Source organism: Nelumbo lutea, chromosome 6 (genome assembly GCF_056320005.1).
Source record: "Nelumbo lutea isolate HS-2025 chromosome 6, American lotus-T2T, whole genome shotgun sequence".
In the NCBI taxonomy this organism is placed as follows: Eukaryota; Viridiplantae; Streptophyta; class Magnoliopsida; order Proteales; family Nelumbonaceae; genus Nelumbo; species Nelumbo lutea.
In genome coordinates this window covers 65,471,979-65,616,157 of record NC_142689.1, presented here as the reverse complement: position 1 = coordinate 65,616,157, position 144,179 = coordinate 65,471,979, and the positions used below count along the sequence as shown (strand labels likewise).

General features: G+C 37.1%; 5 protein-coding genes and 1 long non-coding RNA gene across 13 annotated transcripts; 3 read left to right on the top strand and 3 right to left on the bottom strand.

Annotated features, from left to right (window-relative positions):
- Positions 1–34,565: 34,565 nt before the first annotated feature.
- LOC148849313 (uncharacterized) lies at positions 34,566–40,721 on the bottom strand. 4 transcript variants are annotated; one of them, XR_016100967.1, is made up of 6 exons: positions 40,253–40,721; positions 39,792–39,978; positions 38,431–38,550; positions 36,406–36,510; positions 35,754–35,864; positions 34,566–35,092 (listed from the first exon to the last, which is right to left on the bottom strand). It is a non-coding gene; the product is annotated as an uncharacterized LOC148849313 (long non-coding RNA). The 4 variants fall into 4 exon arrangements; XR_016100966.1 differs by lacking the exon at positions 36,406–36,510 and having other exon boundaries at positions 40,195–40,600; XR_016100965.1 differs by lacking the exon at positions 36,406–36,510 and having other exon boundaries at positions 40,253–40,600.
- Positions 40,722–40,894: 173 nt separating this feature from the next.
- LOC148849312 (RNA-binding CRS1 / YhbY (CRM) domain-containing protein) lies at positions 40,895–46,976 on the top strand. The gene is made up of 5 exons (XM_088950797.1): positions 40,895–41,627; positions 42,493–42,620; positions 43,538–43,763; positions 43,854–43,981; positions 46,479–46,976. The coding sequence occupies exons 1-5, from the start codon at positions 41,036–41,038 to the stop codon at positions 46,626–46,628; spliced, it is 1,224 nt and encodes a 407-aa protein (XP_088806923.1). The 5' UTR covers positions 40,895–41,035; the 3' UTR covers positions 46,629–46,976.
- A 2,315-nt stretch (positions 46,977–49,291) lies between these two features.
- Positions 49,292–63,784, bottom strand: LOC148849311 (GDSL esterase/lipase). 4 transcript variants are annotated; one of them, XM_088948012.1, is made up of 6 exons: positions 63,697–63,784; positions 63,564–63,614; positions 60,430–60,550; positions 59,906–60,228; positions 50,828–51,292; positions 49,292–50,484 (listed from the first exon to the last, which is right to left on the bottom strand). In XM_088948012.1, exons 4-6 carry the CDS (start codon positions 60,014–60,016, stop codon positions 49,795–49,797), a joined length of 1,266 nt encoding a protein of 421 aa, XP_088804138.1. In that variant the 5' UTR covers positions 60,017–60,228; positions 60,430–60,550; positions 63,564–63,614; positions 63,697–63,784; the 3' UTR covers positions 49,292–49,794. The 4 variants fall into 4 exon arrangements, with proteins under 4 accessions (XP_088804138.1, XP_088804136.1, XP_088804137.1 ...); XM_088948010.1 differs by having other exon boundaries at positions 63,596–63,614; XM_088948011.1 differs by lacking the exon at positions 60,430–60,550.
- An 18,806-nt stretch (positions 63,785–82,590) lies between these two features.
- LOC148849310 (chloroplast protein FOR GROWTH AND FERTILITY 2-like) lies at positions 82,591–100,714 on the top strand. Its single transcript, XM_088949276.1, has 2 exons — positions 82,591–83,477; positions 99,590–100,714. Exons 1-2 carry the CDS (start codon positions 83,172–83,174, stop codon positions 100,424–100,426), a joined length of 1,143 nt encoding a protein of 380 aa, XP_088805402.1. The 5' UTR covers positions 82,591–83,171; the 3' UTR covers positions 100,427–100,714.
- Positions 100,715–105,181: 4,467 nt separating this feature from the next.
- Positions 105,182–111,542, bottom strand: LOC148849309 (GDSL esterase/lipase EXL3-like). Of its 2 annotated transcripts, none has more exons than XM_088949274.1 (5): positions 111,190–111,542; positions 106,790–106,920; positions 106,422–106,658; positions 106,091–106,346; positions 105,182–105,486 (listed from the first exon to the last, which is right to left on the bottom strand). In XM_088949274.1, exons 1-5 carry the CDS (start codon positions 111,482–111,484, stop codon positions 105,290–105,292), a joined length of 1,116 nt encoding a protein of 371 aa, XP_088805400.1. In that variant the 5' UTR covers positions 111,485–111,542; the 3' UTR covers positions 105,182–105,289. The 2 variants fall into 2 exon arrangements, with proteins under 2 accessions (XP_088805400.1, XP_088805401.1); XM_088949275.1 differs by having other exon boundaries at positions 106,422–106,619; positions 111,190–111,510.
- A 5,543-nt stretch (positions 111,543–117,085) lies between these two features.
- LOC148849308 (GDSL esterase/lipase At1g06990-like) lies at positions 117,086–137,207 on the top strand. Its single transcript, XM_088951402.1, has 10 exons — positions 117,086–117,443; positions 119,938–120,068; positions 120,233–120,466; positions 121,598–121,871; positions 121,971–122,172; positions 133,661–133,956; positions 134,956–135,086; positions 135,249–135,482; positions 135,609–135,863; positions 137,075–137,207. The coding sequence occupies exons 1-9, from the start codon at positions 117,155–117,157 to the stop codon at positions 135,861–135,863; spliced, it is 2,046 nt and encodes a 681-aa protein (XP_088807528.1). The 5' UTR covers positions 117,086–117,154; the 3' UTR covers positions 137,075–137,207.
- Positions 137,208–144,179: the final 6,972 nt, after the last annotated feature.

Here is a 144,179-nt window from a genome sequence, read left to right as displayed (position 1 = left end):
GTATACATATGTGTATAAACATGTTTTAGATCTTTTATATGTATTATTTTATATTTAATTTATATTTTTTTATTTTTATTATAAAAAATATTAAAAATTGCAATTTGAAGCCAAAAAATGAATTTTTCACAAAAATAGTGGGGAAATGCGCCTATGGCTCCTTGGGATGCATAGATCTCGAAAAGTTACAAAAAGAAAAATCACCCTAATTAGACATCGGAGTGCAAAGTTATGGCCTCCGATAATTTTGCATGTATTGAATGTGCAACCCGCAAACCCAATCACTAGGTCAAATGGGTTAACGGTTCAATCGGTCGGGTCAAATAGTTCTTGACCAAGTCAACGGTTTTTGACTATCTAACGGGTCTTGATTGAATCGGACTCGAAATCCTAGCTAGGTGATGATTTTAACGGTTCGATCGATCGGGTCAATGGCAAGTTGAAAACATTGTCGCCAAGTATGCCATAAAACATAATCGTTCCAAAACATGGTCCTCTATCCCTAATTTCTTGGGGGCTATCAAACCATGGAAGAAACTTAGGCCCCCTTTGATTTGTGGGAATAGGGGTTTGGAATCAAAATTGGAATGGGCTATTCCGATTCTAATTGTTTAGTTGGATGGAATCAGAATCCCATTCCCATTCCTGTTGAAATGACCATTCATTTCCCCTCTCTTAGGAATGAAATCCCATTCCTATTGATTTCAAATTCCATTCCCATTCTGATTCTGACCATAAACCAAACGGACACTTAACAAAAGAGGTTATTATATATATGTGTGTGTGTGTGTGTGTGTGTGTGTGTGTATGTATGTATGTATGTATACATATGTGTATAAACATGTTTTAGATCTTTTATATGTATTATTTTATATTTAATTTATATTTTTTTATTTTTATTATAAAAAATATTAAAAATTGCAATTTGAAGCCAAAAAATGAATTTTTCACAAAAATAGTGGGGAAATGCGCCTATGGCTCCTTGGGATGCATAGATCTCGAAAAGTTACAAAAAGAAAAATCACCCTAATTAGACATCGGAGTGCAAAGTTATGGCCTCCGATAATTTTGCATGTATTGAGTGTGCAACCCGCAAACCCAATCACTAGGTCAAATGGGTTAACGGTTCAATCGGTCGGGTCAAATAGTTCTTGACCAAGTCAACGGTTTTTGACTATCTAACGGGTCTTGATTGAACCGGACTCGAAATCCTAGCTAGGTGATGATTCTAACGGTTCGATCGATCGGGTCAATGGCAAGTTGAAAACATTGTCGCCAAGTATGCCATAAAACATAATCGTTCCAAAACATGGTCCTCTATCCCTAATTTCTTGGGGGCTATCAAACCATGGAAGAAACTTAGGCCCCCTTTGATTTGTGGGAATAGGGGTTTGGAATCAAAATTGGAATGGGCTATTCCGATTCTAATTGTTTAGTTGGATGGAATCAGAATCCCATTCCCATTCCTGTTGAAATGACCATTCATTTCCCCTCTCTTAGGAATGAAATCCCATTCCTATTGATTTCAAATTCCATTCCCATTCTGATTCTGACCATAAACCAAACGGACACTTAACAAAAGAGGTTATTATATATATGTGTGTGTGTGTGTGTGTGTGTGTGTGTGTATGTATGTATGTATGTATACATATGTGTATAAACATGTTTTAGATCTTTTATATGTATTATTTTATATTTAATTTATATTTTTTTATTTTTATTATAAAAAATATTAAAAATTGCAATTTGAAGCCAAAAAATGAATTTTTCACAAAAATAGTGGGGAAATGCGCCTATGGCTCCTTGGGATGCATAGATCTCGAAAAGTTACAAAAAGAAAAATCACCCTAATTAGACATCGGAGTGCAAAGTTATGGCCTCCGATAATTTTGCATGTATTGAGTGTGCAACCCGCAAACCCAATCACTAGGTCAAATGGGTTAACGGTTCAATCGGTCGGGTCAAATAGTTCTTGACCAAGTCAACGGTTTTTGACTATCTAACGGGTCTTGATTGAACCGGACTCGAAATCCTAGCTAGGTGATGATTCTAACGGTTCGATCGATCGGGTCAATGGCAAGTTGAAAACATTGTCGCCAAGTATGCCATAAAACATAATCGTTCCAAAACATGGTCCTCTATCCCTAATTTCTTGGGGGCTATCAAACCATGGAAGAAACTTAGGCCCCCTTTGATTTGTGGGAATAGGGGTTTGGAATCAAAATTGGAATGGGCTATTCCGATTCTAATTGTTTAGTTGGATGGAATCAGAATCCCATTCCCATTCCTGTTGAAATGACCATTCATTTCCCCTCTCTTAGGAATGAAATCCCATTCCTATTGATTTCAAATTCCATTCCCATTCTGATTCTGACCATAAACCAAACGGACACTTAACAAAAGAGGTTATTATATATATGTGTGTGTGTGTGTGTGTGTGTGTGTGTATGTATGTATGTATGTATACATATGTGTATAAACATGTTTTAGATCTTTTATATGTATTATTTTATATTTAATTTATATTTTTTTATTTTTATTATAAAAAATATTAAAAATTGCAATTTGAAGCCAAAAAATGAATTTTTCACAAAAATAGTGGGGAAATGTGCCTATGGCTCCTTGGGATGCATAGATCTCGAAAAGTTACAAAAAGAAAAATCACCCTAATTAGACATCGGAGTGCAAAGTTATGGCCTCCGATAGTTTTGCATGTATTGAGTGTGCAACCCACGAACCCAATCACTAGGTCAAATGGGTCAACGGTTCAACCGGCCGGGTCAAATAGTTCTTGACCAAGTCAACGGTTTTTGACTGTCTAACGGGTCTTGATTGAACCGGACCCGAAATCCTAGCTAGGTGATGATTCTAACGGTTCGATCGATCAAGTCAATGGCAAGTTGAAAACATTGTCGCCAAGTATGCCATAAAACATAATCGTTCCAAAACATGGTCCTCTATCCCTAATTTCTTGGGGGCTATCAAACCATGGAAGAAACTTAGGCCCCCTTTGATTTGTGGGAATAGGGGTTTGGAATCAAAATTGGAATGGGCTATTCCGATTCTAATTGTTTAGTTGGATGGAATCAGAATCCCATTCCCATTCCTGTTGAAATGACCATTCATTTCCCCTCTCTTAGGAATGAAATCCCATTCCTATTGATTTCAAATTCCATTCCCATTCTGATTCTGACCATAAACCAAACGGACACTTAACAAAAGAGGTTATTATATATATGTGTGTGTGTGTGTGTGTGTGTGTATGTATGTATGTATGTATACATATGTGTATAAACATGTTTTAGATCTTTTATATGTATTATTTTATATTTAATTTATATTTTTTTATTTTTATTATAAAAAATATTAAAAATTGCAATTTGAAGCCAAAAAATGAATTTTTCACAAAAATAGTGGGGAAATGCGCCTATGGCTCCTTGGGATGCATAGATCTCGAAAAGTTACAAAAAGAAAAATCACCCTAATTAGACATCGGAGTGCAAAGTTATGGCCTCCGATAATTTTGCATGTATTGAATGTGCAACCCGCAAACCCAATCACTAGGTCAAATGGGTTAACGGTTCAATCGGTCGGGTCAAATAGTTCTTGACCAAGTCAACGGTTTTTGACTATCTAACGGGTCTTGATTGAATCGGACTCGAAATCCTAGCTAGGTGATGATTTTAACGGTTCGATCGATCGGGTCAATGGCAAGTTGAAAACATTGTCGCCAAGTATGCCATAAAACATAATCGTTCCAAAACATGGTCCTCTATCCCTAATTTCTTGGGGGCTATCAAACCATGGAAGAAACTTAGGCCCCCTTTGATTTGTGGGAATAGGGGTTTGGAATCAAAATTGGAATGGGCTATTCCGATTCTAATTGTTTAGTTGGATGGAATCAGAATCCCATTCCCATTCCTGTTGAAATGACCATTCATTTCCCCTCTCTTAGGAATGAAATCCCATTCCTATTGATTTCAAATTCCATTCCCATTCTGATTCTGACCATAAACCAAACGGACACTTAACAAAAGAGGTTATTATATATATGTGTGTGTGTGTGTGTGTGTGTGTGTGTGTATGTATGTATGTATGTATACATATGTGTATAAACATGTTTTAGATCTTTTATATGTATTATTTTATATTTAATTTATATTTTTTTATTTTTATTATAAAAAATATTAAAAATTGCAATTTGAAGCCAAAAAATGAATTTTTCACAAAAATAGTGGGGAAATGCGCCTATGGCTCCTTGGGATGCATAGATCTCGAAAAGTTACAAAAAGAAAAATCACCCTAATTAGACATCGGAGTGCAAAGTTATGGCCTCCGATAATTTTGCATGTATTGAGTGTGCAACCCGCAAACCCAATCACTAGGTCAAATGGGTTAACGGTTCAATCGGTCGGGTCAAATAGTTCTTGACCAAGTCAACGGTTTTTGACTATCTAACGGGTCTTGATTGAACCGGACTCGAAATCCTAGCTAGGTGATGATTCTAACGGTTCGATCGATCGGGTCAATGGCAAGTTGAAAACATTGTCGCCAAGTATGCCATAAAACATAATCGTTCCAAAACATGGTCCTCTATCCCTAATTTCTTGGGGGCTATCAAACCATGGAAGAAACTTAGGCCCCCTTTGATTTGTGGGAATAGGGGTTTGGAATCAAAATTGGAATGGGCTATTCCGATTCTAATTGTTTAGTTGGATGGAATCAGAATCCCATTCCCATTCCTGTTGAAATGACCATTCATTTCCCCTCTCTTAGGAATGAAATCCCATTCCTATTGATTTCAAATTCCATTCCCATTCTGATTCTGACCATAAACCAAACGGACACTTAACAAAAGAGGTTATTATATATATATATGTGTGTGTGTGTGTGTGTGTGTGTGTGTGTGTGTGTGTGTGTGTGTGTGTATGTATGTATGTATGTATGTATGTATACATATGTGTATAAATATGTTTTAGATATTTTATATGTATTATTTTATATTTAATTTGTATTTTATTATTTTTATTATAAAAAATATTAAAAATTGCAATTTGAAGCCAAAAAATGAATTTTTCACAAAAATAGTGGGGAAATGCACCTATGGCTCCTTGGGATGCATAGATCTCGAAAAGTTACAAAAAGAAAAATCACCCTAATTAGACATCGGAGTGCAAAGTTATGGCCTCCGATAGTTTTGCATGTATTGAGTGTGCAACCCGCGAACCCAATCACTAGGTCAAATGGGTCAACGGTTCAATTGGTCGGGTCAAATACTTCTTGACCTAGTCAATGGTTTTTGACTGTCTAACGGGTCTTGATTGAATCGGACCCGAAATCCTAGCTAGGTGATGATTCTAACGGTTCGATCGATCAGGTCAATGGCAAGTTGAAAACATTGTCGCCAAGTATGCCATAAAACATAATCGTTCCAAAACATGGTCCTTTATCCCTAATTTCTTGGGGGCTATCAAACCATGGAAGAAACTTAGGCCCCCTTTGATTTGTGGGAATAGGGGTTTGGAATCAAAATTGGAATGGGCTATTCCGATTCTAATTGTTTAGTTGGATGGAATCAGAATCCCATTCCCATTCGTGTTGAAATGACCATTCATTTCCCCTCTCTTAGGAATGAAATCCCATTCCTACTGATTTCAAATTCCATTCCCATTCTGATTCTGACCATAAACCAAACGGACACTTAACAAAAGAGGTTATTATATATATATATATATATATATGTGTGTGTGTGTGTGTGTGTGTATGTATGTATGTATGTATGTATACATATGTGTATAAATATGTTTTAGATCTTTTATATGTATTATTTTATATTTAATTTATATTTTTTTATTTTTATTATAAAAAATATTAAAAATTACAATTTGAAGCCAAAAAATGAATTTTTCACAAAAATAGTGGGGAAATGCGCCTATGGCTCCTTGGGATGCATAGATCTCGAAAAGTTACAAAAAGAAAAATCACCCTAATTAGACATCGGAGTGCAAAGTTATGGCCTCCGATAGTTTTGCATGTATTGAGTGTGCAACCCACGAACCCAATCACTAGGTCAAATGGGTCAACGGTTCAACCGGCCGGGTCAAATAGTTCTTGACCAAGTCAACGGTTTTTGACTGTCTAACGGGTCTTGATTGAACCGGACCCGAAATCCTAGCTAGGTGATGATTCTAACGGTTCGATCGATCAAGTCAATGGCAAGTTGAAAACATTGTCGCCAAGTATGCCATAAAACATAATCGTTCCAAAACATGGTCCTCTATCCCTAATTTCTTGGGGGCTATCAAACCATGGAAGAAACTTAGGCCCCCTTTGATTTGTGGGAATAGGGGTTTGGAATCAAAATTGGAATGGGCTATTCCGATTCTAATTGTTTAGTTGGATGGAATCAGAATCCCATTCCCATTCCTGTTGAAATGACCATTCATTTCCCCTCTCTTAGGAATGAAATCCCATTCCTATTGATTTCAAATTCCATTCCCATTCTGATTCTGACCATAAACCAAACGGACACTTAACAAAAGAGGTTATTATATATATGTGTGTGTGTGTGTGTGTGTGTGTATGTATGTATGTATGTATACATATGTGTATAAACATGTTTTAGATCTTTTATATGTATTATTTTATATTTAATTTATATTTTTTTATTTTTATTATAAAAAATATTAAAAATTGCAATTTGAAGCCAAAAAATGAATTTTTCACAAAAATAGTGGGGAAATGCGCCTATGGCTCCTTGGGATGCATAGATCTCGAAAAGTTACAAAAAGAAAAATCACCCTAATTAGACATCGGAGTGCAAAGTTATGGCCTCCGATAATTTTGCATGTATTGAATGTGCAACCCGCAAACCCAATCACTAGGTCAAATGGGTTAACGGTTCAATCGGTCGGGTCAAATAGTTCTTGACCAAGTCAACGGTTTTTGACTATCTAACGGGTCTTGATTGAATCGGACTCGAAATCCTAGCTAGGTGATGATTTTAACGGTTCGATCGATCGGGTCAATGGCAAGTTGAAAACATTGTCGCCAAGTATGCCATAAAACATAATCGTTCCAAAACATGGTCCTCTATCCCTAATTTCTTGGGGGCTATCAAACCATGGAAGAAACTTAGGCCCCCTTTGATTTGTGGGAATAGGGGTTTGGAATCAAAATTGGAATGGGCTATTCCGATTCTAATTGTTTAGTTGGATGGAATCAGAATCCCATTCCCATTCCTGTTGAAATGACCATTCATTTCCCCTCTCTTAGGAATGAAATCCCATTCCTATTGATTTCAAATTCCATTCCCATTCTGATTCTGACCATAAACCAAACGGACACTTAACAAAAGAGGTTATTATATATATGTGTGTGTGTGTGTGTGTGTGTGTGTATGTATGTATGTATGTATACATATGTGTATAAACATGTTTTAGATCTTTTATATGTATTATTTTATATTTAATTTATATTTTTTTATTTTTATTATAAAAAATATTAAAAATTGCAATTTGAAGCCAAAAAATGAATTTTTCACAAAAATAGTGGGGAAATGCGCCTATGGCTCCTTGGGATGCATAGATCTCGAAAAGTTACAAAAAGAAAAATCACCCTAATTAGACATCGGAGTGCAAAGTTATGGCCTCCGATAATTTTGCATGTATTGAGTGTGCAACCCGCAAACCCAATCACTAGGTCAAATGGGTTAACGGTTCAATCGGTCGGGTCAAATAGTTCTTGACCAAGTCAACGGTTTTTGACTATCTAACGGGTCTTGATTGAACCGGACTCGAAATCCTAGCTAGGTGATGATTCTAACGGTTCGATCGATCGGGTCAATGGCAAGTTGAAAACATTGTCGCCAAGTATGCCATAAAACATAATCGTTCCAAAACATGGTCCTCTATCCCTAATTTCTTGGGGGCTATCAAACCATGGAAGAAACTTAGGCCCCCTTTGATTTGTGGGAATAGGGGTTTGGAATCAAAATTGGAATGGGCTATTCCGATTCTAATTGTTTAGTTGGATGGAATCAGAATCCCATTCCCATTCCTGTTGAAATGACCATTCATTTCCCCTCTCTTAGGAATGAAATCCCATTCCTATTGATTTCAAATTCCATTCCCATTCTGATTCTGACCATAAACCAAACGGACACTTAACAAAAGAGGTTATTATATATATGTGTGTGTGTGTGTGTGTGTGTGTGTATGTATGTATGTATGTATACATATGTGTATAAACATGTTTTAGATCTTTTATATGTATTATTTTATATTTAATTTATATTTTTTTATTTTTATTATAAAAAATATTAAAAATTGCAATTTGAAGCCAAAAAATGAATTTTTCACAAAAATAGTGGGGAAATGCGCCTATGGCTCCTTGGGATGCATAGATCTCGAAAAGTTACAAAAAGAAAAATCACCCTAATTAGACATCGGAGTGCAAAGTTATGGCCTCCGATAATTTTGCATGTATTGAGTGTGCAACCCGCAAACCCAATCACTAGGTCAAATGGGTTAACGGTTCAATCGGTCGGGTCAAATAGTTCTTGACCAAGTCAACGGTTTTTGACTATCTAACGGGTCTTGATTGAACCGGACTCGAAATCCTAGCTAGGTGATGATTCTAACGGTTCGATCGATCGGGTCAATGGCAAGTTGAAAACATTGTCGCCAAGTATGCCATAAAACATAATCGTTCCAAAACATGGTCCTCTATCCCTAATTTCTTGGGGGCTATCAAACCATGGAAGAAACTTAGGCCCCCTTTGATTTGTGGGAATAGGGGTTTGGAATCAAAATTGGAATGGGCTATTCCGATTCTAATTGTTTAGTTGGATGGAATCAGAATCCCATTCCCATTCCTGTTGAAATGACCATTCATTTCCCCTCTCTTAGGAATGAAATCCCATTCCTATTGATTTCAAATTCCATTCCCATTCTGATTCTGACCATAAACCAAACGGACACTTAACAAAAGAGGTTATTATATATATGTGTGTGTGTGTGTGTGTGTGTGTATGTATGTATGTATGTATACATATGTGTATAAACATGTTTTAGATCTTTTATATGTATTATTTTATATTTAATTTATATTTTTTTATTTTTATTATAAAAAATATTAAAAATTGCAATTTGAAGCCAAAAAATGAATTTTTCACAAAAATAGTGGGGAAATGCGCCTATGGCTCCTTGGGATGCATAGATCTCGAAAAGTTACAAAAAGAAAAATCACCCTAATTAGACATCGGAGTGCAAAGTTATGGCCTCCGATAATTTTGCATGTATTGAGTGTGCAACCCGCAAACCCAATCACTAGGTCAAATGGGTTAACGGTTCAATCGGTCGGGTCAAATAGTTCTTGACCAAGTCAACGGTTTTTGACTATCTAACGGGTCTTGATTGAACCGGACTCGAAATCCTAGCTAGGTGATGATTTTAACGGTTCGATCGATCGGGTCAATGGCAAGTTGAAAACATTGTCGCCAAGTATGCCATAAAACATAATCGTTCCAAAACATGGTCCTCTATCCCTAATTTCTTGGGGGCTATCAAACCATGGAAGAAACTTAGGCCCCCTTTGATTTGTGGGAATAGGGGTTTGGAATCAAAATTGGAATGGGCTATTCCGATTCTAATTGTTTAGTTGGATGGAATCAGAATCCCATTCCCATTCCTGTTGAAATGACCATTCATTTCCCCTCTCTTAGGAATGAAATCCCATTCCTATTGATTTCAAATTCCATTCCCATTCTGATTCTGACCATAAACCAAACGGACACTTAACAAAAGAGGTTATTATATATATGTGTGTGTGTGTGTGTGTGTGTGTGTGTATGTATGTATGTATGTATACATATGTGTATAAACATGTTTTAGATCTTTTATATGTATTATTTTATATTTAATTTATATTTTTTTATTTTTATTATAAAAAATATTAAAAATTGCAATTTGAAGCCAAAAAATGAATTTTTCACAAAAATAGTGGGGAAATGCGCCTATGGCTCCTTGGGATGCATAGATCTCGAAAAGTTACAAAAAGAAAAATCACCCTAATTAGACATCGGAGTGCAAAGTTATGGCCTCCGATAATTTTGCATGTATTGAGTGTGCAACCCGCAAACCCAATCACTAGGTCAAATGGGTTAACGGTTCAATCGGTCGGGTCAAATAGTTCTTGACCAAGTCAACGGTTTTTGACTATCTAACGGGTCTTGATTGAACCGGACTCGAAATCCTAGCTAGGTGATGATTCTAACGGTTCGATCGATCGGGTCAATGGCAAGTTGAAAACATTGTCGCCAAGTATGCCATAAAACATAATCGTTCCAAAACATGGTCCTCTATCCCTAATTTCTTGGGGGCTATCAAACCATGGAAGAAACTTAGGCCCCCTTTGATTTGTGGGAATAGGGGTTTGGAATCAAAATTGGAATGGGCTATTCCGATTCTAATTGTTTAGTTGGATGGAATCAGAATCCCATTCCCATTCCTGTTGAAATGACCATTCATTTCCCCTCCTCTTAGGAATGAAATCCCATTCCTATTGATTTCAAATTCCATTCCCCATTCTGATTCTGACCATAAACCAAACGGACACTTAAACAAAAGAGGTTATTATATATATGTGTGTGTGTGTGTGTGTGTGTGTGTATGTATGTATGTATGTATACATATGTGTATAAACATGTTTTAGATCTTTTATATGTATTATTTTATATTTAATTTATATTTTTTTATTTTTTATTATAAAAAATATTAAAAATTGCAATTTGAAGCCAAAAAATGAATTTTTCACAAAAATAGTGGGGAAATGCGCCTATGGCTCCTTGGGATGCATAGATCTCGAAAAGTTACAAAAAGAAAAATCACCCTAATTAGACATCGGAGTGCAAAGTTATGGCCTCCGATAATTTTGCATGTATTGAGTGTGCAACCCGCAAACCCAATCACTAGGTCAAATGGGTTAACGGTTCAATCGGTCGGGTCAAATAGTTCTTGACCAAGTCAACGGTTTTTGACTATCTAACGGGTCTTGATTGAACCGGACTCGAAATCCTAGCTAGGTGATGATTCTAACGGTTCGAGTCGATCGGGTCAATGGCAAGTTGAAAACATTGTCGCCAAAGTATGCCATAAAAACATAATCGTTCCAAAACATGGTCCTCTATCCCTAATTTCTTGGGGGCTATCAAACCATGGAAGAAACTTAGGCCCCCTTTGATTTGTGGGAATAGGGGTTTGGAATCAAAATTGGAATGGGCTATTCCGATTCTAATTGTTTAGTTGGATGGAATCAGAATCCCATTCCCATTCCTGTTGAAATGACCATTCATTTCCCCTCTCTTAGGAATGAAATCCCATTCCTATTGATTTCAAATTCCATTCCCATTCTGATTCTGACCATAAACCAAACGGACACTTAACAAAAGAGGTTATTATATATATGTGTGTGTGTGTGTGTGTGTGTGTGTATGTATGTATGTATGTATACATATGTGTATAAACATGTTTTAGATCTTTTATATGTATTATTTTATATTTAATTTATATTTTTTTATTTTTATTATAAAAAATATTAAAAATTGCAATTTGAAGCCAAAAAATGAATTTTTCACAAAAATAGTGGGGAAATGCGCCTATGGCTCCTTGGGATGCATAGATCTCGAAAAGTTACAAAAAGAAAAATCACCCTAATTAGACATCGGAGTGCAAAGTTAATGGCCTCCGATAATTTTGCATGTATTGAGTGTGCAACCCGCAAACCCAATCACTAGGTCAAATGGGTTAACGGTTCAATCGGTCGGGTCAAATAGTTCTTGACCAAGTCAACGGTTTTTGACTATCTAACGGGTCTTGATTGAACCGGACTCGAAATCCTAGCTAGGTGATGATTCTAACGGTTCGATCGATCGGGTCAATGGCAAGTTGAAAACATTGTCGCCAAGTATGCCATAAAACATAATCGTTCCAAAACATGGTCCTCTATCCCTAATTTCTTGGGGACTATCAAACCATGGAAGAAACATAGGCCCCCTTTGATTTGTGGGAATAGGGGTTTGGAATCAAAATTGGAATGGGCTATTCCGATTCTAATTGTTTAGTTGGATGGAATCAGAATCCCATTCCCATTCCTGTTGAAATGACCATTCATTTCCCCTCTCTTAGGAATGAAATCCCATTCCTATTGATTTCAAATTCCATTCCCATTCTGATTCTGACCATAAACCAAACGGACACTTAACAAAAGAGGTTATTATATATATGTGTGTGTGAGTGTGTGTGTGTGTGTATGTATGTATGTATGTATACATATGTGTATAAACATGTTTTAGATCTTTTATATGTATTATTTTATATTTAATTTATATTTTTTTATTTTTATTATAAAAAATATTAAAAATTGCAATTTGAAGCCAAAAAATGAATTTTTCACAAAAATAGTGGGGAAATGCGCCTATGGCTCCTTGGGATGCATAGATCTCGAAAAGTTACAAAAAGAAATATCACCCTAATTAGACATCGGAGTGCAAAGTCATGGCCTCCGATAGTTTTGCATGTATTGAGTGTGCAACCCGCGAACCCAATCACTAGGTCAAATGGGTCAACGGTTCAACCGGCCGAGTCAAATAGTTCTTGACCAAGTCAACGGTTTTTTACTGTCTAACGGGTCTTGATTGAACCGGACCCGAAATCCTAGCTAGGTGATGATTCTAACGGTTCGATCGATCAAGTCAATGGCAAGTTGAAAACATTGTCGCCAAGTATGCCATAAAACATAATCGTTCCAAAACATGGTCCTCTATCCCTAATTTCTTGGGGGCTATCAAACCATGGAAGAAACTTAGGCCCCCTTTGATTTGTGGGAATAGGGGTTTGGAATCAAAATTGGAATGGGCTATTCCGATTCTAATTGTTTAGTTGGATGGAATCAGAATCCCATTCCCATTCCTGTTGAAATGACCATTCATTTCCCCTCTCTTAGGAATGAAATCCCATTCCTATTGATTTCAAATTCCATTCCCATTCTGATTCTGACCATAAACCAAACGGACACTTAACAAAAGAGGTTATTATATATATGTGTGTGTGTGTGTGTGTGTGTGTGTGTATGTATGTATGTATGTATACATATGTGTATAAACATGTTTTAGATCTTTTATATGTATTATTTTATATTTAATTTATATTTTTTTATTTTTATTATAAAAAATATTAAAAATTGCAATTTGAAGCCAAAAAATGAATTTTTCACAAAAATAGTGGGGAAATGCGCCTATGGCTCCTTGAGATGCATAGATCTCGAAAAGTTACAAAAAGAAAAATCATCCTAATTAGACATCGGAGTGCAAAGTTATGGCCTCCGATAATTTTGCATGTATTGAGTGTGCAACCCGCAAACCCAATCACTAGGTCAAATGGGTTAACGGTTCAATCGGTCGGGTCAAATAGTTCTTGACCAAGTCAACGGTTTTTGACTATCTAACGGGTCTTGATTGAACCGGACTCGAAATCCTAGCTAGGTGATGATTCTAACGGTTCGATCGATCGGGTCAATGGCAAGTTGAAAACATTGTCGCCAAGTATGCCATAAAACATAATCGTTCCAAAACATGGTCCTCTATCCCTAATTTCTTGGGGGCTATCAAACCATGGAAGAAACTTAGGCCCCCTTTGATTTGTGGTAATAGGGGTTTGGAATCAAAATTGGAATGGGCTATTCCGATTCTAATTGTTTAGTTGGATGGAATCAGAATCCCATTCCCATTCCTGTTGAAATGACCATTCATTTCCCCTCTCTTAGGAATGAAATCCCATTCCTATTGATTTCAAATTCCATTCCCATTCTGATTCTGACCATAAACCAAACGGACACTTAACAAAAGAGGTTATTATATATATATATGTGTGTGTGTGTGTGTGTGTGTGTGTGTGTGTGTGTGTGTGTGTGTGTATGTATGTATGTATGTATGTATGTATACATATGTGTATAAATATGTTTTAGATATTTTATATGTATTATTTTATATTTAATTTGTATTTTATTATTTTTATTATAAAAAATATTAAAAATTGCAATTTGAAGCCAAAAAATGAATTTTTCACAAAAATAGTGGGGAAATGCACCTATGGCTCCTTGGGATGCATAGATCTCGAAAAGTTACAAAAAGAAAAATCACCCTAATTAGACATCGGAGTGCAAAGTTATGGCCTCCGATAGTTTTGCATGTATTGAGTGTGCAACCCGCGAACCCAATCACTAGGTCAAATGGGTCAACGGTTCAATTGGTCGGGTCAAATACTTCTTGACCAAGTCAATGGTTTTTGACTGTCTAACGGGTCTTGATTGAACCGGACCCGAAATCCTAGCTAGGTGATGATTCTAACGGTTCGATCGATCGGGTCAATGGCAAGTTGAAAACATTGTCGCCAAGTATGCCATAAAACATAATCGTTCCAAAACTTGGTCCTTTATCCCTAATTTCTTGGGGGCTATCAAACCATGGAAGAAACTTAGGCCCCCTTTGATTTGTGGGAATAGGGGTTTGGAATCAAAATTGGAATGGGCTATTCCGATTCTAATTGTTTAGTTGGATGGAATCAGAATCCCATTCCCATTCGTGTTGAAATGACCATTCATTTCCCCTCTCTTAGGAATGAAATCCCATTCCTACTGATTTCAAATTCCATTCCCATTCTGATTCTGACCATAAACCAAACGGACACTTAACAAAAGAGGTTATTATATATATATATATATATATATATATATATATGTGTGTGTGTGTGTGTGTGTGTGTGTATGTATGTATGTATGTATGTATACATATGTGTATAAATATGTTTTAGATCTTTTATATGTATTATTTTATATTTAATTTATATTTTTTTATTTTTATTATAAAAAATATTAAAAATTACAATTTGAAGCCAAAAAATGAATTTTTCACAAAAATAGTGGGGAAATGCGCCTATGGCTCCTTGGGATGCATAGATCTCGAAAAGTTACAAAAAGAAAAATCACCCTAATTAGACATCGGAGTGCAAAGTTATGGCCTCCGATAGTTTTGCATGTATTGAGTGTGCAACCCACGAACCCAATCACTAGGTCAAATGGGTCAACGGTTCAACCGGCCGGGTCAAATAGTTCTTGACCAAGTCAACGGTTTTTGACTGTCTAACGGGTCTTGATTGAACCGGACCCGAAATCCTAGCTAGGTGATGATTCTAACGGTTCGATCGATCAAGTCAATGGCAAGTTGAAAACATTGTCGCCAAGTATGCCATAAAACATAATCGTTCCAAAACATGGTCCTCTATCCCTAATTTCTTGGGGGCTATCAAACCATGGAAGAAACTTAGGCCCCCTTTGATTTGTGGGAATAGGGGTTTGGAATCAAAATTGGAATGGGCTATTCCGATTCTAATTGTTTAGTTGGATGGAATCAGAATCCCATTCCCATTCCTGTTGAAATGACCATTCATTTCCCCTCTCTTAGGAATGAAATCCCATTCCTATTGATTTCAAATTCCATTCCCATTCTGATTCTGACCATAAACCAAACGGACACTTAACAAAAGAGGTTATTATATATATGTGTGTGTGTGTGTGTGTGTGTGTGTATGTATGTATGTATGTATACATATGTGTATAAACATGTTTTAGATCTTTTATATGTATTATTTTATATTTAATTTATATTTTTTTATTTTTATTATAAAAAATATTAAAAATTGCAATTTGAAGCCAAAAAATGAATTTTTCACAAAAATAGTGGGGAAATGCGCCTATGGCTCCTTGGGATGCATAGATCTCGAAAAGTTACAAAAAGAAAAATCACCCTAATTAGACATCGGAGTGAAAAGTTATGGCCTCCGATAATTTTGCATGTATTGAGTGTGCAACCCGCAAACCCAATCACTAGGTCAAATGGGTTAACGGTTCAATCGGTCGGGTCAAATAGTTCTTGACCAAGTCAACGGTTTTTGACTATCTAACGGGTCTTGATTGAACCGGACTCGAAATCCTAGCTAGGTGATGATTCTAACGGTTCGATCGATCGGGTCAATGGCAAGTTGAAAACATTGTCGCCAAGTATGCCATAAAACATAATCGTTCCAAAACATGGTCCTCTATCCCTAATTTCTTGGGGGCTATCAAACCATGGAAGAAACTTAGGCCCCCTTTGATTTGTGGGAATAGGGGTTTGGAATCAAAATTGGAATGGGCTATTCCGATTCTAATTGTTTAGTTGGATGGAATCAGAATCCCATTCCCATTCCTGTTGAAATGACCATTCATTTCCCCTCTCTTAGGAATGAAATCCCATTCCTATTGATTTCAAATTCCATTCCCATTCTGATTCTGACCATAAACCAAACGGACACTTAACAAAAGAGGTTATTATATATATGTGTGTGTGTGTGTGTGTGTGTATGTATGTATGTATGTATACATATGTGTATAAACATGTTTTAGATCTTTTATATGTATTATTTTATATTTAATTTATATTTTTTTATTTTTATTATAAAAAATATTAAAAATTGCAATTTGAAGCCAAAAAATGAATTTTTCACAAAAATAGTGGGGAAATGCGCCTATGGCTCCTTGGGATGCATAGATCTCGAAAAGTTACAAAAAGAAAAATCACCCTAATTAGACATCGGAGTGCAAAGTTATGGCCTCCGATAATTTTGCATGTATTGAGTGTGCAACCCGCAAACCCAATCACTAGGTCAAATGGGTTAACGGTTCAATCGGTCGGGTCAAATAGTTCTTGACCAAGTCAACGGTTTTTGACTATCTAACGGGTCTTGATTGAACCGGACTCGAAATCCTAGCTAGGTGATGATTCTAACGGTTCGATCGATCGGGTCAATGGCAAGTTGAAAACATTGTCGCCAAGTATGCCATAAAACATAATCGTTCCAAAACATGGTCCTCTATCCCTAATTTCTTGGGGGCTATCAAACCATGGAAGAAACTTAGGCCCCCTTTGATTTGTGGGAATAGGGGTTTGGAATCAAAATTGGAATGGGCTATTCCGATTCTAATTGTTTAGTTGGATGGAATCAGAATCCCATTCCCATTCCTGTTGAAATGACCATTCATTTCCCCTCTCTTAGGAATGAAATCCCATTCCTATTGATTTCAAATTCCATTCCCATTCTGATTCTGACCATAAACCAAACGGACACTTAACAAAAGAGGTTATTATATATATGTGTGTGTGAGTGTGTGTGTGTGTGTATGTATGTATGTATGTATACATATGTGTATAAACATGTTTTAGATCTTTTATATGTATTATTTTATATTTAATTTATATTTTTTTATTTTTATTATAAAAAATATTAAAAATTGCAATTTGAAGCCAAAAAATGAATTTTTCACAAAAATAGTGGGGAAATGCGCCTATGGCTCCTTGGGATGCATAGATCTCGAAAAGTTACAAAAAGAAATATCACCCTAATTAGACATCGGAGTGCAAAGTCATGGCCTCCGATAGTTTTGCATGTATTGAGTGTGCAACCCGCGAACCCAATCACTAGGTCAAATGGGTCAACGGTTCAACCGGCCGAGTCAAATAGTTCTTGACCAAGTCAACGGTTTTTTACTGTCTAACGGGTCTTGATTGAACCGGACCCGAAATCCTAGCTAGGTGATGATTCTAACGGTTCGATCGATCAAGTCAATGGCAAGTTGAAAACATTGTCGCCAAGTATGCCATAAAACATAATCGTTCCAAAACATGGTCCTCTATCCCTAATTTCTTGGGGGCTATCAAACCATGGAAGAAACTTAGGCCCCCTTTGATTTGTGGGAATAGGGGTTTGGAATCAAAATTGGAATGGGCTATTCCGATTCTAATTGTTTAGTTGGATGGAATCAGAATCCCATTCCCATTCCTGTTGAAATGACCATTCATTTCCCCTCTCTTAGGAATGAAATCCCATTCCTATTGATTTCAAATTCCATTCCCATTCTGATTCTGACCATAAACCAAACGGACACTTAACAAAAGAGGTTATTATATATATGTGTGTGTGTGTGTGTGTGTGTGTGTGTATGTATGTATGTATGTATACATATGTGTATAAACATGTTTTAGATCTTTTATATGTATTATTTTATATTTAATTTATATTTTTTTATTTTTATTATAAAAAATATTAAAAATTGCAATTTGAAGCCAAAAAATGAATTTTTCACAAAAATAGTGGGGAAATGCGCCTATGGCTCCTTGAGATGCATAGATCTCGAAAAGTTACAAAAAGAAAAATCACCCTAATTAGACATCGGAGTGCAAAGTTATGGCCTCCGATAATTTTGCATGTATTGAGTGTGCAACCCGCAAACCCAATCACTAGGTCAAATGGGTTAACGGTTCAATCGGTCGGGTCAAATAGTTCTTGACCAAGTCAACGGTTTTTGACTATCTAACGGGTCTTGATTGAACCGGACTCGAAATCCTAGCTAGGTGATGATTCTAACGGTTCGATCGATCGGGTCAATGGCAAGTTGAAAACATTGTCGCCAAGTATGCCATAAAACATAATCGTTCCAAAACATGGTCCTCTATCCCTAATTTCTTGGGGGCTATCAAACCATGGAAGAAACTTAGGCCCCCTTTGATTTGTGGTAATAGGGGTTTGGAATCAAAATTGGAATGGGCTATTCCGATTCTAATTGTTTAGTTGGATGGAATCAGAATCCCATTCCCATTCCTGTTGAAATGACCATTCATTTCCCCTCTCTTAGGAATGAAATCCCATTCCTATTGATTTCAAATTCCATTCCCATTCTGATTCTGACCATAAACCAAACGGACACTTAACAAAAGAGGTTATTATATATATGTGTGTGTGTGTGTGTGTGTGTGTGTATGTATGTATGTATGTATACATATGTGTATAAACATGTTTTAGATCTTTTATATGTATTATTTTATATTTAATTTATATTTTTTTATTTTTATTATAAAAAATATTAAAAATTGCAATTTGAAGCCAAAAAATGAATTTTTCACAAAAATAGTGGGGAAATGCACCTATGGCTCCTTGGGATGCATAGATCTCGAAAAGTTACAAAAAGAAAAATCACCCTAATTAGACATCGGAGTGCAAAGTTATGGCCTCCGATAGTTTTGCATGTATTGAGTGTGCAACCCGCGAACCCAATCACTAGGTCAAATGGGTCAACGGTTCAATTGGTCGGGTCAAATACTTCTTGACCAAGTCAATGGTTTTTGACTGTCTAACGGGTCTTGATTGAACCGGACCCGAAATCCTAGCTAGGTGATGATTCTAACGGTTCGATCGATCGGGTCAATGGCAAGTTGAAAACATTGTCGCCAAGTATGCCATAAAACATAATCGTTCCAAAACTTGGTCCTTTATCCCTAATTTCTTGGGGGCTATCAAACCATGGAAGAAACTTAGGCCCCCTTTGATTTGTGGGAATAGGGGTTTGGAATCAAAATTGGAATGGGCTATTCCGATTCTAATTGTTTAGTTGGATGGAATCAGAATCCCATTCCCATTCGTGTTGAAATGACCATTCATTTCCCCTCTCTTAGGAATGAAATCCCATTCCTACTGATTTCAAATTCCATTCCCATTCTGATTCTGACCATAAACCAAACGGACACTTAACAAAAGAGGTTATTATATATATATATATATATATATATATATATATGTGTGTGTGTGTGTGTGTGTGTGTGTATGTATGTATGTATGTATGTATACATATGTGTATAAATATGTTTTAGATCTTTTATATGTATTATTTTATATTTAATTTATATTTTTTTATTTTTATTATAAAAAATATTAAAAATTACAATTTGAAGCCAAAAAATGAATTTTTCACAAAAATAGTGGGGAAATGCGCCTATGGCTCCTTGGGATGCATAGATCTCGAAAAGTTACAAAAAGAAAAATCACCCTAATTAGACATCGGAGTGCAAAGTTATGGCCTCCGATAGTTTTGCATGTATTGAGTGTGCAACCCACGAACCCAATCACTAGGTCAAATGGGTCAACGGTTCAACCGGCCGGGTCAAATAGTTCTTGACCAAGTCAACGGTTTTTGACTGTCTAACGGGTCTTGATTGAACCGGACCCGAAATCCTAGCTAGGTGATGATTCTAACGGTTCGATCGATCAAGTCAATGGCAAGTTGAAAACATTGTCGCCAAGTATGCCATAAAACATAATCGTTCCAAAACATGGTCCTCTATCCCTAATTTCTTGGGGGCTATCAAACCATGGAAGAAACTTAGGCCCCCTTTGATTTGTGGGAATAGGGGTTTGGAATCAAAATTGGAATGGGCTATTCCGATTCTAATTGTTTAGTTGGATGGAATCAGAATCCCATTCCCATTCCTGTTGAAATGACCATTCATTTCCCCTCTCTTAGGAATGAAATCCCATTCCTATTGATTTCAAATTCCATTCCCATTCTGATTCTGACCATAAACCAAACGGACACTTAACAAAAGAGGTTATTATATATATGTGTGTGTGTGTGTGTGTGTGTGTGTATGTATGTATGTATGTATACATATGTGTATAAACATGTTTTAGATCTTTTATATGTATTATTTTATATTTAATTTATATTTTTTTATTTTTATTATAAAAAATATTAAAAATTGCAATTTGAAGCCAAAAAATGAATTTTTCACAAAAATAGTGGGGAAATGCGCCTATGGCTCCTTGGGATGCATAGATCTCGAAAAGTTACAAAAAGAAAAATCACCCTAATTAGACATCGGAGTGAAAAGTTATGGCCTCCGATAATTTTGCATGTATTGAGTGTGCAACCCGCAAACCCAATCACTAGGTCAAATGGGTTAACGGTTCAATCGGTCGGGTCAAATAGTTCTTGACCAAGTCAACGGTTTTTGACTATCTAACGGGTCTTGATTGAACCGGACTCGAAATCCTAGCTAGGTGATGATTCTAACGGTTCGATCGATCGGGTCAATGGCAAGTTGAAAACATTGTCGCCAAGTATGCCATAAAACATAATCGTTCCAAAACATGGTCCTCTATCCCTAATTTCTTGGGGGCTATCAAACCATGGAAGAAACTTAGGCCCCCTTTGATTTGTGGGAATAGGGGTTTGGAATCAAAATTGGAATGGGCTATTCCGATTCTAATTGTTTAGTTGGATGGAATCAGAATCCCATTCCCATTCCTGTTGAAATGACCATTCATTTCCCCTCTCTTAGGAATGAAATCCCATTCCTATTGATTTCAAATTCCATTCCCATTCTGATTCTGACCATAAACCAAACGGACACTTAACAAAAGAGGTTATTATATATATGTGTGTGTGTGTGTGTGTGTGTATGTATGTATGTATGTATACATATGTGTATAAACATGTTTTAGATCTTTTATATGTATTATTTTATATTTAATTTATATTTTTTTATTTTTATTATAAAAAATATTAAAAATTGCAATTTGAAGCCAAAAAATGAATTTTTCACAAAAATAGTGGGGAAATGCGCCTATGGCTCCTTGGGATGCATAGATCTCGAAAAGTTACAAAAAGAAAAATCACCCTAATTAGACATCGGAGTGCAAAGTTATGGCCTCCGATAATTTTGCATGTATTGAGTGTGCAACCCGCAAACCCAATCACTAGGTCAAATGGGTTAACGGTTCAATCGGTCGGGTCAAATAGTTCTTGACCAAGTCAACGGTTTTTGACTATCTAACGGGTCTTGATTGAACCGGACTCGAAATCCTAGCTAGGTGATGATTCTAACGGTTCGATCGATCGGGTCAATGGCAAGTTGAAAACATTGTCGCCAAGTATGCCATAAAACATAATCGTTCCAAAACATGGTCCTCTATCCCTAATTTCTTGGGGGCTATCAAACCATGGAAGAAACTTAGGCCCCCTTTGATTTGTGGGAATAGGGGTTTGGAATCAAAATTGGAATGGGCTATTCCGATTCTAATTGTTTAGTTGGATGGAATCAGAATCCCATTCCCATTCCTGTTGAAATGACCATTCATTTCCCCTCTCTTAGGAATGAAATCCCATTCCTATTGATTTCAAATTCCATTCCCATTCTGATTCTGACCATAAACCAAACGGACACTTAACAAAAGAGGTTATTATATATATGTGTGTGTGAGTGTGTGTGTGTGTGTATGTATGTATGTATGTATACATATGTGTATAAACATGTTTTAGATCTTTTATATGTATTATTTTATATTTAATTTATATTTTTTTATTTTTATTATAAAAAATATTAAAAATTGCAATTTGAAGCCAAAAAATGAATTTTTCACAAAAATAGTGGGGAAATGCGCCTATGGCTCCTTGGGATGCATAGATCTCGAAAAGTTACAAAAAGAAATATCACCCTAATTAGACATCGGAGTGCAAAGTCATGGCCTCCGATAGTTTTGCATGTATTGAGTGTGCAACCCGCGAACCCAATCACTAGGTCAAATGGGTCAACGGTTCAACCGGCCGAGTCAAATAGTTCTTGACCAAGTCAACGGTTTTTTACTGTCTAACGGGTCTTGATTGAACCGGACCCGAAATCCTAGCTAGGTGATGATTCTAACGGTTCGATCGATCAAGTCAATGGCAAGTTGAAAACATTGTCGCCAAGTATGCCATAAAACATAATCGTTCCAAAACATGGTCCTCTATCCCTAATTTCTTGGGGGCTATCAAACCATGGAAGAAACTTAGGCCCCCTTTGATTTGTGGGAATAGGGGTTTGGAATCAAAATTGGAATGGGCTATTCCGATTCTAATTGTTTAGTTGGATGGAATCAGAATCCCATTCCCATTCCTGTTGAAATGACCATTCATTTCCCCTCTCTTAGGAATGAAATCCCATTCCTATTGATTTCAAATTCCATTCCCATTCTGATTCTGACCATAAACCAAACGGACACTTAACAAAAGAGGTTATTATATATATGTGTGTGTGTGTGTGTGTGTGTGTGTGTATGTATGTATGTATGTATACATATGTGTATAAACATGTTTTAGATCTTTTATATGTATTATTTTATATTTAATTTATATTTTTTTATTTTTATTATAAAAAATATTAAAAATTGCAATTTGAAGCCAAAAAATGAATTTTTCACAAAAATAGTGGGGAAATGCGCCTATGGCTCCTTGAGATGCATAGATCTCGAAAAGTTACAAAAAGAAAAATCACCCTAATTAGACATCGGAGTGCAAAGTTATGGCCTCCGATAATTTTGCATGTATTGAGTGTGCAACCCGCAAACCCAATCACTAGGTCAAATGGGTTAACGGTTCAATCGGTCGGGTCAAATAGTTCTTGACCAAGTCAACGGTTTTTGACTATCTAACGGGTCTTGATTGAACCGGACTCGAAATCCTAGCTAGGTGATGATTCTAACGGTTCGATCGATCGGGTCAATGGCAAGTTGAAAACATTGTCGCCAACTATGCCATAAAACATAATCGTTCCAAAACATGGTCCTCTATCCCTAATTTCTTGGGGGCTATCAAACCATGGAAGAAACTTAGGCCCCCTTTGATTTGTGGTAATAGGGGTTTGGAATCAAAATTGGAATGGGCTATTCCGATTCTAATTGTTTAGTTGGATGGAATCAGAATCCCATTCCCATTCCTGTTGAAATGACCATTCATTTCCCCTCTCTTAGGAATGAAATCCCATTCCTATTGATTTCAAATTCCATTCCCATTCTGATTCTGACCATAAACCAAACGGACACTTAACAAAAGAGGTTATTATATATATATATGTGTGTGTGTGTGTGTGTGTGTGTGTGTGTGTGTGTGTGTGTGTGTGTATGTATGTATGTATGTATGTATGTATACATATGTGTATAAATATGTTTTAGATATTTTATATGTATTATTTTATATTTAATTTGTATTTTATTATTTTTATTATAAAAAATATTAAAAATTGCAATTTGAAGCCAAAAAATGAATTTTTCACAAAAATAGTGGGGAAATGCACCTATGGCTCCTTGGGATGCATAGATCTCGAAAAGTTACAAAAAGAAAAATCACCCTAATTAGACATCGGAGTGCAAAGTTATGGCCTCCGATAGTTTTGCATGTATTGAGTGTGCAACCCGCGAACCCAATCACTAGGTCAAATGGGTCAACGGTTCAATTGGTCGGGTCAAATACTTCTTGACCAAGTCAATGGTTTTTGACTGTCTAACGGGTCTTGATTGAACCGGACTCGAAATCCTAGCTAGGTGATGATTCTAACGGTTCGATCGATCGGGTCAATGGCAAGTTGAAAACATTGTCGCCAAGTATGCCATAAAACATAATCGTTCCAAAACTTGGTCCTTTATCCCTAATTTCTTGGGGGCTATCAAACCATGGAAGAAACTTAGGCCCCCTTTGATTTGTTGGAATAGGGGTTTGGAATCAAAATTGGAATGGGCTATTCCGATTCTAATTGTTTAGTTGGATGGAATCAGAATCCCATTCCCATTCGTGTTGAAATGACCATTCATTTCCCCTCTCTTAGGAATGAAATCCCATTCCTACTGATTTCAAATTCCATTCCCATTCTGATTCTGACCATAAACCAAACGGACACTTAACAAAAGAGGTTATTATATATATATATATATATATATATATATATATATATATATATATGTGTGTGTGTGTGTGTGTGTGTGTGTATGTATGTATGTATGTATGTATACATATGTGTATAAATATGTTTTAGATCTTTTATATGTATTATTTTATATTTAATTTATATTTTTTTATTTTTATTATAAAAAATATTAAAAATTACAATTTGAAGCCAAAAAATGAATTTTTCACAAAAATAGTGGGGAAATGCGCCTATGGCTCCTTGGGATGCATAGATCTCGAAAAGTTACAAAAAGAAAAATCACCCTAATTAGACATCGGAGTGCAAAGTTATGGCCTCCGATAGTTTTGCATGTATTGAGTGTGCAACCCACGAACCCAATCACTAGGTCAAATGGGTCAACGGTTCAACCGGCCGGGTCAAATAGTTCTTGACCAAGTCAACGGTTTTTGACTGTCTAACGGGTCTTGATTGAACCGGACCCGAAATCCTAGCTAGGTGATGATTCTAACGGTTCGATCGATCAAGTCAATGGCAAGTTGAAAACATTGTCGCCAAGTATGCCATAAAACATAATCGTTCCAAAACATGGTCCTCTATCCCTAATTTCTTGGGGGCTATCAAACCATGGAAGAAACTTAGGCCCCCTTTGATTTGTGGGAATAGGGGTTTGGAATCAAAATTGGAATGGGCTATTCCGATTCTAATTGTTTAGTTGGATGGAATCAGAATCCCATTCCCATTCCTGTTGAAATGACCATTCATTTCCCCTCTCTTAGGAATGAAATCCCATTCCTATTGATTTCAAATTCCATTCCCATTCTGATTCTGACCATAAACCAAACGGACACTTAACAAAAGAGGTTATTATATATATGTGTGTGTGTGTGTGTGTGTGTGTGTGTATGTATGTATGTATGTATACATATGTGTATAAACATGTTTTAGATCTTTTATATGTATTATTTTATATTTAATTTATATTTTTTTATTTTTATTATAAAAAATATTAAAAATTGCAATTTGAAGCCAAAAAATGAATTTTTCACAAAAATAGTGGGGAAATGCGCCTATGGCTCCTTGGGATGCATAGATCTCGAAAAGTTACAAAAAGAAAAATCACCCTAATTAGACATCGGAGTGCAAAGTTATGGCCTCCGATAATTTTGCATGTATTGAGTGTGCAACCCGCAAACCCAATCACTAGGTCAAATGGGTTAACGGTTCAATCGGTCGGGTCAAATAGTTCTTGACCAAGTCAACGGTTTTTGACTATCTAACGGGTCTTGATTGAACCGGACTCGAAATCCTAGCTAGGTGATGATTCTAACGGTTCGATCGATCGGGTCAATGGCAAGTTGAAAACATTGTCGCCAAGTATGCCATAAAACATAATCGTTCCAAAACATGGTCCTCTATCCCTAATTTCTTGGGGGCTATCAAACCATGGAAGAAACTTAGGCCCCCTTTGATTTGTGGGAATAGGGGTTTGGAATCAAAATTGGAATGGGCTATTCCGATTCTAATTGTTTAGTTGGATGGAATCAGAATCCCATTCCCATTCCTGTTGAAATGACCATTCATTTCCCCTCTCTTAGGAATGAAATCCCATTCCTATTGATTTCAAATTCCATTCCCATTCTGATTCTGACCATAAACCAAACGGACACTTAACAAAAGAGGTTATTATATATATGTGTGTGTGTGTGTGTGTGTGTGTGTGTGTATGTATGTATGTATGTATACATATGTGTATAAACATGTTTTAGATCTTTTATATGTATTATTTTATATTTAATTTATATTTTTTTATTTTTATTATAAAAAATATTAAAAATTGCAATTTGAAGCCAAAAAATGAATTTTTCACAAAAATAGTGGGGAAATGCGCCTATGGCTCCTTGGGATGCATAGATCTCGAAAAGTTACAAAAAGAAAAATCACCCTAATTAGACATCGGAGTGCAAAGTTATGGCCTCCGATAATTTTGCATGTATTGAGTGTGCAACCCGCAAACCCAATCACTAGGTCAAATGGGTTAACGGTTCAATCGGTCGGGTCAAATAGTTCTTGACCAAGTCAACGGTTTTTGACTATCTAACGGGTCTTGATTGAACCGGACTCGAAATCCTAGCTAGGTGATGATTCTAACGGTTCGATCGATCGGGTCAATGGCAAGTTGAAAACATTGTCGCCAAGTATGCCATAAAACATAATCGTTCCAAAACATGGTCCTCTATCCCTAATTTCTTGGGGGCTATCAAACCATGGAAGAAACTTAGGCCCCCTTTGATTTGTGGGAATAGGGGTTTGGAATCAAAATTGGAATGGGCTATTCCGATTCTAATTGTTTAGTTGGATGGAATCAGAATCCCATTCCCATTCCTGTTGAAATGACCATTCATTTCCCCTCTCTTAGGAATGAAATCCCATTCCTATTGATTTCAAATTCCATTCCCATTCTGATTCTGACCATAAACCAAACGGACACTTAACAAAAGAGGTTATTATATATATATATGTGTGTGTGTGTGTGTGTGTGTGTGTGTGTGTGTGTGTGTGTGTGTGTGTATGTATGTATGTATGTATGTATGTATACATATGTGTATAAATATGTTTTAGATATTTTATATGTATTATTTTATATTTAATTTGTATTTTATTATTTTTATTATAAAAAATATTAAAAATTGCAATTTGAAGCCAAAAAATGAATTTTTCACAAAAATAGTGGGGAAATGCACCTATGGCTCCTTGGGATGCATAGATCTCGAAAAGTTACAAAAAGAAAAATCACCCTAATTAGACATCGGAGTGCAAAGTTATGGCCTCCGATAGTTTTGCATGTATTGAGTGTGCAACCCGCGAACCCAATCACTAGGTCAAATGGGTCAACGGTTCAATTGGTCGGGTCAAATACTTCTTGACCAAGTCAATGGTTTTTGACTGTCTAACGGGTCTTGATTGAACCGGACCCGAAATCCTAGCTAGGTGATGATTCTAACGGTTCGATCGATCAGGTCAATGGCAAGTTGAAAACATTGTCGCCAAGTATGCCATAAAACATAATCGTTCCAAAACATGGTCCTTTATCCCTAATTTCTTGGGGGCTATCAAACCATGGAAGAAACTTAGGCCCCCTTTGATTTGTGGGAATAGGGGTTTGGAATCAAAATTGGAATGGGCTATTCCGATTCTAATTGTTTAGTTGGATGGAATCAGAATCCCATTCCCATTCCTGTTGAAATGACCATTCATTTCCCCTCTCTTAGGAATGAAATCCCATTCCTACTGATTTCAAATTCCATTCCCATTCTGATTCTGACCATAAACCAAACGGACACTTAACAAAAGAGGTTATTATATATATATATATATATATATATGTGTGTGTGTGTGTGTGTGTGTATGTATGTATGTATGTATGTATACATATGTGTATAAATATGTTTTAGATCTTTTATATGTATTATTTTATATTTAATTTATATTTTTTTATTTTTATTATAAAAAATATTAAAAATTACAATTTGAAGCCAAAAAATGAATTTTTCACAAAAATAGTGGGGAAATGCGCCTATGGCTCCTTGGGATGCATAGATCTCGAAAAGTTACAAAAAGAAAAATCACCCTAATTAGACATCGGAGTGCAAAGTTATGGCCTCCGATAGTTTTGCATGTATTGAGTGTGCAACCCACGAACCCAATCACTAGGTCAAATGGGTCAACGGTTCAACCGGCCGGGTCAAATAGTTCTTGACCAAGTCAACGGTTTTTGACTGTCTAACGGGTCTTGATTGAACTGGACCCGAAGTCCTAGCTAGGTGATGATTCTAACGGTTCGATCGATCAAATCAATGGCAAGTTGAAAACATTGTCGCCAAGTATGCCATAAAACATAATCGTTCCAAAACATGGTCCTCTATCCCTAATTTCTTGGGGGCTATCAAACCATGGAAGAAACTTAGGCCCCCTTTGATTTGTGGGAATAGGGGTTTGGAATCAAAATTGGAATGGGCTATTCCGATTCTAATTGTTTAGTTGGATGGAATCAGAATCCCATTCCCATTCCTGTTGAAATGACCATTCACTTCCCCTCTCTTAGGAATGAAATCCCATTCCTATTGATTTCAAATTCCATTCCCATTCTGATTCTGACCATAAACCAAACGGACACTTAACAAAAGAGGTTATTATATATATGTGTGTGTGTGTGTGTGTGTGTGTGTGTGTGTGTATGTATGTATGTATGTATGTATGTATGTATACATATGTGTATAAATATGTTTTAGATATTTTATATGTATTATTTTATATTTAATTTATATTTTTTTTATTTTTATTATAAAAAATATTAAAAATTGCAATTTGAAAACAAAAAATGAATTTTTCACAAAAATAGTGGGGAAATGCGCCTATGGCTCCTTGGGATGCATAGATCTCGAAAAGTTACAAAAAGAAAAATCACCCTAATTAGACATCGGAGTGCAAAGTTATGGCCTCCGATAGTTTTGCATGTATTGAGTGTGCAACCCGCGAACCCAATCACTAGGTCAAATGGGTCAACGGTTCAATTGGTCGGGTCAAATAGTTCTTGACCAAGTCAACGGTTTTTGACTGTCTAACGGGTCTTGATTGAACCGGACTCGAAATCCTAGCTAGGTGATGATTCTAACGGTTCGATCGATCGGGTCAATGGCAAGTTGAAAACATTGTCGCCAAGTATGCCATAAAACATAATCGTTCCAAAACATGGTCCTCTATCCCTAATTTCTTGGGGGCTATCAAACCATGGAAGAAACTTAGGCCCCCTTTGATTTGTGGGAATAGGGGTTTGGAATCAAAATTGGAATGGGCTATTCCGATTCTAATTGTTTAGTTGGATGGAATCAGAATCCCATTCCCATTCGTGTTGAAATGACCATTCATTTCCCCTCTCTTAGGAATGAAATCCCATTCCTATTGATTTCAAATTCCATTCCCATTCTGATTCTGACCATAAACCAAACGGACACTTAACAAAAGAGGTTATTATATATATGTGTGTGTGTGTGTGTGTGTGTGTGTGTATGTATGTATGTATGTATATATATGTGTATAAACATGTTTTAGATCTTTTATATGTATTATTTTATATTTAATTTATATTTTTTTATTTTTATTATAAAAAATATTAAAAATTGCAATTTGAAGCCAAAAAATGAATTTTTCACAAAAATAGTGGGGAAATGCGCCTATGGCTCCTTGGGATGCATAGATCTCGAAAAGTTACAAAAAGAAAAATCACCCTAATTAGACATCGGAGTGCAAAGTTATGGCCTCCGATAATTTTGCATGTATTGAGTGTGCAACCCGCAAACCCAATCACTAGGTCAAATGGGTTAACGGTTCAATCGGTCGGGTCAAATAGTTCTTGACCAAGTCAACGGTTTTTGACTATCTAACGGGTCTTGATTGAACCGGACTCGAAATCCTAGCTAGGTGATGATTCTAACGGTTCGATCGATCGGGTCAATGGCAAGTTGAAAACATTGTCGCCAAGTATGCCATAAAACATAATCGTTCCAAAACATGGTCCTCTATCCCTAATTTCTTGGGGGCTATCAAACCATGGAAGAAACTTAGGCCCCCTTTGATTTGTGGGAATAGGGGTTTGGAATCAAAATTGGAATGGGCTATTCCGATTCTAATTGTTTAGTTGGATGGAATCAGAATCCCATTCCCATTCCTGTTGAAATGACCATTCATTTCCCCTCTCTTAGGAATGAAATCCCATTCCTATTGATTTCAAATTCCATTCCCATTCTGATTCTGACCATAAACCAAACGGACACTTAACAAAAGAGGTTATTATATATATGTGTGTGTGTGTGTGTGTGTGTGTGTATGTATGTATGTATGTATACATATGTGTATAAACATGTTTTAGATCTTTTATATGTATTATTTTATATTTAATTTATATTTTTTTATTTTTATTATAAAAAATATTAAAAATTGCAATTTGAAGCCAAAAAATGAATTTTTCACAAAAATAGTGGGGAAATGCGCCTATGGCTCCTTGGGATGCATAGATCTCGAAAAGTTACAAAAAGAAAAATCACCCTAATTAGACATCGGAGTGCAAAGTTATGGCCTCCGATAATTTTGCATGTATTGAGTGTGCAACCCGCAAACCCAATCACTAGGTCAAATGGGTTAACGGTTCAATCGGTCGGGTCAAATAGTTCTTGACCAAGTCAACGGTTTTTGACTATCTAACGGGTCTTGATTGAACCGGACTCGAAATCCTAGCTAGGTGATGATTCTAACGGTTCGATCGATCGGGTCAATGGCAAGTTGAAAACATTGTCGCCAAGTATGCCATAAAACATAATCGTTCCAAAACATGGTCCTCTATCCCTAATTTCTTGGGGGCTATCAAACCATGGAAGAAACTTAGGCCCCCTTTGATTTGTGGGAATAGGGGTTTGGAATCAAAATTGGAATGGGCTATTCCGATTCTAATTGTTTAGTTGGATGGAATCAGAATCCCATTCCCATTCCTGTTGAAATGACCATTCATTTCCCCTCTCTTAGGAATGAAATCCCATTCCTACTGATTTCAAATTCCATTCCCATTCTGATTCTGACCATAAACCAAACGGACACTTAACAAAAGAGGTTATTAGAGGGATAAGCACTAGGAAACAAAATGGACATTGGGTGAATTGGGAATTGGAAAATTAAGGGGGTGTTCTGTAGTGTGGATGAGAAATTGGTGGGTGTGGATTGGTCCACACCACACTTTTTTTATTCCATGTATCTCATACACATTTTATAAATGATATACACAATTAATCATAAATATCTAATTTTTGCATTTTATATAATAAATATTTTAAAAAATGCATCAATGAATTAATATTAACCAATAAATCATAGTTTTTTAAATCGGACCGGACCGGACGATCAGACCGAAAAACTGGGAATCGATCAGGTGGCTAGTTCCATTTTTCTCCAAAACCAGAAATTTGCAAAAAAAAAAAAAACATTGATTTGGTTAGTCGACCGCTGACTCGGGTGGTTGAACCGTTCAATGGTTTTGACCATTTTTTTATTTTTTTGTCTAAACAGGCCAACCGTTCGGTTCGAATGGTTGGACTATTCGACTCGGGAACCGGACCCTTGACCAGTTCGTTTTCCAAGCCAGTTTTAAAAACCTTACAATAAATATTAATTTTTTATAAAACAATAGTAAAATAATTAAAAATTAAAAAATATATTTTAAATATTTAAACATGTTATTTTATTGATAAAAACATTAAAACTTTATAAAAATTTAAAAAAATAAGTAAAATAATTAATATTTTAGATCATAGAGTCGAAATGCAACTACAGGAATTTCAGAGATAAAACTGAAGGTGTATTTCTATGTATCTGCGGTTTGTCTTGTATCACACAACCTTTGATCCCTGTTCCTTAAAGCATGGGATAAAAAATAAACTTTAGACAGGACGTATCTACAAGTTTTTTCCAATATTGGGGTGTGAACGGGACATGTCCACGCTATATTGGGGTGTCCCAATCGAACAGTTATTCATCCCATGAACGGTCTCATCCACGAGATGAACGCGGTGCCGAAGATTGCCTAAACGAATTAAATTTTAGAAAGAAAGAGAATTCTCTGCTGGGAGATGGCTGACTGGGCTTCAAAATGAATTCTCTTTATGTAGAAGTATGTCCTTTTGTCACTCTTTCCAAGGTTTAGTTTATTTCTGTTTCTATAATACGTGCCACTCGGAGATATTTGGTGGTTCAAGTTGAGAATCATCATGAATATATTGTCATATCAATGAGAGGGAATAAAGAAGTATGTCTATATATGCATTTGATGAGGGGTAATTTCGCGTATAACATTTTAGCGCTACATGGGTAGTGACTGTTCTTAATTAGGTCAATCGAACGACCTTGGCTCCACTTCGGACACACCTCGAGAGACTATTGAGAGCACCTGGCATCACTTCGGCCAGGAGACCTTGGCAGGAGGGTTGACCTATTGCCAGGTACTCATTGACTTGACCGAGGTTCTAGGTGGCGACCTATGTGGTGTAGTGATCGACTCCCGCTATGTGCGGTTTATTGTCTTTGATTCCTCTGAATATTCCTCGGAGGCCATATTGATTGACTAATAGAGCTGAGTTTTGTGCCGCCCGCTTTGGAAATAATCGAATAAGCTTTATCGCCATCCGTTAGAACCATATCTGATGATGGCAGGCCGATAAGCCACTATACCTTGGAGATCTCGCATTACATGAGACTGATGCTAAAGACACATCATTCACCTAGAGAAGACATGCAGGACTGTGCACTAAATTCACCCTTACATTATAAACCCTTTGCTCTCTTTTTACTTTTATCGCTGACTTAAACATTGGAGTGCCTACCTCGGGCAAAGCACCCCGAGTACTTTGACACTGTTTTCTTGCAATTCGGTTTTCTGACCTCATTAACCAATGTTTGAATTGTCCTCCAGCAAAGAATTACATATCGCACACCATCATCACCCATGCCCAATAACCGGCAATATTCTACTATAAAAATATCTTTTTATTTTTTAACTATATATACACATATGTATAAAGGAAAATTCTATGTTGCTGGAAAATACATTATAATGAAAAGACTTCGACAAATCAAACCCCCTCCCCCACCCAATTTTGAGAGAAACCACTTGATTAGTTACTAGCGATGCAAATAGATTGGATTGGATTTGAATTAGGGCATATCTAAGTCCGATCTAACACTATTTATGTTGGATCCAATCAAATCTGATAGGCCTCAATTTGAATTCAAATCCTATCAATAAGTCAGCTCTTAGGATTTGATCCGATCCGACATGTTTTCTTTAAAAAATAGTAAATTATTTAAAGAAAAGTAAAATATACCAATTTAAATAAATAAAAAGCAAAAAAATACACATATTTTTTAATTATTTTCATCATATATACATGTTTTTTATAAAAATAAATAATATAACAAATTTATAAAAATACAATATAAATAATATATATATATATATATATATATATATATATGCATTATATATATTTATATTTATATCTATAAATATATAACATATATCGGATCGAATCTTCTTATATCGATATTGGATTGAATTGGAACATGGTCTGATCCATTTGCACTCCTATTAGTTACCACTTTTATGATACCAATTCATTGGTTGTAAGTTTTTTCTGATATCATGTATTTTCAATATAATAATCAAATCCATGTATAAAATATGCATGTGTTTTCAATTAATTTTACTCCTAAATTGAGTCGTAAAACCCAGATGTCCATGCAAAAGATATTTATAAATTCTTTAAACCCAACTAATCACCCAAACCCAACTAAACCTAGCTCAACCTAACCCAAACAAAAGCCCAGTTTGAATTGTATTAGGTTAAGGTTGGACCTGGGTTGAACCTCAACCCGATCTAACCCGCCCAAATTGCATCCCTAAAATAGTGTAATAGCAAACTAGCGAGGGGCGCCCGTGCTAAGCATGGGCAATTACCAAGATTACGATTAAAATCATGTATTGAGAAAGATTATTTATAGAGTTAATAAATATCACTTAATGTAATGAAATGAAAGTAATTAATTAATTAATTTAACTGAATGCAAGTTTTTAAATAATTATTATTGATTAATGCTAGTAAAACTATTAAAAGTTTAAACTGTAAAAGTAGAACAAAAATAAACTAAAACTAAAATCTAATATAAAATTATTTTTTGTAAATAAAAGAGACATTTAAAAAATAAAAATGGAATTTTCCCATAAACATCATTACATCAACCAACATTATTATAGAAGAAATGGTATCATGTTCCGGGTCAAAATTGGATAAGATATCTAAGTACAACCAATTTGAACAAAATCTTAATGGAAAAATATAAATTATTTAAAATAACTTCTAAAATAAAATGTGACAAGACAACATGATTTCTGTAGAGGAACATATGGAAGATTGTTATATGTAACCTGTATATTAGAGTTTTTTCATATGTGACCTATATAATCAATAGCCAGCTCCGGCTTTGGAACTTTGGGACTCTAGTTGCAACTTCAAAGCCATCCATCTCGGGCACATTGAGGTCCAAAAGAATGATGTGAAATGAAGTTCCAGAGCGCCCAAGAGCACCAAGGCATTCAAACCCAGAGGAAACAATAGTAAATTGACAACCGAGCTTCTCAAGGAGCTTTCGTGTCACAGCCCTATTGAAGTCATCATAATCAGCTAATATAACTTGAAGGCCTCTGAATTCTGAAGGTAGGTGCTCTGATGATCCACTTGGTTCAAAGATGCCTCCTCCTATAGATGGTTGGAGTTGAAACTTAAGGATAAGTCTCATGCTTCGTGCAAAATCCTTATTGTTTGGAACTACCCAAATGTTCCCTTTCATCATCTGTATATTGGTTTCAAAATCAAGATATTAAATTCTGAAATATAAGATGCAAATTAATCACCAAGGCATACAAGTTGTTCAATGATGTATATATCCATCAGTTATATATACCTCATTAGAGATTATCAATAGAAGCATGAACCAAGCCCAAGCAGATAACCAAATATGAGCCACATTAGAGTTATCAATGCAAGCAAATACAACCCATAAGAATGAAAACCTTATTGGCCAATTGCCATAAGTAGACATGGCTATTCGTTTGAATATTAAGATAAAAGATTTTATGGTTTGGGTATCCTGTTCAAGGTTGTAAACTCCTAATGACTTTATGAGAAAATTTGTTAGAATATATAGTTGTCTTCTTAATAATTTTGAAAATAAAATGTTCATTTTTTTATCAATGAAAATAAAATGTTTAATTGCAATGCCTTGAAGCCTCCGAATATGAACAATCCAGAATCCCAATATAGAGATGAATTATCATTGTGAGAGAACATTAGTTCTATGTTTTCTACATGTTTTAAGGACAGTTTAGTATTAATTTCTTTTATCTGGGGTAATGCTACAACTTCCTCTGCATATTTGCAGATTATCTAAGACAATCCTTTTAATCATAGTGATAAAAGTAACTCATAATATAGACAAAAGATTCAGATTTTACCTCCACAAGTTTTTTGCACATGCTGAAGCTAAGATCTTCCTCAATTCTCTCAATGTTGTGTCTCCTCCAGTGAGTTGATAGCAATTACATTGACAGTCCCATTTCTTGATTCTTCATAATAGAAACAATATAGAATAAAGAAAAAATAGGTTATATATAAAGAGGTGTTCTTTTAATAAAATCAATACAAAACTTTTATTGCCTCCTCTAACAAAATTTTTACCAGGCACCCATAAGCATACATAATATAAAGATGGTTAATCCAAAACTTACTTCTTGTTGAAGGAACAAAATGGAAATTTCTTAGCTTATTTTCTGAAGGATGAATTCGATTAAATTACCAGATAAATAGACTGGCCGCAATACTAATATATTGTACACGCTTTCATGTACTGATCCAATTATAAGTTCAAGTGTGTGTGAAAGGCAAGAAAGGAACAAATCATAATGATTTTGTGTTTTGTAATTACAGATGAGGTTATGCTTACCAACAAGAAAAAAGAAAGAAAAAGACTATATGATGATAGAACTACTGCAAAAATTCTTGGATAATTTCATTAATGCACTTTTTTGGGTAAAACATAACCAAGAACCAAGATGTCAAATGACAGCTGAGGCAGAGACATATTCCCAAAAAATGAAGATCACTGACCTAAAGAGGTAACAGTAGGGCCAGCTGAAACTATAGCTCGCTCATATAGCTTAATAGTTCTATGGAGCTCCTTCAGATGTTCATAGTTCAGTAGCCTTATCAGACCTACCACATTTCAATGAAGCAATTAGTTGAATAGTAGTCTGGTAGGATAAGTTAAGGTGGTTGTGGTGGGTCTCAATCTTTTTGCATGTAGTTTGGTTTGAAAAGATTCTGTTGGGATAGATGGAACTTGCACTAGCAATGTTTTTGAATCGTCATTGACCCGTACGGTCGGACCATTCGGCCCGGAAACCGTCCAAGCAACCGGTTCTGTTTCACCCCTAACCCGTTCTTGGGTCAAAACCATTGACTTCGTCAGAAAACCGCTAACTCGGCGGTCAAACCGTCTACTCGTTTGACCTGGCCAGCAGTTCACAATATAAAGATGCAGAGAGAACTCAGATCTGAGTAGGGATGACAATTTTCCCCATTTCCCCGATCCCCATGGGGATCCGCCCCGAATGGGGCGGGGATGGGGATGGGGAAATTTTCATCCCAGTTAGTGGGGACGGGGAGAGCACTCCCCGCCCCACAGGGATCCCAATCCCTGCCCCGTGGGATCCCCACTAATATATATGTTATATATGTATGCATACGTTATATATGTATATATGTACACATACATCTATATATTAATATCTTTAAAAATTCGGTTGAATATATTTGAATCTTTTCTAATAGGATTGCAAATTTTAATTATTTTATTTTTGTTTTTTTAAATAAAATAAAACATAAAAACAAAATGGTTAATATTATAAAAAATCATGGGGGATGGGGATCCTTGCGGGGATGGGGATGGGGAGAGGCTGCTCCCCATCCCCGCCCCGCCCCGTTGCCATTCCTAGATCTGAGATCCAGTCTAAGACACGAACTCAGATCTGCGATCTGAGATCTGAGATTCGAGAACTCAGATATGAGATCTAAGATCCGAGAACTCAGATCTCAGATCTGAGATCCAAGAACTCAGATCTCAGATCTGCATCTGTTGCTGCCGCCTCACCATCGTCTTTGCCACTATCTTCCCTCTTCTCTTTCCTTCTTTATTTTTTTCTTTCTCAGCCGAACCTGGCTTTTCTTAGCCGACATCTCTTCTTTCTTACATGAGGTTTGCATATTAGGGCAAATCTCATATAAACATTTGCTCTAATATGCAAACCGTCCGAACCGTTCGACCCGGACAGTTGAACCGCTAACCTGGAAACCTGTAGCTAGTACGGTTCCATTTCTGGGTCGGTTTTTTAAACCTTGTGCAGTAGAGAAAGGTGGGTTAATTAACTAATTGAGACACATCCTTCACACCTTGGGAGGATGCCAATATGACATTTTTTTTTATTTTCACATTAAAGACCTTTGTGGGTTAATTAACTTAAAGTCAAGCCTGATTGTATGATCTTACATTTATTGTATAATTACTTATATACCGGAGGTGAATAAAAATAATTATGTGAATTATTTAATCTTTAGAATAACATATATTCATAATATGATTATACTCAACCATCTATATAATCTATAACAGGATTTCAATTTCAATAAACCCTAGAACAATCTCACAAGGAACTAATTAATTGTACAAAAGAGTTGTCTCAACAAAATTAAGTAGAAAAAAAGAAAACGGAAAAAATGTGTACCTCTATCTAAGAAAACTAAAAATCAAGATACATGTTAAACAAAATAAATAAAAAGAAGAATGAAGAACCCAAATCACAAGAAATCTATAAAACAACTTAAGTCAAGGAAGAAGGTAAAATCAAGAGGCATCCATGGCCACCAACCAAACTCTAGAGTATCATTTACTCAAAAAAAAAAAAAAAAACACTTACCTATTCTATAAATTCTAAACTATAAAACCTGATACAAATCACATTCTCTTTCCGTTATCAATGGAAAATAAACCTTAGAAAAATGAAGACGAACCAAATCTGAAACGAAAACCTAAATAAATGAATAAAAAAAGTATGAAGTTGAGAGAGAATAGCTCACCAACTGAGCTGGTATTTTTCCTTGGAAATAGTGCTACCCTTCTCCTGATCATCTTGATGAATCAGTGGTGAAGACACCCTTACAATAATCACTAGAAAGCACCTAGAACTGGAACGGGTTCTGCAACCAACAAAGGCAGAATACAATCAATTACTGGATCTGGATAGGGAATTTTGACTTTCATCGCACCCTAATATCTACCACCATCATTAAAATTACTAACAACAACACCAGCAGTAATTAAGATCCTAATCCAAACTGAAATCAATAGGCTCCAATTCATACAAACCCTCTCCCAACACAAATCCTTATGCAACCGAAACACTGAATCAAAGGATGCAGGGCATAAACCGATCCTGAGTTTAATTATGAATTACATTAGGCAGGACTATTTGCCTCTTGTGCGGAAAGATTACATAAAGAACAAACTTAGATAGTTGGGGTGAGGAAGTAGTAAATTAATAGGCTTAAAGGGTACGCCTACTGCTTATTGCAGGTCAGAAAGTTTAAAAGAAGGAATGATCAAGTAATGTTTGCGTTTTCTCCATAATGAAAGACAGAGTCATTTTAACCCTACAAACAAATCGAACACCAAAATTCTGAGCCTCAAGGCAAACCCTGCAAATGATGAAGCGAAATGCAAAGGCCAGGTCAATGGGAAAAAAATTAGAAGAGACAGATTTATGTAATGTCCATGACCATTCCAGATAATAGTAGAAGTTATATAAATATCAGTTAAACTTGAGTGCCAGAACAAATAATGCATGGGAGCCAACAATTGAAACATAAGAAAACAATGGTGGCAATGGAGAACAAAACATAATTCACAAATTACAATAGAACTAAGCACAACACTTTCGGACCAATAACAGGTACCTTCTAAAATACACCTATAGAATGTGACAGAGTACAAAAGTAATTTACTAAGGAGGTCAGAACTTGAAGATGAAGGGAAAAGGCTCCATTTTACAAACATAAACCCCAAAAAAGCAACTTTTTCTAGCAAAAAGTAATGCACTCGAAGGGACTAAAACCAACTACGACCACTAATTAACGCAAATCCGAACATTCAAACCCAAAAGAACTTCCATCTCCAGTAAAAAAGAGTAAAGTCGTCCCTTCACGAACAGAGCTCAAAAGGAATTCGAATTTTCACTTCAAACAATTGTGGTCAGCTTAAACATAATCTCAAAACAGCGGAAGTATCCACTGAATCAGCACATAGAAATTCATCAAAACTTCAAAAACACATAAAAATCCTAGGCAACCTGATCCACCAAACTCCAAATTAACATTGCAACAAATTAACAGCCGAAATCGAAACGAATACAGAAAAATAGAGATGAGGTAAAATTGCTTACGTGCATCGATCGCAGAACTTTGCGTATTCTCCATTCCGAAGCCGCCATCCCTTCCTCGGCCTCTCCGATTTAGCATCCTTACAGTCTTAGATTGATTTGCAACATTCTCCGTAAATGAGTCAAATCTGAAGCTATGAAGTCTCTATAAGTTTGTGACGTTTCAGGCGTATGGGAGAGAGATCTAACCCTGTCCAAAAATAAATCTAAACTCACGGCATTGAAGAGAGCAGCAGATTGAAGAGAACTATATCTCTACAACTCACGACATCAAAGATAAACAATCACAGACAGGAAAAAAATGCAAAGAAAGAACCACTAGTATGTACCTACCGACCACTCCGACCTTTCAAAATCACCAAAAATAAAACCAGCAATAGATATACGAGGCGGGTAAACGTAGTACCTAAAAAACACACATACTCGTAGCAAACAAGAAACAAGGTTTCAACAAAAGAAGCCACCTTCAGATCTTTTCCTTTCTCTTTCATTGCCAAGCCAAGTATTAATTTCGCCAAACTGATTGATTTTGACGATTTCACCGCCTCCCGACTCATACAACTGTGTAACATAAAACTAAATAGAACCACTCCTCCTCCGTCGTCTGATAAACCCAAACCAAAAAATATAACCCAACCTAAAACCATATAACAACAGCGACCAGAACAGTGATAATAAGAAAACCCTCCCTCCTCCTCCGTCGTCTGATAAACCCAAACCAAAAAACAGAACCCAACCTAAAACCCCGGTCTCGATAAAACACACTTGCTGGAACAGAGCAGAGGAGGGGGAAGCGGTTTTGGGTTCTGGGTTTGTTTCGCAGCTCATGGGAGAGAGAAGAATAAAAAATATCAGCTCTCTCTCACTGGTGGTCAGAGAAGAATGGGATATAGTAAACGAACTACACTAAGATTCCATTTAGCGAAAGGGGAGACCGCCCGCCCCTTTCGCTTTAGTATATATAAGATCCCACCTTCGAGAGTTGTTAATGTGTTGCGTAAAATATCAACCTAATCAATCCATCACCGGAGCCAGATGGGATGGGGTCCCACTTCGACTTCGGAAACCGGTTAGAGAGGTATTTGGGTCTTTCTTTTCCCTGTCACGTTTCGAATTTTGATCTCAAAAAAAAAAAAAAAAAACGGTCGTTTACTTGTGTTGTTTCTGCGCTTATAGCATCTCCGCCCCGCCGCTCCTTCAACGGAGCGAGGAAATTTTGAAACAGAGCGAAGCCGTTTCCCCTTCTCATGTTCTTCCATCAAATCTCCCGCCAAAAACAGAAGCTCTCCTTCTTCACCCTCACCTCAACTCGTCTCTTCTCTTCATCAATCCCTCCTTCATCTAAGCTCCACGACTACTCATTCAATCCCCCTCTTTCCCTTACCAAAAGAGACCCTCACCAAAACCCTAACCCTAATCGTAACCCTTCTTTTGATTCTCAAAGCGAACTCAACAACAACAAAAAGAAGAAGCAGAAACCCTTGTATCGACCTCCGTCTTCGCTCGACCGGACGGGCTTGAAGCCCTTGCGTTCGGACCTTCCCTTCGATTTCAGGTTCAGTTACACCGAGAGCAATCCTGCGGTCAGGCCCATCGGACTTCGTGAGCCCAAGTACTCTCCATTTGGTCCCGGTCGTCTTGATCGTGCGTGGACTGGGGTATGTGCTCCGGCTGTTGATCCGACTGTAAAGTCGCTGGACGGAAATGAGGACCCCAAGTTGGAGGAGAAGAGACGCAGATGGAGAGAGGCGATTCTCGGAGAACCACTCACACCTGCTGAGAGGAAGATCCTGGTGGAGAAATGTCAGAGGAATAAAACAAAGCGACAAATTAATTTGGGTATGCTTACTCTTTATTTATTTATACTTTTTCCCCATTGTATTGTTATTTTTTGTTTCTGTGTATCGGTTCTTAAGTTTTGTTAATGCTCGATTCGGTACATGGACTTGGGTCATATGAAAGATTTTTCTTTCTCTTTTGTTTTTTTTTTATTTGAATAATTACATACTAAAGATTTTTCTTTTAGTCAAATTTGGTCCAATATTTCATGGACTTTGACTCTCCATTTTTATTCTACCATCTGAGTAGTGTCTGGAACCGTTGTATGGTCTGTGTTGCATTCCTGTTTGAATTCCAGCTAGGTGCCATGAAGGCCTTTTGACCTTTACTTCCCAAAACTCTGTTTTGGTTGTGCCACTTGGCAACCAAGTACAAATGTTTGTACTATTTGCATAGAGTTATATGCATGGATGTGTTGGAGGAAACTTCAAAAATCTGTTTCCTCCAACGAGGGCGTTTCCACTTTGGGTATCCTATGTGATGCCTATGTGTTTAAAACTGCAATTAAATATTATGCTTTGTCTTGTGTGCCAAAACATCTCAATCTCCCAAAATCCAATGCAACGAATCAAGTGCAAACACTGAGGCCTGCAACACCACAATTCTAAACACCATGCTGACATTCACTTGTTCCTCTGGCAGAATTGTAGAATAGTCCCAAAAAGAATGCAGTGTTTTACTTGTAGCTTCATACTGTTTTTGATCCTCCTTCCCCCTAAACACACACACACAAAGGGAAAAAAAGACAAGAGAAAAGAAGTTCAAGTAAACAACACAAGACCAATCAAATAAAATCTGTAAACTAGAGTTATTTCCTTGCTTTTTGCTTTTATTCACTCTGCAGCATTAATGAAATTTCTTATAGGGAGAGATGGTCTAACTCACAACATGCTGAATGACATTCATAACCACTGGAAGCATGCTGAAGCTGTCAGGATAAAGTGTCTAGGTGTACCAACTATTGACATGAAGAATGTGTGCACCCAGCTTGAGGTATTCACCTATCCATTATAAAGTGGTTTCTTCTCTTGTTGTTATTTCTTTCTTGTAAAGTGTTGTGGAGCGCTGTCATTTTCTTCCCATCACAGTCTCTTAATACATTTTATTGCATTCTATTATGATCTGGGAAAACCCAGTGCTAAATGCTAATTTGGTTAACCATAATTTTTGTTCCTTTTGAATCCATAGTGAGGCTGAGTATAAAGTGGTGAAAATCAAAGTTATTGTAGACCCTCTTATTTTGATCTGGGAAAACCCAGTGCTAAATGCTAATTTGGTTAACCATAATTTTTGTTCCTTTTGAATCCATTGTGAAGCTGAGTATAAAGTGGTGAAAACCAAAGTTATTGTAGACCCTCTTATTTTGAGGGATCAGCCCATATCAGTCTCTGTTCTCTTTGTGGAGCAAGTAGGTTAGATAGCACATTCATGACATTTTATTTCTTTCTTGATCATAGACAGCCATGTGTAAAGCTGATCTACATTTTTTACATTAATCATTGGGATTTTTTACCCCTTCATTCAAGCTTAACATGTTTCTTACCCAATTCATCAAAGGAATTGGTTAGTTTCTGCTGACTTGTCAGCCATCATTTTGGATATGCAAAACTGCAGAAGTTTTCATTACCATATTCTCTATTATGCTTTGGTAATTTTTCCTAACATCTAAGATCTAGCAATGTTGTCCGAAGGAATTTACTTTCCTTTCATTATATGGGCTGTTGCCAACATGCTGTCTCTCATGGGTGATTTCCATCATGGCTTAGTGCGATATTTTTGGATCGAGATGTTAAAAGTAAACTTTTCTTGACCTTCTCTTTAAATCATATTCTTAGCAATATTGCAGTTCAAAAATTCTCTGTTGTATCTTTTTCAGAACGTTTCTATGAAAGCACATGTTTGTGTTTCAGGATAAAACCTTTGGTAAGATTATCCATAGACATGGTGGTCTGCTTGTGTTGTACAGAGGTAGGCATTACAATCCTAAGAAAAGGCCTGTGATTCCATTGATGCTGTGGAAACCACATGAACCTATTTATCCAAGGTTGATCAAAAAAGTAATTGATGGCCTGACCATTGAGGAAACAAAGGAAATGAGGAAGAGAGGTCTAGCGGTTCCTGCTTTGACAAAGCTTGGTATTGCCTTCTTAGAATCCAGTAGTTTCAATCTTTTTTTTTTTTTAACTGTTCTTCTATTTTGCTTCTGACTCTCAACAATTTATGCAGCAAAAAACGGTTATTATGGGAGTCTTGTACCAATGGTCCGAGATGCTTTTCTCACTGAGGAGCTGGTCCGCCTAGATTGCAAAGGCCTTGAGAAAAGTGACTACAAGAAAATTGGCTGCAAACTAAGGGTAATAATTGCAACTAATGAGGTTTACTTTGTCTTGATGTTCATTTGTGTTGAATATTGAATAATAATTGTAGAAAAACTTCATTCCTGTTTCATACTCATTTCCATAGCTTCATATTGTTTATCATTTGCAATACCAGAACAATTATTTCCATGGTGTAGGTGTTCTTGGGAGTCTGTAAATCAGCATTTGATCAGGGGTCCAAAGGAGAAATTGCAAAGAAGACACTAATTTTCCCAGCATCAGCTTGTTGGTTTCAAAACCTGTATTTTTGAGTTTAACTTCATTTAGGATTGGCCAGGCCAGAAGTTGAACTAGAAAAAGACTATAGGGAAGGCAGAGAAGTATTAAGGGGATAAAATATTAGGAGAAAACTATACATATTATCATTGTTCCTTGTAAAGATAAGGCACACGTTAAGCAATTAGGGTGGGGGTAGAAGGGTTATAGTTATTAATTTGTGGTGGGTTTGGGTCTGTTATTTCAACCATCGACTCATGATGCAGATGTGAAAAAAGGGAAAAAAACCATGGTAGAATAGAACAAGTTTTTTTTTTTTTCAAATTCATACACCAGTGGGGTTTTTTTATTTTTGTTATTGATCAACTTGAGTTTTTTTAAGAGTTATTTTTAAATTTGTTAATCCCTTAGTGACAGGGTAAACCATTTTAGAGGGCCATAGTAGTTTGGGTGACCATAATAGGGATCACCCAAATTATCGTCACCCTCCCTCCGAAGCCCACAAAGTTCTATGAACCCTAGGTATTTATTTAGCTTACCTCTAGTTTTCAATCAAATGGGACAATTCTGTAATTCCTTTTGAGGTTGTTCCCTAGAACAATCAAAATGACTCAGGCCAAAAGGATTGAGTCAGAGATGGAGAGGAAAAAATAGTATATTCTTTGGGAATTGTAGGGTTTGCCCTATGCATATAGGGTTTTCATCCCCCCCGGACCCCTTAGATTGTGTAATCTGAATGATTGGGATTAACTAGTATTCCTTTTCTAGTAAACCTGTCACAACTCAAAAATAGCCCTCTAATTCTTTGTTTTATTTTCCCCTGTTTGCCTGCAAACCGGAGCATTTTTCTAATTTGGTGCCCTTGGACAGTCCTTTTCTGCCATAATATCGAGACTTCATCCATCTCTGTTCTAGCAATGTTTTGAAAACCAGACCAGACTGGCCAGTTGAATCATGAAACCATGCAATTCTGTTTCTTTTTTTCTTTTTTTCTTTTTTTTTTTTTGATAAATACAATTTTGTTTCAATGATAACCAAGTGGTTTGTTGGGAAAACCTAGAGGCGATCCCCTCCCAGTTCAATGTTTAGTCCAGTTTTCAAAATATCAACTAATAATGGAAATCTCCATTTTAGTTTCTCAAAATGGGACAATTCTGTAATTCCTTTTGAGGTTGTTCCCTAGAACAATCAAAATGACTCAGGCCAAAAGGATCGAGTCAGAGATGGAGAGGAAAAAATAATGTTTTCTTTGGGAGTTGTAGGGTTTGCCCTATGCATATAGGGTTTTCATCCCCCCCGGACCCCTTAGATTGTGTAATCTGAATGATTGGGATTAACTAGTATTCCTTTTCTAGTAAACCTGTCACAACTCAAAAATATCCCTCTAATTCTTTGTTTTATTATCCCCTGCTTGCCTGCAAACCGGAGCATTTTTCTAATTTGGAGCTCTTGGACAGTCCCTTTCTGCCATAATATTGAGACTTCATCCATCTCTTTTCCAGCAATGTTTTGAAAACCAGACCAGACTAGCCAGTTGAACCATGAAACCATGCAACTCTGTTTCTTTTTTTTCATTTTTTTTTTTGATAAATACAATTCTGTTTCAATGATAACCAAGTGGTTTGTTGGGAAAACCTAGAGGCGATCCCCTCCCAGTTCAATGTAATTCAAAAGGCGCCACCCTTTGCCATCTCCCAATTGCAGTCAGACTTTGTTTCTTTTGATGAATAATTGTAGTCAGACTTTCCCTGACACAATTACCTCATAGACTTCATTTGTTCCAGCATAAAGGAGTGAAACTATTTTTCTGTGAACTCTTAGTTATATTTTTGGCCTTTTTACAGCTAATAATTAGGTTTCAGTCCCTTTTGCATGGAAACAAACAAAGCCCTACAAAAATTAGGGTGCAACTAGGGTGGGCTCGGGTTGTGCTTTTGTCAAATTTTGATTAGGCCCAGCCCATAGCCCAAGCCTGAAGCAGTGTAAAATGTTTACTTGGGATAACCTGAGTTGCACCCAAAACAAAAATACTAAAAGTTTTGTTGAGCCAAGCTTGTGCAGTATGATGGATGCTAGGCAAATTGTACATGAACTGTGACATTAAAGTCTGTTGGTAAATATCCAGTTACATAAGCCTGTGGGGCATGGCTTTGATGAACTTCTTGTTATCTGTAGCTGTTCTTATCTATATATCTTAGATATCCCAAACTACAGAACTTGAGCATGGTGTCTGTTGTTTGTTTATCCAATGGTACAGGATTTGGTTCCCTGTGTCCTTGTGACTTTTGAGAAGGAGCAAATTGTGGTCTGGAGGGGGAAGGATTACAGCCCTCCAGAGGCTGGAAGGTTCCTTAATGATAGTGAAATATTTGATTATCAAGTCAGTGGATCTGATGGTGCAGAGTAGCTTATCAGTTCTGGCAATCGTTTCAGCCAACAGAAGTACCACTCCGACGATGAGTTGCTTTCTTTTTAATGGTTTACAACCAGTACCAGTTTGATGAACACTTCCTGCTGTGGCAGTTGTATTGTTTTTATACTGGGAAAATATACAGGTTGCTGTCTAGAAAGGAGAAGACAACTATTGAATATCCTATAGATTTGATAGAGCCACTCGTGCAAGCAGCAAGGGACAACGATAGCAAGGCATTGCAAGGAAAATTTTCCAATTTTGATAAAATAGCACAATGTTACTTTGGTAAGTATTGTAATGGTTTATTGAAATTATATCAATAAAAGCAGTGATTTTCTTTCACTTTGGCTATCTTGTTCATCTTCACCAGCTGCATCCATTCCCTCAACCTTTTGTGGACATGCTACCTGATTTCAATTATAGCTTAAATTTGCAGTAATTTTCTGGCATTCTAATAAAGATATCCATCATATATTCTCTCTGCTTGCATGCCCCGGGATGTCTTCGGAATGGCATGCAAAAGGCAAATGGATAATAGCAATTCAATGAAACATTAATTAACTGAATTGTGAATTGTAGAACGCGTAAATAAAGAAGGTTTAAGGCTTGAAGCCAAACATGTTTTATGATCATAATTGACCAGCTTTCAATATTTTAAAATGATGATATGTGTACGAGTGCATCAACTTGACGATTGGATGCATGCATCGAAATTGGGGATCCAGATTGGGGGCAAGCGGAATTCTTTGATGCATAAAAAATAGAATGCAGGTACTTAGGCCAAGTTTGGGAATGCTTAAAAATAAGTATTTATTTGAATAAGTGCTTATTTTGGGACCAGGACCACGTCAATAAACACTTATTTGCATTTGGGAGGAAAGTCCAAATTTTGGATTTATTTTTTAGTGCTTATTTCCTTTTTGGCCTACCCGCTGCATCATTTTGAAAATACCTATGCTACCCCTATTTAATCTAAGTGTGTTTTCCAAGGTTCAAAGTATCAACACATATCGGCCGATACGTATTGTTCTGGGACCCCTCCAATATGCTCCTACATTGGGTGTATCGGGGGTCTGACCAGTTCAAGGTGTGGAGGCAGCCTAAACCGTCTCCCTTGAATCAATTGCAAAAAAAAACACTAAAAAGCTATATCGATTCACCCGATACACCCATATTTTGAACCTTGGTGTTCTCATCAAACACTCATAAGAGCTTATTAGAATAAGCACTTATTTTTCAAATAATCACCCAAGACCATCCCGGTTAAGATCTGAATGATCCAATTATATTAAAAACTTATGTCTATTTAAAAAATAACTTAAAATTTAAATCTTGCTAATATAATTTTAATAAAATGATAGAAAATACTAAACAATTTATATATTAGTAAATTAAAAACATTTTTAACTAATACTATTTTATTTATTATCTATCAAATTTATTATTTCAAACGTAAAATACATTAAAATTTATTAAAAAACTAAAAAAATATTATATTAATAAAATAATTGATTTTGGATTTGAGTCAATTTGAAACAGGCAAAAACCAAAACCAACCCAATTATTAACGGACAAAATCATAAAACCAGAATCATTATAATCGGATCGGTCAATTCAGGCCTGTTAGGTAAACCCCATCCATTTACAACCCTAGTCTGACGGCACTCTGCCTCCCTTAATAAAAAAAACAAACTTTATTATGCTATGAAAAATAAAGGGGAAAATCTATGATGCGGAAAAGATATGGTATGGGAAAAGTTTTGACCAATTGACTGGTCAGAAGTTTTTCAGATATATCTTTTCCATATCATAGTCAAACCCTAAAAGTTATGCACGATCATACGATCATAGATAGAAGGGGGAGAACATGAAGAAACTGAAATAAATAAAATAAAAGAATAGAGACAATGTAGGGACCCAATGTCCCGGCTAAAAAGTCTATTCTTTGTTTTCTATATTACCCAGTTCCCCTTTTTCTTTCGTTTTCTCGTTGGACAGTTTTACATATTCTCTCAATCAATATTGAAAAAGCAGTCACCTTTGCTTTCCTTTTATTATTTACGTTGTTAGAAAATGGAAACTTATTTAACCTTCTCCTCAATCATCTCATAATTTTTTGAACTTCACTTGTTCTTTGTTCTCTTGAATATTTACCATAAACTCCACTATTAACTGAGTGTGCCATTACTCATATGAGGCTTGTGATGAAAGGGTTGAAAAAGATGATAACAATCCTTCATAAGTCGAAAAGTTGAAAATTGGTTAATGGTATTTTTATCCCAACCACATGGGGTCAGATGCATGAACATTGATTCCTATCCTGTCATTTCGTACTGATGACTGCCATATTTATTGTTAAACTATGGTCCCTTAAACCATTTCACTTCTTCAAAAGTCTCAACCTATCTTCTTTCTTTGATCAACCCCTAAACTCCTCTAACTTATTCTAATTGTAACAGGTAACCAAGTAACTTTCTAACTTTGGTGGGGATTGTTTTCTCTTCAGGTGACAAAACTTCCATTACATGTTCACTCATCTATACCTTACAAAGAAGAGAGCCTTATTACCAAAAGAGATGATATTGAATTTGAATCCATGACGAAGATAAAACAAGTAGGTCGATTCCCTATTCTCAATATGTCAAGAAATTCCAAAATCTTAAAATTTTGAGTCATCTACTGAAAAAATAAAAAAAAATAAGAGTACAATAGTTAACAAAAAAAGGTGTTACAACTTATGGTAATGCCACCTAATAAGGGAGATTAAAACATTGAAAAAACAGAGAAGTAATTATCAGATGATTAAGAGAAATTTCATAAATTTACCTTATTACGAAAAATTTCCATTTATGAAAAAGTGCAAGGTAGCCAATATAGACTTACAGGCATGAAAGTAATGCCATCACCAACAGCCTGTAGCATCCATATATATGGTTGGTGTCTTCGTGATAGTGATTCTCGTGGCTTTGCAAAACCATGACTAGAAACACCTCAAGTAGAACAGAACCTCATCTAGAAATATAATAGAGATAATAGAAGGAGAGAGAGAGAGACTACTCTTGCATCCAACTGGAATTCTTCATACTTCCAGTAGTTTCATTTTTTTTTTTTTGGTTAAAATACTTTCAGTAGTCCCTAATAGCCACTATGTCAAATATGATCACAAAGAACAGCTTGCCCGAAACATAAAAACAGGTATTCGCGTTGTTCCATCCATCACATATACGAGGCCAGGTTGCAAACTGAATCTTTTTCTTGAGTTAAATTTTAAGAAGGCTTCCATCTGGAAATGATCCCAATCTGAGGGGCCTTGGAGTATCCCACCCAAGCTTAACCCCCATCCTACCTCATCTTCTGGGGTGTCAGAGAGTGAAACAGCCCATTTTAAATGCCCAGGACTCGATTTCTGCATCTCAATCCAGCCTCTGATTCTGGTACTCTCATCAAGATCTGACTCAAGAATCAGAGCAACAGATCTAGCTGGTGCATTGTCTTCTATATTACTTGTGATAGGAATAGGAACTTCTGTCGGTGTGTCAGGGTTCTTATGGCGTTTCCAAAAACCTACTGGCATGGCAAGGGAGCCTAAATTGACCGGCTGACTTGATGACTTGGGCATTTTATGAAGACCCAAAAGAGTTAGCTTTGTTCTTTCTGAAAGTTGACAGATAACTTGCCCAAAAGTGCTAAAGGAATATCCCTGTCCAACAGAACCTGATTTTCCCAACCCAGAAACAAACTGAGCCAAAGCAGCAGCAACGTTTGACCTTTTCACCATCAATGCAGCAGCAGCATCATGATATAGGTTCAAGAGGGGTGGCCCAACAGAGAAACTGGTAAGATTCTGCCCCTGTTGGAAGGAAAATGCAACTCCTGATGAAACACCAAAGATAATATAAGGCTAGCATCAATACTACACAGGCTATTTGGCAAAACGGGAAGGACGAGGAACAGAATACTGACAAAAATAGCAAGACATGTCTAGCCATTGGATTAATAGGACTACACAATTGAGTTCAGTCTTAGCTGAGATCTTATAGTGTGTGTCCAATTGGTTGGATTATCTATGGCTCCACATGTACCATATGACTTCATTATGTCATACTTGTAAAACTACTACAGTATTCCATCATTCCCCCATTACATGGTCAAACAAATGTAGGTCTTCAAAAACACAAAACGAAGAATGTCACCTGATTAAAAGAATTTGAAGCAAATCCAACATCTTTGCATTGGGCTCCTATTGGGATTGCAACTGTAGAAAACCAGTCTTTTACATTTGCTGAATATGTCACCTTTTCCAATGAAAGCGGGCTCCCAGTGACATCACTAGCATAGTCCTGACAGTTCTGACAAGTCACAAACTCTGCCAGAAGAGAATCTTTCTCCCGGATGGTTGTTTCAAAAATGAACCTTGAACTAACCCTTGTCCTAACACCTGCTCTGCTTAGCATATCACAGCTCTGATCATCAGTATTATCCACAAGCAACAATGCCCCAACAGTATTCACCTCTACTTTTACACGGGTACTAGCTTCCTGGAATGGTCCCCTGGAAGGTTTGTAGAAGGATAGCAAGCGCTCAACCTTGTCCTGTCTTTCCCTTAATTTCATCAAATCAGAAAATGCTTCTCGTTGCAACCGTTTCAAGATCTCAATCTGAAAAGAAATACATATAATGGAAAGAGTTACAAAGGTTACAACAAGTTGTGAGAAAAACAAGCCAAAAAACAGCTTGTTGCTGATATATATATATATAGAAACCACTGATGTGGTCCCCACCTCTTTTTATTGTACTCGTATACAACTACTATGTGGTCCCCACCTCCTTCTATTGTACTCGTATACAACTACTAGTTATTTAAGTGTCAGTCCACAATTAGTTGTTAGTCTTTTATTAGGACTTTAGTCTTTTAGTCTTTTATTAGGATTTTAATTTTGCCATGTAAGCAGTCATATCCTTACTTCAGAGTTAATATAAATAGAAAGAGGGGGGCGGCAGGTTAAGCATCCTCTTCTTTTCTGAAATCCTTCCTTCAAAATCTTCTTCTCTTCTTTTCTTTCTCCTCTCATCCTCTTAATTCCCAGTTGATTATACACCACAGCTTGGGCTGTCAGTAGTCTCATACGAGTACATGGTATCAGAGCCAACCTAGGAAATCTAATGATAGTCTGACATGGCCGGCTGCATAAGAATTTCCTACGGTTGGAAAATTTCCAGCAAAAGGGATCGTCGGCTAAGTCTTGGAGATTGTTTGTGAAGCATCAGAGAATGACCACCAATCAAGAAGAGTCAGAAGGAAGAATCCTCAAGATTAGGCTTCGGACTTGTCTTTGAAGGTTGCGGCCAGAGTTTTGCTGAAGTAAGTCAATCTTTTCTATTAAAAGGATTACATTTTCTGGTTATTTCAAAGGTTCGACTGAAAGTTTTTTCCTCCTGAACTGTTCTTGATACATCAAAAGAATAGTTTTTTTGTTACTTTAAGAGGTGCAGCTGAACTGGTTGTGTTCTTGGCTTGTTTCTTGACCTTTGACTGGTTCTAGGTTCAAGATTCTAGTTTCTTGATTGTCGCCAATTCTAGGGCTGCAGTTAGTTTCAGCCTTGCACTCTCAGCCCTGCACTCTAAGTTGTACTTGGAAGGTTATCTTTTTGGGTAGATTGCCAACCTAGAAGGATAAAGTAGGTTCGGCTGATAGCAAATTCTGGGTGTAATTACTCAATCTCAGTGATACAAAAGGCATTTGTTAATCTTTTTTTGGCAAAGAATGGAGTTTAAGAGCCAAGGGGGACACTATTTAGGGGCTGGTGGTGCTGTTAGCATACCTGAGAACAGTTTTCAGATTACCACTGTAAAATTTGAAGGGCCAAACTACCTAGAGTGGGCCCAATCAGCCATGATGGCTATTGGGGGTAGAGGAAAGCTAAGTTATTTATTGGGAGATATCAAAGAACCAGCTAATGAGGACCAAATATATACCAAATGGGTTCAGGAGAACTATTTGGTTATGACATGGCTGTGTAACTCCATGCAACCACATATCAGCCGAAATTATTTATGGGCAAAAACAGCTAAAGAAAGTTGGGATATCATGAAAGAAACCTACTCCCAACCCCTCAATGTTGCTAGGGCCTATGAACTAAAATGTAAGGTGAATAACCTTAGGCAACGAGAGAAGCCAGTCTCGGTTTATTTTTCCACCTTGAAATCCTTGTGGCATGAGATTGATCATTTAAAAACAATTGAATGGGAAAGCCAAAAAGATGCACAGACCTACAAAAAGAAAGTTGAAACCAATAGAGTATTTGAGTTTCTAGCTGGTCTGAATTCTGAGTATGACATTCTTAGACAACAGCTTCTAACAAGAGACAGTGTGACTCTATCACAAGCTTACTCTCTAGTGCATAGTGAAGAAAGTAGAAGGAAAGTTATGTTACAGCATTCGCCACTTGAATCAGCCTTGGCAGCAACTAAACCCAAGTTTGGGGGGATAAGGAGAGAGATATGAAGAAGGAAGACAAGAAGGACCTAATATGCGAACATTGCAAGAAACCTAAGCATACCAAAGAAACCTGTTGGAAGCTACATCCTCATCTAGTTCCCGCAAAACTCAGGAACAAAAAGGGGAATGCTAATACAGCTGTTATTACTGATTGTGCAACCTCATTCAGGCACACTTTCGCTGTTGTCCGAGCTGCCTTGACTTAGTTGGAAAAGGAGGTTGGTAATTCAGCATCATCATCTCAGCCAGTCACAACATCAGCTCCTCCCACCTCAGCATTTGCTCATTCAAGTACACGGGCCTCAGCTTTATCATGCTTCAGCTCCAGGTAACATTGAACATTATTGGGTAATAGACTCAAGTGCATCTGATCATCACTGGTTTGCCTTCACTATTTACTACCTATCACTTATCCTCTGGTAAAGACAAGGTGTCTATTGCTGATGGATCACTTGTTCCCATTTCTGACAAGGGAGACATCAAGTTGTCTAGTGTCATTTCCCTATCTTCTATTCTGCATGCTCCTAAACTTAGCACCAATTTACTTTCAGTTAGCAGCATTACTAAAAACTAAAAATCAGAATTGCTCAATAACTTTTTTTCCTGATCGATGTGTTTTTCAGGACATGGAGACAAGGAAGGTGATTGGGACTGACCGTGAGACAAATGGAATCTATCTGCTTGGAGGAAGTTCACAGTGGGACGGTAGTGAAGTTAGAGGGTCTTTTGTTTCTCAGTCTATTGGTCAAGTCATGCTTTGGCATAACCGATTGGGTCATTTATCCTTTAGGTCTTTGAAAAACTTGTTTCCTAGTTTATTTGAATCTATCTAGATGTCCAGTTTAAAGTGTGAAAGTTATGAGCTCACAAAGCATTGTAGAACAACCTATTCATTAAGTAATAAGAGTAGTGTTCCTTTTGACATTGTGCATACCGATGTTTGGGGACCATATCACATCACTGCTATGGGGGGGTACAGATATTTCTTGCTGTTTGTTGATGACCACACCCGGTTTTCTTGGGTCTACTTGATGTGTTCTCAAGATGAGGTCCCTACCCTAACCCAAACCTTTCATCAGATGATTTTAACCTAGTTTGGGGTGAAAATCAAAATTTTCAGATGCAATAATGCAAGAGAATACTTTAAAACATCTCTAGCCTCTTATTTTCTTGACCATGGGATTATCCATCAGAGTACATGCCCTCATACACCTCAGCAGAATGGGGTGGCTGAGAGAAAGAGTAGGCACATATTGGAAGTAGCTAGAAGTATCATATTCAACTCCAATGTGCCTATACATTTCTGGGGAGATGCCATTCTCACAGCTGTGTATCTCAATCAATCGAATTCCTTCACAGATTCTTGACATGAAACCCCCATTCACTCCTTTATATCCTGATAAAGAGTTGTTTTCTGTTCCTCTTAAAACCATTGATTGTACCTGCTTCATGCAAACTCTTGGCCCTTGCTATTCCAAATTTGACCCTAAAGCCTCAAAATGTATTTTCCTTGGTTATGCACAAACTCAAAAGGGATACTGCTACTACGAACCTACTTCAGGAAGAGATTTGTATCCATGGATGTTACTTTCTTTGAGGATGTACCTTATTACTCTAGGGTTTCTTCTTAGGGAAAGAGTAGTACCGTTGGCGTTAATACATCAGAAGTCCCTTTACCTGTTCCATTGAGTGAAGAGGGGTGAAATGGGGAGGGTTGTCAAAAATGTCGGGATGTGAGAGTTTATCACAAACGATGGAAGCAGGTTGATTTCGGTCATCAGCAGTCCAGGCCAGTCCGTAAAGGCAAACGCCATTGCACCTCATCCACAGCCCACTGTATCTCACAATTCTTGTCCTATGATCACCTGTCTCCCTCTTATAAGTCCTTTCTTACATCAATTGTTGATATTCCCATTCCCAGAACAGTGCAGGAAGCCCTGTCCATTCCAGAGTGGAAAGATGCAATGAAGGTAGAAATGAATGCCCTTCTGAGAAACAATACCTAGGAGCTAGTTGATCAACCCAAATGGAAGAAACCAGCTGGATGTAGATGGGTGTTTATTGTGAAACATAATGTTGATGGTTCCATTGAGAGGTATAAGGCCCGGTTAGTTTCAAAGGGATTTACTCAGACTTATGGTATAGATTACTTGGAGACTTTTGCACCAGTAGCAAAAATGACCACTATTAGAGTGTTATTATCTCTTGCAACCAGTTACTCTTGGCCATTGTACCAAATGGATGTTAAAAATGCCTTCCTCAATGGAGACTTACAAGAAGAAGTGTACATTCAGTTACCTCCTGGTTTTTATAGTACAAAGACAAGTAAGAAGATTTGTCGGTTGAATAAAGCTTTGTATGGACTAAAACAGTCCCCCAGAGCTTTGTTTGATAGATTCAGACAAGCCCTTGAAAAGTTTGGCTATGTGCAAGCTCAATCAAATCACACTTTGTTTATTAAGAAAGTGGATACTTCCTTGACTCTACTTGTTGTATATGTGGATGACATTGTAGTAACAGGGAATGATAACAGCGAAATTGAGTCTCTTAAGAAATTTCTCCATCAAGAATTTGAGGTAAAGGACCTGGGAGAGCTACGATATTTTTTGGGTATTGAGGTAGATCGGTCCAAGCATGGAATATTTGTTTCTCAAAGGAAGTATGTCCTTGATTTGTTAGGTGTTAAGCCATCTGATACACCTATTGAACAGAATCACAAGATTAGTGCAGAAGGTGGAGAGCCTCTTGAAGATAAAGCTATGTTTCAAAGATTAGTTGGTAAACTAATATATCTTTGTCTTACACGACCAAACATCAGCTATGCAGTTAGTGTTGTTAGTCAGTATATGCACTCTCCCAGAACTATCCACCTACTTGCTGTTGAGAGGCTATTGGCATATTTAAAGAGGTGTCCAGGCAAAGGTGTACTATTTAAGGATAATAATCACATGAAGATATAAGTTTACACAGATGCAAATTGGGCCGGTTGTGTTGATGATAGAAGGTCTACCTCTGGATATTGTGCCTTTGTAGGAGGTAACCTTGTTTCTTGGAGTAAGAAACAAAATGTTGTTTCTCGTTCCAATGCTGAAGCTGAATATCGGTCCATGGCAAATGGTGTGGCTGAAATACTATGGTTGAAATCACTGTTTGATGAATTGGGTATTACCTATGAGAAACCTCTAATGTTGAACTGTGATAATTAGGTTGCTATTAATATAGCTCATAACCCGGTACAACATGACAGAACCAAGCACATTGAAGTCAATCGACATTTTATTAGGGAAATGGTTGCATCTCAAGAAGTCTGTTTTCCATATATCAGCTCCAACATGCAACTTGCTAATCTTCTCACCAAGGCAGTTTCGAAGAAGTTAGAAGCAGATCTATGCAAGTTAGGAATGACAAACATCTATTCCCAACTTGAGGGGGAGTGTAGAAACCATTGATGTGGTCCCCACCTCTTTCTATTGTACTCGTATACAACTAATGCGGTCCCCACCTCCTTCTATTGTACTTGTATACAACTACTACTTATTTAAGTGTCAGTCCACAATTAGTTGTTAGTCTTTTATTAGGACTTTAGTCTTTTAGTCTTTTAGTCTTTTATTAGGACTTTAATTATTGTCTTTTATTAGGATTTTAATTTTGCCATGTAAGTAGCCTTATCCTTACTTCAAAATTAATATAAATAGAAAGAGGGGGCGGCAGATTAAGCATCCTCTTCTTTTCTAAAATCCTTCCTTTGAAATCTTCTTCTCTTCTTTTCTCTTCTCTCATTCTCTCCTCTCATCCTCTTAATTCCCTATTGATTATACACCACAGCTTGGGCTGTCAGTAGTCTCATACGACTACAATATATATAGAGTTCAATGGTTGTTCATGACACAACTTGTTGCTATCTATGGGGCCAGCAAATATGTCAACATAGAAAGTTGAAGGAGCTAGAAGTGCTAGAGGTAGACCAAAAAGGACATGGGTATAGTTAGTAGTAAGAAATGATTAAAGAGCCAATAATTCAGCAATGGATATGGGCATTAAGCAGAAAGGAGTGGCAAAATAGGATTCATGTAGCCGACCCCATACAGTTGGGATAAGGCTTGAATGATGATGATGAAATATCTCAACATAAAATTACAGTCAAGAAATACAAGACAAACATTTCTAATCCACAAACATTACATGCCCTTGATGTCAACCAGATTAGCTTGCAATAACTAAAATATTCTTATTTCCAGCATACAGATTTAATAAACATCTAATTTTCTATTATTCATTTCTTACTTTTCCCTCCATTTTATAGAATCAGCCAATCCCTGAATAGGCTAACTTCAGTGACAAAGAGGTTCAACCACCAACAAGTTGGGTTAAGAAAACCATAAAATACACACCCAATTACATTAGAAAAATACTCATGCTATACTTCTGTTGGGTACTTTTGCAGTCCTACAAGGTCTATCTATCAGAAAGGTAGGCAGCTTTCTGTTCATATAATCCATGCATAACCACTAAACAAGTAAAAGGCATCTAATAATAATAGGATCAATGATTTTATCTACTCTGCCTTCAAAATTTCAAACTTTCTTTTATCAGCAACAATAATCAGGTAATTTCCATTAAACCGAAGTAACCCTTTTTTCTTGAGAGAGAGAGTAGGTAAGATAAAATTGTATTAATTTCTCAAAAAAAAGGTAAGACCCCTATACAGTAAGGTTTAATACAGCTCTAAGGCTGTATTAATTTGTCAAAAACTGGAGAAACCCTAATATTCCAAAGGTTTTAGAATAAGGGGGGGGGGCAAGTATAAAACTGCTCTAAGGCTGACAAATATCATAAACTATATAAAAACCAAATATAGACTTCTTTGTTTGAAAGGTAAGGTAAAGCTTTATTAGAACACCACACAAATATTACATCAGCTCCCAAGCCACATTAGACTTGGCCGGAAAAGCTGAGAGAATGAGATGAAAATTTGATGGAAAAACTGAGAGAATGAGATGAAATTTTGAGTATAATGGAGTTAAAAACATGCGTTGATTTCCCCCTCCAGAAGAATTTGTCAGGCTGAAATTTTGATGGAAGTAGTCAGAGCAATCCGGGTCCTTCTGGAGTGGGAGGAGTCTTGAGAAATAAATCAGGACATGTCATAGCCTTATTCTTAGGTCCAATAGAGGTGGGAGATTCTATTAGAGCTGAATTGCTTGCAGTTCAACAAGCTTACAAATTGCAAGTGAGTTAAGTCTGGAGAAATTGGTACTTGAAGGGGACAAAATGGTGGTGGGATGGTTAAAGGAACCGGAAGATGTAATTTGGGGCTACAACAATGAGATGAAATTTAAATGGATGACAAGGAACATGATTCTCAGAATCCAGTGGGTGAGGACAGCAATACCTTTGCTGACTCTCTAGGTAAGCAAGGGGTTAGTGGGTTACTAGGGAACAATTGTATTGGGCACGGTTGTAATTGTTTATGTTCTTTGTTCTTTCCTGAGTGAGAGAGGCTACACCTAGTGTCTCTCTTCAGGAAGCTTGTACTGGTTGTATTTGTTTTGTCTTCTCTATATCTTTGATTATTAATAAAATTCTATTCACTTATCAAAGACGAAATGGAAAGAAACATGCTTTAGAAGATTCAAAAAACTAGCAGATGGAGAAAGATACATTTATGCTTTACCTCTGTAGATACTATAACCATTAGAGAAATCAAATAACACTACATATGCATTCATATTTTACCTCCGAAGGCTCCAGTATCTGTTGTGGATTGAGTTATATAACCTCAGTCTTATTTCACAACCTCGAATAACAACTTTCTGGTACATGTGTCACATTTCTTGCCAAAATCTCTTTATGGACAGCAAGTTCTGAATGGCTGGTTAGAGTTGGGAAGAGCAAATGCTGACAGACCAGCTTATACAAAGATGATATGCCTTTGGGCACAAATTTGGTTCTTCTTTTTATCAATAACAGAAGAATTTCACAAATTTGGCTCTTAGTGCTCCAGTCGGGGCACAGGAGATTATTGCTCCTTTCCTAAATCTAAGACCTAACTCCTTACCTGTTTTGTTCTTTTTATTCCTTTCTTTTTCTTTCTCTTTTTAAATAAGCATCTAAGTATCAACACCACCTTAAAATGGACAATTAAAAGAAGTAAACTCTAGGAACTTCTGATCTGAATTCTGCACTCAACTCTTGCTCCATGCTTCACAGGTATGCAACTAACGCTATACCTGGGGACAACACAAACAGATGTGCTTACTCTATGTATCTAAATCCAATGTGGAATGGGAATTATACAACGCTACACGCATCAAATACCTATTCCACATTGGATTTAGAAAATAAATTATTCAAGAATAATAATAAATTAAAATGTGCCTACCATTTTTTTGGTATTTAATTAAAATGTGTCTACGGTCTACCATTGACATACAGCCTCAGAAATTCATTCTGATTGTTGATTGTAATTTAGCTTGTTTTATCAACTCATCATGTAAAGTGTAAAGAACATTCTAACTGTTGAAAAACTACCTTTTTTTACAAATGAAGCAACTCTTTTTCAAAGTTAACTAATGAACAATTTCTTTACCCAAAAAGTAAATAAAATATCTATGACCAAGTTAACTCAGATTAAGGTCTTTCTTCACAAACTTGCATTAACACAACAATGTTAGAGTAGACTCCACCAACGCCATTCTTTTTTGTGAAAATATAAATATTTATATAAAATGAATAAATGAATAAAAGTATAAAACTGAAATGAGGTAATACCGGATTCTGGCGAGCAGAGTTATCCCGCGTTTGAATAACGTCCTTCGCGAACTTTTCGCTCGATTTCGCGAACCCTTTTAATTTTTCCACAGCTGAAGTTATGTGTTCCATTAGAGAGAGAAGGGTGATGAAACCCTAAAACAGTGACACTGAGGGTCTGTTGGGTTCGCTATCAAAATCAGAATCCCTTGGAGTCGGAATCGGAAAGGCCTATTCCCCCTACTTGTTTGGTTCAAACAAGAATCAGAATCAGATTCCAATTTATGCTGTTTGGTTCATTAAGAGTCTGGAATGGGAATCATCCATGATTTCCAATTTTTCCCCTAATAAAAATAAAAAAAAATGCATGAAAATATCAGAAATTTTGCAGAAATTACAAAATTGCAGAAATTTTGCAGGAAAAACAGAAAAATGCAGAATTACAAAATTGCAGAAATTTTGCAGGTCCCAAATATCTTTATAATTCAGAAGGTATATACTAGTCTCAAAAGCCACAATCACTTTTGAAGAGTGGAGGATAATACCTCAAAAGGTTCAGGTAAGTTTTTTCCCCATCTTGATTTCTGATCTTCCACATCCTACCTTCTTCTTATGGAACTCTATTTTGTTTTTGTGTTATCTTATGGTTGAACTAGTGGAGGTGACCTGAAAGGGGGAAGTAAAATTCTATTGAAATATGTTATATAATTTTAGGTTGTTGTGATTCTTAAGGCCCATAACAACAGCCTTTCAGGTTTCTGTTTGGATTCCTATGAGATGGAAGTTCAAAAATTAACAGTAAACACATGAATAGGGTCCAATGAGGTTGACAAGTTTAGATAATTCATATCTGCTTGACTTAAAATGAAGCTCTGTCAGTCCATAGAGTAAAATATATCCACATGGACATAAGGTAATCATCTAATGTAAAACTTCTGGCTACCTTCATGTTTGATATTTCTGCATTACCAACTATATGGCTTGGTTGCATCTTTATGCACAATAATAAATTGTAATAAATGAGAAATGAAAATAAAGAATTTCTCTTATGCAAAGCTTTGGAGATGCTGCACTCCACAATACCGTATTGCACTGATCCAGGCAATTCATTTCTATAGCCACAATTGGTATGCATTAACCATGTCACAAACCTTGCTTCATATTCCTAGTCCTTTTTGGTCTCTTATCTTACTTCCATTATTTTGAGAGTTTAGCATGCAAGCTACAACACAGGGAATCATCCTTAAAATTTCAATAAATTGTCTATGGATGTTCCTGATAAAAAAAAAAAGAAACCTTCAAATATCGCCTCTTTATAATGTTACCCAAGCCTATCCTGAAACAGAGCTGCATTAACACTTCGGCTAATCAGTTTTTGTCTTTCTTTGTTGTTTTTCTGACAGCATCTTTACTGGAAAAGTGGAACCACTGTGGTTTGGCATTGCAATATTGAATGGTTTCTTTGGGGATAAGCTTGAATAAAACAACAGAGATACCCTTCAGTGATGCTTTTCATCTGCATGCATCTACAACAAATTTTGGAGATATATCCTAAACATGCCAAGACCTCATATAGGACCAACATTGGGTAATGGCCTTTATCCTCAACCTCTAGGCAATACAGATTTGTTGGGGATTGGTGAAACAGACTTTTGTCTGTTGAATGACTTTGTGGGAGATAGCATGATGGTGGATATCAAGAAGATCTCCTACTACATTCATCTGATGCAACAAACTGAGTTTCTACAACCTTCACCTCCCTGAGAATGTTTCTTGTTGATCATCTGCCATGAGGATATGGAGGAATACGAAGGGAATAATGATTTTGGACCCAGCACTGCTTTTACCCCAAGATGCATATCAGTATCAATGGCTTACAATGAGGTCGAATAATGAGGAAGGGTGAAGAACAGCTGAAACCAAGAAGAAACTGCAATAATGATTTTGGACCCAGCACTGCTTTTACCCCAAGATGCATATCTATATATATATATATATATATATATATATATATATATGGGCGTGTGTATTAAAAAAGAGGGGGAGTTACCCTCCAAAAAAAGTTATTTAAAAAGATATGCAGCTTCTACTACTTGAAAGTGCATCAGATCTTGTTTTCTAATCATTTAGAATTTGTATTTTTTCAAGTTATTTCCATATGCTTTGTGCATCATTCTTGAGTTTATAGTTGCCTTCGTAATCTGCTCTTTGTTCTTTTTATCTTCTGCAAGATGTTAATTTTATTTCATCAAGCATATTTCATATCAGTGTTTTAGAAGTCTACTTTCTCAAAAAAGCCTACTTTCTCATTGAAAGAGATGGAAGATCCATGAGGACAAAACAAAACTGCCAATTGACTTTGAAGTTTTTGATGAAGGAAAATGAAAAATTCAAGTGGAAATTTGGTTTGTTTTAAGAACTGACTAGTTTTATTCTAATCATTTAGAAAACACTGGGAATTTTTGGGAGCCTGAGTTTACCAGTCTCAGCACTAAGATTTAAAACGTCTGAACTGTTCAATGGGGAATTGTTATTGTTATAAGTATTATTTTGGATTGTGATCGAATGTTGCCTGCTGATTCTGATGGTATGCTTGAGTGGGTTTTTCTTGTTAGGCATTTAACTTTATTTTGAAACATGTGATCTCTGTCAACACATTTAATGTTACTTGCTAGAGATCTAATAACCTTTTATACTGGAAAATTTTTAACCGTTCCCATTATTGCCACGACTTGTGAGTTGAAATTAGGTGGCTAATCTCTCAATTGCTTTTGCAGTCTGTAGCAACCTTCTTCAGCCAGGTTATGGCTGCAATTGGAGGGAACACTGCTGGGCCAGGTTTGTGGATGTGTACTCTTACTTTCCCCTACAAATTAAGAATCATATTTCTTAAATTTGAAAATGTGAATGCTAGCCCTGTTATTCATAATAAACAAATTGCTAACCTTTTGTGTGTGCGTGTGTGTTATTTTTATTTTTTTTTACAGGGGATGCTGTTGTTAATGTATACATCATCCATGAAAAGTAGTTTGCCTTTGTAGAGATGAGGTCAGTTGAGGAAGCCAGCAAAGCTATGGCCTTGGATGGTATAATTTTTGAGGTATAGTATTGTTATTGTAGTTTTCTCCTGATGGATTTTGGGCATATCTGGCTCATATTTTATTCTTTACAGTAATGGATATGTTTCTCACTCCTGATGGAAATATTAGGTGGGATAGATTTATGCCCCTTCATCTTTTACTATATAAAGCAAATGCGTCACTTATACAAGCTTTTGATGTCAATTGGAATGGACCTAGTACCGCAATCAAATCTTTACATTCAATCTCCACCAGTAATAATTTTCAAAAAAAAAAAAAAAATCTCCACCTAATACTAACAAACTGTCAATCTCCACCAAATAACTAACAAACTATCAATTTCCTTCCAGTTGTACCAGCTTTTGATTTCTAACTTTTGTTTCACATGAAACTCTAAAAGCTGTTCATCAATGGTGGAGCTTCTTCAACTACGAACTAATAACACTCCTCTTTCGGATAGAAAGTACTAATGGAGAAGATTTCAAGTCCAACAACCAACAAAAAGATATCTAATACATACGTTGGTTCAATTTCAAACAACGGGCTTTTTCATCAACTTAGGATAAAAGAATCTATAGAAGCAATAAAATAAGAGATACCTTTGCCAGAAAGAAAACTGAGGAAAACTTACCCCCACGGTCTGGTCTGGTCTGCAATAGGAAGACAGCAGAGGAATGAAAAAGAGTGTGAGAGAGAAGGAGAGGAGAAAGAGCAAAACCAACGGTGACTTACCTTGACGTCGCCGGAGCTTCTATCAAAATCCGTTCTTCAAACTTCAGTTGCAAGGAGAGAGGGTTAGAAAGTTGGAATCGGGTAGTGTGAACTCTGAAGGGTTTGAGGGCTTTTATGTCATTTTGTTAAGAAGCGGGAATGGGACTCCGATTCCTGGGGTTTGGGTCGGGAACGGCCATTCCGGGCAATCGGATTCCATTTCCGAACCCTATTACTGCGAACCAAACAGGGCCTGAATCTGTGATATTTGGAAGACTTTTTTTTCCAATCATAAATTTGACGACTGCAGGCATCCTTCTAAGTAACATTACTTTTCGGGTGGTTATGAGCCGAGTTTTTCATGAGTTATTCGATTTAAGTTCATGAAAAACTCAATTCAATTCGGTTTAAATCAAGTTTGGAGTCAAGTTCGAGCCTAATAAAGCTTAGCTTGCAAATCTAATCGAGCTTTTACATCTATATACATACATACATACATGTATATATATAATAAATATAAAAATGTTATACATAATAAAAAATAGTATATATATAATATTTTTATTATTATTATATATAAGAACTAATTTTATAATTCTTAATTTTTATATGTCAAATAAAAAATAATTTATACATGTATATATATATATATATATATATATATTATTTTTATAAAATGTTTGACTCACATTTGAGCTCAAGTCGAACCGATTTCGAACTTACGAACTTTTGACTCCGGTTGAAATCGAGCTCAAGTCTCTAGCTCAAATCAAACTCGAGCTCGAGCCTGATGATTTATTGGCGAGCCAAACTTAAATAGCTAGATATTCAATTCGGCTCGACTCAAATCCACCGCTACTTCTCATACTGGTAGTATTTTACATAATGACGGAATGATCCCTAGAGGCCTAGACCGACTTTTTGATGAGCTTCTAGGCTTCTAGAAATAAGCCCACCCTTTCCCCAACTTGCATTGGGCTTGGTGTGTGGGCTAGGATCTTCGAGTATGGCGTTGTAGGTCCAATTAGGGCCAAACACCCAACATGAGATTTTTTTTGGGGCTACACAAGAGCATTTCCCCAACCACCACAAAAGCAAATAAAATTCAGTTACCATGACAAATCATTAACATAAATTAAGAGGTCATTGAAATTAAGGTACATGAGTCAACAAATCCACCTCTGAGTAGTTTTTGAACGACATGACAATACCTAACATTATGAACCATTAGCTTGCTAAGGCAATGATATAAAGGGATCGCTATTGTCCAAGACAATTGACGACAATCTTGGAATCACCTGATTAAAGATCGAAAAATCTCTAAAGTTGAGTGCAATATTGTGGACTTCCCAAGCAGCTCAGACTTCAACAAGATTAATAGTCAAAAAATTGACACGTACCGGTCCATATCGATCGATACATATCGTATTGGAAGCTTTCCGATATGCCCCTAGAGAGGGTGTATTGGGGTTTTGACCAGTTCAGGAGTGGATGGACCTTAAACCGGCCCCTTGAATTGGTTTTGAAAAGAAAAACTAAAGAAACAACCAATACTACCTAATACGCTTCTATCGGCGTATCAGGCGTATCAATACTTTGAACCTTGATGTCAATACAATATAATAGGCTTTTAAATCTAGGACCTTGCCAAAATGATCCCTATAAAATGCATGTAATGAAACAAAAACAGGTTTCCACAAAATTAATTTTGATTACACCCTCCTTAGAACATTTCCACAAAATAGGCAACCACATCTTATCATTATTTGATAAAAGCTCCCTACTCAAACATGTTTTCATGTCCATGAAAAAATTATGAGCCATTTTCAAGAGGGATGGGAGAACAAACAATTATAAAATAATTCTCCATTTCTAATTTTCCATATGAACCATAAAATAATCACTAATTTTTCTTTAAGAAATGAATCACTATTCACTCTGATAGTATTTGAAATTCTATTCCACTAATTCTGAATTGAAATATCCTCATTACTAGGTCTACCAAGGTTAGAGCCAATGGTCAACCAAACTTTTTTAGCAGAAAAGCAATTTAGAAAAATGTGATCCATATCTTCCTTTTCACCACAAATAACACAAGCACCATCACTTTCACAACCTTTATTAATAAGCATTTTTTTTATAGAAGTTTATAACAACACAAGAAAGGAAGATTTTTTTAGCTTAGGGGACAAAATTTTCCAAACACTTCTAGGCAAGCCATTAAGAACATGATTATCCTAATTTTCCAAACACTCATTATATGCAGGCATCACCATGAATTCACCATTAGAAGTGAGTCTTTATATCATTTTGTCCTCAATGGAAACAGAAGGAAGAATAAGAAGCTTAATTTTTTGTGTAGCCCATAAATGAAACACATGAGAAAAGTTTCAAAGAAAAGAGCAGAAGTCGAATTTTAGGAAGTAGAATTCTTCACTAAATAATTAAGAGAAAATTGATAACAAGAGAACTATCGTAGTCTCCCTCTAGCTACTCTTTATATAGGCATACACCCTTATGGCTCCTATTCCTAATCTGAAAACACTCCATAATAGAATCCTACTAAAACTCCTTTAAAAAAGAAAATCCTAATCTAAGAAAACATTCTAAAATAGAATCCTACTAAAATCCTTCAAATGGAAAGTCATAATTGAATATAAATTCAAAATAATGCTAACTTGGTAATAACGAATTAAGATAGAAATCTTGTGACAATGCTATATCAGTAAATATTACTAAGTTGGGTCGGTGACATCATCTTTGTTTCTATCTTCCTACATGCCATGAAGTGAGTCATTTTTGAAAATTGGTCTATGACCACCATTATAAAATCTACATGTCACTGGGTACGTGGCAACCCAAGAATGAAGTCCATACATATATCTACACAAGGTCCTTTAAGAACTGGGAGGGGCATGTACAATGCAGCATTGGTTATCGTTCCCTTAGAAACTTGGAATATGTGACAACGCTCCACAAAGCTTGTGATTTCTCTTATCATCTTGGGCCAAAAGTAACTTGTCGATATGAGATGAATTGTTTTGTCTTACCCAAAATGTCCTTCATTGTGAAGCTCTTTGATGATTTTCAGTCGCCATGAGCAATTAGGTATATATAGGTGGGTCCCCTTAAATAGGAAGCCACCGTATATCACAAAGTCTGTCCTATTACCTACTTGCACTTCCTCAATGATACTAGCAAAATAAGGGTCAGTGAAAAATAATTCACGAAAAGTATCAAAACCCCGATACCTATGCTCGGAACATGGATAACATGGCTCTCATTCGGTTGAGCGCATCTGCTACTTGATTGTGCACACCTAACTTGTGTTTCAGCACAAACGAATATTCTTGGAGGTATGCGGCCCATTTAGCATGCCTTGCATTCAACTTATGTTGGGCCCCAATATGCTTAAGTGCTTCATGATCTGAATATAGAATGAACTCTTTATAAATGAGATAAAGTCACCAATACCGGATTGCTTGTACCACAACATAGAATTCCACATCATAGGTTGAGTAGTTGAAGTGTGATCCATTCAATTTCTCGCTATAGTAGGCTATGGGCCGGTCACCTTGGTTAAGAACAACATTGATTCCAACCTTAGAGGAATCATAATCAACCTCGAATGGTTGTTCGAAGTTGAGAAGGGCTAGCACAAGTGTAGCTGTCAACCGTGCCTTAATCTCAATGAAGGCTCTCTTTGCTTCAGTGGTGAACATAAAATTGGTTGTAGCCTTCATACAATTTGTATATGGTGCCATAACAGTGCTGAAGTTGCTAATGACTCGTCGGTAGAAACTTGCAAGACCATGAAAACTTCGTGCTTCAGTAAATGTTATGGGGATGGGCCACTCAACAATGGCATGGACTTTCTCTGTGTCTACAGAAAATCCTTCCCTTGAGATGGCATACCAAAAGAATAAGACCCGATCTATGGCAATAATACACTTTTTCATGGTTGCATAAAGTTGCTCCCTGCGTAAAGTCATAAGTATATATCTCAAAGATGCAACAAATGAGAGTTCATATCAGCGTTATATATGAGAATATTATGCATCAAAGTATACCACAACACACTGACCAATAAAAGGCTTGAGAACCTGGTTCATGACCCTCATGCATGTGCTTGGTGCATTGGACAAACCGAATGGAATTACTAGCCATTTATACAAACCATCCCACGTCTTGAATGCTATATTCCACTCATCACCAAGATGAATTCTGATTTGATGGTAGCTTGATTTCAATTCCAACTTAGTGAACACCTTGGCCCCAGAAATATGATCCAACTTGTCACCCAAGCATGGAATTAGAAATCAGTATTTGACAGTTATCTTATTAATTGTCTGGATGTCAATGCACATCCTCTAAGTACCATCCTTTTTGGGTGCAAATAAAGCGAGAACCATGCATTGACTCATATTATCTTGTATGAACCCTTTAGCAATCAGTTCATCTAGTTGCTTTTGCAACTTCTCATGTTTAGTGGGACTTATTCTGTAATGGGCTTTGTTGGGGAGACTAACACCCGATGTTAAATCTATGTAATGTTGGATATCCCTTAATGATAGTAATCCTATTGGTAAGTCCTCGGGAAACACATCATTAAATCTATCAAGGAAAGGCCTCACCTCCTCTAGAGCCTTCACACTTTCAATTCAAGCCCCCTATTAATTAAAGCATACACAACACCGATCTCTTTTAAGGCACTTGTGAATTCTGTCAAAGCAAAATGGTTAGAACCCTCCTCGGGTTTCGGTTTAGTCTCTTGTGATGGACATAAGATCAGCCTTTTCCCTTTAAACTCAAAAGAGTAGGTATTCTTTCATCTGTCATGGACTACGTAGCGATCAAATTGCCACATGCACTAAGTAGCAAATGGCAGGCAACCATGCATACATCACACCACACACGATTATTATAATTGTTGCCAATCGAAAAGCTCACTAGACATCGTTGTGTGGTTGAAATATCATTCTTTCTTTTTAGCCATGCAAGCTTGTAGGGGTGAGGGTGTTGTTGAGTTTTTAGGTTCAGCTTGTGGACGGCTACTTCCGCTATAACATTCTCACAATTCCCGCTATCAATTACAAGGTTTGCAACTTTTCCACCCATAGTACACATGGTGTGGAAAATATTATTTCTTTGCCAATCCGATGATTCATCCCTAGGAGTTAGGAATGATCACTACAACACTAAGGCCTCTCCCACATCCCTATACACCATTTCTCTCTCAAAGGTTTATTCATTATAAGAGTCAAACATGTGTGGGGCTAAATAGTCAAATGCTTCTAATTGGGTTTCACTCTCATCTTCTACAAACATCACCCCATTTCTTTTATCACCCCTCACACATTCAATAGATTTATGGCCTGGTTCACTCCACTTAAAACACTTAAGTCCAAGTGGACCCACCTGGTTTTGATTAGGTCCATGCCCTTGGGTTTGGTTCAGTCAACGAGGTTATGGCTGATTTAGACGTGGGTTAGGATTATTACGTGGGGGTGGTCTGGCCACATTAGTTTGGGTTTGGCCCAATTGTTTAGGTCGGTTGCTTTGTTTTTCTATGGTTAGAGCATGTTGATGTGCCATAGAAACATTATAACAGTCAAATAGGTCTAATATATGTCGAATATTTGATCTCAGCCCACCTATATACTTAGCCACTAATTGGTCTTCTGTTTCAGCTAATTCATTCCAGACCACTAACAGATGAAAATTCTTTATATATTCATCTACTGTATCAGTTCCTTGCTTTAGATATTGCAATTTTTGTTAAAGTAAACGAATATAATTATGAGGTTGAAATTTTGACATCATCTTTGCCATGAGTTTCTCCCATGTCTTAATCTTTTCCTTGCCTCTTCTCTACTGCATGACATTCAACTGATGCCACCATGCTACTGCTCGTCCTCTAAACCAAGTGGTTATTAAGGACACAATTTTATTTTCTAGAACTTCCTTGAATTCAATGACTTTTTCTACTACAAAGATCCAATCCATGAATTCTTCTAGAGTCCTGCCTCCCTGGAGTTTCGGGATATCAACCTTGAGACCTGCTTCCCACCATATCTGATCACCACTTGCAATTACAACCGATTGGGTTGCTTGCCATGACGATGAAAGGGAACATATGGAGATACTTGCATCGGAGTCACTGTCCCTTGTTTCCGACTAGGAATGTAACGATTTGACCTCCTGAGCAAGTGCATTGACTTGTCTTCTCATCTCTGTCATCTCTTCTTTTGTTTTGTTGTTAAGTTCTGGCTCCATGATATGAGCTACTGGTTTCTTCTTAGGAGTCATAATCCAAAGAATGATCAAACATGAGCTCTAATACCAACTGGTGTAGTACAGAAATGAAACACGTTAGAAAAGGTTCAAAGAAAAGAGCAGAAGTTGAATTTTAGGAAGAAGAATTTTTCAATAAATAATTAAGAGAAATTTGATAACAAGAGAACTGCCTTAGTCTTCCCCTAGCTACTTTTTATATAGGGCTACACCCTTATGGCTCCGATTCCTAATTTGAAAACACTCCATAATAGAATCCTACTAAAACTCCTTGAAAAAGAAAATCCTAATCTATGAAAACATTCTAAAATAAAATCCTACTAAAATCCTTTAAAAGGAAAGTCCTAATTGAATATAAACTTGAAATAATGCTAACTTGGTAAAAACGAATTAAGATAGAAACTCTGTGATGGCACCAACTTGGTAAAAACGAACTAAGATAGAAATCTCGTGACGATGCTATATCGGTAAATACTTACTAAGTTGGGTCGATGGCATCATCTTTGTTTTTTATGTGTCTTGGAATGGTCCCAACTTGTATATAACTTATCGGCCTTCGCGTGTACTGCATCAATTTTCCACTATGTTGGCATAGGCATCAAAGAATGAATCAACTGTTCTTTCCAAGTATTTCTCTCACTATCAATAAGGTCATTGACTAAAAGGTTCTTGCTCTCAGTTTGGTCTTGATTCACATCCTTAGCAAGAGGACTACTACTAGCCAGGTGTTAGTCCAAAATTTTAACATTTTAATATCATTAATGATCCATCCAATACCCCTCTTGCATGGTTTCCAAAACCAGACCGGATCAAAAAACCCGAGAACCGATCAGTTTTGTTTTACCCTAGAACCATCATTTTGCCAAAAATCGTTGATTTTGTTAACAAACCATTGACCCGGGCATTTGAACCGTTCAATGGTTTTGGCTGTTTTTTATTTTTAAAGTTTTTGTCAGAACAGGCCATCTGTCTGGTTCGAACCGCTGGACTATTCAACCTGAAAACTAGACTCCTAAACGGTTCGCTGTCTGGTTCAGTTTTAAGAACCTTGCTCTCTTGATCACATCATGCAAGGAGAGGATACCTCTCCACACCCAAGAAATTTCCTTTCTAACTTTAGCATCCCAAAAGTTAGATCTTTTAAGGTTTTATTTGGGACCACTCTCACCCACAAATTATCATGAACAATCAAGATACGCCAATCCAACTTAGCAAGATAGGCTCTATTAATCCAATGAAGATTTTTTACTCTAATGTCTTCACAGTTTTTGGGAGCACAAACTCTTTTCCAATTAATAAGATGAATTGGCTTTCTATCATTAGTTTTGGGCTTAGATAAAATCTCTCTAAAACTTATCAAGTTCGTCAATCGCATTATTAGGGATTTTGAAAATTTTCATAATGAATTAGGGCATTATGCAGGTGATGGAATTAGCCAATGTTAATTTGCCTACAAGAGAAAGGGAGTTCTTTTTCCACCCCACAAGTTTTTTTAACCATTTTATATTGAAGACTTCTGAAAATTTCTTTAGTAACTCTTCCTTTAATAATAAGTGCACCAAGATACAAAGCCTTCTTCATTTCAAGAGGAATCTTGAGAATTCTTGACATACATAGATATATAAACATACACACACACACACAACATATATATATATTATATATAGGATTGGAATAGTTGGGACTTTTCCCAAAAGCTTTAGCAAATTTGTCTAAAATATCTTTGATTTAAAGGCAAGTATTGACAGAATCCATAGTAAAGATTAAGCAATCACCCACTCATTGAAGGATTGCAATGGAAGGTCTTCCATGAGACACTTTACATTCAGTTAGTTTTTCTCCATATAAAGATTCCTTTTATAGATTCCTAGAAAGAGTTTCAGCACACAACACAAAAATGTAAGGGGAGAGCGAATCACCTTGTCTAATGCCTTTAGTGGGAGGAACTCTTTATTGGGGCAACCATTAATCAAGATGTGAAAAGACGCAATCTTATTGCATTTCATAACCCACTAAATCCATTAGCAGTGAAAATCAAATTTAACTAGTTAGAACCTTCTCAATGGAATCCCATTCAAGCTTTATCGTGGGTCTTCTCTATATCAATTTTACATGCCATAATACTCGAACTTCCCTTCTTTTTCTTCATAGAATGAAACATCTCATAAGCAATGAGGGTGTTGTCAATGATCTATTTATTAGGTACAAAAGCACTTTTGAAAAAGGGTTATGATGTTATCAAGAGAAAGGTTTAAGTCGATTAGCTAGAAATGTTTAAATGATTTTATAAGTCATGTTACACATGTTAATTGGCCGATAACTATTCATAAACTTCAGTTTATTTGATTTGGGGATTAATGTAATGAATGTTCTATTAAGAGCTTTGTTCATTTTTCAAAAGTGAGCAAAGGCTTCAACTGCTTTGCAAACGAAATCCCCAACCGCTGGCCAAATCTTTTTTTTTTTTAAACAAAAAGTTGCACATTCAAACTGTAAGGATGAGGGGCCTTTTAGGTCTTGAAAAGATTGAAGGGTAGTAAAAATCTCCAAAATAAACACAACTCTAATCAAATTTTGATTCATTTAATCGGTAATACAATGATTGATATTATTAATAAACTCATCAATTTCACATGTGTCCTCATATTATTTAAATTTGTCCTAAAAATGTAACAAAAGTTTCTTTGAATATCATTGTCCTCATGTATTCACTCTCCACTTTCATTCTTAATTTCAATAATTTTATTTTGATTTCTTTTGAAAGTGATTACAGTATGAAAAATGTTGTTCCTATTGCCAAAATTTAACCAACTAATTCTCGGTTTTTGCACCCAAAAATTTCTTCATGAGATAATATACCATCCAATTGTATTTGAAGATCACTTTCTAGGTTAATAAGAGAGAGATTAGTAGGATAATCCAATAAGTGAAGTTGAACCTTTTCAATCCTTCTCAAAATATCAGCTAGGGGTGGCAATTTTTCCCATCCCCGATGGAGACCCGAATTCCCCAACCTGATGGGGTCGGGGATGGGGATTGTTTTGGTGGGGTGAGGACAGAGACGGGGATTAATAGGAATCCCCGATCGGAGATGGGGATTGAGATCCCCGACCCCGATTATATACATACATATATTAAATATATATATTATCTATATTATATATATCAAAATAAATTTAAAACATTATTTATAATTTATAATTTTTATTTATTTTTAGTAAATTTATTTTAAAAAAATACTATTATTTAAAAAATTTGGGGATTCGGGTCCCCACAAAGAACCCATCCCTGTTGGGGATCGGGGATGAAGGACAAATTTTATCCCCAGTAGGGATTAGGGACGGGGATGGGGGTTAAAATTAGAATCAGGGTCGGAGATGGGGATTATGATCCCCGCCCCGAACCTGTCCCATTGCCATTCCTAATATCAGCCTTTTTTATTTTTAATAATATCCGAAATGATTGTTACTCCACTCTTTCAATATCCAAATAATAATATTCATTTTTTTAACAAGTTGTAGAGCTCTTGAATAATTAACTTGAAAATCCCATGCACTTTTAACAACACTAGCCAGATTAGGATCGACATACCATCATAGCCTCAAACCTAAGAAGGTTTAGGGCCTGAAAACTGATGCTAACAAGTCTCAAGGAGGAGTGGTGTATGATTAGATGATATGAAAGGAAGATTAACAAGGTTCCCGCCATGAAATTCATACCTCCAAGAATCATTAACCAAAACCCAATCCAAACTTTCTTTGGTTAATAAATTCTTTTCAAGTGATTTGAATGTCTCTCATGTATAAACTAATTAGATTAGAGTAATTTATTAAATCACTGAAATCGAGAATTTTACTAGGGAGCTTCCACCGATTTTATTAGAGGCACCACACTCCGTTAGTAATATCAACAAGCTCTTTAATCCAATTCCAAGAAACAACATGCTCTTGTTTATTGGGGGCATAAATAAAAGTATTAAACCAAGACATATTAGAGGAAGAATCAATAATAAAAGTATGAACAAGCCTTTCATTAGACAAAATATCACTAACAATACACTGGCTTGAATCCCATAAAATCCAAAGACTCCCCATAATACCCTATAAACTCCAAAAAAACCAACAATGAGAAGGGAGGGAACTGACTTTTTATGGCTTGAATAGGATTAACCCTTGTTTTCATTATAAAACAAATACCCAATTTTTGTGATCTAGTAATTTCATGCACTAGCATCTAAGATAGGGATGACCTATCGCTCTAATGTTCTAGCTCACAAACCTCATTTCCACTTGTGTTAACAATCAAACCCATGTTGTCTGCTACACAATGCCAAATTGAAATTTTGCCATAGTCAAACCATCAACTAGAAACTGGTAATTAGAACAGTTCTATTTCTGGATCGGTTTTTAAAACCTTAAATCTTTTGCTCCCTTAAGGTTGTGTTTGATTTGAAGGAAATAGTAGAGAAAATAAGGAAAAGGCAAGGAAACCTATACAATGGTTGTACATGTTTCCTTTACTTTCCTTTCATTTATCTACCTTTTCCTTCAAACCAAACATAGTCTAAGTGCAAACAGATGCATTTATCCAGTAAAGTGCCATTACCCCATGTTTGTCACTTTGCCTTGGCCAGGCTATCTTGTGTGGGGGTGGGAGGGTAGGGCGTTGATTGCATCATGTGGACCTGACCTTAGACATTTTTGGCATCGACACAAAGTGGACACTCTAGCTTTCTCAAACTTTGACCTTGTGATCTCAGGCTTGATTTTGCCATCAAGCCAATCAATACTTGTTCTACATTCACTTGGCCATCTCCCATATTTTGACTAGTGGAAGGGCGTGTGTCATGCACATGTCATTTTTTTGAACAATTACTGTTTGTATGCATTAACATTATACACTACTATTAAAATGTTCTGATTTAATTTTTGGCCTAGATGTGAAACCAAGGCAGCTAGGCAAGTATGGACCGGAGATTTCTCTTGTAACAGAACATGGCAGTTCATTGGTCTCCTCGACAGGGTTTGTTTGAGGTTGGCTTTTGGTCGAGAACTTCCCAGGTTGGTTGGTTGAAGGTAGTGGTGCTCACGGTTTGGTTAATCGAACCATGGGGCATTTTTTTGTAATTGAATTGTGGTAGTACCGGTTTCTGGAAAATCGGTAATTGGAATCAAACCGAAACCTAGCGGTTAACCAGTTGATAGGTTAGGTTAATTGTCGGTTCAGTTCATCGGTTTTTTACTTTTTACAATAAATACTATATATATATAAATATAATATAATATAATATTATAAATATATATAAAATATTATATTTTAATTAATAAATAATATATCATATATTATAAACATATATTTATATATATAATGCATATTTATTAATTTATAATATATAAAAAATATATAATATATAATATACATAAATATAAAAATATATGTATACCGGTTGGTTTACTTAACAGCCAGTTTTCTGTATTGGTTAACCGAAACCGAACTGATACCTTCGATTTTTTAAAAACATTGAACCGAAACCAAATCGACCGGTTTTTTCGGTATGTTCAGTTTTCGGTTTTTTTTTTGCTCACCCCTATAGACACTAACAATATTGCACCTATATATTATTCTAATCCTCCTTGAAACCAGAATGAGATTATGAGATTTCCAAATTTCAAAGAATAACCTTGGAGAAGCATAGAGCTAGTAATAAGAGGTTAAGAACATGAGCATATTTACACGTTTGTGCACTTCAATTGAAGGTTTTGTTGACGATACTTATCACTTGTTTTTTGTCTTTCTTTTGTATGGCATCTTTCTCTTCTTTCTGCTTTTGTCTAAGAAGTTGGCTGTGGTGTTTTCTTTATTTTTTGGTTTATCCCCCATCTAGAGTGCAAATGAATCGGATCATGATTCGATTTGAGATCCGATCTTATTTGGTCGAATTTGGATCACTTCTAGTCGGATCTTTGGATTGGATCCTATGATCCAATCAGAAATAGGATTGGATTTGGATCACCCCCTATCCGATCCATTGTGTTATATACTTATAAATATAAATAAATAAATAAATATATAATATTATATATATATAATATATTATTTATATTGTATTTTTATAAATTTATTATATTATTTTTTTATAGAAACATGTATATATATGATGAAAATAATTAAAAATACTTGTATTTTTTTTGTTTTTTTCTTTATTTAAATTGGTATATTTTATTTTTTCTTTTAATAATTATATTTTTTTTCCGAAGATCCGATGGGATTTGAATTCAGATCGAGTCCTATAAGATCCAATCGGATCAGATCCAACATAAACAGTGTCGAATCATATTCGAATATACCTTGATTCAAATATGATCTAATCTGCTTGCATCGCTACCCCCACCAAAGCAAAAAAGAACTCATTATAATCTAACTTCTTTTGTTGTTACCATGATATAAAGGATTTAATTTTATCACTAGGGAGCATGATTTTAAAAAATGACCCAGAAATAGAACCATTTAGGCCACTAGTTTTTGGGTTGATGGTTCGATTGTCCGATTCGAATGGATGGCCCATTCTAACAACAAAAATTAAAAATAAAAATGGCCAAAAATCGTTAAGCGGGTCGACAGTTTGATCGCCCAGGTCAACGAGTCATTAACTGATTCAACGGTTTTCGTCCAGAGACCATGTTTGAGATACAATTGAACCAGTTACCTGAATGACTCCTGGGGCCGAACAGTCCGACCATCCGAGTCAATGACTATTTGAAAACCATGCTGGGAGGTTCACGGTTCGTCAACAATGGGACATGCCTAATAGCTAATCATAACTTTTATGCAAAGTTCTTTTCAAATTAAAACTATTCATGCAAAATTGAAAATGGCATTGCATTATAAGATGTCCTTATTGTGTATTATTCTCATAATGCTCCACACTCATATTTGCCTTGAGATTCTATCAATGTCAAACCGATACCAAGTTATCTATTTTCCCTGCCCCTAATATTTACCGGGGTGTTCTACAAAATGAAAGTTTTTGTTTTCATTTATTTTTGAAGATGTTGCATCACCAAAATATAATATATGTTTGAAATCATCGAAATGATAGTTTTTTAAATAAAACTAGTGGAATGGCTTGTGTGATGCATGGGGCATTTGATATTGAGGGTGATGTTTGACTATGCTTTTACATCTCAGGCATAGATGAAAGTTCACATACCGTTCAAGTTCAAAGACAATTATATAATATATAAAAAAAGGCTATCAATGCAAAATGCCAAGATCTGAATTTTATAATTTATAAAATGTTGGTTGCAAATGCATCATATTGAAATATTAATGCACCAAATCAATGATAAAATTACATTCAACAACATTATATATAGATATAGTTCATCCCAATGAAACACAAAATTTATAGAGAATTGAAGATGCCATTCTTAACCGATCTCCTATTTTGTGATAACCTAAAACCTATGAAAAAAATTACTATTAATGATTAAAAGTAAACTAAGCTATTATGTTAATTTACTAAATTAGTTGGAAGCAAAATTTATCAACCAACCACTAGAGTAACATGTATGCAAACACCTTCTAGGCACATTGATCACCTATACACATTTGTCCAAGAATAAAACAATTGAACAATTCATAATGTGTCATAATGTTGCCTACAACTAAGGGCATGAGTTGCAGGCCCTACTTAACAAGCATACACATGATAACGCACAGTCCTAGAGGCCAAATGCCCTTTAAAGACATGGGTCCAACTAACAAACATGTCTAGGGCCCATGGAATGAAATTTCTGTATTTTGTGTAATCTTTGTTATATTTTTTTTCATTTTTATATTTTCATAATTTTTTATTCTGCAATTTCTATTCATTTTTCCATAATTTATGGGTTTCTTTATTTATTGTAATTTCAGTTATTTTCATCAATTTTTGTGATTTTCTACATTTTTTTGTAAATTTTCTATGTTTTTTTTTGTAGTTTATATTATTTTCTTCCTTTTCTATGTTTTTCATAATTATCTTGAATTTTTTATTTTTTCCTTTAATTTATGTTATTTTTTACATTTTCTATCTTTATTTGTGTATTGTGTATTTTTTATAGTTATATTTTTCTAGAATTTATGTATTATGTGAAAAATTAATGGGTTGGGTAGGTTGGGTTGGGATATGGTGGGTTTGGATTGAACCCAAAATGGATCATTAATGGGTTGATGGGTCAAGTGCCCACCCAATGCCTCTTTAGAAAAGACAATGGTTTTTTTTGCCAACTACTGTCATGCACACTCATATAGAATTAGGATATGTTAGAAAAAAATAAAACTAAGGGGTAGTATTGGCATGAAAAAACAGGGTCTTTCGACCACACTAATTGATTCATTCTCATTTTTTATATATGGTAGTAGATATAAAGTCTTATTTTATTCTACAATTTTTATTCTTTTTTTTGTAATTTATGGTTTTTCTTTGTTTTTTGTAATCTATGTTTTTTTCTTCAGTTTTTATGGTTTTTTTTTATATTTTTTGTAAATTTTCTCTATGTTTCTTTGTATTTTTGTAATTTATATTATTTTCTTCATTCTTTTGTGTTTTTTCTCACAACTTTTTTGCAATGACAATATATGCAATGGGAAAAAAAATAGAAAGTTGAGGGTAAAGTTGGAAAGTAAAATCAGGGTCTTTTGACCAAACCAATTGCAACATTCTCATTTTTCAATGTGGTATAGATTTGTAATTTATGTTATTTTTATTCAATTTTTATGATTTTCTATTTTTTTGTAAAATTTCTATGTATTTCTTTGTTTTTTGTAATTTATATTGTTTCTTCATTTTATGAAATTTTTCATAATTATTTTGTAATGATATATCTATATATATACAATGAGAAAAAATAGAAAGTTGAGGGTAAAGTTGGAAAGTAAAATCAGGGTGTTTTGATCAAATCAATTTCAACATTCTCATTTTTTTAGTATATAATATATATATGGTACAGATACAGAAATTTCTTTGAATTTCTATATTTTTTTTGTAAATTTTCTATGTATTTTTTTTTTGTAAAGAGAAGAGGTGTCTTTTGTATTCTTTTCAAGTTTTGGTGTTTAGATGATTTCACATGCACTATGTTAATTCTAAGTGAGGTTCATGAATTTTTTATTTTTATTCTAAATATCATGATGAATTTATAGAATAATTGATTGATATATGATTTCAGCAAAAAACATAAATAATAGTAACTCCAATCACCATTTACCACTCCTTATGTGTCATGTGTGTAATTGATGAAACATTTTGAACAATTGCAATGAGTTAAATGAAAATAGTAGGTAGCAACAAGGTCACCACCGGAGAGCGTATGTAGCCATTTATGGTAAGATAAAATACTTGAGCGATCAAAAAAATTTTGGGAAACAAAAATTGTTGAGGGTAAAGATGGAAAGTAAAATCAAGATACAACCATGTTAGCAATTTGCATTCTCTTTTTTTATCATTGGAAAAAGTTTGATGGACAATGTAGGGCCTCATGAACCATGATAGTTAAATAAATTATTGGAAAAACAAAACTCATAAAGAGTAAAAAAGGGAAAGTAAAATCAAGTTTTTTGACTAAAAATTGTTAACAAAAATCATAAATCATGACAGTTAAATAAATTATTGGAAAAACAACAATCATAAAGGGTAAAAAGGGAAAGTAAAATCAGTTTTTTTGACTAAAAATTGTTAACATCCTCATTTTTATAAATGGTATAGACATAAATTTTATAGTATAAAAATTATGTAATTATGATAAATGATATTAAGTAATTAGAAAAAACATGTTATCTGGGTCGAAAATTCAAAAACACTTTTTTTTTTTTTTGTTTCAGTTCTAATAACAAATAATACATATAATAAAGAACATGTTTTAAAAAATGACCCGGATTAGAATTATTTTGGCCACCGGGTTTTGGGTTGATGGTTTGATTGTCCAGTACGAGCTGTCGGCCTATTCTGACAAAAAAATAATAATTAAAATAAAAAAGATGACAAAAAACTATTGAATGGGTTGGTTCAACCACCCAGGTCAATGGGTTGTTTACCAATTCAATGGTTTTTGGCCGTGGACTGGTTTTGGGTAAAGAACTGGTTGCCTAGATGGTTCCCACTTCTTGAGTTGAACAGTTTGACAATCCGAGTCAATGATGATCCGAAAACATCGGTTTTATGTGTTTTTGTTTTAATAACTAATTTGTTTTCGAAGCAATTAGTTTTGTTTTGTTTTGAAACTTATAATAAGAAAAACAATGGCACCCTTTCTGTATTTTTTATGCAATCATAATGTACTTTTTTTATAGGGAAAATTCCCGATAGGTACCCTGTACTTTAGGCCGAATGCCAATTTAGTACCTGTACTTTAAATCGTGACAATTTAATACCCGAACTTTCAATTTGCAACAATTTGGTACTTGAACTTTCAATTTGTGACAATTTGGTACAACATTAGATTTTCGTCAGTTAGAAGACTCACATGCGGGTTAAAAAATTCAAAATACCAAAGTTACCCTTTACCCTTCTTATTTCCCTAATCCCTTGTTGTCTTTGCTCTGGGTTGAAGAAATGAAAGAGGAGAACCCCTGTTGTCTTCATTCTAGGTTGAACGAACGAAAGAGGAGAAGAGAGGCCGGTGAACGAAAGAGGAGAACCCCTGTTTTCTTCATTCCTAGCACTTCCATTCCACAAAAGCAATCGCACATAGCTCGGTTATGGACTGCGGTGGTTCATAATACCTCTTCATCATTGGCATATCAGCTCCAATCCTTGGCACAACAGATGACGCTCGAGCAATAACCTTCCTTGCCTCACCCTGGCCAAATGGACTGGACCCGAACCCGACCCTGACCCATGCTCATTACCCAGCTCACCACCCACCATCATTTCATCTCCAATCCCACTTGACACCGGCGCATCCTTCCTCTGTTGCTTCATCGCTGCAACCTTCCTATCTTTCAACCTCCTATGACAAAACCACATTTGCAACTGTCGATCCATCAGCCCCAGCTCCGCTGATAGCTCCGCTTGTAGAGACTTCAATAGATACGTCTCCACTGGTTCGCATCCAAACCCAATAAATCAAAACCCTAAGAAATCAAAAAATGCAAATATAACAAACTAAAAAGAAGTAGAAAAATTAAAAATTTTAGCAAACTAGCATAGGTCTTCTCAAGAAGTTCCAATTGAGAAGCAGTCTTCATTTTGCGCTTCACCTTTTGTTCTCCTCCGCCTCTGTTTCCTCCTCCTTTAGGAGGCTTTTTCTTCTCCCCTTCTGAACTGGCCTCCATTGAATAACAAGATCAACCTTGTTTGTCTCTTCGGCACCGATAACAAGTCGTCTTCTCTGCCAATGACCGAGTAAACAGTGGGTGTTCTAGTGATCGGCAGCAAGAGTCGTCCTCTGAAAATGGCACTAGTTCTCGGATTCTCGGCGATGCAATACTTTTTTGGCATTGTGTACGTTGAAATCAACTTTCCTGGTGGCGCATTCGCTTGACACCACTGACGTGAGGGAGTTGGTTCTTGGATTCTCTGTAAATGCAAGTATGAACAGTGGTTCCTACTTGCATTGCTTGATGGGCTATTTTAGTAATTTTAATCGGTCAAAATAGCACTAGGGGGGTATTTAAAACTTTTTATCTTCTAACTGAAGAAAATCTAACGCTGAGTACCAAATTGTCACAAATTGAAAATTCAGGTACTAAATTGTTGCGATTTAAAGTATGAATACTAAATTGGCACTTGGCCTAAATTACAGGTACGTATCAGAATTTTCCCTTTTTATAAGTGACAAAATGGTATATTAACTTAAGAAATCTTGTGAATAAATAAAGGTAAAGATAGGGTTTCTGTTGGCAGTATTGAAAAGATAGATTTGAAAATGAAATGAAATAAAAACTGATGGCATTGAGTGATGATAACAAGTTTGAAAGGGCGTCCAACTCTTTCTACTATATCAATGGAGATGTAGAGATGCTTTTTTTTTTTCTTCTTTTTGTAAACATTAGATATGCATTTTAATTTATCTTCCCCCAACTCTCTCTAGCACTTAACTTATAATGCCATCGGGTGTAAATTGAAAACAAGAAAAAAAAAATAAAAAGTTAAATTTACATGGGAGAAATTAGAAAATCTAACCTCCTCTCCCCTTAAAAAACATCCCATGTGACAATTATATATCAGAATTGGCGCCATTCTATTTTGTGGGTAGAAACCGAGACCGGATCTGCTCCTCACCCTGACGCTTCACAGGCGCCTGTACTTATTGGTTATTATTTACGGAAAATGTTTTCAATGCATAGTGAATGTATATGTGAGGCGCCCATTTGTGAGGAGCAGATCCCATCACGTAGAAATCAGATGCAGTTGCATTTGCCATGTTTGCTGTCAGCCAACTCCATTCCCAACACATCATAAAAGCCCTCCAAAGTCCAACCATTCCCAAGGCAACTTTTATATAATTATTATTATATAATATTTCTTTTTATCTTCCCATTAAAAAGGAGGATTAGAAGCCGTCAACTAATGAATAATGATGATGTTGAACAAGGTTATTCTTTTCTTTTAAGGAGACTGCAAATTAATTGATAAACAATCACTCTGAAAAGTAAACAGAGTACTTAGTCCATGAAAATTTCAATTATCAAATAAAATAATCAATCACTCACTTTATTTGCATTTTGATTGATTGAACCAAAATTGAACACATTGGGGTTTAAATCATGTGGTTGAGAGTTGAATGGAGAGTCAAAAAGAGACCCAATTTAACTCTTAAATCGGAATCTACAATAATCCCAAAACCCCTCTCTCTCTCTCTGGTCTCTGCCATTTTCTCCACTTTCTAAATCCCTATCACATCACCAACCAAAGTATGTTGAGTGCAAGAATGTATTGGGCAGATTCAATTGCAAGCCCATCTTTTCTGTTTTTCTGTTGAACTGGAAACCAACCCCCCTCCCCCCTCCCCCTTCCCCCCCTGCGCGCACACAACCTCCCACCTCTGCGCAGTCTTTCTAGACTCCGTATTTATCCAATTCATTTTACCCAGGATCTCACGATATCGGTGAAACGGACGAGTCCTACTGTTAACTTATCCCAAGTCCCAAATCCCAATCCTTACCTCTAAATCAATTCAGGGACTGCAAATAACAAACACAGAAGGAGAGAAAGGGCCATGGAGAGGCTTATCTACTCTTCTCCTCTCCCTTCGAAAATCTATCTAAAACCCTATCAAGTTCTCCCCCGAATTGAAGCTCGAAAACTCGGGGTTTCCTTGTTATCCCGTACCGAGTGCAGCCGGGTCGGCTCGTTTATCTGCAAACAGGATGGCCCACCTTCTTCTTCGTCATTATCTTATTCGAAATTTCATGCTCGCTGTTCGAGTCAGGCGCCACCTTCGCCCGTAGATTCGCCGGATGGGTCAGTGCCCACGTCCCCTTTTCTCAAACAGATCCCAGGAAGCACTTCAGAGCAACAAAAGGTATTTATTTTCTTATGTTAGAGTATGTTTACGATTGTTTTGAGATTCTTATGTTAGAGTATAATTTTTAGGTTCCAAAAGGAAAATTGTGAATACGATTTATGCTGTAATTGACGTTTTTCTGTCTGTGCCTTCGGGTTCTGTTTATTCACTTGGTTCTTCTTGTAGAACAACCATGGGTCAAGTTCTGAGAGATTCGATATTGTTTACGGATAAATGATAATCGGTATATTGATAAGATGGCTTTGAAAGCCCTGCTTATCTACCTAGAACTTAGTTCAGGTTATGGACTTGTTGGACTAGTCAAATTTAGTACTTTCAGGGCCGGTTTTCAGGAAATAGGCAATTTGTATTTAAGGTTCAATTTTCTAAATTATTTTTGGCCACCTTCTTATCCAGTTTTCTTTTGAAAGGCCTTATGTTTAGATGGGCGCCTAAAAATTCCACCATTTTGCTCCTTGAGGGGATATTCAAACGAAGGAAATTGTAGTATGCCAGCATATATGGTAGTAAAAGTAGATCCTGTTTTGTGCTTGCGCCATGCAACTAAGTTTTACTATGAATTTCGGTACTGAAGGAGCTTCACTGATGGTGGTGAACCTTGTATATCCTGCAAGGCTTGTCTTATTGTGGATGATTTAAGAATAACTTTTACCTCGATGTTGCCAACTACATTATCAATAGCACCTAAGCACTGAGGTATGCTTAGGTGTTAGCTTGATTACGAGCTTTTTCTTGCACCAAAAATAAACTAGATTTCAGTAGGACCAAATACACTCCCCTGAGAGTGTACAATGAGAGCCTCTACATTGGGAATATACAAAAAGATTCAACTGAAGAAAGGTCCAGCTTGCAAAAAAGAGAAAATCTTGACACGCATGAACCCCTCTATACACTTAACCAGGAACACAAAAAGAGATTGATGACAAGGTTTAAGTATTGCATTAGATCGATTTTATAGGAATTTGGTGGTAACTAGATTAGGAAGTTCATTCCCCCTAAATAGTAAGGTAGGGACATTGTATTGGAAAACCAGCTTAGTTTTATACCAAAGAATTAAACTGTCAAAGTGATTTAAGATCGGGTAGGAATCCTACAATCTCAGGTATAGTGGTGGACTTTGTGGGGTGAAAGAAGGGCTTTGGGTTAACTAAGATGAAGAATAAGGGTAGAAAAGCAAGTAAGTAGCTTACTGTCCACCAATGAATGAGCAAGAACATGCAAATAGAGAGATCACTTGCTGTTATTGTAAACAACAAAGAGACAGGTTGCTTATAAAAAGAAATAGGTGAGAGAGGGGGAAAAGAGAAGAATTCCTGTTAATAACTAGAATTCACTGAACCAAACTTTTCAAATCAACTCTTCTTAATTGCAATATCAATTATTAAATTTATAGAATCAACTTAAGAACTCGAATGCCTCTTTACACACTCCAGTTTGGACTAAGAAACTGACCCAAAACAACTTCTAATTGCTTTATAATTTAGACAAATCCATAGATAACCCACAGGGATGCTCCAAAAAGGCCTCTAAGTCCTAAAGCAACTCTAATAACTGACTACCAATCCTAATAGGACCAACTTAGTTTTTGGAAAACTTAAAATGCTATTCCTAAGGCATCCATGACTAGAAAATAAATTTAGAAAACTCAAGTCATACCAATATCCTATAACTCACAAAACTCTGAAACTGGTGTAGTACTTAGAAAACTGATTTAATTCTCCATGGATTCTTTCCTTGCTTTCTTTTCTGCATCACAAAGTGATCTTCCTACTTAACTGATTAGAGAAAAGCAGAAAAATATGCTCATAGTCCTCACTGAGCATATAATGCGATTTACAGAAATAATAGAGAAGAGATTGGCAAAAATGAATCTTTCTGTTTTCACATATAGTAATGTAGCTCAAATAAGAAGAAAGAAATAGAAGAAATCTGCTCCAAGAAAAAATATAAAAGAAGGAAATTGGGTGAAACTTTGTTGATATTATGCGGGTTGCAATAAGGAGGCAATAAGTTGGGGGCTCATTCACCCATGAGAAGACTCTCTCAACTCTTAAAGGAAGTTCTAAGCATAGTTTGGAAGCCAAGTTGGGAGCCATTCTACAAGCCTTTATTATTTTGCTGGAAACCAGTGTTGGAAATGTTTGTTTGTTCAGTCTGATTCTAAATTGGCTGTTCAGGCCCTATCGGGGAAGTTTTCAGTTGTTCCTTGGTTTCCTTTCGGTTTGTTGGATCAGGTCATGCTTTGTTGTTTTCAGTCTGTTACTGTTAACTATATCCCCAGGTCTGTTAATATTGTAGTGCACAAATTAGCCTACCGGGCTAAGTTTGTTATATATCAAGAGGTCTGGTGGTTTCACCCATCCAGCTGGAACAATATTTATATGACTCTGTTTCTGTTTAATATTATCCTTTGAACTATCAAAAAAAAAATCCATAAATGCTTCCAGCAAGTTCACCCATTCTCTTAAAAAACAAGGAAAAAGGAAATTTGATTAGAGTTTCTTCTGTTTTAATAGAGGATATCGGGGTGCAAAAGTGTAGACTGCAGTCCTGAGTTGTGTCAAAAATTCCTATTGAAGGGTGTTTAACATTGGGAAAACAATATAAATTTGGGAGTTGGAGAAGAGAATATGAAATATATGCCATATTGAAGGAATTTAAATCTGAAGAGATTGAGGAAGTTTTGCAAGATTACCTTCAAGGTTACCATGGAATTGATAAAGAAGGGAGAGTGGTAAATATGAATTTCTCTTATATTTGGTTCTTTTTTGAAAATTTGAAAGAAAATAATGGGTAAAAGAGTTACAAGGTATGTTTAAGTCCATTTTAAAAACTTATGGTATGCTAAAGTCAATTTACAAAAACCCAGGGTATGTTTAAGTCTTTTACCCTATTTTGTTTTGCTTGTAGAGAGGAGTGGTCTACCATAGAGAGATGATTTCTTGTTTTCTCACAAGTTGAGAGAGAAGGAAGTAAAAGAAGAGACATCTTGTGAGAATATTTGATAAAGGCCACTAGTGAAGGCCCTATTACAGTGAATGCATTACTTTCTCATTTATATTTGTAGTTTCCCTTAAATTCATTTTATGTCCCTCTAAATTGAAAATTGGTTTTTTATGATGCCTTTATTACACACTTTTATCTTATTTATACAATATGATATGGTTTAGCTGCACTTAACCCAAATTTATTTTTAAACTATCATATTAAAAAACTAAGCAAGGCACAAGGCAATGTCGAGAAACACCTTGTTACCTAGGCATTGCTTTGACAACTTTTTTTTTTTTGATAGGTAATTGCCTTGACAACTATGCTAATGACTCAACTAACTGAACCTTAATTCTGAACCCCACATGATTATGAAAATGACCAAAGCACCTTGCTGTCCAAAAATACAAAAATATCTAAAAAATTAAAAAAAATCAATTAGTAAGTTTTATCTTGACTTCAACATGTAATAGTTACATTTAGGGGTGGTTTTGAGTCGAACCGAGCCAAATATCTAGCTATTCAAGCTCGGCTGGCCAGAAAACTATGAGGCTCGAGCTTGAGATCGAATTCGGCTCGACCCAAAAGCTTGTAAGTTCAAGCTCGGCTTGGCTTGAGTCCAATTATGAGCCAAACTTCTTATAAAAATAAATAGTATACATATAAAAAATTATTTTATTATTTTATATATAAAAAATAAGAATTATAAGAGATAGTTATTAACTTATTATTATACATATAAAAACTAAAAATATTATATATGTAATATTATTCTATATAATATTTTTATTATAAGCTCGATTAGGCTTGTAAGCCTCATGAGCTGAGCTTTATTAGGCTCAAGATCAGCTTGGTTAACAAATGAGCCTATATATTGGGTTCAAGCTCGACTCGAAGCTCGACTTTAGACCGAGCTTTTCATGAGCCGAGCTCGATTAGCTCATGAAAAGCTCGATTTGTATCCACCCCTATTTACATTGTCAGGTTCAATGCTATTCTTTTGTTCTATTGTCTTTTAATGGTCTAAACTAAGGTCACTCAATGAAAGTTGGTTGGTGGAAGGTTTTGATTGGAATGTGTTCTCATCAAGTGGAGTTTTTGGAGAGAAGGTTTGAAGAAGAAGAAATTAAGGAAGCAGTGTTCGCAATGGACATATCAAAGGTTCCCGGACATATCGATAAAGGCAAAAACTTTGGCATTGTTACAAGGCTTGAGAACAGCTTGGCCTTAGAGATTTGGAAGTGGGGGGTGATTCACAATTAGTGATCCACTGGGCAAAGCCGCTTAAGGCGGACACCTTGGAAATTCAAACATGCTTTCAGGGAAATTGATATTATTGCAAAACAATTGAACTCATAGTTGCGCTGGGTGAGAAGGTCTGCAAATGGGGTAGTAGATGTATTAGCCAAACAGGGAGTTGATAGACAAATTCTTTTTTGAGAAAATTGTATTATCTTTAATTTTCATCTTTAATGAAATCGTTTGCTGATAAAAAAAAGGCTTTCCATCAGGGTTGTTGGGAAATAATAAAAATGGACTTGATTAAAGATTTTAGGGAGTTTCACAGAATGGAAAGAATCAATTCAGGAATGAATTCAGCCTTTATAGCTTTGGCACCAAAGAAGAACAATGCTTGTCACTTGAGAGATTTTGGGCCAATCAGTTTGGTTACAAGAATTTACAAATTGATGGCTAAGGTGTTATCATTAAGGATTAAAAAGGTGCTTCCCTCACTAATCTCCTAGTCTTAGGGGGCTTTTATAAAGGAGAGGCAGATTGTGGATCAAATATTAATCACTAATGAATGTGTAGAGGCCCAACAAAGGCAAGGAAAAAAGGGGTTGCAATCAAATTGGACTTGGAGAAAGCCTATGATCTAGTGGATTAGGAATTTCTAATTAATATCATGAGAAGCTGTAGGTTTGGAGAATTATGGTGTAAGTGGATCAAAGGACGCTTGCAAATAAGTCATTTTTCAATAAGTGTCAATGGGTTGGTGGTTGACTTTTTTAAGGGGATTAGAAACCTAAGACAAGGTGATCCGCTATCCCCCTTTCTATTTACATTGGTGGTTGAGGTTCTTAGTAAATTGATCTCTAGAGCTAATGGCCTGTAGTTGTTTAAAGGGTGGTTGGTGGCTAGGGATAGAGTTTTAGTTACTCACCTTCAATTTGCAAATGATATTTTGCTTTTTTTTTTGATGGGGAGAATAGAGGAGCAACAAATTTGAAACTAATGGTTAGTCTATTTGTGACTTGTGAGAATGTCTAATTTGTGTGTAAATTGCAACAAAAGCTTATTGGTGTCAATATAGGAGGCAAGGAGTTAAGGTCTATGGCATAAACTTTGGGGTGTGAGAGTGGGGAGTGGCCTTTGAGGTGTTTAGGTTTACCTTTAGGTGATAACCCAAGAGTGGCTAGTTTTTGGACTCCAATGTAGAAAGAATTGAGAAAATATTGTCTGGGTGGAGAAAGAACTACATTTCTTTGGGTGGGAGGCTATCATTGATCAAACCCACTATGGCTAACCTCCCAGTCTATTTTATGCCTGCCTTCAAGATGCCTCAGGCAATAGTGAGAAGAATTGAGAAAATTATGAGGGATTTCCTTTGGGAAACAGGGGAGAGGAAGAAAGATCATTTAGTGAGATGTGAAAAAGTGGTAAAGAAGGAGGAAGGGGGTTGGGGATTTTGTTATGGGCCCGGGCGTAGGATCTTGTCACGGGTCGGTCCACGGGGAGAACCTCTAGTTTCCCCTTGCCCCTCCCTTTGCGTTCTGACCCTATCTTGGCGACCTAAGGGGTGATTTGTCCAAGAGATCACCTTAACTCTCCTTTACTCTTCTCTTTGACTGAAATTTTGGATGCCTTTATTCAATAATAGTGGCTCCTTAAATAAGAGATTACAAGAGTCCTGCTCTTAGGGAGACTCCTTGTTGAATAGGGAGACCTCCAACTCTATCTTGATAAGATAAGACTGATAAGATAAGATAAGTCTCTCTTAATCCTAATCTAATAAGATAAGATAATCTCTCTTAATCCTAATCTAATAAGATAAGATAATCTCTTTTAATCCTAATCTAATAAGATAAGTCTCTCTTAATCCTAATCTAATAAGATAAGATAATCTAATCTACTAACTTAATAAGATAAGAATAACAAGATAGTCTAATCTAATATGCTGAACGGATAAGACTGTTGCTGCCGAATTGGATAGGATGAGAACACCGGATCATTGCTGCTGCTGCTCCCAGTACGCCTCCACATCAGATTTGTAATGTGAGCTTGAAAAACCAAGCCCTTTTGATCAAATGGCTTTGGTGCTTTCTTATGGAAAATGAGAGACTCTATGGCATAGAGTGGTGACTAGTATTCACGGGCTGATTGCTTGCAAAGAGTTACTCTAGCTACACCTTTGAAAGCAATCCATGTTTTGCTTCCCTCTTTCCTTAATTGTGTGAGGTATGACTTGGGTTTTGGTAGTAAGATAAGGTTTTGGGAAGATGTGTGGGTAGGTGAATCCCCTTTGAAAGATGTCTTTCCTTCCCTTTTTGTTCTCTCAAATCTGAAAGGTAGACCTGTGATTGATTTTTTACCTCACCCTTATTTTGGATTGAATTAGAATTTAGGTTTCTCTAGGAATCTTAAGAGAGTTGGGAATCCCCTTGATGTCAAACTTGTTGAGTGTCTTCGAGTCTGTAGTCCTTGTTGATGATGGGAGAGATGCTCGGTGGTGGTCCCTTAACCTTGATGGGAAGTTTTCTTGTAAGTCTTGTTTTAGTTCCCTTGTTTCCACGTCCTCTCTCCCACCTTCCCTGTAAAAGAAATTTGGTGCTTCCCTATTCCTCCAAATGTCAGTGCATTTTGTTGGGAAGTGTTCCATGGGTGCATCAATACTTTGTGATTTGCTACAAAGGAAAAAGGCTAATTTGGGCCTTGCCCCCTAATTGGTGCATCTTGTGTAAATTGAGTAGTGAGACTGCCTTCACCTCTTAATTTCTCGTCCCTTTGTCTGTTGTATTAGGAAATGGTTTTCTTCTCTTCTTGGTTGCAGGTGGAACCCTCTTGCCAGTTTGGGTGGGCTCTTCAGCCCTTCTGTTTTGAAGAGCAAAAAAAGGGGCAGGATTTTGTGGAGATGTACAAGGGCAATGGTGATTTGGACAGTGTGGGAGGAAAGAAACACAAGAATCTTTGGGGAGGAGAGAAGCTTAAGGTGGTGATTGAATTCATTACTCTTAAAGTTGCACATTGGGCGAAAACCTTGAAACATTTTCAGACTTAAGTGGAGGACTTCTTCCAGAATTGGAGGGCAATTGTTGGCTCTTCCTCTAGGAAATAAAAATCTCTAGAGGTTTGATCATCTCCTGTGGCTGGTTGGAAGAAGTTGAACTTTGATGGTAGTAGTGTGGATAACCTGGGTCTCTCAGGTAGTGGAGGGGTTATTAGGGATGAAGGTGGCATTATTTATGCATTGTTTTCAGGTCCAATTGAGCAAAGTGACTCGGTGAAAGCAGAACTTATTGCAGCAGTTTCCGGGGTAGAGAAGGCCAAAGAACTGGGAATTGGTAATTTGATTATAAAAGGTGAATAAAAAATAGTTGTAGGATGCTTGGCAGCTTAGGAATGAATTCAGGCGCTTTAAGTGGCTGTCAAAAGAGAGACATGGCTTGAAAATAAGTCTCTACTGGACTAGAAGATCCCTTGTTGCCGGTGGATTGGGAGAGATGGGAGAGTTTGTGGAGGTAGGCCGTTGGAAAAAAGCTTTGAAGATTGAAACTAAGGAGCTTCTATTTGAGGAACTGAGATTAAATGGTCAGCTGAGCTTGAAAATCAGGAAAGCAAAGAGAGGGATGGTGCTGTTAGAAGGTTTGGGGGTAATTGAAGGGTTCAAGGAGTTTGTGGAAGGTGCAAGTAACAAAGGCAAGCAAAATAGTTGGAGAGAGTTTCTCTCAGAAACTGGAAGAAGGTTTGTTGTAGAGTGTAAGAGAAACGTTAAAAGTTCTTTTATTTCTTTGACAGAATTTTTTGGCAAGGGTAGGAAGCAGATGGTCTGTTTCCCAGAGGGAAGGAAGAGTCAGGGCTGGAAGGCAGTTCATGGGGTCATATGTGAACTGCTGCAACGCTTGGGTGCTAAAAGAGAAGTAACAGTAAAAAGGAAGATAAGCAGTTCTACTAGTTTGGTGAGCAATAATAGGCAAAAGACTCTTATAGTGAAAGCTGGGGCAGGCAAATACAGAATGGGAGTAAACATACAGAGAGGAGACTGGGAAAGTAAACTGATAGTTAAAGCTTCAGCTCACATTCTAGACTGGAGGAAAGTTGCAGATCTGTTAACAGCAAGTTTGAAGTTGAAGAGTATGTTTATTTTAACACCTTTTGAGAAAAGCAAGGCTTTGGTGGACTTGCTTGAGAATAAAGTAGAAGTTGAGGCACTAAATATCCAAGCTGAACTTGGAAATTTCACTTTGTCAAGATGGTGTCCGGGATCAAATTCCAAAGATTTCTTTGTTGAAGATGGAGTGCTGGCGCGTCTCTTAGGCATTCCCTTTCACTTGTGGAAGCAAGAAACTGCTGAAGCCATCATAGGAGGTGCTTTTCGGGGAGACCTTTCTTTAGCTTCCATTTTATTGAATGGAGTAAAACCTGAGGAGATTTCTCGGAAGATAGAGGTGCTAGTTGAAGGACAATGTTACGCAGTGTGGCTGGCTTCATCCATTGAATCTGGGCTTTGGAAGGAGGCTTGTAGGGAGGGAGATGAGAGGGTTGAAGAAGAAGAACTGCGTGGCAAGAAAGGATTGGATGATTCAAACAAGAACAGCACTTTCACTAAAATGGAAAAACAAAAGCTGGAGAAACAAGAAGGTAGCATTCAGGGGGTGGGTTTTATGCGTGTGGAAGCAGTGAATAGTCTGGAGGGTGGCAGGTCCTATGCATAGGTTGCAACTGGCGCCAATCTGGTTTTTTTAAACAAGGAAAAGGGATTGGTCCAGGGAAGAATTGAACCTAAACTGGTTAAAACCAAACCGAGCCTGGAGTTGGACGTGCGTGACCCTTTTAAAAGTCACGTGAAGTCGCTATTTATGAAGAATGGGCCAAAGCCGAAGCCCATGTCGAATGTTATTGCTGTTAATAAAGGCCCAAATGGGCCAGCTGACCCGATCCAGTCTTTTAAAAAGACGCGTGAGCCTTTAAAGAGTCACGTGACTGGGATTAGGACTAAGGTAGATGATGCTAATGGTCTATCATCATCCCAAGTCGCGAGAAGGGGGGGGGGGAATGTGCGCAGCGGCGGAAATTGGAGAAAAAGTTGGTTCTGCAGTGGGTTTACCGACGATGTACGGAGGAGCTTAGCCCTCGGCGATGCTTCTCAGAGAGGCCGAACCCAAGATGTGCAAGGGAAAGAACTGAAGAGAGGGAAGAGAAGGATGAAGGCTAGGCGCAGTGCAGTGAAGGAGATGAAGAATCGAAGGACTTTTCTGTTGATGGCACTAGCGTGGGCAGTGTAAATGACGAAGGTGGTTGTGCTAGAGGTGACATGGATGGTTGGAATATTGCAAGCTTATTTCAGGGTGAAGACTGCAATCGGTTTAACTCATTCCCAAGACTTTAGATTGTGCAAGGATTATCAGAAGGGGCAAACCGGGAGAACCAGAAGCAGAGCAGGAACACACCATCTAGGGGTGAACCAGGGGTAGAGTGGAAAGATCATCAGGCTGACCAAAGGACAAAAGTACTTCCCAACCAACTCAGGGAGACAGATGTTTACCAACCTCTAGAACAAGAGAGGGAGGCCGGGAGCAGTCCTTTTCTAGCTTGTCCATCAGTCCCAGGTAACCAAGTGATTTTGGTTTGTGCTACTAATGTGTCTCCTGTGTCTGTGGTTCCAGATTCCGTCTCTGTTCCATGTTATGTAGCCCATGAATATGCAGCCGAGCTAGTAGGCGGGCTCTCCGAGGAGGGGGAGAGGGGAAGGTGCAGGAAGGAAGGTATAGGAGTGAAAAAGTGTGGGAAATCATTGAAAGAGTGTTCAAGGAAGTGGAAGGAAAGTTGATTTGGAGGAGGGAAAGGGAGGAAGGAAGAGGGAAGGGGTTAGTGGAGACGAGGGAAGGGAATGAGGGTAGAAATGGAGAGGATTACGGGGAGAGAACAAGGAAGGAGGGAGGTAACAGGAGAGGGAGGATGGATGGAGAGGAAAGAACAGAGGTGGGACCAGAGGAGAGGAAGAAAGGGCAGGTGGACAGAGATGGAGGGGATCCGGTAGGAAGGGTAGGGGTGGAGGACTCGGTGAGAGAAGACATGATAGTAGAATTTGTAAGGAAGTTGTGTTGTAGGTTGGAAAATTTGAATGTGTTGAAAGAAAGCTTACAGAAGAGGAAGAAGGAGATCAGAACAAAGAAGAGGAGATTGAGTGAAGTAGAGAGATTGAAGAGAGATGTAGGAGACAAGAAGCTCAAGGTAAAAGGAGATAGAAGGAAAAGGGGGAAAGTAGTGGGTAGGTGGCAAGGGGTCTAAAAAGAAGCGGAATGAAGATTCTTAGTTGGAATGTGAGGGGAATTGGGAGTGCAAGGAAGAGAGCGGCAATGAAAGAGGTAATAAGACGGTATGACCCAAACATTGTGCTGTTGCAAGAGTCTAAAAGAATGGAGTTTATTAACAAATGGGCGAGGAGTGTATGGAAAGCTAGGGGGATTAGCTGGGCAGTTGCTCCCTCGTGGGGTGCTTCCGGGGGGATTGTAACAATGTGGAAGAGGGATGTGGTTGAAGCTGTGGAGGAGCTGATCGGAAAGTACTCGGTTTCCATGAAGTTTAAGTAGCAAGAGGATGAGTATATGTGGGTGCTCACAAATGTTTACGGACCGAATGACTACAGAGAGAGAAAGGAGTTGTGGGAGGAATTGACTGATGTTAGAGGTTTGTGGGATGGGCCTCGGTGCATGGGTGGGGATTTCAATGTGATCAGATTCTCGGAGGAATCCAATAAGGTTAATTAGAGGGTGACAAAAAGCATGAGGAAGTTTAACAGTTTTGTGGATGCCTTTGAGCTTAAAGAGATTCCCCTAGGACATAAGACATTTACATGGTCAAATCTCCAATCTAGACCCATTTGCTCTAAACTGGATAGATTCCTGTTCTCTTTGGATTGGGAAGAACATTGGGGAACCTTGGCTTCTAGAGCTCTCCCAAGGGTGACCTCGGATCACTGGCCCATAGTCCTTTGTAAGGAGGAAAGAAGGTGTGGAGGTCCTACCCCCTTTAGATTTGAAAATATGTGGTTACTTCATCTAGGGTTTACTAACAAAGTGAGGGAGTGGTGGTAACCCATTGGTGGAATGGGAGGGGATGAGATTCCATAAGAAACTACAATTCTTGAAAGAAAAAATCAAGGAGTGGAATTTGGGAGGATAGAAGAAAGAAAGGGAGATCTGATGGATAAGATTGAAAGTCTCGACTCTAAAGAAGAAAGGGGAGAATTTGGAGAGGAAGACAATGATCTCAGGAGAGATTTGAGAAGATAGTTAGAGGACTGCCTGCACAAGGAGGAAATTAGCTGGAGGCAAAAATCTCGGTGTAAATGGTTGCAAGAGGGAGACAAAAACACTAGGTATTTCCACTCTCTAGCAGATGGCAGGAGAAGGAAGAACCTTATCTCCAAATTGGTAGTAGATGGAGTTGAGTTAGTACAACAGGAGGAGATTGTTGGGGCCTGTGTGGAGCACTTCAAATCTATTCTAAGAAGCCCTGTGAGTAGAAGGGTGTGGGTAGAAGGATTGGATTGGCTAGATGTAGGGATGGAGAATAGGAGAAGGTTGGAAAGAAGATTTAATTTAGAAGAGATCAAGGAGGTTGTGTTTTTTATGGATAGAACAAAAGCTCCAGGGCCGGATGGGTTCACAATGGCTTTTTATCAGATTGTTGGGATATCTTGAAAGATGATCTTTTGCGGGTGTTTGAGGAGTTCTTTAGGAGAGGAATTGTCAATCTGGGGGTGAACTCAACATTTATAGCCTTAATTCCAAAAAAGAAAGATGCATCCCACCCGAAGGACTTTAGGCCAATTAGGATCATTGCAAAAGTGTTGTCTTTGAAGCTAAAGAAGGTACTGCCAGATATCATTGCACACCACCAAGGAGCTTTTGTGAGTGGAAGACAAATCACTGATCAGATCTTAATTGCTAATGAGAGTGTGGAGAACTTTAAGAGGGATAAGAAGAAGGGAGTAGTTTGTAAGTTGGACTTGGAAAAGGCTTATGACTTGGTGGACTGGGATTTCTTGAGGAAAGTTTTGACTAAATTTGGGTTTGGGGCTAGATGGTGTAAGTGGATCACGAATTGTGTCCGGAATTGTCATTATTAGTGCTAGTGAATGGGACAGTGGTAGATTTCTTTCTAGCCAGTAGGGGTATAAGACAAGGAGACCCCCTTTCTCCTTTCTTGTTCATTCTAACTGCGGAGGTTTTGGGGAAACCGATTTACAGGGCAGATTCTGGGGGGCTCATTAGAGGCTAGAGAGTTGGGAGGGTGGAAACCCCCCTTACTCACTTACAGCTTGCTAATGACACGATTCTGTTTTGTGAAGGCAAGAACGTGAGTTTTATTAGGAACTTGAAGTCGGTGATACAACTGTTTGAGGAAATGTCCAACTTGAATGTTAACCTTGGGAAAAGCTGTGTAGTGGGGGTGAATTTGGAGGAGGGAGAGATCAGGGAGAGTGCTGAAGTGCTGGGGTGTGAAATCTCGGGGTGGCCTCTAAATTACTTAGGGTTGCCATTAGGTGATAATCCCATGAGAGAGCTTTTGGAACCCGGTGGTGGAAAGGTTTGGAAAAAAACCGGTATCCTGGAAAAAGAACTACCTCTCTCTTGGTGGAAGAATTACACTAATTAAGGCCACACTTGCTAACTTATCCATCTTTTTCCTATAGGTGTTTAAAATCCCAATGAAGGTTGCTAACAGATTGGAGAAGCTAATGAGAGATTTCCTATGGGAGCCGGGAGAGGAGAAGAGGGATCATAGAGTTAGCTAGGAGATAGTATGTAGGAGTAAGACTTGTGGTGGTTTGGGGCTTGAGAATATTAGGAAAAGGAATATGACTATGTTGGGAAAGTGGTTGTGGAGGTTTCCTTTGGAGAAGGAGAAGCTATGGGCTAGAATAGTGGCAAGTATACATGGGCAGGAGCACAATGGATGGGACGCTGGAATCAGAGCTAGGACCATAAGCAATTCTCCTTGTAAAGCCATTCATGACATGCTACCAGTTTTCTCCCCTAATATCAGGTATGATTTGAATTCCGGTAACTCCATAAAGTTTTGGGAACAAACCTGGGTGGGGAGTGTCCCTTTAAAGAATCAGTTTCCTTCTTTGTATTCTCTTTCTGATTTGAAAAATGAGCCAATCTTGTCTTTCACCACACCGTCCTCTTCCACTTCTGGGATTGGGTAGAACTTGGGTCTAAGAAGGGATTTGGGGGACTCGGATTTCGACAGTATCTCGAGACTTATTGCACTTCTTGATAATGTTGTCTTAGACCCCACTAGGGCGGATTCTAGAATTTGGACACCTAACCCCAATGGCATCTTTTCTTGTGTTTCGTTCTTCAAAGTCTTAAGTCAGTCCACCGATCCTACTTTCCCCTCTTTCCCTGTTGGTGAGGTTTGGTGCAGAGCAATACCTCCTAGGTTTGGTAGTTTTTGTTGGGAAGCATATCTGGAAAGAATCAACACTGGTGATCTACTCCAAAAGAAGAGACCCATACTTGCTTGTCACCTCAACGGTGTGTTTTGTGTAAAGCGGATGGGGAGACTGGTTTTCACCTACTGGTGTCTTGGCATTTTACGAGGTCAATGTGGGATTGGGCTTTCTCCCTATTTGGACGTAGCTGGAATCCCCCATCAGACTTGTAGGGCCTTTTTTCACATTTTTTTCGATGGCAGATAAAAAGGGGAAGGACAATGTGGAGAGGACTAAGGGCTGCAGTATGTTGGACACTTTGGGAAGAAAGAAACTCCAGGATATTCTCAGAAGCTAAGAGAGGAGCAACAAATCTGAAGGTTATCATACATATTAGGGCGGTACAGTGGCTGAAATCTTTGGAACTATTCACAGATTACACTGTGGATGACATGTTGAGGAAGTGGGGTGAAATTGCTAATTGCACACAGATCAAGTCAGTAATGAATGTGGTGTGGACCCCTCCACCTAGTGGATTCTTGAAATTAAACTTTGATGGGTGTAGTAGGGGAAATCCGGGACAATCGGGAATTGGGGGTGTTTTTAGGGATGAAAATGGGGTCATTTCTGCCATGTTCTCAGGCCCAATTGGAGTGGGTGACTCCCTTAGAGCTGAAATCTTTGCAGTTATGGAAGGAATCCGGAAAGCAAAGGAATTGAACATCAAGAAACTCTTAATTGAAGGGGATTCAGAGGTGGTGATAGGGTGGCTGATTAAAGAGCACAATGGTTTATGGAAGTACAATAATGAGAGGAGGAAATTCAAGTGGCTGGTGCGAGAGATGGAGGTTAAGACATGTTGGGTTAAAAGATCAGCAAATTCCCTAGCTGCTGGTTTAGCTAAACAAGGGGTAGAAAGGGATTCACTGTTTTGGGCTAAGCTGTAACTTTAGTGTTTTTTTTCTTTTTTTCCTTTTCTTGAGGTTCTCTGTTGCTCTTGGAAGATAAGTGTGTTTGTCTTCCTCTTGTAAATCTTCTATTGATGATTTAATGAAAGTGTTATCGATAAAAAAAAAGTGGCTGTCAAAAGACATGAACTTGCAAGTTCATTGGTTTACAATATCTGCCAACAGTTTGGCAGATAGTTTATCTAAGCAAGAAGTTCAAAGACAACATTTGTATTGGGCACAATTGTAATAAGGGTTGGGTGGCTTGCCTTGTATCGGGCATGCTAATTGCTCACAAGTTCTTGTTGTATCTAATTCCTTTAATCATTCATGAAAATCTTTTTTGTGGTTGCTGATGAAAAAACTAAGGTTTTGTAATTTACTTGAAACTTTTTAGTGATGTAGTATCTAGTGTGAGGCAATGCATTGTAACTGATGCTATGTTAACATTGATGGCATTGGGCCCTTCAGGACAGGGAACTTATGGTACTTCATATTATTCTTCTTTTCTTTCCACTGCCCTTTTCTTTCCACTTACCTGGGTAAGTGATACCCATCTCCTAGGTGGGTAAATTAACTTTCCCACTTATGGGGAAAGTTGCCAACACTTGAATGGGACAAAAATGCCTTTTTTAATAATGGATTTTTATGGCTAAAATGGTCATTGCCTTATTTACATGAGAAATAAAAGAACATGGGTAAGTGCACTTACCCAGGTAAGTGTTTCCCAGGAAAAACTTACCCAGGTAACTGCATTTACCCAGGTAAGTAACTTACCGAAAAGTGAACGGGGCCTTAATTTTTTCAAGAACATCAGTGGCTGAACTTTTTCCTTGGAAGCTTTGACTATTTCTTTCCCAAATAAAGCAGAAGAAGACAAATGGAAGCAAGTTCAAATAAAGGAGCTTATGCAATGGTTATTTCTATTCCTTTCTTCATGTTTTTTAACTTGAAATAGGTGGTCTGCTGGTAGATCTTCTTTAGATGAATTACTTGGAAAAACATCAATACATGTAACCTTAACAAAACTATTTGATAGTTTGACAGATCTTACTTCCGGAAATAAACTAAATAGAGCTGCAGATAAAAGTTAATAGTTGCATGTCTACATAACCATATTTTTGTTGAGTAATGAGGCAATCGTCCCCGTGTATATACATTGTACCATAATTTAATTTATTGGCTCTTATACCAAGGGGTTCTGTATATATGCTGAAGCTACAAAGTCTATCTTCTGCTTTTGTCAAAACATCACAGCCATGAGATCATTTTGTTTTTTGATAGTCATGAGATAATTATGTTGTCGAATGCATGTGCATACACAAAGAAAGATGTACATGGGCATTTGCAGCTACTGGCAAGTAACCTTTATCTTTGTTGTTTTTGGCTTTAATCAGCACAACCTGCCTTTGACTTCTGTTGAGTTCAATTATACCAAAAAATGAATCATGAAGTATCCCATTTATTCCTGGCAGTACTCACATAATTTCCATATTCTATTATTTCAGGTAGTTCCTGCTATGACAATTATACTGTTGTCTGCTTTAATAGTTTTCTTGGTCCACCCAATTCTTTCTCTTCCTGCCTATGCTACCATACAAACTGCAACAGGGGGGTCTGCTGCTGGTGCTGTGGTGGGGGGAAGACTGGTTCGGACTGAGTTGCTAAGTAGTGCTTGGACTGGTTTCTTTGCTGGCTGTTTACATACATTATCGGGGCCTGATCATCTTGCTGCCTTGGCTCCACTCTCAATTGGGCGTTCACGGCTGGAGAGTGCTGCAGTTGGGGCTCTCTGGGGTTGTGGCCATGATGCAGGTCAGATGATCTTTGGTTTACTGTTTCTGCTTCTCAAGGACCATCTCCACATTGAGGTCCTACGCACATGGGGTACTAGAGTGGTCGGCTTGACTCTTCTCATTATAGGGGCTATGGGAATCAGGGAGGCTTCAGAGGTCCCTACACCATGCGTCGCCCTTGAGAATGGGGAGTGTGATGCGAGTGCCCTTGAAGCCCTTGAAACACCAACAGTAGGGAAAAAGAAAATTGGCTTTGCAACTTTTGCCACTGGAATTGTCCATGGGCTTCAACCAGATGCCCTTTTGATGGTTCTTCCTGCGCTAGCTCTGCCTTCACGGTTAGCTGGTGCTGCCTTTCTATCTATGTTCTTGCTTGGAACCATAATTGCCATGGGGAGTTATACTGTGCTTATTGGTTCTTGTAGTCAGGCGTTGAAAGAAAGAGTCCCAAGAATAACTGAGAAACTAACCTGGGGTTCTTCCCTAATTGCAATTGGTCTTGGATTTGCCATTCTCATTAGCCAATTCTTTGGGTTTAGCCTGTATTAACATGATCTCCTAAATTTTCCATTTTTTAAGCTTGTGGTTTTAGAAAAAGGGGTCTGTTTACAGCAAAAGCCATTCCTGTGTTACGCTTGGCTCAACAAGGATCTTCTTTTGTTGTCTTATTTTGCTCTTCAAGCTTGTAGTTTAAGCACACAAGAGGACGCTTCCCGTTCTAGGTCCTATTTCACCTCTCGGCAACTTCTGTAACCTTATTTATTATAGAGTTCAAATTGGTTGACAAAGTTAATTTCATTTGCTTTATGTTTCAATGGTTATTGGCTTGATTTAGTATCGTATTCTCTCTGTTTGTGGTTTGGTGATATCTTGGTTGGGGCTGCATTAATTCATCAATGAGTCCGGGTCCTCATAATTAATTCCATCAGTTGGATACTTGGATGGTGGGTGGGAAAAAAATTATTACTATCAAACAAACTGTGCAAGTAATCTGGAGTAGAACATCTGAACCATCTCCGGGAGCCATTAAATGGTTGGCTTTGTTAGATGGGTGAAACTAGGGTTGGATCCTGTCCAAATCAAAATTAATTTAGATGGATTGGATGGACTAATAAAACATATTGAATTGGACAAATCTAAGACTAAATGGTCCCATATTATTTATCGGATTGGATTTTACCTGATCCATCGGTAATGGATTTATATTGGATTTGGTCAGATTGAATCAATGTCCAATCTATTGATAGAAGATAAAGAATACATGTGTCAATGGACCAGGTTTGCATGGAATAAATCTAAATTAAAATCAACTTTAACAAATTGGGCGGTCCAGACATTGAATTTGACCGGTCCAAAGTGGCTCAAAAAATTCATTGGATTGGATTGGACCTGGTCCATTTGCAATGGACTCATATTGGACTGGATCAGATTGGACCAAATCCAGTCAAATTGACACTCCTAGGTGAAACACAAGTTAAAAGTCCCCCATTTATTGCCTGTTTAAGGAGGGCTTTCACACAGTGACTTCTGGCGTTGCAGGGTGGGCGCCAACAAAATTTAAAAGCTACGTTTGATAAAAAAAACCTGGAAAGTTAGAATATGCTTTAATCATGCTAATATATTGATTTTCCCGTGAAATTAGTTTTAGTAGCTTCTCTAACTTTTCTAACACAGTTCAATCAACACAACTCCATCAAAGCTAGGGGTGGCCACGATCCGAGCTTTTCACGAGCTATTTGAACTCAGCTCGTGAAAAGCTTGATTCAGATCAGTCTAAACCGATTTTTAAGTTGAGCTCGAGCCAATATATAAGCTTATTTTCTAATCGGGCCAAGCTTGAGCCCAATAAAGCTTGGCTTTTGAGGCTCGCAAGCCTAATCGAGCTTTTGCATATATACATGTATATATGTATGCATATATATATATATATATATATATATATATATATATATATTATTCTATGTATCTATCTATCTATCTATATGTATGTATTTTTATATGTATTTTTATTTTTTATTTTTTTATATGTATACTTTTTTATTTTTATAAAATGTTTGGCTCACAGTTGTCGAGTCGAGCTGAGATTGAACCTAGGAGCTTTTAACTTGAGCCAAATTTGAACTCAAATCTCGCTCGAGCTCAAGCGCTAGCCCCATAGTGTATTGGCAAGCCGAACTCGAATAACTAGATATTCGGCTCGACTCGAAAGCTGAAACCCTCCCAAACGGGCTCTGTTCAAGTTTTTTGCTCTACTCATATTTTAAAACAAATGTCTTCCTCTTGGGCCTGCTACTTTTTTAGGAGGGAGCCAATTCAACCATTTATGGATCATCATCCTCTGAGAGTTTACCATGCGCATGCGGCCCAGTTATTGAGGCCCTGGATCCATTTCCGTATCTTGCAGGCGTTAGTCCCAAGTCCTAGATATTGCAGTCTTCCTTCATAATTTCTGTTGCAGGTTCTATAAAACAGAAGATTTTGAAATTTCATTATATGTACAGTTCCCACTAGGTTGTATACCCTTTCTTCAGGTATTGTCAGACTCACCTCACTGGACACTGGACTGTTGAACTGAACCGGTGATCCGGTGAACCAGTAAGTTCCTGCTTCTTAAACCATTTGGACCCATCACGGGATTTATGAGAAAACTTTTGCTTAGTTATTGCATAGGGATTTGTGGAGTGCTGCATAGGAATAAGGCTCTGTTTGGGAAGAGTGTACATACAAAAATGTTCAATGCAAATATAATGTGTTTGATTCATAAAAAATGTAAAATTGGTTTAGTTTTGCAATGATAATTTGTACTCTTGCCAAACATTTTTAGTTGTGGTGGAACATGAATTCCAAGGTTGAAATCCACATTTTACATATATTAAACATAAATATTTATTTTTTATTTATTATAATCAGGTCAATCAGGTCAGACCCGATTGTCCCGAAAACCAATTGATTCAATTCCGAGTCCAAAAATTACAGACCTTATCGGGTCTGGGTCCGGGTCCTCACCATTTCATATTGGGCCGATTCTGGTTCTAGCTGATTCCGACCTTGACTTGACCCGTTGACAGCCCTAATCTCCCCATCAAGTTAAGTACAGTCTACTAACTACCTATTGTGTCGTGCCTAGTCTGCCCATTCTTTGTTATGTCTGATAGAGTTCAACGAGAGATCTATCAGGAAACATTCATAATCCAAAATATGATAAGTGGATAGACCTTGACCTAATTGGCTGACCTCTTCACTTATTGAAGAAGTGGTTGCCCCGCCCAGGTAGTGGGTCTGTCTACTACGGCTGAAATCTAGGGAACCTTGGCTCAAAGTTACTCAATTCATCATTCTCGTTTAAGAATTCAGAAACTAAGGAGGGCAATTGCAGAGCCTCAAGAAAGGATCATTGTCAATATGAGCCTACATCTAATGTGCTAAATCAATACAGACTATCTCTCCAATGTTTCAGAGCCAGTTCTAAAGTCAGATCTATTATTATACATCCTTGTCGGCCTTGGAACTTACCAACCGACCTGATGCAACAGATCTTGGTATATTAGCTATTTTGGATTCTTTATTCAAATCATGAGAACTGGCTTGAAGAGCAAGTACATATCTCTAATTTTCCCAATGCAAACATTGCTAGAGATAAAGGCAACGGAAACAATACTTTTCAGCAATAGAATAAGCAGCAACAACAATTTTCTCCAATGTTTATTTTTAATGTAAAAATTTGTTGTTTTCAATCTATTAGGGCATAGAGTATTAGAAGCTCTGTTGTTATTTGGATTCACAAGGAATTATCCATTGATTAGCTTGTCCTCATACATGAGAAAAATGGCTCCGTTGAGCAAAAACACAAACATGTCATTGAATCAACTCTATCTCTACTGGCCATCTTGAATCCTCCCTTTTCCTTTTGCTGGACTGATGCCGCTTAGATTGCAGTTTATTTGATTTATATGAGAAGTTGTTTCATAAAGCTCCAGACTACTCAATGCTCCACTGTTTTGGATGTGTTTGTTATCCTTTGTTGAGACCTTACAACAACCACAAATTTATGTTTTGGTCGTCAAAGTGCTTGTTTGTTGGTTATAGTAATTCTCACAAAGTTATAAATGCCTTCCTGTTCCCACCGGAAGGATATTTGTTGCCGCCAGACACGTTTCTTATGAAGGACTGTTTCCTAGACTTCGATCATCTTCCTCATCATGTAGAGTGCCTCCATCGACTGGTATATATGTTTCAACTCCATTCCAAGGTGTTTCTCAACCACCGGCTCAATCATCTCTCTTTGATACTGCACCGGCTTCTCAACCACCGGTATATCACCTACAACTGAATCATCACCCTCACCTCCTGATGGTTCTTCTCACCCATTAGTGTGGTATTGTAGCATTCGAGAGCTCCTTGATAATACTCCTACTGTTCCCCCTTCACATAATGATACACGGCACCCTAGCCTCTTCTCTCATTGTGCTCTTCTTTTCTCTTCTTTCCAATGATGAGCATGAACCACATTCTTTCACTGGAGTACTCTTCCTGTAACTCTTGTATCATACTCATCATATATAACTCCTGTACACTTCAAACACTTTGTACTAAAACTCTATAAATTCATAGTTCTCGATTGATAGATTATCAGTCGGTCAATAATTAATATTTCTCTTCTCAAACCAGGACTATTCCTTTTTCTGTTTTTTTGTTTTATCTCCAAGTATTGGGGCATTGAAGAGAACATTAGCGATTGCAGCAAGGGCATTGCCACTTTATGTCTTTGTTACCTTAACCTTTAAAATTTAATCACGAATTAGCTCGGAAAGTTGGAATAGAATGATTCAATAGTGCAGCGTTTGGTGTGATATTTTGGGAAGATCTTCTGGTAATTTTGATAGTAAAAAAACGCATTGAGCTTTTGCATGAAGATCTGAGTAGCCTCAAGCATATTTGGGAGATGCATGTATTTCTGAGCATCTTTCCGTGTCTTTTCATATGAGAATAAAAAGGTGAAAGACATGAAAAGTTTCATTTGGAGGTTCTCGAAATCAGCCCAAAATGGGCTTTTCATGTCTTTTCAACATTCCAGCTTTTGACGACTAAATCTTCTGCATGCTAAACGGAAATAGACCAAAAATCGATATGCCTGACATGTAAACAGTCGAAAAATGCACGGAAAGGCATGTCAAATGGGCACTTAGAGACTAAGATCCTGCTCCTCCCTCTAGTTTAGACTTTTTTTTTTTTCTATTATATATGCTCTACTACATTGATGAAAGAGAGAGAACCAGAGGGAAGAAGAAGAAGAAGAAGAAGAAGAAGAAGAAGTGGGCACTATATTAACTTGTGGAATTGGATTGATTCATCAAACACATCTGTGATTGACAAGATTTAACAAAACCCCCAAAAAGTTGTTTTTGGTGAAGCTTAAAAGAAGCGGTGGACATATTTTTGCAAGAGGGGATTCAAGAGGATCTCGTAAGCTTTTTGGGTGGGATGAAAACTGTCCCAAAACACATACTTGGAGACGTCTGTACAGGTGAAGGGAGTCAATTCGTTGCACAACGCCGTTGTCACCTCCAAATTCCCGGTGCCACAACATCCTTTGCTCGACTCTTCAAACCCTGACATTACAAAATTAAATTAAACACTGATCAACTTTCTAACTTTGAACGGGTTGGATGATAGGGCTATCAATGGGTCAGGTTGGACCTGATCGATCCAAACTGATTGTGTTGGTTTTGGTTTCAGGAATTGAAACTGATGGATCAGTTTCAGGTTTGGACTAGTTTAATCCACATTGTCTATTTACTTTGGACTGTGGTTGTATGAATCGGTTCACATTCATCAATTTCTCATTCATATTATAAAACATCCATACTGTTCAGATTATTATTGGCTGAGAATTAATTTCATTTAGTTTCGAATTAATTCAGACCCAACCTGAATTATATATACACATAATACATATATAATATATTAAATTAATTATATATTATAATATTTAATATATATTAAATGTATTTATTTATTATAATTGGGTTCGTTGAGTCAGACTCAATTGTCCCGAGAACCTATCAATTTGGCCCCATTCGATTCCGGGTCCTTGATATTTTATGTCGGATTGGTTCTGGTTCTATCTGATCCCGACCCAGACCCAACCCGTTGACAGCCCTATTGGAAGATGATCAATAATCAATGACCTTTCACTCATGAATGCAAGCTCACCGTAACTACGAGGGTGTTGGATGAGATCAAGAAGAGGATTGTAGATATCAACGTAGACAATCCTTGCGTGTGGGAGTTTCTGATTGAGCGAATCTATCTCCGACTTCAGCTTCTGGTTAAAGAGCTGTGCTGCCTGATTATATGGTGCAGCGCAATCTCGGTTGGGACCTCCGGCTACGGTTCGCTGATACGGTGCACATCCTATTGGTGCTGCACTTAACACACCTATCCTCTTTGCTCCCAACCCGTAGAGCTCCTGCATTTCCACCCATGTATTAGTATTAAAGAAATTAATGAAATCAATAAGCTTCTATTTCTTTTCAAGTTTCACCTGGAGAAAGCTAGAAGCTGATTGGAGCATCAAATCGGTGTAGGCAGGGACGTCGTAGTCCATCCTTCTGAATGGCGAATTAAAATAGGTATTAGAAATGTCATCACTCCCTAAGCACACAATGTATAAGCTCTGAGTTGTAATGCTTTTAGCTCTCTCCTCTCCCGCCGCAGCTGCTTTCAGCTTTTCTATGTATTCCTTGAACATTCCCAGTTGATCCGTTATCGAGTAAACAGACTGATCGTACATGTATATATTAATTGTTTCAGCATGAAAAATCAATGGATACAAGTTCTGTTACTTAGACCAGATGTCCAAATTCGAATTAAAATATATATATATATATATAATGATGAGCAGCTTAATACCGCTAATTTAGATGTGAGAGGATCATATCCTGAAGCGCCTGAAGCGAAGTTTACTCCGGTGAGGAGGTCTTGATCCTGTAAGTTGGGGTCGAGATAGGGCGGTAGTAGCTCCTTGATTCCCAAAATGCTAGCTGTACAATTCTCAATTAAACTCTCTTAATTCTCTTCTTGACATGTTCAGTGCAAAACCTATACATATTTGTCTTTGCCCTACATATAAAGTATATAGTACAAAATACAAAATTTTGCACTCTATATATTTGTATTGCATTCTTTTCAAATTCTTTCCAAATTGAACCTAACTGCATTTGGAAACCATGTAAATCAAGAACCCATGTAAATTTTACATGTTCGGTTTTATAGGCCTTTGGAAAGAGCGTGTAATTATTATTAACGTAAAATTCCACTCCGGTTTAGTTTTCTGTGCATTTAAATGGAGTGGAGTTTTACATCATGAATCAATATAAAACCTCATCAAGCATAAAGTTTTACATCGATAATCAATATAAATACTATATCGATTTTATCAATGAAAAACTTTACACTTTTCTATCCATTGCGTTTTTCAAAAAGCAATGGTCATTTTCATGGTTCAGTGTAAAATGTTATTAATGTATTTTCACACCGATGACGTTTTACACTGATTCCAAAGGCCGATGAAAAAATTGACAATGTATTGGCTCTCTAGGTCTATTGTTAATCATTTTGAAGTAAAAGACTTAAATCTCCCCTTATCTTAAACATACGTACTAAGATTTCCCCTCTCTTTCAAGTTGGACTTAGACCTCCCTTGTCAGGTCAAATTTTTCGACAAAGACCTCCCCTCTATAATTAACAATTAATTAAGTTACGTTTGTACATGAAATCACTTATAGCTGAATTTTTTTAAAACCTCAATTTTGCACTCATATTTCTTTGGCTTTCACTCAAAAAAACCACCCGAATTCTTGGAAGGTTTGTTATAACGATAATTATTTGAGGGAGGTCTGTCTTTAGGAACCATTTTCTCACCACTTAGAACCATTTGCATTTTATTTCATCAAAAAATCCTGGTAAGTCTAGTGAATTAAAGAGTTCTCTCTCTTTTCTCTCTCTCTCTCAATAACCTTGTACGTACTATGGGGTTAGTGACAAATATCCCTAAACTTTTATATGCAAAAAAAACCCCTTAAACTTTCACTTTAAAACAAATACCCCTTGACTGTTAAATTAGACATGGAGTGCATTAAATTACCAAAATGCTCAACTGAACTTTATTTTCTTTTCCTTGCCATTTTCTCTTAAACCCTAATTGACCAAAAATACCTCCATGTTTTCCAAATGAAATCAGCTAAAATAACAAGAACCATTTCACTAGCACAGAAATAAAGTTTTCTTTCTTTCTTTTTTTTTTTCTTTTTTTTTTTTAAAATTCTTGATTAATTTCACTGACATGAATGTCTTTCTTTATCTTAAAATATAAAAATCATCTATTCCTTTCTCTAATAAATCAAGAAAAATCAAATGAAACCATAAATTTACATCTATCAGAGAGAAACCTCTATCATTTCATTTTAAATATTGAATCCAACCAAAAATCTGTAATGACCTGTTGGAGCAATTGAAAGGACTTCAATGTTATATTTAGAAAACTAGTTGAATAATAAACTGTTCAAATATATAAGAAAAGGATAGTTTGGTGATTTAAAAAGTTTTAAATAGCTGAATGTGAATATTTCTCAAGGTTTTAAAAACTGAATTAGAAATGGAACTACTTTATCCTCTAGTTTCCATGTATGTGGGTCAAACCAGTGAGATTTAAAGTATAGTGTCAATTTGCATTATGACTATCAAATTAAGATATAGGTTAAAATAGACCATATATATATTATTATGAAAGGGGCGAGCATGAAACTTTGAGAAGGGCCGCTGGTTAAAGTTGAGTAAGGAGGAGGAGGAGGAAGCACAGACAATAGTTTCCACCATGTTAATCATTCGTTGTTGCAACATTGTTTGCCCCAAGAAGTAGAAGAAGAAGAAGGAAGTGCCAGTGTTGGCTATTACCGTGTTCATCATAACTGTCGTTGCAGCACTGTTTGCCCTCTTCTTAGTTCACTTACATCTCTCTAAATCTCTTTTAGATCCCAGATTGTACTTTCTTAATTTGTGTATCTCAGATTTCAAATCTTAGAATGATATCTCATCTCTCATCTCTTACATTTTTGATCTCTCGATTTATAGGACCTGCATTTTTTTTCTCTATTACAACATAAAAAGAATTACAAAAAATTCAAAATGAAAAAAACTAAAGACCCTAATTAATTTTGGCCATTGGGAATAATTGAACAAGATTGTGGGATATGATTTTTTTTTTATTTTTATTTTTTTTAATTTCTATTTTAAAATAAATTAAAAGTTGAAATTAGTTTGAAAGCAACCTAGGAATTGTTAATCGGGTTGAATGGTTTGGCAGTTATACCATCTAGGTCAGCGGTTTTCTAACCATTTCAATGTTTTTTTTTTTTTTGCAAAATAGTGGTTTAGGGCCAAAATGGAACCAATGACATAACTAGTTCCCGAGCCAAATGATTTGGCCATTTGTTTATTGTGCAAAACCTAGAAATACATATTCAAAATGGCACCTAAAGTTAAAAGAAAAACAAAGATAAAGAGAAATAAATAGAGAAGACATACATAATTACGTGGTTGGGCCTATAGCCTAAGTCTATAGGCAAAGGAGTAGAGATCCACTATGAAATTACCAATTTAGAAGAATATAGAGTTCTGCACTCTTCACCTCACTCATAGAAAACCCTAAATCCCAAATACACCCAAAGCCTCTCGACTTCTCTCACAAGACAAAGACTAAAGTATACAAGAGAAAAAACCTCCAAAATACATAACTCTTCGTATTTAAGTTGGACCCATAAGTTGAATATGGATTGGGTCCTTACTACCACGGGGCGGAGCCCTACACACCCAATGGTGGTTAGTGGTAGGTTATGGGAACACTTCCACCATAAACCACTATGAAATTTTGCCTTTGTTTTTCTTTTCTCAACTTAATTTGGATCATATTCATGAAATGGGTCACAACAAAGAATTCAAGGCCCAATCATAACACCAGTTTTCAAAACAATGATCTTTATCCAAGTTAACTAATGGAATTCTAAAGGAGGGTATTTGTAGCAAAGTAAAAATTGGGTGGGATCTTTGTGGCAAATGAAAGTTCAGGGGGTATTTGTCACTAACCCCCTAGTACAACGATGGTCTTTGTCATCTACCCAAAAAAGAAAACTTCACAAATCAAGTATTACAGAATTATTGACAGAGTTTGTATTCAAATCAACATTGGAACTCTGGACTTGCATTCGTTAGATCTTGTCCTAACATAACACTAAATAAATATTTCAGTTTGTTGTTTTATTAAAATACTGAGCAGGCTCTCAAGGAGGAGATCAAATCAGTCCCTTACAAGATTGCCCCCTTCCCCCCAACTTCTCACAAAGCATTCCGGCCGTGTATTGGAAACATTTCCCGATAATAATACCATAATGATGATATCATTATTGGGAAATATTCCCAATACACGACAGGAATGTGCTATGGGATGTTGTGGGGGGCTGAGGAGTTCAAATCAACCCCCTACAAGGAAACTCCTATGATAAGTACCAGAAATAATGAGACATGTATTAAGAACATCTCCCTATGATAAGTACCAGAAATAATGAGACATCATTAGGGATGTGCTGTGGGACAGTTGTGGGGGCTGATTTGAACTCGCTCTCAAGTATAAATATAAAAGTTTATGAAACGGAATAGAAGGATTCCATCTTACCCGATCATTATGGCTCTGTACGAGGCATATGATCTGGGGTGGTCGTCAGCACTAATGCAAACTTTGGTATTTCTCTGGGTTACATGTTTGGACAAACCCGAAATAATAATTAAAAGAAGTATTATTTATTCTCAATGAAGGTCAGAAAGTGGTACATTTCCTTTATTTGTTTATTTGTTTTGAATTTTCTTTTGGTATGAATGGTCATCTTTTTGAAGAGTTAATAAGGGTAAAAGAGACTTTTTGATTACTTTTAGACATAACTTTGACGGGTCTTAGTCTAATTTTAAAAGGGGAGATTTCAGTATTTATGAGAAACCTTGGGGAGGTTTAAGTATTTTACCCTTTTCTGAAGGACAGGTCTATCAGTAATGAGGGTTAGTATTTATAAGATATATAAATAAATTTCTCCCAATTAATGAAGGAATCCTACTTTTTACTAGGATTATAAGAGACTTATGGACCACTAATATATATATATATATATATATATATATGAATTTGAGATACCACACATAATCAAATCGAATTAGGATAATTCTATGCAAAAGTGTACAGAAAACTGAAGAAAAGCTAATATTACCAAACATGTCTGAAGGGACCCGTCCATTGCTACACCTTCCTGTTGCTTTTCCTCCCATGAAATCCCTTCCATATGGCGGGGAATTGCATTTCATCACCGACACAAGATTGTTATTGTTGCCTGTATCAACAACCGAGTCTCCAAAAACATAGACGGCCGGTATGATTACGTTAGGAGGTAGGACGAGTGCAGCTTGAATGAGGTGAGAAAGGAACAAGGAAGTAGAGAGAATGAGAAACATGGCTAAGGAAGTAGAAGGAACAGAATCCATTCTTATTACATAAAGAAGCTGCATTGCTACTATATTGATGCAAAGAAATTGCAATGACGATTCTTATAACCAAATATGAGATATATACTTTGGTGTGACAGGTATTATTTATTGGACTTCACCAAGATTTATCAAGTAGTTGGGATATTTACTATTTAGAGAGAGGCAGGCGGTACCCTATGTTTATAGACTCTCACTCACTTATTCTGATCATTACTGTTCATTCCCCTCGTGCAGAAGGCATGTCGGTTCTGATTTTCAAGCTAGTTGAATATTGTGTGGGACCTAAAGTTGGTTGAGAATTGTGATACCATAACACACGTGCAAATGCATGTGACAGTATTTCTAAAACAAAACTATTTATAATCTATGAATAGTTTTTGAACGATTATAAGTGGATAGTTTTTGGACTATTATAAGTGGGTAATTTTTTGGTATGGTTGGAAGTTATTGAGACTACGTAACATCTTCTATCAGGTTTCGGTTTGGTTGGTAATTCCTGTCAGTTTGCTTGCTGGTTATGGTGGTTTGGAGATGCGCTTATCCACTTCTGTTGGTGATGTTAACTCACATTGCTTTGGTTGCAGTTCTTCTGAGTCACTTATTTCTATCTAGTTGTTTTGTTCTTCTTGAGAATGTATATCTGTTTTTTATTTGGTCTGTTTGGCATTTATTTGTACCAATCTCTTGAATAAATGAAACATGATTGAAACCTTAAAAAAAGGGGGGGGGGGGTAATTTTCTGAAGTGGGAATAAAGGACATATATGCTCTTTTTTATGCCCACTATATGCTTAAACAAGTGGATAGAAAATGTCCAATCAAAATTCCAAAAAGAAGGGGTATTCATTATTTTATAGGTAGTATAGATATAGATTAAATTCGAGGAGAACGCATTTTCTGTGACCCTATGGCAGGATAAGCCCGAGAACCCCTAGTTATTTTTGAACATGACAGTGTTTGATGAAAAAGACAAAATATCACGTCAAATCGGCCAGTATTGAATTAAAATACTAGCGTGTTCAAAACTCACTGAAGGGTCTCGGGCTTGTCCTGAATTGAGGGTCGTAGAAAATGTATTCTCAAGTTCGACTCAAGAAATTACTAATTACTCTATCAACTTGAGTAGAGCTCCATATTTATATTCACATCTATACAATTTTAAAAAGATTATCAATGACATGATATCCAAAAGAAAGTGATGAATAAATTCTAGACCATAACTGTTTTGGCCACCGGTTCTTAGGATTTGGCCATGGCCCAAACTCTTGTTGGATGGTTTTGGGGTCCAAAATCGGACTGGAGTCATGATCAATTCCAGTGTCAACTGGCCTGACCGTGTGTTTGATCCGATCTGATTTTCAAAACCATGCAACGCACAGAGACGTGCATGAACATGTCACGTCAGTGTATGTGGCTAACAGGAATGAATATGGAAAGGGTCCCCCCAGACCATTACATCAATGTTTTTTTGGTCCAACCATGCATTAATATATATACATCAATGTTGCACAAAGGAACAATCCTCTGAAGCTCAAGCCATGCTCTTGCTTGCTTAAATTGATTTTCAGCATTAAAAAAATATATAGAAAGGCTATAATTTGGCCACGTGGCAAGAGTTGTTGATACATAACTGTAAGACAGCTGTGACAGAGCGTAACATGTTGAATCACTTGAATGTATTAATACGCTGTCACACCTAAGCAGTTGGGATGATTGAAAATCCAATTAAATATTGATTACGACTCTCATATCTGTGTCCCCCATCATCATCAAACATCCTAAAACGAGAACAGTTAAAATAGACGATAAATTACATATAGGTATGTTTTAATTTTGGTATATTGACAATTAAGGGCTTGAACTTTGAAGTCCTACAATCAAGTATCCTGAACTTTTAAAAACATACATTCAGTGTTACAATCAAGTACCCTGAATTTCTAGTAATATATATTCATGTGTGTTATTAAGGCCGTATTTGGTTGCAATGCAATTTTATTTCAATTAATACAAATGCATGGAGTGCAAATTTTATTTCAGATCTTATTTTATTTCATTTATATAGCAATTAAATAAAGTAAAATAAAATTTGAAATAAAAATAAATCAAAATTTATATCTAAATCATTTACACTACTGTAATGTTGTATCAGTGTAAATTTATTTGTACCGCAACCAAATGCAGTCTAATCATTTTAAAATTTAAAAACTACCCTTTGCATATTTTATGAGACTGTTTTGCCCTTTATTTATTCTCTCAAATCCGACTTTTTAACCCTTCATTTTCCATTTCATTCTCAGAATTGACATCAGAATAATTGTTGGGTATATAGAGGAAGTAATGCATGGACCTGTACAAATCTCATATAAAGTATAGAGGCTTTTAGGCACAAATGAGAAGGCCAAGCAATGTTGGACCCCAATATCGGCAAACATAGCAAAAATACTTTGCAACATTTATTTTCTCCCAAATTTTAGCATTTATATTAAATAAATCAAGAGATAATGGGCATTTTGGTAAATTCGCCATTCAATATAACGTTTAATGGGCTTGGATTTGAATGTATATTTCTATAGTTCAAAGTATTCGATTATTGCACTTCAAAGTTTATGCCTTTTAGGCTTTGTTTGGTTTGAAGGAAAAAATAAGGAAATGAAGGGAAAGATAGAAAAATCTATGCAAATTTTGTAAAGGTTTTCCTACCTTTCCCTTCCTTTCCCTATTTTTTCTTTCAAGCCAAACATAGCTTAAGTGTCACAATCCTCGAATCCAAGATACATATTTATAATTTACCATAAAATATATGAATCTTTTTTTCCTCTTTCTTACTTTCCTTCTTTTTCATTTTTTTTACTGGGTACAGTGGGGAGAATGCACTAGACAAATGAAAAGGTAGTGCTGCCCCAAAGAAACTAATTTAAGAAATGGTTGTGTCCGGTCTCCATTTTTCGGAGAAAACATTTCTTTGCGACACACACTAGACAAGAACTATTTCTTAAGGCTCAGAAAGAGTATAAATATTATATTTTATATTTGTAGAGTGTAAAATATTATATTTTATATTATTTTGTATGTATTTACTCTTTTCAAACTCAGCCTAAATTAAAAAAAAAATTGATGTGATGCCTCAAATTTATTACAAATTATGGTATGTTCACATTTTGTTGAAGGATCTCTGCATTATCCTGTAACCGCGGTCAGATTTTATTGAGGGTCTCTGGACTCCGGGTTGTCTGAATTTATCCTTCTGCTGTTTGGTTTTTAAGCAGCCAACAATAGTTTGTGAGTTTGCATTTGTTGCGACTGACATCTGTGCCGGTGATCTCCAATGGTTTAAATTTATTTTTTGAGGGGAGGAGCCACCATGATAACTTAAGGCGTCGGTCATTCGTGAAGGGAGGGGGGGGGGTTGTTTTTCTGGTATCATAAATTTTTCTTAGGCTTAATTTAGAAAGAGTATAAATACAGACATGTACAGTATGAATAGATACAAAATAATACAAAATACCAGGTTTTGCACTCTACATATTTGTATTTGTATTTCTTCCAAATTGAGTCTTGTTATCAGTTTGAAAGAAATACAAATACAAATATATACAGTACAAATACATAAAAAATAATATAAAATACAAGGTTTTACACTCTATATATTTGTTTTTGTACTCCTTCCAAACTGAGTCTCTTAGGCTCAATTTAAAAAGAGTACAAATACATATAAGGTTTTGCAGTCTACATATTTAAACTGTATTAATTAGGATGATGATTATTGTGGGATAATGATCTTTTTGTGTGTGTTTTGACAGTTGACACAATCTATCAATTTAGGTGTTTTAGTTGACTGATCAATCGAAGTAGGGGGGTTCAAGCTTAAGAGTATCAATCCAAGTAACAAGGACTGAATATATTACTCCCAATCCAAAATAACATGTGTTCTCTCTGCTGCAACTACCATGTCAATGAACAATGATAAAATTGGCTAACCGGCTAGTTTAACCGAAAAACTGGTGAACCGGTCACAGTTTCATGAAACTGCTTGAGTTATTAAATAATTGAAATTTTAAAAGTTGCGTAGTAAGACTTGAATCCATGAACCCTAATCAATGGTCCATCTCTTTATTTGTGTTAATTAATAATTCTTTATTGTATATATTACTTTATTACATATGTATTTTAAAGAAAATTTAAATTAAGAGACTTGAACACTAGGCATTTCCTTTAAAATGTAAGGAACTTATCACCCATCCATACATCCACCATATAACTCATAATATATATACCTAATCATATATGTCACATCATCATGGTTCGACCCCAATTGAACTAATTAATAATTTAATTAGCCTACAAAGAGAAAGGATGACTCATTGATCCTGGCTTTTATTAATTAATTTACTATATATTATATAGTTTGTTTTTTGAAAACCAAAAGCTGCTCAGATTACAAGAAAGAGGCTCATCAAAATAGAACAATAAACTCAAAAGCACATCACTCTGAAACAACTAGTAGACTTGACAGCAACAACACAAAAGTAGAAAACATATAAGAACACCTCTGCAATTTTAAATTATTAAGTTTTACTTTTATTAAATTTTAATTTATTTAGTAAATTGTTAATGATGTGTAATTCAAGTAATGATATTTGCTAAGTTTACTATTGTTAAAATTTTAGATATGTTAGAATTTGTTATTCTAATTTAAGTGTGAAGGCAAATCCATATTGAACCCAACTTGTTGTGATTATATTTCATTATTTTAAAATTAAATTTAAATCAATTTTAATCTATTTAGTAAATTGTTATTAGTGTGTAATTTAAGCTATGATATTATGGGGTCCGTATTGTATAGTGCAGGTAATGTCAACACATGGGGTCCATATTTTAAGTTATACCCATAAATTATTCAAGTTGTCTCTCTATTTTTTCTTTAAGACGTCTCTATCTTATTGATCCACGTAAATGAACAGAAAGTAATTAAAAGAGTTTTTAGGAGAAAACATTGGGTCAATTAGAGAGAGATATTTTAGGTAATTGGGAAATTAGGACTAATAGGAGCAAGAAAGAAGAGAGAGAATTAAGGAGGGATTGGAGAAAGGAGTGACTTGTGACACTGACCACCTTAATATATATATATATATATATATATATCTTGATATAATGTCAGTTACCTCATTTTAATCAGTCCACGGTCAGGATTCATCCCACCTGTACCGTGGGGCTAAGAATTTTGGGGTGGAATGAAGAGTCATTCTCCCTTTTTATTGTGAAAATGCTTCATTACCAATATATTAATTTGATGATACCCACACCAGAAAAGTTAACTACTACAGGGGTGCAATGTTTACAACCTAAGGTGATGTTTGGTACAATGATGTTGTTATTTATTGTATTTATGCATCAGAAGTTAGGAAAAAAATGTTGCAGGCACTAAGTGTAAGAAAACCCAAATGCCGGTAGAATTACTCTTTATTATCTATATATTGATGATATTGACAGATAACCCAAAGACGTTGATAGCTGTGAAGTGAACAAACAAACCTTGAATTTAATATCTCAACTACTTAATCTACAAGTAATAATTTATTTTATTATCAGTACTATAAATGAATATCTCTCTGTACAATGAATCTTCACCTTTTCTTCTCCTTTAGTTCTCTCCAGGACAAATAATTAGGATTTTCAAAATAAAGAAATAAGAATGCAGCTTCTGAATCTAAAACTGGGTTTTATGCATTCTACTTGTTTAGCCATTTTTCTCTTTCTCCTTGCTTCTTTTTTCTTCAAAAATCTTGAAGCCAAGATCATCCTACCTAAGAATGTAACAATTCCAGCTTTGATTATGTTCGGAGATTCAATTGTTGATACAGGCAACAATAACCATCTTGCCACTTTGTTTAAGTGCAATTTCCCACCCTATGGAAAGGATTTCTTAGGAGGAGAACCAACAGGAAGGTTTAGCAATGGAAGGATCCCTTCGGACATACTGGGTACTCTCTCTCTCTCTCTCACATCCTACTACTTAAAAAAACATGCAAAGTATCTGAAATTTCTAAGCGAAATAGAAAACAATGCTTTCTGGTTAATAAGGGCCGTGCATAGTAGCTGAAAATTTTCAATCTCAAATTTGTTTTGTTGCAAAATCATGTGGAACATGATCTGTCCTGATGAATCCCGCTCAACCCACCTGTGTCTACGGGTGTTAATGGACCAGGTTTGGGTTGGACCCTGTCCAATCGAATCAAAATCAATTTAAATGGATTGAATCGACTAAGAAGACATATCAAAATGGACTAGTGCTGACTTAATGGCCCGAAGTGTTTATTGGATTGAATTGGACCTGGTCCATTACATTTGTAATGGATTTATATTGGATTGATTCTGCCTTTTTTTTTATTTTTTCTTTTTTGATAGATCAGAAGGGGCTATGCAAGCTTGTGGACCTAATCCATTTGTAATGGATTTATATCGGATTGGGCCCGATTTTTATTTTTATTTTTATTTTTTGTTTTTGATAGATCACGAGTGTTGGATTGAACCAGACATCATGGGTATGGGTGTCAGTTGACGTCCCCAGACATCACGGGTGTTGGATTGAACCAGTGTCCATTTGTCCAGTCCATTAACATAAGATAAGAGTATGGGTGTCAGTGGACCAGGTTTGGATTGGATCCAATCTAAATTAATTAAAACCAATTTGAACAGTTTGGATGGTCCAGACTTTGAACTGGATCAGTCCATAATGGTCCAAAGTAATCATCGGATTGGGTTGAAACTGATCCATTTATAATTGACTCATACTGGACCAGATTAGATTGGACCAACATTCAGTCCATTGATAGCCCTACTGTGTGATAAGTTAAAGACACTTATAAACAGAAGTAGATACTCATCAGCATGCCCATCAAACAAGCTACAAGCTTTTCCCAACGATAATTGTTTGAGACCTATGTGAATGCAGACCAGAATAAGAATCAAGAAAGCACAAGACTTCTGTTATATGATGCCAGAAAGACATGATACCGAAAAGGTTTTGACCATAAAACCTCCTATGAATTTTGATGAAAATTTATCTGATTGATTACCACTTTTATGATGCCAGTTGATTAGTCATAAGTTTTATGCACTGCTCCATGTGGAGTAAAGTTTGGGGCTAAAAAAAATAGTATACCTATTGTTCTTAAAAAAACATATATTTTTTTCTTCTTTTGCTTCACAACTAGGGGCAGAGCCAGGGGGACCTAGGGGCATCACCCCCCCCATGGTCCAGAAATGCCCACTTTTAATACAGTCTTCAATGTAATTTCCCCACTCTTCCAATTTGGCCCCCCTCATAAAAAATTCTTGGCTCCACCCCTACCTTGAACCACAAAAACCCTGGTGGCAACAAGATTTGATCTCAGATATCTATTGTGAATCAGATATCAGATTCGAATTTGGATATGACCTGATTCAATTTGATAAATATCTGAATTCGATAGATTATTTAATTCTTATATATAATATATAGAATATATAGAATATTTAAATATTTTATATAATTTATATATAATAATTAAATTATATAAATAATTTATATATTTATATACTTTATATAAATAAAATATTTATTTTATATATTTATTAATTACTTAAAATAATTAATTAATCAAATTCAAGTCAAATCGAATATATGAATATTTAATCCGACATAAATTCGATCCGTTTACACCCCTACATGCAACCCCAACATTTAAGGCTACAGGCAAATAGGACCAATTCGGTAAAAGATATATCCATTCCAATCCGATCCGATCCGATAAGAAATATAACCAATCTAAATCTGATAAGAATTAGTTAGATTTTCAATGATTTGAATTCGAATATTTTATCAGATATCTGATTTGAATCCCATTCAATTAAAATTGTAATAAAAAATTGATGATATAATATAAATTATATTATATTATTTATTTAATATAATAATATATTATTTATATAATATAATAATATATTATAATATGTAATATATAATTATATAAATAATAGAGGATAATATATAGAGGATATACATATATAATATATAATATATAAGTAGCAGACTGAATCAAGTTTATTTGAATTCGACCCATTAAGTAAATGGATCAACTTTTCAAATTCGATCTGATCTGTTAAGGTCAATGGAGGCATCCATATCCAACTCTTGTCAGACTAAATTTGGATCTGTTACATGACCTAGCATCCACACCCCATTCCTCAATAAATTGGGATCCGTTACTCACATTAACCTCACAGTCACATCCCACCAGTTGGTACATGATTTGATGCATGATGATGTGAGGTCGTGTGAGGAGCGACCTCGCACGGATACAGATTATTTACTCAGAAGTCTGACTTATATGTTCTTTTACTTATTTTTGTTTTAATTGGTTTTCTCCTGCTCAGACGGATACAGATAATTGTATGAAGAGAAATCATTTTTCGATAGATTTTTATTTTTTACAGCTGAAGCGCTAGGAATTAAGGAGTTTTTGCCCGCCTATCTCGATCCAAACCTTCAAACTGAAGAACTCCTCACCGGCGTTTGCTTCGCTTCGAGCGGCACCGGTTATGATCCTCTCACATCTCAAGTAACGGTATATACCATCCTCCTCTTCCTTCCTAATCACCATCGCCCTTGTTATCTTTATTTCATCCTCTGTTCCTAATCTTTTTTTCTAGATCGCTTAATTAATTAGCTTCTTCACTTATTTTCTTAATTTCCAACTTTTGTTTTTAATTTTTCCCTCAAAATTATCAGTCGGTATTATCGTTGTCGGATCAACTGAAGTTGTTCAAGGAGTACATAGAGAAACTGAAGACACTGGTTGGAGAGGAGAGAACTGCAACCATCATCTCCCAAAACCTATACGTTGTTTGTGCAGGGAGCAATGATTTTCTGATAACGTATTTTCTGACACCGTTGAGGAGAGCGAAATTCGACGTCCCTGCCTACACGGATTTTATGATCCAGTCAGCCTCTGCATTCCTTCAAGTAAGCAGCTCTACTCTGTCTGTTCACAGTAACAGGAGTCATAGAGAGTAAAAACCTATTAGGGCCGGACTCAACTCCTTAAGATTTTAGGTTGATAGATTGTTCGGAGAAGTGCGGATAAACACGATGTAGAATTGTGAATTGCAGCCCCTACAACTAGCCCTCTCCCCCCTATAAATCACATCATTCCCGTGAATTTGGCATCAATTCGCGGTCAGGATGCATTCTCCCCTGTTTTTGGGGTTATAAAATTCTGATATAGGCTGATTGGTACTTCTCCCTAGATTGTTTGAGTGGTATGAGCAGTTGATTTAGAGTTCAATCTTTATAGCCCGGTTATAATTAATTAAATTCCAGCACAAACTAAGAATGAGTCTGTACTTGTTAAGACTTCAAGCTTAATGGACTTCCCGTTAGGGGGCATGTTAGAAAATAAAAACATATTCAGGAATCTTATCTAACAGCTTAAACTTTTAGTTTAAACGGTTCTTTGAGGAGGCTAGGGGTGGAGTCGAGTCAAGCTGAGCCGAATATTTGGCCATTCAAGCTCAGCTCACTCATAAACTATCAGGTTCGAGCTTGATTCGAATTAGAGACTTGAGGTCAATCTTGACTTGTGTCAAAAGCTCAAAAGTTCAAGCTTGGCTACTTTCGATTGTAGGTCTCCCTTAGCTGCTGAAGTGCCGCGTTGAGGTCTCCTTAGCAGTGGAGGTGCTGAGCCGAGGTCTCCTTAGCAGACAAGGTCTCCCTCTGCTACTGAAGTGTCGAGCTGGGGTTTTCTAACAGCCGAGGTGTTGAGTTGAGGTGTCCCTTAGTTTCTGAGGTACCGAGCTGAGGTCACCCTCAGCGGCCAAGTTGTCAAGCTGAACTTTATTAAGCTCGAGCTCGGCTCGATTAGCAAACAAGCCTATATATTAGGCTTGAATTTGGCTTGAAGCTCGATTTAAACTGAACCAAACTGATCTTTTCATGAGCCAAGCTCGAACAACTCTTGAGTAGCTCGGCTTGTGACCACCCGTAAAGGAGGCCCATGTCCCAACAAAAATTTATATATATATATATATATATATATATATATATATATAATTATTAACTAATATTGATGAAGAAGAACGAAATACATACGTACAGGAATTGTATGACCTCGGAGCAAGAAGGATCGCTGTGTTGAGCGTTCCGGCAGTAGGGTGTGTGCCATATGCGAGAAGCTTATTCGGAGGAATCGGAGGAGGACGAGGAGGAGATGGAGGATGCATAGAGGATGTCAACGAAGCAGTACAGCTCTTCAATGCTAAGCTATCTTCCCAGATGGATTGGCTTAACAACAAGTTCCCAGAAGCAAGGATGGTTTATATTGATGTCTACTTTCCTCTTCTCCATCTTAATCGAAGGCCTCGTGATTATGGTAATGGATCGTTTATCGATCATGTAGTGGGTCTTTGATTCTTAGTTAGGATTTGAATCTTCAGTACTGTTAATTAATTGATTTTTCTTCTGTCATTAGGATTTGAAGAAGTCAGCAAAGGTTGCTGTGGAACGGGGAAGATAGAAGTAGCAGAACTTTGCAACGACTTGAATTCTTTCACTTGCACCGACGTCTCCAAGTACGTATATTGGGACAGCGTTCACCCTACAGAAAAAGCTTACCAGATTATCTTTGCTTCTGTGGAAATGCAGGCACAGAGCCTCATCCACAAGTTCTTGTAAATCAACTTAATTGAACAATTTATTAAGGATATCATATTCTCCACAGCTGTTAACTATAACAATAAATTAATCTCAAATAAATTATATATATATATATATATATATATATGACATTATATTTCTTGATAACTATCTATCTATCTCTTTTTTTAGAAACCTAAGAAGGCAATCTATCTATCAATCATAATTTAATTATTAATTAGTTCAAAGAAGAATTAAGTTGTTATTGTTATCATACACAAAGGAACTACCTCAAGGCTACAGCCATGTAAACATATATTGGGATCAAGTTTGACCGTATTAAAAGCATTTTGTGTGGTTCAAAATTGGACCAATTTTCCAGTGAGCTAGTACTGGTGAATTGCACTATTCTAGTCCAGTACGGAATCCTCATGGGCTTCCCTCAAAGCACGTCCCACATGTGCCATACAGAGCATCTCAATCCTGCATTGGGAACATCTCTCATGATAAGTATGGGATACGTTTCATTGAGATGTGCATGTAGCATGTGCTATATGGGGAGTTGATTTGAACTATATGCATGGTCCAAGACTAAGGGCTTGTTTTGTTTCCTCTTAACTCTTATTTCTTAAGAGGAATCTTACAATTTTAAAAGGAAAATGAGGGTTTGTTTCCTCTTATCTCTTATCACTTAAAAAATAATCTTACAATTTTTTGTTTTTTAAATATACCCCTAAAATACAAATAAAAATTATCATATATGGGGTTAAAATGGATATTTGACAATTTTCAGAATTCAGAACAACATTCTCTACATTCAGAATTCAGAGAAAAGAAAAATTCACTAATACTAATACACCTCTTATTGTAATTATTATACTTTAGATGTCATACGTTAGAGCAAACGAACAGGCCTTAATTCTTGGACTGGTTTCTATACCCATCAAATGAAAAATGGGTAATAAAATCAATCTATCCCTAGATCGATAATTGAGCCAAATTAATAAAATTTCAAAACTTAAGCTTAGTTTGGAAGGAGTACACATGCAAATATATAAAGTGCAAAACCTTGTATTTTGTATTATTTTGGATGTATTTGCAATATACATATTTGCATTTGTATTCTTTCTAAACTGAGCCTCAATGATTTTATTAACAAAAAAATCAATTTGTGAGATCTTCGTAAGCTAGCAATGCTCTCCCAAGAGGCTGGGAAGGCACCACCCTCCTAACATATTTAAGAAATATGTGGAAGCATTTGAAAGGCAAGCTACCGACCAATTCAAAAGTTTGGGAAGGAGAATTAAACATTGACCCATCTTATTGCAAAAATTATGGAGAAAAGAGCAAAAGATTGATAATCATACCCACTGATAATATGGAAGCATTTGAAAGGCAAGCTAAAACCTGAGAACCATACCCACCGGTAATACAATACATTAAACCAAATCAATGCTTCAGCTTTTCTTTACATGCTTTTTTGGAAAGGCAATAGGGCTTGGACCAAAATGTTTTAAAATTGGCTTGGAAATGGAACCATCTTTTTCTTCATTTTTTGGGTCAGTAGTTTAACCATTAGGGTTGAACAGGTCAACCCATGATGTCAAATGTCTGGGAAATATAACACAAGACAATTTACACCCTTCCTCTCTTGTAATTAAGGGAGTCAATTGACCAGATTTGGTCCAATCCGATCCAGTCCAATATGAATCCATTAGAAATGGACCAGGTATAATCCAATCCAATGAATACTTGGGACCATTTTGGACTAGTATAATTCATCTAGATTATCCAATCTATTCAAATTGGTTTTAATTTAGATCGATTCCAACCCATACTTGGTCCATTGATACCTATATTTTTAATGGACCAAATATCGGTTCAATCCGGCCCAATCCAATATAAACCTATTACAAATGGACCATGTCCAATCCAATCCAATAAATTCTTTAGATTATTAACTGTGTTCGGGTGGTGGTTGATCTGGCCAAGGATGCCACTTGGCAACCTCTACAGTCCTTCTCTCTCTCAAGCCACGACGACATTGTGTGATGGAAGAGCATGATCACTAAGAAGGAGTGTCCTGTATGGACAAGGAACCGAACTCTACCGGGGAAGAGGAAACCTCCCAAAGACCTTAGTGGACAACCTCATCCCAACAACCCTGGAAGCCCTATCCATCTCAAACATGAACACCCAGCTATAAATAGGTATTTTCCACTTGAGGTAAGGGAATTTTAGAAGAACACTCCTTGAATACATCTCAACTCTATCTCTTTGGCCTGGACCAACATATTTCAACTTGCTCGGCCCAGCCACCTCTTTCTCTACACAACTGACTTGAGCATCGAAGTACCTACCCGGGGAATAACTCCTCAGGCATCTGGCCTTTTCTCCTAGTTGCAGATCTAAGTGCATGGCTTCATCCTTCCACCTTGGCATCGTCCAGTTTGTAGGGTTATCTAATTGTGTCCTCAGTTTGGAACACCTCGGATCGGACAACATCAGACTGGCGTCATTTGTGGAAAGTGTATAAAAAGTCATTTCCCAAACACCTTTTTGCACACTTAAAGCAACAATGCCTAAAAACACATCGGACCACTCTGGAGCTCATTCCCATCTCGAGAATCCCGCTCACTTTGCAGCTTTCTGACTCAGGAGCCCAAACATCAAACAGCGGTCAACCCCGCGCAATTCCAAGCCATGCAGCAGAAAGTCGATCATACTCTATCCATGATGGAGACGCTGGGGAAACCAGCTTGTACCCCCCAAGCCACTCGCCTTGCCATGCAGGTGCCTACTATAGTTGATCCTCACATTGAGGAACCCAAAAGGCACCACGCAGACATGCATAGGGCCCAATCCGACCACGAATGACCATATCCATCTAAACGACCTGACTCCCCACCTCGGTTGTGTGTTCATGACATCTCGAGTAGATCCCATTACTCCACCCGAGTGCTGAAGAGAGAATGGCTCAGCCAACGCCTGCAGTAGCCACTAATCTTGATAGCCAAATCTAGCTCGGTTCGAGATCAACCTATGATCCCAAAAGGGGAAAAGTTCATGAATGTGGTCCCAACTGATATTGATGTTGAGATCAAAGAACTGGGAGAGCGGCTGGCAGAACTAGAGTACAACCAAGCGAATAGAAGCGTTGCCCCTCCGACGGCTTGACCAACAGCCTGTAAAAGAGCATGCCTTCATCCAAGAGATTGTCGACGAGCTCCCCCTAGCTAGGTGACGACCTCCTCAATTTAAGAAGTACGATGGAGCCTCCAACTCTAATGACCACATTGAGGGGTTCAAGGCGGTAATGATGCAGTATGGATCTTTCAAAAGTCTCATGTGCAAGAACTTCACTACCACCCGCCGTGGAGTCACCAGAACCTGGTATGCCTCCCTTCCTCCATGGTCCATATCATCCTGGGAGCAGTTGGAGAAGTAGTTCCTAGCGCAGTTCACCACCAACCAAAGGCACTAGAAGACATCGTCCAACCTCATGCAAGTGCGACAAAGGAAAGGAGAGACCTTGAGGGAATACTTGGGAGGTTCAACACCGAGGCCCTCTAGGTCTGAGCTCTAGACCAGTCAGTAACTGTGACTGCCACCATGAACGTACTGTGCTCCTCGATGTTCAGCTTCTTTTCGACAAAGAACCCTCTGTCAAACCTGACTGCACTCATGAAGCACGCATAGAAGTATATGAATGCCGAAAAGGCCCAAGCATAGCGTAGGGTAGACGAAGACCAAAATGACCGAAAGCACTAAGACCACGACGGCTAACGACCGGACCAAGACACTAAGAGGCTAGATCGCTAACCTGATAGCAAACTGAGGACCCTACCGCTGACATATCACAACTTCACCCCACTCAACACTCCGTAGGCTCACATACTAATTCAAATCTGTGACCGCGGCTTTGTTAAGTGGCTCGAAAAGATGAAAACCTAGGGCTACAAGACAAACTGAGACAAGTTTTGCGACTTCCACCATGACCATGGCCATGACACCGAGAGCTTCTATAACCTTTGCCACCACCTGGAAGACCTTGTCTAACGTAGATACCTTCATGGATTCATCGACATCAAAGAACATAAACCTAGAGAAGAACCATACCACGTTGACGAGCCTCTAGCCTGAGCTACCCCGGTCAGGGTCATCACCATCATCCCAAGTGAAACGGCTCTTGAAAGGGGAAACTAGACACAAAAGACCTACCCCAAGGATTTGGAGTGCCAAGATTAAAATGTACTGACGACGATCGATGTCGAGCATTAACTGTGACAGGACTATACAAATTCAATAAATAAAGAATCCTCTTTACGCACAAATAACCAAATCCCCATGCACAGCGCAAGGTGAAAAGTACCTTGGGGCCCCAATCATAACAAATAGGGTAACAAGGAAAACCTTTGCAAGAGTTATTGAAAAATTAAAAATAAAATTAGAGGGATGGAAAGAAAAAAATGCTATCTCTAGCTGGCAAAATTACCCTTCTTGAAGTAGAGGTTGGTAATTTACCTCAGTATCAAATAAGCTTCAAATGTAGTTCTTAGGGATAAAAAAGAGAATAATAAATCCTTTGCACTCACAAATTGGAATAAATCAAGCAAATATGATGAACTTGGGGTGTAAAATTATCAATGATGAGTCAAACCTGTGGGTTAGAGTGGTTAAAAAGAAATATTTAAAACAAAGGGATTTCCTTGAACACTCCCCCTAGATCTATTTCTTGGGCATGGTAAAAGATAACCCAACAAAAAGGTGATGTAAAAAATGGAATAGTTTGGTGTATAGGGATTGGTCGTAAATGCAATTCTTGGATGGATAATTAGGTAGGAGCAAGGGCCCTAAAGGACTTGATACAAGATAAGGACTGAGAAGGAGAAGATTTAATAGTAAAAGTCAAAGTGTTCATATATTAGTAGTATAAATCATATGATCAAGACCAGTTCATTGAGTTTATTCCTCAAAATTTAGTAAAAAAATTAGAGCCATACAATTGCTTATGGTGGAAATTAAAGGGAAGACAAAAGATTTTGGGGAGGTTCAACTAAGGGTAACCTAACTCTTAAAGAAGTTTATAAATCTTTTACAAACCTAGTAAATTGAGACCAAGTGCTTTAGTATATTAGCAAATCATGGGGCATGATATACTCGAAAAAAGTTAAAATTTTCTTATGGCTTCTCATTCTTGATAAATTACGAATAAAGGTGAACCTCATTATAAGAGGTTTTCAAATCTCCCCAAATTTCCCTTTTTGTGGAGATTCTAAGGATCAAGACCATCTAACAATTAAATGTAATGTGGCTAAGCAAGTTTGGAGCTTAAGGGAAACAACCATAGCAAGACCCTTCATAGAGTCTGGATGGAATTTCATAGGATGGTGGAAAAAATGATAGATCACATGGTGGATTCAATGGATCCTTTATTTCGGGAAAAAAATAGCTTCACCCATTGATTTATGTGAAAAATAAAAACAAAAATTAGCTTCACCCATAGGTTTCTCCACCCAATGAAGTTATAAGAAGAACAAAGGAAATTTTAAGAGATCAAACTAAAGCTTCTTCTTAGGAGGTTTTTGAGATTCAAAGATCCATAAAGCTCTAGCTTGGACAAAATGGGATCCCCTCTGGTCAATACTATCAAAATGAACTTTGACACTTGTTGGGTTTATGGGGTTTCACCAAGGGTATTTTTTGGAAATCCTATAAAAGTAACTTTTGTTTTGTTTTGTAATCTCAGCCACTGGAGATAACTAAGATCCAAGGGCTGGTATCCATTAGGTTTTTCCTTTTTGTTGTTTCTTTTTACTTTTTAGAAAAAAAAAGGTATGAAAAAGACTGGAGAGAAGTAGACAAAAACGTAAGAGAAAAAGAATGGCTGTAGAAGGAGAGCCATTGTGACTCTATTAGAAGCTTATATAGTGGATTTCTGGCTCTTGAACATCCGTGAACATAGGCCAAAGTGCTGAACCACATAAGCCTGGTGTGCTCTCTCCATCTCTTCCATTTTTCTTTATGAGTTTTGTGTGTTAAATTTCAGCTCTTGTGTTTTTGTTATGCTTGAATGCATTGTTCCATTAGCAATGTTTTAAAACATTTAGAATACTTCCTATGTGGAGGGTTTGTGCACTTTTAGTTGTATAGTAAGAGACCATGTAAGCAAAATTTTAATGGCAAAGATGGGCCAAATCAGTCAAGACTCAATCACAGCAACCGAAATATGGGCTGCTCTGGAGGTCCATAAACTTGTGTAGTTGTTTCAATATGTTCCCGTTATTATTGAAGGATATTCATTATTATTGAAGTTCTCGTATGTAAATTCTGATGGATTTACGATTCATATTTCCTTTTAATTTAGCTAAAAAATATTTCCCACATTTTGTTTGATAATATCCCTTCTTTATAAAAAACATGGAAGTTGTATGAAATGCCACTCTAGATCCTCGATCCATACAAGGATTAGAAATTACAAGGGCATACAATGTTTCATAGAAGAGACCATTCTATAGACTTAATGGATCATACATGCCTATATCATAGAGATCAGCTAGTTGTTAGTTATTGGTTAACCATTTATGCAAGGCAATAGCAGCAAAGCTCTATATCTAGGGCTCAAAGCCTTATTGAAGCAGAATGGTTGGCTTTAATTTTGGGAATCAAGGCAATCAAATAAATGAGTATCAAGCGTCTTTTTTATTCTTTGTGATACTACATACATAGTAAATCTTTTCAATCATCTCTCAATACACACAGTTCATGGAGAGATAATATATATAAGGATGAAGCTTTGGACTTGTTCAAATATTTTGATATATTAGTAAGTGTGTATGTGATTTGCACATAATTTTTTTTTTATGATGATGATGATGATCAAGGATGCAACTTAGGTGGGTTCGGTTGGGTTGGACTGAAGGTCAACCCAGGCCCAACCCTAAAGGTGGAAACCTTGGACCTGGGAATGGCCCAACCCAAGATTAAGCCCAAGTTTATAAACCCAAGCCCAACCCGAGCATAATCGAACACAGCTCGAGTTGCACTAGATCGTGTTAATCATGCTTGGACAGGTTGGTTATGTTTGAAGGAATTTATGTATATATTTTTACATAATCATTGTTTAATGGGATGTATCCTTTAGAACCCAATCTAAGAGTAGAATTAATTGAAAATTTGTATAAATTTCATTTACATACTTTATACATATACACACATATACGTAATTAAAAAATATTTTATAAAAATATAATACACATATCTATGATTTTTTGTTGGGTCGGGTTTTGGACACTCAAGGCCTCAACCCGAGCCCATCCCAAGTTTAGGTCGGGCCCAAGTCTTTTTGGAATATTCCCAACTTGCAGCTCAAAAGCTCAAGCCCAACCCATGCAAAAACTTAGATTGGGTCAGCTCGGTCTCTTGTTGGACCTGCCACCCTTAATGATGATAGTATATAATATGTTTTCCCACAATTTTCTACAATTTTTTATATTTCTATATCTATAAAAATTAATCTTATATGCCGCATTTATTTTTGTTTAATATGATGAATATATGATTTTTGAGAAGTGCTCAAATGTTTTCTACAATTCTTTTATTTTTTTACATTTTTGTATATTTTAATGTTTCAATTATTATTATTATTATTATTATTATTTTATTATTATTAACTATGGCATCAAGAGTTGACACATTGTGGGGCGAGTCACTACCAAACAAGAAAACAACTCTGTTCCTGAGTTGGTTTTATATTTGTATTTTATCTCTACCATCAATAAAAACAATTATTCTTTGTTACACTAATTTTTTGTTTAATATGGTTAATTAATGTACAATTCAATAAAAGAATGAGAGTTAATACCCTAAATATAAGACTTAACAAGAGGGAATTGAATGAGGAGAAATTTGGTAGTACAAATTATATCTTGTAAGCCCCGTTAATACCTTAAATATAAGACCTAACAAGAGGGATTTGAATTAAGAGAAAAGTGGTTGTTTAAATTACATTTCTATCTTTACAATTAGAGAGGGACCAAATTTAAAATTACGGTATTCTAATCAAACAAAAGTTTCACACTCTCATTGACACTTTTAATATAGTATAGATGTCATATTGCATATGTAAGAAGAAACCAGAATGAAGGAGCTCAAAGGCTAGCTTAAAAGTCTGTATAGAGAAAACAAATTTGCAATATCAGCTATGTCATCAAGGTTTTGATTTAAATATTTGTTAGAATCTAATTTAATGAAAATTTTCTTTTACAAGAAAAAAAGAATAGATGTGAAAAATGTATGTGGAAACAAGGAACCAATTTTATGTTTATTAGGAATCCATGTATATTGAGTTGCCAAAAATAGATCTCCTTTACTCTTCATTTTTCAAGCAAACCATATTTATCAAACCAGCCACCGAGATCTGTTTATCAAACCTACTATTACTACCAATTTTTATTTTATTATTTTTTATATATTTTCATCCTTTTTATGATTATACCTCTTATTATTATATATTTGTTTAGAATGCTCTTCATTAACAGTTCTCTCTAGCCTTGGTTCTAGTGAAGAGAGAAATCAAATCCCAATCAGTTCTAGTATTGGGTTGAGGGGTGATAGTTTACTAGAACTGGTTTCATCGATTCTATGGACTCTCTCCCTCTCCCTCAAATCCCAATCAATCAAAGACAACAACAATAAGGAAGAAATAAAACCAAAATAGTAGTAAAATAGTGTAGATCAGACTTACAAGTTTGAATATCGGCTAGGATGTAATAGATGGAATAGGGGAGCCAAATCACTCATCTCCGAATAGTCAAGGAACTAGGGGATGATCCTAGAGTTTGATAGGAGGGGTTGAATCTTTAGAAAGGGACCAAATTCGATGAGGACAGAGGTGAACTTTGTTGTTGTGACCCTTATTCCCGCTACTGCGTCGAGTCAAGAAGAGGAAGAAGATGAGCAATGGATTTCAGTTATTTGATCTTATATTAATAGAAGGGAGGGGGAATGGTAAGGATGGAGAGGAAAGATGAATATAAGAGAAAATATAAGAAATATGAGAGAAGTGAGGTGTTTTGTTGTTGCCGCTCTATTTAAACTTAGTTTGCCACTATTGATGCGGTAGATGGACAAACAATGGTATTTTTGGATGAAATTTTGTAAGTAGGGATTTAAGGATTCACAGTTCTGATGGTAGTGTTTTATTGGTTCAATGTTGTCTGGATCATGGGGATTTGGATGAACAAGAGTATTTGAAATGAAATATTGGGTTGATAAAGGTGTAAACATGGGAGTTTCGAAATGAAAAATTATGGGAGGGTACTTGGGTATGTATAGTTGTGGTTGTAAGGTGACAGGGGTTGGTCAAGTCTCCAAAGGTCCAAAGAGGACGGCAAAAAAGAGAGAACATCGGGAGGAATACGGGTTGTAGAGGACGGTGGGAGAAGAGCAAAGAAGGGAGGATAAGAGAGAGAGGTCCCCTAAGAAACTCTAGGGTCAGAGTTATATGGTTCTCTGGCATGGGGGAATGTTATTCCCCATTTTTATAGAGAGTACTCCAAGGCTACAAAAGAGAAAGATTAAAAGGAGACCAGAGACCTTTCCTATTAAGAAAGGGGATTCTTATCTTTATGTCGGCTATTAAGAGAGCATCATTGGAATTTCTCTATGTGTTCAAAGAGATCTTTTAAGGACAAAGTTTCCCTTTTCCTAAGGATTCTCATGTGGCATATGTAGGTTACGTCCCCTTATGGGCTTCCTTATGGACATGTGTCAAGGGCAAGACCTGGATCTGTCTAGTGTGCTCGGGTGTTATGCTTGATCACCTCTGAGGCGCCTCGTCACAACTGGCTATGAACAGAGGGAATGCCAATCTCCCATAGGCAGGTGTCGTCAGCCTTGGGGTCTATCCTCCATTCGTTATAGTATGAGTTTCCATTTCATGCTCATCGCAAGGTGTTGATAGTGCATTGGGCTCTTGCAACATCATTTTATGTTCATCACAAGTCTCAAGTGACGTTGATTGCTTATCTCAGGTATGGGGAGGTGTTTTATGTTCATCGATGGTCTTGGATAGCATTTCATGCTCATTGCAAGTGTAGGATGGCTTTCTGTTCTCATCACAAGTGTGTGGGCCTTACACTACTTTGATAAGTGTTGTGCCATTTCAAAGGTATCCGGGTTGGGAATTCTCTGTTTTTCTTTTAATATTCCCATCGTAGTTCTGGTGATTGTGAACTACATGTACTTATAGTATGTTCAGAGTTCAATTGTATGGCCCAATTGGTCCCAAGGTGTTAGGATCAAGAGGATTTGGATTGTAGGTGTTTAGGCCAACAAGAGGGCTTGAAATGTAATCTTGGCTTGATGGATGGGAAAATGGAGGAATCTTGAGTTGAAATTCCATAGGTGGGGATTTTAGGATGTCTAGGATCTGATGGTTGTGTCTAATCTAAGGATCGAGGTGCAGATGGTGGTTAATCGAAGATATTGGATTGGTATCAAGCATATTTAATGATAGATTTGGGGGCTTTGGGACTAAAATTTACGTTCTTTGGTTTTTTGGTGTTTCAGAAGGATTAGAAAGGTTTGGTCGAGTATTCAGGGTGGATTGTGGTTTAGACGACTTATTGAGCAAAAATTGGGTGTTAAGAGCTGGAAATGTGTGCACCAATATACATGAATTTTTTTTGAATTTTGTGGAGCCACACTATCCCTAATCAATCTAATGCATTATATTCATGAGTTATTGAAGTTTAGCTCATTTAAAGCCCAATTCAGCTTGGTCAAAATCGAGTTTCAAGTCAAATTTGGGCCTAATATAAAGATTCGTTTGCTAATCTAGCCAAGCTCAGCCCATGAGGCTCGAGAGCCTAATCGAGTTTATATATAATATTTTCATTTTTTATATGTATAATATTTTTTATATATCTATAACTTTATTTTTTATAAGAAAGATTGACTCACAGTCGAGCTTGAACTGATCGAAACCCTAACATATGAGCTTTTAAGTTGAGTTAAATTAAAGCTCAAGTCTCTAGTGTGAATCGAGCTCAAACCTCATGATTTTTTTTGGCAAAGTGAGGTCGAATAGATAAATATTTGACTTAATTAGGCTCAAATCCATCCCTATCTATCAAATAAATTACTTGAATGACAAAATGAAAAAGTAAAGGTAAAAAGGTAAGAGATTTATGTATTTTACACACGGATTACATGGAGGGAGTTATTTCAATATTTAATTAGATCATTAACAGTCTTAACTGCTTACATGTGGCACCATATTGAAACACTCATGTCAATTATCATTAAACCTTTATTCACCTACTTACATTAAAATGAATAACCTTTCACATTGCCCCATTGTAAGATTCATAAACAGTCCTTATCAGCTGCCTCTAAGTTAAATATCCCAACTACTTGTGGACCACCTACCTCTATAATGGTGGAATTATTATAAACAGCATGGATTTTCCATTTATATATATGATATAACATGGCATCCACAAATCATCACTTTGGTTAAAGCGGCTACCTTATTTATCCAATAATGGATTATATTCCTTCTCCTTGTTTCTTGGGCCAGTTCCTAACTCTCTTAATTCCTTTTCTTCTCCACCTCAGTCAAGGTGCTCTTGTCCCACCTCATAAGAACATAACCGTCCCGGCCGTCTATGTATTTGGAGACTCAATTGTTGATACAGGCAATAATAATTATCTTTTCTCTGTGGCAAAGTGCAATTTCCCGCCCTATGGCAGGGACTTTATGGGTGGAAAAGCAACAGGAAGGTGTAGCAATGGACGGCTCCCCTCAGACTTACTTGGTTCGTAGTATCACTAAATAATTTTTTTTTTCCCTTTATTAATTAACTTTCTCTTTAGAGTTTAAACCAGACCCCCCACAGCGTCCTACACCACATCCTTGCCGTGTATTAGGAATATCTCCTGATGATAATACCAAAAATGATGATATTATTATCGGGATATGTTTCCATATATACGATGGAGATGTGCTGTGGGATGTTGTGGAGGACTGATTTGATCTCCTCTTTATTGGTTTAATATAATTTCTATATATCATTCAGTAACTATTCTATATAATTATATATATCGAAAAAATAACCATTCACCCCTTTGCGTTATACATCAAATCATCAAAAATAAAATATAAATAAAAATTTAAATATATTTTGATATATATAATATAAACAATATTTCATATATATAATTGAGAGAGGCTGAACAAGGAAATTTGCCATCACTATTAATTGGGTGTTATAAGCATACCATTATTTGAACAACATGAATCAATCAATTGATCTTGGTACAAAATTTGGGTGGCTGAGATTATTGGTCTGCGCGCATCAGTCATTCAAATGTGGTTCTATAACTTTTGTTGATGGTTGATGGTTCTTGTCGATAGAACCTTTAATGGGCTTATATTATATGGTGAAGCCAGTTTAAGGCAGCTTTCCCCCAAAACGATGACCATTGAACCAAGTTGACATCAACAATATCTAAAACTAAGTCATGGAGGGGTCTTGTTTAGACCAAACACAGTCATTACATGCATCGACTCTACATCCCAATCCAGGTCCTTGACATTTTTTAAAATCGGTCATGGCCGGGCTTGCACACCGGTCAATCTAATCCTCAAACATAGGCCCAGGCCCAGCCCTACACACGGGCGGCCCTGAATTCTTAGGGTGTTCTGAATAATCATTTTCCATTTTTTCTTCCTTTTTTTCTTTAATTTTTCTTATGCTCATTCAACGTAGATATTATTGTAAGAAAGAGAATTCGTTTTCCATAAAAGTTTTCAGCTAGCAAATTAGGAATTAAGGAGACTTTGCCCGCCTATCTTGATCCAAATCTGCAACCTGAAGATCTAGTCACCGGCATAAGCTTCGCTTCGAGCTCCACCGGTTATGATCCTCTCACGGCTAAAGTATCGGTATAATCCTCCACCTTTTCCTAATCATCACCCCTCTTTTTATCTTCATTCAATTCCTTCAAATCCCAAGTTTCTTGATTTTTCTTTTCTCTCCTTCACTTAATACTTTTCTTCCAAATTAACTCTTTTACTTCTTTTTATCTTCTTCTATCAAATTATCAGTCAGTGTTATCACTGTCGGATCAATTGAAGTTGTTCAAGGAGTACAAAGACAAGGTGAAGACGCTTGTTGGAGAGGAGAGGAGTGCAACCATCATCTCCCAGAGCCTATACGTTGTTTGTGCAGGGAGCAATGATTTTCTGATAACGTATTTTACGACACCGTTGAGGAGAAAGAAATACGACGTCCCTGCCTACACGGATCTCATGCTCCGATCAGCTTCTTCATTCCTTCAAGTAAGTAGCACCAATTTATTTTACAGGAACAAGATTCTCGATCGAGTCCCAACTAAAATAATATAATATAGTTAATTAAATTAATTAATAATTATTAAGAGCTGATCAAGGATGGACGACATTCAGAAACTGTATGGTCTCGGAGCAAGAAGGATTGCTGTGTTTAGCATTCCGGCGGTAGGGTGTGTGCCGGCGGCGAGATTCATATTTGGAGGAGGACAGGGAGGGTGTGTAAAGAGTGTGAACCAAGCGGGAGAGATATTCAACGCTAAGTTATATTCCAAACTGGATTCGCTCAACAACAAGTTTCCACAAGCAAGGATGGCTTATATTGATGTCTACTTTCCTTTCCTCCGTCTTAATCAAAAGCCTCACGATTAGGTATTTGGAACTGATGAGTGTTTTCTTGAAAGAAACACACTTTTTGATTCGACATTTTTTCAAAAAAAAAAAAATATACTAAGTAGGTGTTTGGCATTGGTAGGTGCTAGGCCCGGCACAATCATGCGAGCCATACTGGTAGGTCCAAGGACAGGCACGACCCGACACGGCCTAAATATATATTTTATATATATTATATATATTATTATATTATTATATAATAATATATAGTGTATAATATATTAATAAAATAAATAATTTTTTAATTTTATTATACTAAATTATTTAATTATTGTATATAAGCAATTGTATACACAAAATTCATATAAAATTAAAATTTTAAGTTTTTTTATCAATTTTTTAAAGAAATAGCTTTGGCCCGATGCACGGCCAACCTGGCCCAAGGCTCAGCCCACGGGACAGCCTGGCCCGTGGCACAGCATGACACGGCACGGCACGGGGCTGAATGGGCCTCAATCGTGGGTCGTGCCAGGCCGACCCCCAAATTTTTCATCGAAGAGGACGGCACGACCCGTAACGGCCCACGGGCTAGCACGACATAGCCCGCATTTTGCGCGGACCGCACACGGGTCGTGCTGTGCCGGCCTGGCATGGCGCACTTTACACCTCTAGGCATTGGTGCTGGGAACATTGCACCGTTTTCTCATAAAAATGGTGTTGGGCATGTGTGACTTGTAGGTGCTTATTTTTTGTTTGGAAGTGATGCTGCTACATAGGTTATTTTTTGGGAAAAACAACGCTGATTTTATTTGGTACCAGTGCTGTATAATCGTTTTCAGCATTGGTCATATTATCCAACACCCAAGATGACGTCTCATCATTACACCGTTGGCAGCAACGAGTTATTTTCTAAGAAAACATCAAATTTGATATTGCTTCAGGCCACAATTTCCCGATTTCCAAGACATGGTATGAAGTAGCGATTTTTTATGAAAAAATAGTATCAAATAAAAAATCATTTTCTGAAACATCACTTTTTCTGATGTAGCACCTACATGGTGCCGGCATCGATGCCAAACATCCATTGAAAAACACCTATAAGAAACAATGGTTTCAAATAAAAAAAAATAATAATAGAACGGCATAAGAAACAACACCAGCTCCAAGCACTGCCATAATTAATTAGTTAGGGTTTGAATTTTCATGAATTAGCATATTTATAACTACGTTATTGTTTATTGTGTAATTAGGATTTAAAGTGAGTAGCAGAGGATGCTGTGGTACAGGGACGATAGAAGTTGGAACACTTTGCAACGAAGTAAACCCTTTTACATGCAAAGACAGTTCCAAGTACGTATATTGGGATATCGTTCATCCCACTGAGAACGCCTACCAGGTTCTCTTTGGTTCTGTTTTCAAACAACTACCTTTACAATAAATTGTTGTTGTAAATCAAATTTACAGGGGTCTGTGATATCTCTATTCCACACTTGTTCAGCTATATATATAATAATAATAGATAGATTAAAGTCCAGGATCAATGGGTCATACATTCTCTTTATAGGCTAATTAAATTATTAATTAGCCACACATGCATTACGTTATATTTTTTTAGTACCTTTATTGTGGATTCTGGTCGCGTTTGGCAAGTCTTTCTGTGCAGGTTTTGGGTTGTTTACAAGCTTGAAAGCTTGAATCTTGAGTTTTTTTCATTTGGCAATGAAAAGATTTATTAGGAAAAAACTCTAGCCCATAAAAGACGCCAACAACCCTAATTTGGGCTATTTTAAGAAATTTCAAATGAAATTTTTACAATTTTTTAGCAACCATCTTCTTTGAACGTGTGGCACGATACACATGCTTGGAAAAATGGGTTATCTTTTCACAAAAAACTATTTGAATGTGTAAGTGGGACCTACCAATGGTATGTGGGGCCCACCTAGCAAAAATGTATGTGGGCCAAAATTAGATATTATGTAGGGCCTACTTTGAAAAATGTATGTGGGCCCGCGTACATGTCCACACATGGACCCACATGCATGTCCACCAATGGCATGCAAGATTCACCTTGTAAAATGTATGTGGGCCCCATGATGTGTCCATACATGAACCCTATATACATGTCCAATTGTATGTGGGACCCACCTTGAAAAATGTATGTGTCCCACATACATGTCCATACATGGACCCCACATGCATGTCCAATGGTATGTCAGGCTCACCTTATAAATTGCACGTGGGCCCCACATATATGTTCACACATGGACCCCACATACATGTCCATACATGGATCCCACATGCATATCTACCAAGGGTATGTTGGGCCCACCTTGTAAAATGTACATGGGCCCCACGTACATGTCCACACATGGACCCCACATACATGTCCACTAGTGGTATATGTCAAACCCACATTGAAAAATGTATGTGAGCCCCACATACATATCCACACATGGACCCCACATGCATGTCCACTAATGATATGTCAAACCCACCTTGTAAAATGTATGTGGGCCCCACATACATGTCTACCAATGGTATGTGGGGCCCACCTTAGAAAATGTATGTAGGTCCTACATATTAAATGAAAGGTTTGTTGGCCCACACACAAGACATTCATATATACATAATATATATATTTTCATCATATTACCAAACGATCTTCTAGCTTTTATGGTCTTTCCTAAGATCTATGAAAAAAAATTCAACCAAACAGTCTTTAGTCTTCCAAGATCTATTTGCAAAAGCTCACATTGTCTTTTAACTATCAGATCTTGTAATAGACATTCTGTAAAAGATTTGCCAAACAGGCACTCGGTTAAAGGCGGATTTGAACAATGTTTTAGAAAACAACTTGGAATCGGTTTTTGGCCAGGGATCGAGTTTTGGGTAAAACGGAATCGGTTGCCTATAGGGGTGGCCACGAGCTGAACTTTTCACAAACTATTCGACTCGATTTAAATCAAGCTTCGAGCTGAATTCGAGCCAATATATAGCCTAATTTGCTAATCGAGCCGAGCTCGAGCCCAGCGAAGCTTAGCTCGTGAGGCTCGCGAGCCTTGTATTAAATAAATAATTTTTATTAGCTCATGCCTGATACTATTCCTACAAGCCAAACTCAAATAGCTAAGTATTCGACTCGGCTTGACTCGAATCTACCCTTAATTGCCTGAATGGTTCTTAGGCTGAACAGTCTGACTGTTTGGATCAACCATAGATTTTAATGTGAGCAAAAGTGTCGAAGGCAGAACATGCATGGCGGAGTTGCACTGTTGATTAATTGTTGTACCTTGGTCTAAAGATCGGTGGAGTACATGTTTTCTATGACCACTCCGCCACTCACAAAACTTAAATCTCACATGTATGGTACAAAGACATTTAACACCATGGACCCATGGTTGCCTCTCCTCATATCTTCCAGTTTCTTAATCATGGTTTTGGGTTGAAGCGGCTATGAACCGATGTTCTATTTCATGTCAATTGTTTATGGCCATTCCTTGTGATGCGGCACGATCCGGGCATTCCTAGCTGGCTGCTGACTGGCTCCTTGTTGGCAACGAATGGCACTTGAGAAGATGAAGAAGAAGGATTCCCGGGGATTTACTCAGCGGGAATACTCCAAAGCTTAAGTTAGAACGCTGGGGAGGAAGAAGAGAGAATACAAAAGGCTAAGAGTGTAGATCGCGCTAGATCACTATATCTCGAGATTATCTCATGAGCAAGTAAGAGTGCAAAAATAAAGGGACCTCAAATGATGCGGCATGATCCAGGCACTCCTGGCTAGCTACTGATTAGCTCCTTGTTGGCAACGGACGACACCTGAGAAGATGAAGAAGAAGGATTCCCGGGGATTTACCCGGTGGAAATACTCCGAAGCTTAAGTTAGAAAACTGGGAAGGAAGAAAAGAGAGTACTAAAGGCTAAGAGTGTAGATCGCGCTAGATAACTATATCTCGAGATTAGCTCGTGAGCAAGTAAGGGTGCAAGTTCAGATCTAATTCGAGAGAGTGAATCCTCTTCGCTTTAAGGGCTTTTATAGGGGCGTTCTTGTCAAATCAAGCGTAACCGCCACTGGGCTCCTATCGCAGCTGTTACCTGCCAGGGCTGCATAGGGGATTGTTACAATGTACTACCCACTTGGCTGAGTGACACGTCTTCGAAGGGATAGGCACGCTACCATCTATGGGGAGATGTAGGTCAGACTGTCAAACGGTCAGGGACTGCGCCGTCAGTCGAGAGACATGGCGCAGTCTAACGAGTATGGTCATTAGATAGAAGCTTCCTGAGGGTGTAGCATTGCTTAGCCATGAGCTACTTTGTAGCACGCTCTTAGGAGCACTTCGGGGTGACCCTTATCAAAGTTGGTCTTCGGGGCAGTTCTTCTGCCCAGGTGCTGGAGCGAGTTGGTTTTCCTAGCACGCAAGCTGAAATAATATTGGAGTATTCCCTTCTTAGTAGCTCGGGGGACCTGGAGCTCGCGTTGTAGCGAACTCCCCCTATAGAGAGCTATGACGTAACGAGCTGTTCTACAGACTCGTTACTTGCGGTCAAGCCATGCTGCTGAGCTGTTGCTCGTGCTGAGTCAGGTCCACGTGTCATCATCTCAACAGGCCGGGTCAAATCAACCTCCATCACCTTGTGTTTGAGGCCTTCGCCTGTGAAAGATTTCCAAAATATATCTGCAAAACCAGAGAGGTGGATGTTATCGATGAAAATAGGTACATGCAGGTCAAGGATTTGCAATGTAGGGTTGTGTCTTGGTTAAAGAAGTTAGCTAGAGCTTTTCTTCAATGGGTTTTTCCTCTCATTTTTCCTATATTGAATAAAAATCCCTACTTCTCTTTTATTTTCAATATGAAAAAAAAAATCCTATGGTTGTGTTTGTTTGCATTTGGTAAGAAAATAAAAATCGATTCAAAGATCTTACTTAATAGCTTAAGCTTTTAGATTGAACGGTTTTTCGAGATGGTATCTAAGCTTGTTTGACCATATTGTCACAAGTGACCATTTTGCTGAGCCTTCAAGTGCCATCACCATGCCCACAGCATGCCATCAGATTGTCCAAGTGTATGTCTTGGGTGGAACATTGCATGTATTTTGTATGGGGGGATTTCCAATGGCATTATTGTAATTCTATAGTATGATTTTTTCACCTTTTTTATGTTTCTTATTGTCACTCCCCTAAAAGCTTAACATACTCTTTGAGGGGAGGTAGGTAGTCGAGTGAGTCAATAGCGTGTAAAGGTTAAGCACGAGATTCCCTCGACACTAAACTGTGTGCTTATGCTTACCTACTCTTTGAGGGGAGGTAGGTAGTCGAGTGAGTCAATAGCGTGTAAAGGTTAAGCACGAGATTCCCTCGACACTAAACTGTGTGCTTATGCTTACCATCAATCAATGCAATACAAGTAGCCTTTTGACTAATTTGTGTGCCTTCTCGTTGCCTTTTGTGTGTTGTTGCTTGCATTCGCAGGCTTTCTCGACCCCATTGAGCACCGCACGGGGCTCGTTGACTAGTCCCGTGAAAGTTGGTATCAGAGTAGGAGCTCCTTCCTAGCCATTCGACCTGCGACGTGAGTGACAACATGAAGCACAACAAGGACATCATGGAGGAGATCGAGCAAGGACTCTCTACATCCCATGAGCCCGATGATGCACCCACCGACGACATCGGCAAGGACAGGGCACCAAAGCCTAGCAAACATGAGAAATCTACCAACAAGCATGCAGCCATTGACTTGCGCATGCTACGTTGTGAAGCTACTGCATGTGAGATGTGAGATTCGGTAGACGAGCTACACCAAAACATGGAAGCCATGGAGAGTACACTGGTGGAAGTGGAAGGCCGCCTAAGCGGAGTCGTGGATGAGGTCCGCAACATACTCAATGGCATGCTCAAGGAAATCTACAGCACCGCATGCCAATAAGAAGGAAGCTCATCCAATTCGAATGTCCAAGACAAGCTTGACAGCTTTCAAGCCCAACTCAACGAGATGAAGAGAGAATGGGCAACGTGGAGAAGAACCATCTCCACATCAATGGCCACTCAGGCCGAACTGAATGAGATGAAGACTGAATGGGCAGCTTTGAAGTCCGCCCTAAACACCTTCGTTGATGTCCAAGCTCAACTTGATGAAATCAAGGGGGAGTGCGCCATCATGAAAAGAGCAATTGCCAACCCGGCCAGCACCTCAGCCTTGCACACTCCTTCCTACATCAAGATTCGGGAGCCAACTCCCTATTCGAGCACTCGCGATGCATGAGAGCTCGACAACTTCTTGTGGCAAATAGAACAATACCTTGCTGCAGCCAATGTGGTTGATGAAAGGACTCAGGTACGTACAAATGCAATGTATTTAACTGATACAACTACACTGTGGTGGCGCAGAAAGTGTGTTGGCATAGGATGTGGTATGTGCACCATACATTCATGGGCCGATTTTGAAGCGAGAGTTGAAGAGGCAATTCTATCTAGAGAATGTGGAGTTCCTTGCCCTCCGAAGCAAGAAATCCCTCAAGCACGATGACTCACTCCACGAGTATGTGAAGGAATTCTCTGCTCTCACATTAGAAGTCACCGACATGTTAGATAAAGACCTATTGTTCAACTTCACGGATGGCCTAAAGCCTTGAGCCGAGCTCGAGCTCCAGCGACGCAACGTTCAAGACCTCGCCTCTGCCATGTCCGTGGCCGAACAACTTAGTGAACTGAGATTGTCGGATGATGAAGGGACCAAACCAGCCAGCCCACATGCCGCACATTTGAGTGGGGGAGATAGACAACTAAGTCCCCCGAGAGAGAAGCAGCCCTTCCACAACCAACCAGCACAGTACCAGAAGGGAAAGCACCCACAAGGAAGTCACAACTCCTACAACAAGTACCAAGGAAGACCAGCCCGTCTGCCTACATGCTACATTTGTGGGGAGGAACACTTAACAAGACATTGCCCGAAGCGGGAGAAGCTAAATGCCCTTATTTCCAAGTTGAGTGATGACGAGCATAATGATAGGGAGCGGAGTACACAAGTGCCAAGAGTGGGCACCCTACAACTTTTCAATGCTATAATGGGGCTACCTCCAAACAGCCCACCTCAGTTAAGAGAGGACTGAGGTATGTTGATGTAACCCTTGGCGGGAGGCCAACTAGAGCCCTAGTTGACACGGGGGGCACTCACAACTTCATATCCATTATAGAGGCCAAGAGACTTAATTTGGCCATCTCCAAAGACCCAGGCTGGCTCAAAGCAGTTAATACAAGTGCCAAACCTATTGAAGGCATGGCCCGCCAAGTAAGACTACAACTCGGCACCTGGGATGGAGAGATTGAGCTCTCCGTTGTTCACATGGATGACTTCGATGTTGTCCTTCGAATGGACTTCATGATATAGGCAAAAGCGGCACTGGTGCCTCACCTTGACACTCTGATGATTTTGGACGAGTAGTCACCTTTCATGGTCAACATGATTGCCACGGCCAATACCAAGAAGAAGTAAGTCTCAGCCTTGCAACTCTAGCACCAACCTCAACCTTAAGGGACGACAAAGAAATCTACAACAATCACCACTACTGCAACCAAAAGTGATCGCAACGACTCCAGGAAGAAGTCAGCACCAGCATCAATGCCAACGCCGCCACAGCACCAGCAATAGCAGTGGAAGCCACCTTCACAACAGAAGCCGCATACTTGCCTGCAACTGATGGGCCCAAGAGAAGACCCAAGGCCAACTTCAACTGTAGCTGTACCCACTACCTCAATCATCAGGGAGAGTGAGTGTCACCCAAGCCATATAGGAATCACATTCTCACCCCTCCTCAAGCCGAACCATGTAGTAGCACGGTGAGCAGCCATCCTCGGGCAAAAATGCAAGGAACCAATACCCAAAAAATCCAAACCATCATTTTGACCCAGCCTTGGCCACCAATTTTCCTACCACCACCGAGGAACGTCCAAAATCCTACCTTGAAGCAGCCAAGCAAGGAGTTAACTTAGGGACTAGCCATAGGTTTTCCCACCATCAAGGACATCCAAAAGCCTTCCACCCAATCTTCTATCTGGGCCTTGGAAGAAACCCTGTTCATGGAGCTGTTGAAGAACCTTCCTTCACCAACAAGAAGTTCGAGCCACAATCTGAAGCTGGTCTTCGAGGACGAAGACAGAATTGAGTGGGGGATAATGTCACAAGTGAGCATTTTTTCACACCTTCAAGTGCCATCACCACGCCCACAGCATGCCATCGGAGTGTCCAAGTGCGTGTCTTGGGTGGGACAATGCATGTATTTTGTATGGGGAGATTTCCAATGGCATTATTGTAATTTTACAGTATGATTTTTCACCTTGTTGATGTTTCTTATTGT

Excerpts from the sequence above, each read along its gene's own strand:
- LOC148849308 (XM_088951402.1), top strand. The coding sequence starts at position 117,155 with ATGCAGCTTCTGAATCTAAAACTGGGTTTTATGCATTCTACTTGTTTA. Across the intron at positions 120,069-120,232 it reads CTCTCACATCTCAAGTAACG|TCGGTATTATCGTTGTCGGA; the intron begins GTATATACCATC and ends CAAAATTATCAG. Across the intron at positions 121,872-121,970 it reads TCGAAGGCCTCGTGATTATG|GATTTGAAGAAGTCAGCAAA; the intron begins GTAATGGATCGT and ends TTCTGTCATTAG.
- LOC148849310 (XM_088949276.1), top strand. The coding sequence starts at position 83,172 with ATGGAGAGGCTTATCTACTCTTCTCCTCTCCCTTCGAAAATCTATCTA. Across the intron at positions 83,478-99,589 it reads GCACTTCAGAGCAACAAAAG|GTAGTTCCTGCTATGACAAT; the intron begins GTATTTATTTTC and ends CTATTATTTCAG.
- LOC148849312 (XM_088950797.1), top strand. The coding sequence starts at position 41,036 with ATGTTCTTCCATCAAATCTCCCGCCAAAAACAGAAGCTCTCCTTCTTC. Across the intron at positions 41,628-42,492 it reads AAAGCGACAAATTAATTTGG|GGAGAGATGGTCTAACTCAC; the intron begins GTATGCTTACTC and ends AATTTCTTATAG. Across the intron at positions 43,764-43,853 it reads TCCTGCTTTGACAAAGCTTG|CAAAAAACGGTTATTATGGG; the intron begins GTATTGCCTTCT and ends CAATTTATGCAG.
- LOC148849309 (XM_088949274.1), bottom strand. The coding sequence starts at position 111,484 with ATGCAGCTTCTTTATGTAATAAGAATGGATTCTGTTCCTTCTACTTCC. Across the intron at positions 106,659-106,789 it reads CTCTCACATCTAAATTAGCG|TCTGTTTACTCGATAACGGA; the intron begins GTATTAAGCTGC and ends ATGTACGATCAG. Across the intron at positions 106,347-106,421 it reads CAGCTTCTAGCTTTCTCCAG|GAGCTCTACGGGTTGGGAGC; the intron begins GTGAAACTTGAA and ends GTGGAAATGCAG.
- LOC148849311 (XM_088948012.1), bottom strand. The coding sequence starts at position 60,016 with ATGGAACACATAACTTCAGCTGTGGAAAAATTAAAAGGGTTCGCGAAA. Across the intron at positions 51,293-59,905 it reads ACTCTGCTCGCCAGAATCCG|ATTGAGATCTTGAAACGGTT; the intron begins GTATTACCTCAT and ends ATTTCTTTTCAG. Across the intron at positions 50,485-50,827 it reads CTTCAAATTCTTTTAATCAG|GGGCAGAATCTTACCAGTTT; the intron begins GTGACATTCTTC and ends TCCTTCCAACAG.